The sequence below is a fragment of the Talpa occidentalis genome, unplaced genomic scaffold (genome assembly GCF_014898055.3).
Source record: "Talpa occidentalis isolate TD23 unplaced genomic scaffold, MPIMG_talOcc4v2.1 talOcc4.2, whole genome shotgun sequence".
Lineage (NCBI taxonomy): Eukaryota > Metazoa > Chordata > Mammalia > Eulipotyphla > Talpidae > Talpa > Talpa occidentalis.
The window spans coordinates 44,044,097-44,186,761 of record NW_023602073.1 but is presented as its reverse complement, the minus strand read 5'-3'; the positions used below and the strand labels follow the sequence as shown (position 1 = coordinate 44,186,761).

General features: G+C 47.6%; 4 protein-coding genes, 1 long non-coding RNA gene and 3 pseudogenes across 5 annotated transcripts; 7 read left to right on the top strand and 1 right to left on the bottom strand.

Moving 5' to 3' along the window:
* The first annotated feature begins 10,424 nt into the window (after positions 1–10,424).
* LOC119252151 (patr class I histocompatibility antigen, A-126 alpha chain-like) lies at positions 10,425–14,924 on the top strand. Its single transcript, XM_037519369.2, has 8 exons — positions 10,425–10,529; positions 10,817–11,086; positions 11,304–11,579; positions 12,184–12,459; positions 12,569–12,688; positions 13,100–13,132; positions 13,272–13,319; positions 13,474–14,924. Exons 1-8 carry the CDS (start codon positions 10,466–10,468, stop codon positions 13,476–13,478), a joined length of 1,092 nt encoding a protein of 363 aa, XP_037375266.1. The 5' UTR covers positions 10,425–10,465; the 3' UTR covers positions 13,479–14,924.
* Positions 14,925–33,428: 18,504 nt separating this feature from the next.
* On the top strand, positions 33,429–38,578 carry LOC119252149 (patr class I histocompatibility antigen, A-126 alpha chain-like). The gene is made up of 8 exons (XM_037519368.2): positions 33,429–33,603; positions 33,890–34,159; positions 34,374–34,649; positions 35,250–35,525; positions 35,634–35,753; positions 36,169–36,201; positions 36,339–36,386; positions 36,536–38,578. Exons 1-8 carry the CDS (start codon positions 33,540–33,542, stop codon positions 36,538–36,540), a joined length of 1,092 nt encoding a protein of 363 aa, XP_037375265.1. The 5' UTR covers positions 33,429–33,539; the 3' UTR covers positions 36,541–38,578.
* Positions 38,579–56,693: 18,115 nt separating this feature from the next.
* Positions 56,694–60,069, top strand: LOC119252150 (HLA class I histocompatibility antigen, alpha chain G-like; annotated as a pseudogene).
* A 6,911-nt stretch (positions 60,070–66,980) lies between these two features.
* On the top strand, positions 66,981–73,702 carry LOC119251296 (HLA class I histocompatibility antigen, C alpha chain-like). The gene is given in 8 exon segments (XM_054698589.1): positions 66,981–67,061; positions 67,064–67,081; positions 67,370–67,639; positions 67,861–68,136; positions 68,736–69,011; positions 69,127–69,249; positions 69,672–69,704; positions 70,046–73,702. Coding segments are annotated over 8 exon segments (1,044 nt in total). The 5' UTR covers positions 66,981–67,018; the 3' UTR covers positions 70,051–73,702.
* An 8,536-nt stretch (positions 73,703–82,238) lies between these two features.
* Positions 82,239–83,331, top strand: LOC129146278 (class I histocompatibility antigen, Gogo-B*0201 alpha chain-like). Its single transcript, XM_054698121.1, has 3 exons — positions 82,239–82,247; positions 82,524–82,623; positions 82,849–83,331. Exons 1-3 carry the CDS (start codon positions 82,239–82,241, stop codon positions 83,148–83,150), a joined length of 411 nt encoding a protein of 136 aa, XP_054554096.1. The 3' UTR covers positions 83,151–83,331.
* Positions 83,332–93,661: 10,330 nt separating this feature from the next.
* Positions 93,662–94,672, top strand: LOC129146430 (uncharacterized). Its single transcript, XR_008553165.1, has 3 exons — positions 93,662–93,695; positions 93,932–93,977; positions 94,134–94,672. It is a non-coding gene; the product is annotated as an uncharacterized LOC129146430 (long non-coding RNA).
* Positions 94,673–106,556: 11,884 nt separating this feature from the next.
* On the bottom strand, positions 106,557–109,929 carry LOC119252148 (patr class I histocompatibility antigen, B-2 alpha chain-like; annotated as a pseudogene).
* An 8,682-nt stretch (positions 109,930–118,611) lies between these two features.
* On the top strand, positions 118,612–137,866 carry LOC119251295 (class I histocompatibility antigen, Gogo-OKO alpha chain-like; annotated as a pseudogene).
* The last annotated feature ends 4,799 nt before the right edge of the window (positions 137,867–142,665 follow it).

The window sequence follows — 142,665 nt, the reverse complement described above, 5'->3', positions numbered from 1 at the left end:
TGGCCATGTAGTGAGCGCCACACCCACCATGAACAGAATAAGCAAACTTTTTAAGTATAAACAGAATATTCACAAGAATAGACCATGGGTTGGTCCTAAAACTTGTCTCGGTAAATTTAAAGGGATTTAAATATTCTCTGTCACAGTGACATTAAATCAGAAACCCATAACATAAAGACATGTGGAAAGTCTCCCAGTATTAGCCAACATATTTCCAACTCATGGATTATCATAACTTAAACACACAATTCAACAATAGAAAAACAAATACACTATTAATAAATGGGCAGTAGATATGAATCATGTCAGTAGTAAATTACATACTGGAGGAAGAGCCTTTATCCCTGGAGTCAGCAGCTGGAACTAGTGACAGGGACTCTGGGGTCAAGGTATTATCCTAGGAGACTGAGGCACCTGCTATGTTTGTTGGGCCTGGTCCTGGCAACCAGCTGTTATGGCCAGGGGATCTTCTCCTCCCTGATCTAAAGTCTATGGTTATTAATGGAGAAGCCATCTTGGCAGCATGTATTTGGGCAAACAATTCAATCAGAACCTACTCTGGATGGGGCTTCCCATTGTGTGCACAGCCCTGTCCTGGGAGCCCCAAGGAGACCATATGGTTCCTGACCTCTGTCAGCCTCGTGGCCACACGGGGGCACAGTGACCGCTTTCCTAGTCTGGTAGTCAGGGGAGAGGCTGGGTGTGTGTGCCTCAGGCTGAGAGGGTGAGCTGGGGCTGAGCATCACTGGGGGGACTGGGAGAGATGCCCTGTGAGCAGCCCTGGCACCAGGCTGAGGTGGGGGGAGTGGGGGAGAGGAGAGGAGGCTCTGGAGCTGCCCCGTGTCTGAGGCACCATCTTCTCTCCCCACAGCCTCTCTCTGCAGCCCCTTGACGACCACACCCTGGAGACTGCAAAGCAGATGATTTTCACTTCCATCCCCTGTGCATTTTTTAATGCTATTTTTAAATTTAAAAAAATTTTGAAGTAATACTGATTTATGGTAACATTGATTTACGATTTATGTAGGGAACAGGTTCTCATCTATTCAAAGGTAGTGACCATACCACCGCCTCCACCATAGAGTCCTTCACCAGATCCATTGTGCCCCCCACACTCTGCTCTCCCCCTCCTTCCCCCTCTAGTAGCCTCATTTCTACAGTCATATGTCCAGGGTTAATTTTTTTTTCTGACTCCCCTTTTTTTGGTTTCTCATATTCTGCATATGAGTGAAATCTTCAGATACGTTTTTTTTTTCCTTCTGACTTATTTCACTTTAGCCAATCCCCTCCAGTTCCATCCACAGTGTTGTAAATGGATTTTATCCCTTTTTATAGCTGAGTAATATTCCATTGAGTATGTATGTACATCTTTCCCCACTTCTCTGTTACTGGGCACTTAGGTTGCTTCCATGACTCGGCTACTGTACAGCGTGCTGCAGTGAGCACAGCAGTGCATGTCTCCCTGCAAGGTAGTGTTTTGCATTCTTTAGATAATACCAAAGACTGGAATTGCTGAATTATATGCTCTATCATTTTTATGTTTCTTTTTAAAGATTTATTTGCTTATATATTTATTTAGATACAAGAACTGGGGTATAAGCCAGAGGTACAGGGGTGAAAGGATTCACCAGAGACAGAGTGGGGAGCAGAACAGGTGGATCTACTGAAATACACTATTGAGGGGAGCAGCTGGGAGACAGGACAGGTCTGCTGTGCCATGTGGGTCAGCTCCCTGGTCAGGGATCTAACTCAGGCCACAGTGGCTGGTGATAGCTTGATAGTGCAAAGAATTTAACCCCTGTGCCACCAGGGAGGTCCCATTTTTGTCTTTTGAGAAATCTCAACATTATTTTCTGTGGGGCCTGGAACAGTCTCCATTCCTGAGGGCTATTTTTAAAAAACAAACATTATTTTAGGATAGTTTGCATTTTGTAGAAAACTTGTGAAGTTCATGTAATTTTTGTAATTTCTATACTCATATCTTCTGTTGTTAACATTTTTTATCACTGTTTTATTATTTGTATGGCCAATGAAGTCATATTGACATATTATTAACCTGCGCGCTTGATTTGGATGTCATTAGTTTATTTTTCTGTTCCAGGCTTCTGTCCTGATACTACACTAAGTAAAGTCCTAATCATGTCTCCTAAGGCAGCTCTGGCTGAGTCAGTCTTTCAGACTTTCCTTGGTTTTGATGGCCTTCACATTTAGGGGAGCACTGCTCAGGGTATTGTAGGAGGCCCCTCAATGTGTGTTTGGTTGACTGGAGCGATGGGTTTGTGGAAGATCAGAGATGAAATGCCACTCTCAACACAGGAAGGGAAAATAAACCACACTTGTTCTTAACTGATGATGTGCACCTTCCCCACCTGGGGTTAAGGCTGCTCCTCCCACTTTCTCCCTGTGAAGGTCTTTCTTGTGTATGTCCCTTTCCAGGCTTTAGAAGGAAGTCACAATGTGCTGCCCATATTTCAGGAATGTTGTGCTATAAACATTTATGTGCAGGTTTTGTGTAAACAAAAGTTTTCAAGTGAGTTGGGTAAATACCCAGGAGAATGATCAGCAGGTTTTATGGTAAGTCTGTGTTTAGCTTCATAAGATACTGCCAGATCTCTTCCATAGTGGCTGCACTATTTGTATTCCTGCCAGCAGTGACTAGGGGTCTGCAGTGCAAGCAGGCACAGGGCAGGTTCACTGTGGTTTCAGGCAGACAGATAAAGAGAGTCCTAGAGCCCAAGGTGCTCTTCCAGGAAACCATACAGGAAAGATGACAGGCAAGGAAGCAGCCATGGGCTAGACAAAGAGTCTGGGAGGCTGGAGGCAGGGAGGCAACCATATTTCCCAGGCCCCAATGACTGTTTTTTGCTCTTTCTCTGGCATTCTCAGTCTCCTGCAGTCGTGTGGTCTTACCTCTTCTGTACTCACAAGGCTGCTGAGTGGGCCTCCTCCTGTCTGCTTATATCCTAGCCTCTAGACTCAGGTGTGCACACTTACTCATGAGCGCACCCATGTTCTTTGGGCCTAGGTGTCCACAATCATGTACAAGTGCCCTTCACCCACGTCCCCAGCACCCGTTGTATAGGTCGTAGGTGGTAGCCACACAGGCTAACGACATAAAAATGCTTGATTAACTCATTTACCCTACAGAGTCTCACTTGCTCCTCATCCTGGTCAGCACCTGGTGCACAGTGTCCCTCTTATCTGAGGCTTCACTTTCCAAGATTTGTTTCCCACAATCATCCAGAATCTAAAACTATTATGTATGATGAGATATTTGGAAAGAGATCACACTCACATAACTTTTATACAGTGTATTACTATAATTGTCTTTTTTCCCCAAATACATATACATAATTTTAAAAGTCCAATACTTGTACAGAGCTTGTTGTGAAGACAGTGGTCCCCAATCTTCCATGTTCCCCATTTCTTAAATCTCAGAGACAAGCTGTTTTACTTCTTATTTATTTATTTGTTTGTTTATTTGTTTGTTTGTTGTTTATACACGCACTGGGTACAGTCAGAAGCGCGGGAGGGCGAGAGAATTCACCAGAGCCAGAGCGGGGAGCAGAGCACGCAGAAGGACCGAAGCACACTGCTGAGGGGAGCAGCGGGTGGCAGGAGAGGTCTGCGTGCCATGTGGGACCCCAATCCGGTAGCCAGGGAGCAGCGGGGATCGAACCAGCGCCACAGAGGCCGCAGGCAGCTTCGCAACCCAGCGCTCAACCGCTGCACCACCGGGGAGGCCCTGTTTTACTTCTTTTAGCTCATTTTCTACTTGTTACTTTTCTGACTCCAAATACCATCTACCAGGACTCTTGAGTTTTATGTCTCATCTTAGTGAACTGACTCCTCTTTCACACAATCTTGTTCTCCCACCATAGTAACATTATAATGTTGATTAGCTCAGTGCAGTGTTTGCATTATTTTTTTTAACATCTTGTAATTTAATTTCTACTACAAAAATGTCCCATCATTTAAACAAAACTGAAATTCTCATGGGTGAGGAGAAAAGAACAGTGAAGAGACACCAAGATGGTGGGGATGAAAGAATTCATCACCGACAGCATGTGTAGCAGCAGGAAGGCACAGAGCAGGATCTCTATGACTGGGCATACGGATGGAGGAGTCCTGGAGCCCTCAATAGCTTTTGCAGGTTTTTATTGGGATTTACCAGGTACATGCAGGCCTCCCAGCCCCCAGCATGTCTTCAGTCTTTCTGTGCTCTCCGGCATTCTCTGGTGGCCTTGTTCTCATGCTTGTTCTCCGCTTTTGGTCTGCTGTTCCCCTGGCATCCCCGTGACATTGCACCTATAAGGCCAGTCTCTTGGCCCAGGTTTACCCACCTATGCATGCCCGCACCCCACTCCAGGTGCCCACCATCAGGCATGCGTTCAAGACTGCAGGATTTATCATTAATCCTAATGTCAGGAAGGCAGAAAAGCCTAATACTCATTTACCCCACAATTGACCCCCTCATTGTTTTCTGCCATACAGTCTATATAAGAATACAACTGCACAAATAAGTCCAGGCAGAGCACCAACCTAGTGGCAAAAGACAAAATTATTGGCACCAGCAAATGATCCACCACATCTGCTGCTGCAGAACTGTTCATACAAGGGGGGATCCACTCAGGCATCTGCCGTCACACACCAGGAGCCGTCAGGCTTCCTGGCCTTCTCTGGCTGTGGTCCGCATCCACCTCCAGGATGCGCTCACTCTTGGATTGGCGATTCTGTCTTCTTTGAGGGTAATTGCCCAACCCTCAGGGTTTCTGTCTGCGGTCACTCCAACACTCTGCTTTCATAGCCACCAATGCAACACGCAGACCCCTGCACTCAGGCCAACCCTTTGTCTAAGCACATGGGTCGGGGATCCGTGGATACAAGCTCCACATGCAGCCTCTCTTGGGTCCCCTCTTTGGCTGTGGGCTCCACCACAGCCACGTACCCCACCTGTCCCCCACCTGTCCCCCAAGGACAGGCTCCTCAGCTCCTCACCCTCACTCAACAATAAACAGAGCACCACCCACAGGTGATTTTAAGAGACTCACTGTCCTTCTTTAGCATACTTAGGCTACTTAACAGACACTCAGGGCTTCCCAATATCAGCAGGAGCTTTTGCCTTTCTAAGTTGGCTTTTTGATACATCTCCTCTGCTTGGCTACAGAGAACTTGGAGAGGGCTTCCTCCCTCAGCCAATCTTGGGCTCATCTCATGCCTGCCCCTTCCTCTATCCTGGCCATTGCCTCTCTTGGCTGTGGCCCTAAGATTGCTGGGCAGTACACAGGCTGCTTTTGGCCACTGAGGCCCACCTGGCCATCCCTTGATTTTATATCCTGGGGTTTACAAATGATACCATCCACCCCTGGGGTCCCAAAAACATAAAATTAACCTGCCAACGTTCCTCCTCCTTCTGGCGGGATTGTCAGTCCAAGTCCATTAGTCCAAGTCCATAGGCTTCTTCCTGTGTCAGCATTGGGTGAGCTCCTATGATTCTTCTGCCTCAGGGGTCATGGGCGGATCCTCTCAGGCCATCTCCTCCTCTAAGCGAGGTCTTGTTCTGCAGCTCCCGGACCTTGTCCACCTCCTGTGCTCCTGTAGCACAGAAGTTTGTAGCTCTTCCGGGTTCTCCTGGACTTTGGTCATCACCAGGGCTGCCATAGCACCTCCAGTATTGTGAGTCTCACGGTCTTTGTAGGGCTCCAAACCCATCTGCATTGTATCATCCTACTAACTACACCAATTGTAGCAGCAGGAAGGCACAGAGCAGATGAGTGAAGGAGGAGTCCTAGAGCCTCAATGGTTTTTGCAGGCTTTTATTGGGTACATGGCAGGCAGGGGTGCCAGGGGGCCCGGAGGCTGGCAGGCCTCCCAGTCCCCAGGAAATCTTCATTCTTTCTGGGCCTCCAGCATTCTCTCATGGCCTTGTTCTCTTGCTTGTTCTCCTCTTCTGCTCTGCTGTTCCTCTGGCATCCCCATGCCGCCACCCTTATAAGCCCAGTCTCTCAGCCCAGGTGTACCCACCTATGCATGCCTGATGGCGAACACCTGGAGTAAGGTGTGGGCATGCATCAGGCATTCATTCAGGACTACAGGATTCATCATTAATCCTAATGGCGGGAAGGCAGAAAAGCCCAATATTTACCCTAAAGAATGGAAAGTAGAAAAGGTGGATTTATTGAATTACTGAGGGGAAACAGGAATGAGAGGAGAAATTTTTCCTCAGGTCACTGAAAAAAAAGTTCGGCTCTTTTTTGTGCTCTGAGTTTGTAGGCTCTCTCTCTAAGATTTAAGACACAGACCTGAGCTAGCTGCTGTCTGCTAGTGTCAGGCCCTAATTAGATCTTCTTTGCTTTAGATTGTGTTTAGTGGCCACCTGGGCTTTATGGTCCTGTCTATATAGCAATCAGGTGATTCCATGCCTGCCAAGGTTTTTAACAGTCTGGTTTCCATAGTAACTTCATTTCTCCAGTCTGTATAAAAGTTCTTATCCCTGCCTACCAGGTGCCAAAAAGACAGATTTTTACCCTATAAACTCCAACAATATCTCTCAGGAGACAGAGGAAGAAAGCATTTTCAGACCAGAAGGGAGTAAACAACATTGTCAGCTATTGTTAACAATGTGAAAAAGCAAAGTGTTGACTGGAATGAGGACTCAAGATTGGTGGTGACCCAGCATTGTCAGCCTTCCACAGGCAGGTTCTGCACCTGAGACTAGAGGTGATGGGCAGCACAAGAGGGAGTAGGTGGGGAGGGAGCAGGGATGTGGACAGAGACCACCCTGTCCAGGATGAAGAGCTGTGGGGTCCTGGACAAGGAGGCTCAGGAAAGCAGGGAGCATCTCCTCAAGCCTGAGAGAATGAATTTGGAGACAAAGTAAGCTCAGTATATATAAATCTCTTCTGCTACAATCCAAAATAAAATACTATCTTCCAAGAAAAACAATTTGTAAGGGGTTAAATAGACTCATTTTTTAGGCAATACCATCTTTATTTGAAGGAATGAATGACAAAGATTTAGTTAACTTGTGGGCACTTTCTAGAAATTAAATGTGAGTCTGTCTCTTTAAGAAAATCTACTGACAGTTGACAACTGATAGTAATTAATTGCCTTGATAAAATGTACACTCTAAGGGAAAACAAGGTATTAGAAAATTGTGTCCCATCCACTATAAGCTTGACAACTTCCTGTATCAACTAATTTTTCATTTGGGATGTTTGGAATATAAAACAATATAATTTTTAATATTTGATTCTAGAATAATAAACACAATGATCATATAACCTAGTGAAACAATGCTGTAGGGTAAGTGAAAAAAATATCAGGCTTTTCTGCCCTCCCGCCATCAGGATAGATGATGGATCCCTGCGGATCCATCCTGAATGCATTCCTCCTGAATGCATGCCTGATGGCGGGCACCTGGAGTAGGGTGTGGGCATGAGCAAGTGGGTAGACCTGGGCTGAGAGACTGGGATTATAAGGGCAGCGTCACGGGGACACCAGCAGAGAAACATGAGAAGAAAAGAAGCAAGACCACGAGAGCAGAGAAGCAGAGACCGCCAGAGAACACCAGAGAGCCCAAAAAGAGTGAAGACTTGCTAGGGGCTGGGAGGCCTGCCAGCCTCCCGGTCCCCCAGCACCTCTGCCTGCCTGTAGGGTAAATAAAAAGCATCAGGCTTTTCTGCCCTCCCACCATTAGTATTGATGATGGATCCTTGCAGTCCTAAATGCATGCCTGATGGCAGGCACCTGGAGTAGGGTGTGGGCATATGTAGATGGGATTCACCTGGGCTAAGACTGGGCTTTTAAGGGCAGCATCGTGGGGAACAAGGAGAGCAGAGAGAAAAACCATGAGAAGAAGAACTGTGAGAAAACACTGGAGAGCCCAGACAGAGTGAAAACTTGCTGGGGGCTGGGATGCCTGCCAGCTTCCTGGCCCCCCAGCACCCCTGCCTGCTGTGTACCTGGTAAATCCCAATAAAAGCCTGAAAAGCCACTGAGGGCTCCAGGACTCATTCTCCTTTACCCCATCTGCTCGGGTCATAAAGAACCTGCTCCATTCCTTCCTGCCCCTTTCAAATGCATTACTTTAAAAAATCATATTAGTTCAAGATCCATTAATAAGTAAAGTGAAGTCTATGGAATTAATGTAACAAAATATAAAACATTCAGTGGTAGTGTTACAGGACAGGGAGAGGGGCAGCCCAGACCGCACAAACCTGCCTGTTCTAAATAGGTTCTGCCATCTGCCACAAAACATAGGCGACTTTAATGAAAAGGAACTTTAATACAATTAGTAAACAATACAGGAAAGGCAAAGAATATATTTTCTAAATCAAGCACCCAAAGTTACCTGTGCCCTTGTGGGTAAAAGTCCACCCAAGCAGGATTGGCCCAGAGCAAGGCCCCAAAGCCTGCCACAAGTCTAAAGCATCTTCCAGTGGGGACCCACAGAAAAGGATCAGAAACAACCAGACAAGTCTGGGAGGAAAAGAGCAAAATCAAACTCCGGACAAAAACTGCCATTGTCACCTCCCCACGGGTCTCTCACCCACATCTGTGTCACAACAGAAGGACTCCTCCAGGTCTCCTTCTGGCTCCATCCTGCTTCCTTCCTTCCTCAGCCTCTTCTGCAGCTCATTTTCTCCCTGCTTAGCTCCACCCTCCCTTGGGTGGGGCAGGAAACCCAGAACCCCCACCTTTCCTGGGAACCACCCTGTTAGAGTAGTGTTTCAGGCTTCTCTTTGCAAATAACATGAAAAACTACCACTTGTACAGTTTCAATTTATTACTAAAGTTGTAAAATGTTGAATACTCACAATCATCCTAAAGGATTATAAAATGCTATTCCCACATATTTCTTTAAGGCTGTATATTTTTTCATTGACTGTAGTGCCTGCAAGGCACAGAGCAGGTTTTCTGTGATTAGGGCAGACCAATGGATAAAGGAGAGTCCTGGAGCCCTCAGTGGCTTTTCAGGCTTTTATTGAGCTTTTTACAGCATTTGATCATTTCTAGTGCGGCAACCAGGTAAGGGGGGTGGGGTGGGCAGGAGCTGGCAGGCCTCCCAGTCCCAGGCAAATCTTCACTCTTTCTGTGCTCTCTGACATTCTCTAGTGATCTCTACAGCACTCTACCTCAAGGTATCCTGCCCCTCCTCCTCTGCTCTCTCTGCTGCTGCTGGTGTCCCAGTGAGGCCACCCTTATATGCCCAGTTCTCAGCCCAGGTGCACCCACTCACGCATGCCCACAGCACGCTCCAGGTGCCACCCTCAGGTATGCATGTAAGCCCACAGGTGTCGATTAATGATGCTAATGGCAGTAGGGCAGAAAAACCTGACAATTTCCATTTACCCTACATTGACCAACCAAAACAAGACTAAATGCAGAAGAAAATATGACAATTCAATGTCTAATGAGACAGAGAAGACACTTGCAAAAAATTAAAGTAAAAGGTCCACTTTCTGACGACCGTTATTCTCAGAGATGTTTTTCTTTAAAACACTTTGTTAATATGCAACGGATTATTAATATTCTAAATGAAATAAAACATGTTTAAAATGATTTTATTCCTTATATGGTAAAGATTGATAGTTACATCCGCATAGCATTATACTTGGAGGCCTGTAGTGCCAACAAGGTACAGAGCAGGTTCTCTATGAATCCCTGCAGACTCGCAAAGGAGAGTCCTGGAGCCCTGGGCAGCTTTCTTAGGCTTTTAATGATCTTTCTGCACCACTGGTAGTGAGGCAGCCAGATGCAGGCCAGGCAGGGGGGCAAAGCCAGGGGCAGGAGGTTGGCAGGTCTCTGGCAAATGTTTACTCTTTCTGTGCTCTCTGGCATTCTCTCCTGGTCTTTTTGCTGGTCTCCACTGCCACCCCCTCCCTCCCCTGGCCCTGCCCCATGCTCTGCCGCTGCCCTAATGTGCTCCCTCTCTCGGCTCAGGCGCGCCCACAGCACCTCCAGATGCCGCCATCAGGCGCAGGTAAGACCACAGGTGTTCATCATTGATGCTAATGGCAAGAGGGCCGAAAAAACCTGATCGCTTCCACTTACCCTGCAGGGTTCTTTGACTTTGTAAGGCTGTGCGTGCAGAGATCCTGAAACGAAAATGTTTGAGAATCAGTGACCCAGAACCAGGGACAGACAAAGGTCTTGGTGCAGAAGAGGAGGAGGGGGCGGAGCAAAGTCCCAGGTCCAGGGTGAGGCTCTCAGGTCTAAGTCCTGGGGCCCCGTCTGGGGCGCATAAGACTGCTGTTGGGGACTCTCCACCTCCCCAGTTTCATTCTCCCTCCACAACCAGTGTCGGGTGTTACTTCCTGGGTACTGGTGAGTCACCCCAGTTCTCTCTCCCCATTGCCTGGAGGTCTCCAGAGCAGCCAATCAGCAGCCCCGCGGCCCCGGTTACACAGTCTACACTCGCCAGCCCGGACACCCAGCGTTTCTGGCCGAGTAGGTGAGGGCCATGGGGCCCGCGCCCCTCCTGCTGCTGCTCTTGGGGGCCCTGGCCCCGGGGGAGACCTGGGCAGGTGAGTGCGGGTCGGGAGGGAACCCGCCGCTGAGGAGCCCGGGGGCCCCGGGTGACGACAGCGGCACCTCTGGACCCGGTAGAGGCTCGTTTCCGCCATCGCCGCCCGCCCAGGTGTCCCCCTCAACCCCGCCCTGGCCCCTTTCTGTCCCTCCCAGCCCCCGTCCCCTCTTGCCCCCTGATTCCCGGCCCTTCTGGTCCCGCCGCCCCTTAACACTCTCAGGAGCCCCCTCGCCCCCCCCCCCTCCCGCCCCGTCTCTCCAGCCGGGTCTCCCCTCCCGCCCCCAGGCTCCCACTCCCTGAGGTATTTCTTCACCGCGATGTCCCGGCCCGGCCTCGGGGAGCCCCGCTTCATCTCGGTGGGGTACGTGGACGACACGCAGTTCGTGCGGTTCGACAGCGACGCGGCGAACCCGAGGATGGAGCCGCGGGCGCCCTGGATGGCGCGGGAGGGGCAGGAGTACTGGGAGCAGCAGACTGGGACCCTGAAGGCCGCGGCACAGCTGAGCCAAGTGAACCTGAACATCCTACGCGGCTACTACAACCAGAGCGAGGACGGTGAGCGAGGAGGCCCCGGGGCGCTCACGACCCCCAGCCCCGCGGACGGGCGGAACCACAGACTCCTCGTGGGAGTGACACCCTGAGGCAGGTGGACCCACCAGGACCCGAGACGGGCCCGCGGGACTTTGCTCCCTGCGGTTTCAGTTTCAGTCTAGGTTTATTCCCCCCGGGAGGGCGGCGGGGCGCTGGCAAGGCTGACACTGGGCGGGGACAGGGTCTCACACCCTCCAGGAGATGTTTGGCTGCGAAGTGGGGCCCGACGGGCGCTTCCTCCGCGGGTACAGTCAGTCCGCCTACGATGGCACCGATTACATCGCCCTAAACAAGGACCTGCGCTCCTGGACCGCGGTGGACAGGGCGGCTCAGCTGTCCCAGCGCAAGTGGGAGGAGGAGGGAGTGGCCGAACATGAGAGGAACTACCTGGAGGGCACCTGCCTGGCAGGGCTGCGCAAATACCTGGAGAAGGGGAAGGAGAGGCTGCAGCGCTCAGGTGAGAGGGGCCTCGCAAGACCTCCTTGGCTTCAGCTCTCCCTCAGGATGACATCCCAGGGGAAAATGGAGTTATGTTCAGAACACAGACCTCTTTCTGGTCAGAGAGGGAGGAGACCTCCTAGGTTTCCTGTTCTGTACTAGAGAGAGACTTGCCACAGGGCCCTGGTTTTCTGAAGGACAGTTAAGGAATCCAGTCTCTCCTGAGCTGGAGGGGATGGACCATCCCTGAAATCACCTTTCATCTGATCCTGTTGACCCTACAGCCATCTTGGGAACCATAAGTTTCTCACTATGACTTGTTTTTGGTCTGATTAACATTTTTCATATCTGACTTCAGTTTTCTTGAGTCCTCAGGTCAGGAGTATATGTCTGTGTTGTCTCTCTTAGAGACCTGCATCTTCCTATCCTGAGCTGTTACCCTGATTCTAGAACATTCTAAGAAACAGATTAACTCAGACTGCCCAGATCAGGCCGGTTTATAGGTTTTGTGCTTCCTCTTCCAAACCCATTTCCCTGTCCATTCTGAGGATGGTCACATGAGGGTGCTTCAGTCTCCATGAGGGAAAAATCCAAAGTGTGAATGTTATCAACCTTCTCCTCAGATGCCCCAAAGACACATGTGACCCACCACCCCACTTCTGACCAGAAGGTCACCCTGAGGTGCTGGGCCCTGGGCTTCTACCCTGCGGACATCACCCTGACCTGGCAGCGAGATGGGAAGGACCTGACCCAGGAGATGGAGCTAGTGGACACCAGGCCTGGGGGAGATGGAACCTTCCAGAAGTGGGCGGCTGTGGAGGTGCCTTCTGGAGAGGAGCAGAGATACACATGCCATGTGCAGCATGAGGGGCTTCAGGAGCCCCAAGTCCTGATTTGGGGTAAGGAGGGAATGTGGGCACAGAGGAATCAGGAACCCTTCTGGAAAACCTCATTTGGCTCAAGATGGAGGCCTGGGGACTTACAGTATCATCTTCTCTTCCCTTCCAGTGCCCCCTCCTCAGTCCTCCATCCCCACCGTGGGCATCATTGCTGGCCTGGTTCTCCTTGGAGCTGTGCTCACTGGAGCTGCGGTGGCTGCAGCTGTGATGTGGAGGAGGAAGCGCTCAGGTGGGGAAGGGAGTGGGGGATCTTGTCCACTGGGGGCTTTCAAATCCCAGGGAGAACTTACTCTATCTGGTAATGGGAAATACCACCCACACACCTGTGTTGCCCAGTCTGGAGCTGATTGCTAATTCTCTTTTGTAAAACACTTATGAAAATGAATCACAGGTTGTTTGCGTTGATAATTCTGGTAATGGGGCCCTGATTCCAGCTAATAGCAGAGGGGAAGGTCCCTGCTGAGGGCAGCCCCAAGAGGCAGTTGGTCCAATGCCCTCTCATCTTTCTTCATATTTCCCAGTCCTGCCCTAAGTGTCCAGTGACAGTTCTGGAAGTTCCCTGTGGTCCAGAACTAGGGGATTCCTATAGGACTTTATAGGCTGACTCCTCCCTGGTTTGACATGATGCCTCTTCTCATAGGTGAAAAAGGAGGAAGCTACACTCAGGCTGCAGGTAAGTGTGGATCAGGGGTTTGGTCCCTGAGCCCCTGGGGACAGTGTAGAAGGAGCCCATGGGGTAGTCACCCCCATCAGTCCCTGCTGTGGTCTCATCTCTCATGGCTCTGACCAGATTCTGTTTTATTCTCCCCCAGGCAGTGACAGTAGCCAGGGCTCTGATGTGTCTCTCACAGCTGCTAAAGGTGAGACCCCTGCGGTGGGAGGGGCTGGGCAGAGAGGGTGGGACCAGGTTATGGGGAAACTGTGAGGGGGACATTCTGAGGATTTGGTGGACTATAAAGAATGTTGACACTTATGTGATTCCTTGACTTTTTTCCTGATTATTTTCCTTCACAGTGTGAGACAACTGCCTTGTGGAAACAGTGGTGCAAGGTTTCTTCTCACCCCCACACCCTTGCTGCAAAGGGCATCCTCATGTGTCTGTGTTCCTATAGCATAACGTGAGGAGGTGGGGAGACTGGCCCAGCCCTGCCCACCAGGCCCCTCCCCACACTGACCTGTGTCTCTCCCTGATGACTTTCCTGCTCCAGCAGAGGCGGGGCTGGCTCCACCCCTGCCTGTAATTTGTATTTACCAAAGAAAAATACACACTTCCCTATTGAAAGTTATTGTTATTTTTTCTTTTCTTCCCATATGGGATTGATCGGTTAATTAGCAGAATTCCTAATATTTGAGATTAAACAAATAGAGGAGACCTGAGGACCAGCCAGAACTGCAGGGTTGCTGTGCTGAGTCTGTGCAGGTGTGGGCAGGAGAGGCTGTGAGGAGCCAAGGGGGACAGGCCTGTGTCCAGTCGGTGCTCAGTGCATTCTGGGCTTTGACATGGCCACTCCCCAGGGTCATCTCTCTGCTCCTTTGTCCTTGTCCCTCAGTAGCACCTGTCCCAGCAGGGCCTGTGATCACAGGGACTCAGACCCTACCTGGGCCTGTCTTGTCTCCAGGATGTGGGTGGAGACTGCGTGTTCGGTCCTCAGCCTTTGTACTCTATCTATATATTATTTTGGTTTTTATTTTTATGCCTGTTCAATTTCATATGTAGAGACCAGGCCTCATGTCCTCTGGGTGTCCCTGTCTCTGATGGCAACAGGAGCATCTGTCATTGTCCCTACAAGGCCCAGGGAAATCCCTGCACACAGGACTGTCTGGTGCTAGAGCTTGATTTCCAGACTCATCCAGTTGTTAGTCTCATTTTAGGACTCTGTTCTGGATGATTAATTCCATTTTCTCCATATCTTTTATAAAGAACTAAATTCTGGTATCAGGTGGATTAGGTAATGTTTCATTTTAAATAATGTCTTGGAGGCCTCCCTGGTAGCACAAGGGGTTTAGACACAGCGCAAGTACAGTCCCCAGCCAGGGAGGTAACCCACATGGCACTCAGACCTCTCCTGTCTTGCCCGCTGCTCCCCTCAGCAGTGTATTTCAGCCAGTATACCTCTTCTGTTCCCAACTCTGTCTCTGGTGAATCCTCTCACCCCCAACACCTCTGACTTTTACCCCAGTTCTTGAATGCATAAATAAATACATCTTTTAAAATAATTTTAAAAATATGTTCCTCCCTGGTGGTGCAAATGGTTAAGACTTCAGCCCATGAAGCAATCTGAAGTCTCTGCAGCACCAGTATGATCCCTGGCCTAGGAGCTGACCCAGGCACAGCAGACCTCTCCTGGACTTGCCAGCTGCTCCCCTCAGCAGTGTATTTCAATCAGTCTGCCTGTTCTGTTCCTTACTCTGTCTCTGGTGAATCCTCTTACCCCCACACCTCTGGCCTGTACCCCAGTTCTTAAATAAACAAAATTACAAAAAATTAAATAATGTCCTGGTTGGTTTCTGTTTCCTCTACAGCTTCTCCTGCTAACCCTACCCTTAAGTAATTCTACCCTGAGTGTGTGCAGACAGGGAGGATGGATGCTTCCTAGCGTGGTCAGTGTGGGCCTCACTTAGGTGACCTTTAAGAAAAAGTTTGATGGGGCCTCCCCTGGTGGCGCAGTGGTTGAGCGCTGGGCTGCAGCTGCCTCTGACGCACCGGTTCATTCCTTGGCCGCCTGCGAGGGTCCCACCAAAAAAAAAAAAAAACAAAAAAAACAAAAAGTTTGATGGACACATTACCAACAAGGAAGCAGGGGAAATTCTGTCCAGGCAGACAACCTCCAGTGCAGATGCCTGAGGCAGGAATCTGTGTGGCTCAGGTAACAGCTGCTGGATCAATGGGTGATTGAGATGAGATCTGTGTGACTCCAGATCATTCAGGCCTCGAGGATGTTGGGTTTGGCTTTCTGAGTAAGGTATGGGGTGACAAGACCCCCTGAACAGATATTTGTCTGTGTGACTTCTCTTTAGGAGCCTCCATCTGGCTGTTGTGCAGCATTGAAGGGTGAGGGCTGGGAAGATAAATGTAGGAAAACAGTGCAGGTTCCAGGACCGAGAGGTTAGTTGCTTCGTTTGTGGAGGGGGAGGTGAGCAGGAAAATAATAGAAAGTGATGGGATCTGTGTGTATTTAGACATGAACTTTGCAGCATTTCCTACTGCTGGGTTGAGAAAGGAGTCAAGGATGACACTCAGTGTGTCAGACTGCAGGCAGTGGTGGAGCCCGCCTACATGGGGAACTATATATGGGAAAAATCTATTTTTCTTCAATTTAGGAAAGTTGAAGCTGAGATATGTTTACAATGAAAGTGATATTGGCAATTGGACAGACAAGTCTGGAGTAAAGATGAAATATCTGAGTTAAATAATAAACATGGACTTTACAACGTTGGGAGGTGATGGGGTGAATGATTATTGAAGTCTTGAGCTCAGAAGTGTCCCCAGGTAGTGATGACTAAGGAAAAGAAAGAAGTGGGACTGAACCCCAGACCCCCCTGTGATGAGGAATCTGAGCAGACACCCCATAGAGCCTACTGCACTGTCTGACACCATGTAGAGAAGACAAGGAGACCAGGGAGGCTCCACTTCCGTGAGCAAGCGAGTCACCTGGATTCTAGAAAGTCTAGAACAGAGCCTGAGATTCTATTATTGGACTCCTTTCTTCACCTCAGAGTTGGAGAATTTAGGGCTGATTCCCAGGAAAAGACTTTTTTATCCCTGGAAGCAGGAACAAACAATAAGGACTCTGGAGAGCAAAGTTTCATCCAAACTGAGGGAAACATACTTGGGGAACTCACTCAGCAATCTGGGAACAACTGTTATTACCCGAGGACCTGGCTCTTCCTGAGGCCTGTGTCCACAGTCACTCGCTAGGGAGGAAGCTTGAGGACCGCTATCCTGACAGTGCACCTGTCCTGCCGCTGGGAGTCCGGAGGGCCTGGGGAGGGCCTGGCTGAGCAGGAGAAAGGGCAGCTCTGGTCTCCTGTGCTCAGCCCTGTGGCCACACGGGGGCGCTGCCGCGCTGTTTCGGATTCTGGTGGAGCCGCCAGGACGGGGCGGGGACTGAGGTGGGCAGAGTTGGGGGTCCTGGAGGGCGGCGTCCTGGGCCTGAGATGCTCTGTGAGGAGTCAGAGAAGCAGGGCTCAGAGGAGAGGAGACTCCGGAGCCTGCCCTGGGTGTGAGGTTTCCAGCTTTTTCCCGAGACCCTCCTGTCCCTTTTTAGCAAAACCTGGGAAAACTGGAGAGTAGATCATTTTTTCCTTCTACAGCCTGTAACTCTGTTAACAGTATTTAAAAGATTCTGACAGATTTACAGAAAAGTTGCAAAGATAGTAGAGTTGCTATGTACCCCACATCATTTCCAAACTGTTAACATCTCACATATCTACTAAGTTATTTGTGAAGCTAAGGAACGATGTTAATGTAGTTTCAATAAACTCCACACTGTATTTGGGTTTCATTAATTTTCCCTATTGTCCTTTTTATGCTCCGACACCAGGACATCCACATAAAGTCCCCACCTGGTCTCCTTAAGCCTCCCTTGGCTCACAGTTTCTCAGACTTTCCTGCTTTGATGACACTGACATCTGTGAGGAGAGCTGCTGGAGGAGGTCACCATGGACAGCTCACACTTAGTGGGGTTCTGCTATAAACATTTACTTACACGCAGGGTTTTTTTTTATTCTGAATATAAGTTTTCAAATGAGTTGGGTAAATACCTGGGACAGTGCTCACTGGACTGTATGGCCGGTCAGTGTTTGGCTTTAAAAGGAACTTTCAAAAATCTTTCCTGGTGACTGTGCCATCTCTTATCCTGCCAGCAGTGAGGGTCCTGTTGCTCAGTCAGCACTGGGTATTACCCTTTTTTTTTTTTTTTTGACTTCTGGTATGTTTGTAATGGTTATCACCTTGTTTTTAATGTCTTTCCCTAATAACAGGAATTATTGAACATCACTTATTTGGTACCTGTATCTCTTCATTGGTGAAGTCTTTTGTCTATTTTTAAATTGGGTTATTTTCTTATTGTTGAGCTGTAGGTGTTCATTTATAAATAATAAATACAAGTCCTTTATCAGATATGTGATTTCATTTACAAATGCTTTCTCCCACTCTGTGTCCTAAAACTCTTGTGCTTATATGACAATATACACTAATGACTAGATACAAGCACATATATATTTTTTTCAGGGAAGGGAAATGATAAATTTCTAACTCGTTTTGGAGATAGGTCACCTGGCTCACTGGAGGGCTATGGTGTGTGGATGTGTGTGTTTATGTAAATTCTTGAATGTAACAACTTGTAAAACCCTTCACAGGTTATGTCCAAAACATGCTAAGCCCAGAGCAGTACGTCTGCCACATGATGAACCTGCTCTTCATCATCTCTCACAGCGCTTGGCTGTACATTGGGGTAACTCTCGGCAGTGTCCATGCTGTGGGTTTTAGACAAATGTACAATGACATGGACACCATATTGTGTCCTAGAGAGTAGATTCACTGCCCTCAATATCTCCTGTTTTCCGAGGAAATAGAAGCAAAGACAGACCAGTGGGGACACATCAAACTAATAAGCTCCTGCACAGTGAAGGAAACTGTCATTAAATGTAAACATATCATATTGAATGGAAGAAAATATTTGCATATCATGCACCCATGTTACGTAAATAACACACACAACTCAACAACCAGCACATGATTAACCCAATCAAAACATGGAAAGAAGAGCTAAGTTAAAACTTCTGCAAAGAAGATACAGATAGTCTCTGGAATTCTGTACGTGAATTATATGTAACCTATTCTGTGGCACTGTTTTGGTTAACTCTGGGCTTAACTGTAGGTCCAAAACACACCGTGTTCTCCAGACCTTTCCACCATTTCATTGCTACGAGCAATGCAACATATTTGAAATGGAGAAGAAGACACAGATGGCCACAGGTACATGGAAAATGCTCCTATCACACATCATCAGGGGATGCAGATCAGAAGCACAAAGAGATACCACCTTGCACCTGTGAGCTGGCTCACATTAAATTACCAGAAATAACAAGTGTTGGCAAAGGTGTGGGGAATAGGAACCCTCATACACTGGTGGGAATTGGTACAGTCCTATGGAGAACAGTACGACGTTTCCTCAAAATATTAAAAATAGAGCTGCCAAAAGACACAGCTTTCCACTCCTTGGTATTTATCCAAATAATGTAAACACTAATTTGAGGGGATATATGTGCTCTTCTGTTCATACAACAATGTCTACAATAGCCAGATTGGAAACAACCAATGTGCTTAACAATAGAGGAGTGTGCAACAGGGTGCTCCCAGGAGAAGGGGAGGGTCCATGTTCCTTCCCCACCCAAGGGAGGGAGGAGCTGAGCAGGGAGGAGAAGAAACTGGAAAGAACATGTGGTATAATATACTTGATGGATTACTACTCAGCTGGGAAAAAAAGATGAAATCTTGAATTTACAACAATGTGGATGGAACTGGGGAACAAAATCATACTAAGTGAAATCAGAAGGAGAACAACAAATACCAGATAATTTCACTGATATGTATAATATAAAGAAGCAATGCACAGGAGGAGATAAACCAAACCAAGCCCTTGGAGTCTGGCTGCAGAACTGAGGCTACCAGACAGGGGTGAGAGTGGCCAGTAAATGGAGTAAGAAGGTCCAGAGGTCTAGGCATGAAAACTTAGGTACCTTAAAGTTAGGAGTGGTGAGGTAACACCTGAAGGGGTATGAACCTGTCCCTCTGAATCATACAGAGTGTGTAAATGAATCTTACCTCAAAAAATACAATAATAAAAAAATGAAACTCAAGAGAAAAATTGTCTCCTCCATCCATCACTGATTTCAGGACTTTGCCTTCGCCTCCTCACTGTCATGCAGGCTGAGGGGCTGGTTTCCCACAAGGGCAGAGGCAGGAGGTGCAGGGACTCCTGGGGCTGCTCAGACCCTGCTGAGTAGAGACACTGAAGAGAGGGCGGCTCTGAGGGGACCAGAGACAGAGGGTCAGAGTAACCCCAGTGCAGAGTGAGGGTCTGGTTCCCAAGGAGAGGGGAGTGTATGTGTGTGTGAGACAGTAGAGACAGGGCAAACCATGTAAGACAGTGGAAGGAGAATTACACATCAAGCAGATTTGGAGCAGGACTTGAGGCAGCAGAGGATCTGGAGACTTGGAAGGGGGTTGGGACTATTCCCAGGTTAGATGTAAAGAGCCTTGGTGGGGCCCTGCTGGGCTGGGGGTCAGCCCCCCCTGAAAGCTCCCTCTCTCCTCTAATGCTCACTCCTTTGGAGTCAGGGAGCTCCAGCCTGGCAGCCCCTCTGTTTCCCAGGGGTCACTGCCTCCATGGGCTGCAGTTACTCTCTCTCTAGACCAGAGCTGGATGGAGTCCCACAGGGGGAAGGAGGAGTGTGTGGCCTGCTGGCTTGGCCCAGGGGCAGGATTAGCCCAGGTCACCCCAGTTCCTGAGCTGAGCCTTTGTCTACAGTCCAGGAAGGGAGGGAGAGATGGAGCAGGGTCTACCTCAGCTCCTGGAGGGAGGTGTACTGTTAGAGTGGATGAAATTAGTTTTTCATTTCTGGATTTCCCTCATCTTCCCTAGGTAATCCTCCAAGTGCATTAGCGAGAAAATCTCAGGTAAACCCACCTCTCTCCCTTCCTTCTTCAGCAATGATGTGTTCAGATGAATGTCCTGGAACTGATGGTCCACACTGGAATGAAATATAGAAAAAGTTGGATTATGGTATTAGCTTCTGGGATTTGAGGTAAGATTTTTCTTTTTACTGTAAAATTTATTTTGTTTTTGTTGCCACTGTAATGATGTACAATCTGAAAACAAGACTGGGAGCAGGAGAAAGTGTTGAATTGAGTTTTCAGAGTACAAATAAAAAAGGGAACAAGAAGCCAAGAATGAAAAGGAGAGACGTTTGCACAGAGTATCCTTAACCCATAACACCTGTAAATTGCCAGATCCTATGATCCCCTTAACTTAAGACTATGAGGAGTGAGGCTCAGAAGCGCAGCTGGGTACCCAGGGCTCTGACCAGCTCAGCCCCCCATCTCCGATGGCAGCTGCAGTGAGGGAGGGTCTCAGAGCTGGGGACACTGAGAACTTACTATCATCAAAATCCACTGGACAACATCCTGAGTGAGGGTTGGGTCCTCTCAGTGATGGGCGCCCACTACCTGCCCAGGCAGCACATATATTGTTGAATTAAAAAAATTCCTCCTAATATAGGGGAACCAAATAAGACATTTGGGGAAAAAATAATATCAATACAAAAGACAGCAAATGAAAACAAAAAACAAACAGACAATTATAAAGCAGAGCCATCCTGCAGGGGAGGAGGAGGGAAAGGGATGAGAGGGAGGTAGGGAGGAGCACAGGGGACTGAGGTGATGGTGCACGGGTGCCTTGGGGAAGGAAACTCTATGGGACTACACCTGAGGGGGTGGGAAAGCAAACATAGTTTAAAAACAATGATGTATAAAATATATAAATAAAATAATTTTATTCTAGAGAAGTGTTATATTATTCTAAAATTTCCTCCTGATGTTGCTCTCCTGATGGAGGGAAGAAAGTTGGGAGAGAGGGGAGGTGATGACTGAGGCTGGGCCCCAAAACTTCTACAGAAACACCAATTTCTGACCTCTGCTCAAACAGAATAAGGACACTTTTTCACATCGGAGCCCTTGAAATGTCTGAAATCCCTGTGTGCATAAGCAGGGCTAATCCCAACAAAACACACGGGTGTTTGCATATGTTGGTTGGTGTGAAAGTCCTAACCTGCCATTACCAGAAATAAGAGTCCTCCTGAGCTGCTTTTTGTGTCACTTTATTAATTCATTAACTCAAATGACATATATTGGGGTGCCACCTGCCAGGCACTGGGCACAGAGTGAGCAGTCCCAGGGCTCTGTGTGTCTGTAACTCAGAGTCCAGCTGGAGAAGGGCCCAAAGAGCACAGAGCAAGGGGTCCTTGACCTGGCAGCTGCTGGGTGTCCTCCCTGAGAAGGTGACAGGTGACCTGAGCCCCAGGGGAGCAGTAGGTGACAGGGAGGCAGTGGTGAGTGCCCTGGGTGCTGGGCGTGGGGCGGTTTCCAGGGCTGGGCACAGGCAGGACCTGGAGCCACTGCAGGTGCTGAGGTCCTTGCCCTGGGCTTGGACTCCAGCCCATCCCCCCACTACAAGGGTGGGACCTGCACATGGGCCTTGCCCACCAACAGCCCAGAGCCTTTCTTTTCCTCAGATGGAAGGGGGTGCAGTTTCAAGTTCCATAACTGTGTCCTCACTTTCTTCACCTGCGTGTTGTTAGGTTAGGGACATGGTGAGGACAGGGAGCTGATGCCTGCGAGTCTCAGCACAGGGCCTGGCACATCGTGGGTGCTCAGCCCCTGGCTGCAGGGAAGGGGGTGGGGAAGAAAGTGGAGGTGATGCCAGGCCCTGTGAGCCCTCCCTGCCTGGTGTGGGGAGCAGAGAAGGCAGGTGAGGGTCCATGTTGAGAAAGGCCTGGGGCTCTGTGGGGAGCAGAGACTGGAGAGGGTGAGAGTGTGTGGGGCAGGAAGGAGGCTCCTGGTACCTGACCAGGGCAGGTGTGGTCACCTCCTTCCTGAGCGACTCCTCTGCCCTCCCTTTGTTCCCCTTCCTCATCCACCTTGCGGGACAGTCATGACGTCAGGGCCACTAATGGACCCTTCTGGAAGAGATTGTGGGAGCTTGTTCCTTAACTATTCTGTGTCATTGCCTAGATTATTCTTTGCTTTGACTATTCTGTGTCTCTCAGAGCTGAAACAGGCAAAGTTTGAAACAAGGAACCTCTTAAGGCAGAAGTCCTGATACGAGGACCTATACATGCTGAAAACAGCAATAGCTGTTATGCTTGGATTAGCAAAACCATTGAGGCCTCCTTTGACTCCCTCCCTGATTTCCCAGCCTTGGCTGGGCCAGCTGGTTATGCGTATCCCACACACCTGGGTCCAAATTAGGTTTTCACAAGCCAATTTATAACTAACTTACATTTGCATTAAGCAAGAACAAACAGAGGTGTATTAGCAGGCTTTGCGGTGAAGACTCCCTAGTTCAGATCTTCTGGGAAGTGCAGGAACTCCCCTCTTCTCGGGAGTCTCCCCCAATGCCTGGACCTTGTCAAGAGACAGCATGGTTAGCACAGCCTGACACATTTCCCCCTTTTTTGTTTTTGGCCAACATTTGCATTGTTTTTAATTCAGTATTAGCTTGCTTGATAGCATGAAAAAACAATTTAGCGAGAACTGGGAACAAGAACAAGAGAACCAGAATTATGAGCAAGGAAATGCCAATGTTAATGAAGGAGGGAAACCATGGGGCTTTATTGGTGTAATGCTGTAAGGAGGCCAGGAAGGAATTAGCAACTTCAGCAGGAGTGGAAGAGGAGACATGAGCTAAACTGCCTAAGTATCTTTTTGCAGAGCAGTAAGGTTCAGGGAAACATTTGTATTATCCCAAACACCCAGCAAATGAATTTTGACATTATTTCAAGAAACATAAGATGAGTTATAAATATGTGGAGTAACACAAATTCATTTATAATCAGTGACATTTAGTGATCAAGTGAGTTTTGATATGCTGAATTTGATTACCAATATACAAAAGTGTTTCCTCGAGAACATCTAAACAAGTCTTAAAATTTTTTATCTAAGAGCATAAATACCAAAATTATCATACCAATACTTTTCTAGATCTACAGGCAGTATAACATAAGGAGATTGATAAACAATTACAAAGATAATCCGTCTACATTATCTCAAGCACTATTTACATCAACAAGCACGGTTTCACACAAGGGAACAGAGGGAGGCAGGTTACTGCGCAGCGCAGAAGTTGGTGACAAAGTAGGTGTAACTAGCAATAAAATATAATTGCTAGCCCTGTGCACAGGTGTTTGAGGGAGACTTGATCTCCGTGGGATTTAATGACCACACCGTATTAAAGGAAAAAGGATTTATTGTGAGCAACAGAGGTGATGTGCGAGCAAAATTATAAACAGTGCCCCAAACCCAACCAAACCGATGAACATGCATACATACTGTACAATTTCCTCAGAAATCAGCATCATGGAGGCAAAGAGTCAGCACTCCGGAGAACAGCACGGGAGACATATACAAGTTCAGCAGCAGCTAGGCGACCACTGTGTTTTTATCTCCCAAGGTCGGATATGGCCAGTATCCAACCTCAGGGATTCATGGTGGGCTGGTCATGTTTCTGCGCACGACGCCCCGGAGTTACATAACCAGCCATATTTCTTGATGGTCCCGGACATCGCGAACAGTTACATAACCAGCCCTATCTTTTGGATCCTGGTCCGGGCGCTGGCCAGGCTCCCGGATCAGGGGGCCAAAAGGTGGTCGCACATCTTCCAATGTCCCCAGCAAAACGACATTAACACTTTATTTTCCTACAGTAGGACTGGTCTGTGACTCCTCAAGTCGCAGTCAGTGAAGAGGAGGAATCAAGGCCTTGGATTGGTCGATGGAGGATCCAGACGGATGAATCAGTGTCCTGTAGAAAAACACAAGCATAGCCTCGCCCACAGGTTAATAAAGGACTGGGCCCTTTCCAGGAACCCGATAACAGATCTTTCCACATAGCCAGTGGTTTTGGCTTGGGCTAGAGGACTTAAATGTGAACACACAAGGTAATATGACATTAGAAATTCCAGCTTTTACAAATAGGTGCAAAAAGTAAACCTGAAAGTTTAGTTGTAGCTTTAGTTTCTGTTATGACTGGAATTTCATTTTGCACGGCTATTAATAAAACAATGACACATACCAAGGTTTTTCTAAGCTGGCTAATAAACAAGTATTAGGCAAATCAATAAAAAGAAACAAAAAGAAATCAGAGCCTATGTACATTTTTCACATACAGGTGACTCAATAGGAAAGACAAAAAAGTACCTTTTATACCAGAAGTTTCTTTTGAAATACACACATTTAAACAAAGCAAATTATTAATACTTAACATAACATTAAGGCATATATGCTTGGAATTATATCATAAAATTTGAACTAGTTCTTGTTTACCAAAAAAAATTTTTTTGATCGTGATTGTAAGATTTGTTTCTATGAGAATTTATATAGGTGCTGTTTATAATTAGTCCTCTGGAGGTAAAAAACAAAACAAAACACAAAGACAGACAAACAGATACAGAGATCTCTTGATATACATTTAAAAAATTTGGTCATGTGTATATATTTTAAGAGATAGTTATTTTACCAATATGTGTGAAGATACTGAGGGTTTTTTAATGAGTTAAAAGCTAAAATCTGTACAGAGACTAAGTGTCTAATCTTATTTATTACCAAAGACCTTGGGCTCGAGACCACAAAAGTCACGGCAGTTTTTACTAACCTTTTATAAGAAAATATTTTTTGAGTTTATATTTTTAAGAAATGATCCTTTGGCTTTAGGTTGTTAATGCTTTATCTCACTGAGAACAAGCATATTTTAAAACAAAAAGAACACTGTTATCTTGAGAACAGGAGAAGAGGTAAATTTTTACAGACTGCCTGTTTTTAGGCTTTTATCAAAGTCTGAGGTTTAGAATTTAGCTCAAAAAATGTCTGTATTATCACTTTATATTTTACCAGTTTAATTAGTTTTAACAAGAAACTTAACCTTTCACAGGTCCAATAAGTAAATTTAAAAGCTGTTATTCAAGCATTTTGTATAGCTTGTTAGCAAGTCCAAAGTAACTCAGCAGTTTTTACCTTAGACAATCTAGACTTTAAAATCAGAAAAACACAGGGAAATAGAACTTTTTTCCTAGAATGAACCAAAATAGTTTTTAAGGTGAACAATAGAAGAGTCCAGTCCCCCAAAGCGGGAAGGCAGTAGAGACCTGCTAGTGATCTTAACACCAGAGAAAAAGTCCAGGCAGCTGCTTGTTGAGACCAGGGGCAGCCCCCACCCATCCACTGCAGTGGGTTTATACTATTTTAATAAAAACCTTTTAGTCATATTATAGTCATACAGTCTCATATACTCATATTTAGCCATTTTCTATTACCTTAACAATTGTGAATGAACTTTGTATACTATTATTTAGAAATACCTTATTTATTTATTTATTTTTAAAAGAACAAATGGAAAAACTCTAGTGGGGGAAACCTCTAGTGGTGGAAACCTAGCCTCCTCCCCAATTAATTAACAGGAAAGGCTCGAAGCATTTTTTTTTTTTTAATTTACAAGATCGTGTCACATTATCTCTTACTTGTTTTTTGAGTTTTTATTTTTATCTCCTAATAATCTCAGCCCAGTCCGGGCTGGAAATCAGTTCGGATTTTGGAATGGTTTCATAATTAAGAGCCACCGTCCCTGCAAGGAGGTCAGTATTGGCTCGGGAATCAATTTTTGACTTTTGAAAAGCAATCTCGTCATCCAAAGAATTCTAATCACCTTTCCTAATACTGCAGGCTATTTTATTATTATTATTATTTTTTACTTTCAGTTTTGCATCTTTCTTTTTGACTCCAGCCAGGCTAAAATGATTTATTTGTTCAGGCAATTGTTTTGTTAATATTGGGCTGTCAGCTAAGGACTCTTTGATGCCTTCTAAGGATAGAGAGGCACCAGGCACAGATAGCTGTGACTCCCTGAGTTTTTCATTTGTTTTTTCCATTCAGACCCTTGATCTAGCATGTCTTGTAGTAATCCCCACAGTGAAAATGCATCTATGGGGACCTTTTCGGGTCTGTGGAGAGTATAATAGTTTGTCATTTCCTCTCCTACTCTGGTCCAAGTTCTTGCATCCAGAGTTCCATCCCTTGGAAATCAAGGACAACACATCTCAACAAAATTTAGGAAGCTAGCCAATTGTGCATGAGAGGTCTTAATGCCTCTCTCTATACTTAATTATATCAATGAAGAGTCCTCTTTCCTTAGACCCAGTATGACCCATAACTTCTCAATAGATAAGACACCCAATCGACTTATCTGTTCTGAATTACTGCTCCAATACACACCTTACCCACGAGCAGAGCCTAGCCATCCCCAAAAAGGAAAGAAAGATTACCTTTCAGGTCCCTATTCGGGCGCCCCTTGTCAAAGACCAGCTCTGGCAAAATGTCGGGTCAGGTGTCCCTGAAAGGATGAGACGGCCTAGGCAAAACTTTAAGGGCTGAAGGGAAGGGGAGTGATGAGGTAGATGAGGTAGTGAGGAGACACTGACACTTGATGAGGTGCAAGTATCTCCTGCTGAGAGTTTCAGTCGGTCTTTATACAGTAAGGCAAGCGGTGAGATTATATCAGCATAAGCATCGAAGCAGAACAGAGACAATCATTACATATTTTCTCATGAACATACAGAGGCCCTCTTGGTCTCATACTACAAAAGGGCACTTCTTTAATCTGATTAAGAAAAACAACAGGGACAATTACGCTCCTTGGTACAACTCATTTCCAAGCATGATCAATTGTCTAAGACAGCACAATGTTCAGTAACAATCAATCATCCTGTCAAGCTTTCCTAATTTCAGAGTGGGCATGAAAGTCCACTCTTATGCTTTATTACTAAAATCAACCCATTCCCTAGTGCTCAATTCATCTAGCCTATCTATCAATTACTTCAAAGTGGTCTAAAGTAACTCATCAATACTGTTTTAATTCTACAGAAGTCTAACTTTTAACTAGAAACACCTAACCTCCAGACAACCTGTGAACTGTTGACCTTTTGCATACACCAGGAAATGTACTGTTGCCACAAACACATACCCCCCAGGTTAGCCTATGGTTTCCAAGCACAGTTGGTTCAGGGCAGCTTGTTCTCCCTAGTTCTCAGGGCCAGGACATTTCTATCCTAACTATATCTTTAACAATTTTTACTTCTTTTGTGATAGTTCATGCATAAGAACAATAAGCCAATTATCATCTGGGTCCAAGTTAGGTTTTCACAAGCCAATTTATAACTAACTTACGTTTGCATTAACCAAGTACAAACAGAGGAATACTAGCAGATGTTGCTGTGGAGACTCCGTAGTTCAGATCTTCTGGAAAGTGCAGGAACTCCCCTCTTCTTGGGAGTCTCCCCCAATGCTTGGACCTTATCAAGAGACAGCATGGGTAGCTCAGCCTGCCACACCTACCCAAACTGTTGCAGAAAACAGAGGAAGAAACACCTCCTAAATCATTTCTGAGGCTATTGTAACACTACACCAGGACCAGACAACAATATTGAAGGGTAACTACATACCATGGTCTCTGCTGAGTCCTTAAGGAAATATCAGCAAATCTAAGTCAACACCTTATGTCCTACTAAGTTTATTTTACCATGCACGTTTGAATAACTATATAGACATCAACCTAATGTATTATAGTCATAAAATAAGAAGTATAGGATCATCTCCACGATGAAAAAACATTTAAAATTTTCATGATGAATTGTGCCTCCCCTGGTGGCGCAGGCAGTCAAGCGCTGTGCTGTCCGCAGCCTCTGCAGCAGCGATTCGATCCCAGCCAGCCTGTGAGGGTCACATGTGGTGCAGCAGACCTCTCCTGTCTCATTGCTGCTCCCCTCAGCAGTGTATTTCGTCAGTCTGCCTGTTCTGCTCCCCACTCTGTCTCTGGTGAATCCTCTCACCCTCCCGCACATCTGGCCTGTTGTCCCGCCCCGCGGGATTCGGAGGCACGGAAAGAGAAGGGCTGAGGATTGAAATGAGGGGCTTGACGACTTGACGCTAGCGTTTGCTTCTTTATTTTTCCTTTATCCTTCTCTTTTACTTTTCCCTGTCTTTCTTACTTCCCTGGCCTTCTCTCTGCTCCTCTCGCAGCACTCTCCTCTCTCGTGGTTCTCCTCTTAAATCTCTTTTCTTCTTCCCCTCTCTCTCCCGTTCTCCTCTTATACCCTCGTAGCTCCCCCCCCCCCCCGTACCTCCCAGTCTCATGTGCTTTACAGGAAAAACCTGTGGTTCTCCAAAGGTGAAACGGTAAAGCGAACTCATGGCACGCATATGCAACACGGCACATACTCCGGACGGCTCCGGACAGCCTGTAACCTGGTTCTTCTATAAATAAGCAAATAAATCTTTAAAAAAAAATTTTTTCATGATGAAATTTTTCAGCAAACTAGAAATAACAAGCCACTTCTTCCATTTGAAACTGACTGTCTATGAAAAACCTACAGCTGACATAATACTTTATGGTGAAACATAAGTGTAGCGGCAGGAATGGGCACAGTGCAGGTTTTCTATGATTCCAGCAGACAGGTGAAGGAGAAATCCTGGAGCCCTCAGTGGCTTTTCAGGCTTTTATTGGGACTTACCAGGTAGATGGCAGGCAGGCAGGGGTGCTGGGGGACCGGGAGGCTGGCAGGTCTCCCAACCCCCAGGAAGTCCTCACTCTTTCTTGGCTTTCCAATGTTCTCTCCTGGCAGTTCTCTTTCTTTCGCTCTGCTCTTCCATTCTTTCTGCTCTCTACTCTACTGGCATCTCTGTGACACCGCCCTTATAAGCCCAGTCTCTTAGCCCAGGTGTACCTACTTATGCATGCCCACACCCTGCTCCAGGTGCCCACCATCAGGCATACATTCAGGACCACAGGGATCCATCATCAATCCTAATGGCAGGAGGACAGAAAAATCTTGAAAATCACTTACCCTGCAATAAGGAACAAAACAGGGATGTTACCTCTCAGTCTAGTACACATGAGACTGGAGATCTTCCATGGTGCATTTTACACCAGGTTTACTATGGATTCAGGCAGACGGAATTCTGGAGCCCTCAGTGGCTTTTTCAGATTTTAATGTCTCTCAGGGAACCAGGTACACAGGCACACCAGGCAGGGAGGCCTAATGTGAGGAGGCAGGCATGGGCCTGGCGGGGGGCTGGGAGACAGGCAGGCAACTGAGCCTCCCAGGCCCCAGGATTCTTTAAGCTCTTACTCTGATGTTCTCTCTCTCCAGGCCACAGAGGTTAGTGGTATAAAAAGCCTGATTCATTCATTTACCCTATGTGCATTATGAAAGAAAATGAAATAAAAGGTGCGGCAGGCTGCACCTCCCATGCTGTCTCTTGACAAGGTCCGGGCATCGGGGGATACTCCTGAGAAGCGGGGAGTTCCTGTGCTTCCCCGAAGAGGGAAAGTTGTACTTCCCAGAAGAAGGAAGTTCTTGTACTTCCCAAAGAAGATCTGAACTAGGGAGTCTCCATGGTAACGCCTGCTAAAGCTCTCCTCTTTGTTCTTGGTTAATGCTGAAGTAAGTTAGTTATAAATTGGCCTGTGAAAACCTAATTCGGACCCAGATGATAATTGGCTTACTGTTCTTACTCATGAACTATCAAAAAGAAGTAAAAATTGTTTAAGGCATAGTTAGGAAAGAAATGTTTTGACCCTGAGAACTATGGAGAACAAGCTGCCCTGAACCAGCTGTGCTTGGAAACCATAGCCTAACCTGGGGGGTACGTGTTTGTGGCAACAGTACATTCCCTGGTGTATGCAAGAGGTCAATAGTTCGCAAGCCGTGTGGAGGTCAGGAATTTCTAGTTAAGAGTTAGACTTCAGTAGAACTTACGTAGATTTGAGGAACTGTTGTAGACCACCTTGAAGTAATATATTAATCAAGATAACAGTGCTAGGAAATAGATTGATTTTAGTAATTGAATATAGAATAGGAATTTTACACCCACTTTTGTAATTGGGAAAGTTAATTATTGCCAAATGTTGTGCTGTCTTGTATGACTGATCATGCTAGTAAACGAGCTGTACCTAGGAAACTAATTGTTCTTAGGTTACCAAAGAAATGGCCTACAGGTGTAAGGCCAAGGGAGTCTTCACATGATTATGAGAAAATATGTATTGTCTTTGCTCTGCTTCAATGCTTACACTGATGTAATCCCACCGCTCACCTTAAGGTATAAATAAAGACCCGCTAAGACACTCAGCAGGAGATACTTGCATGAAATAAGGTGTTTGTGTCTACCTCACTTCTACCTCACTCCACTTCCCCTCAGCCCTCTGAGAAAGAGAAAAAACTTTCACTGACTCTGTCCTCTCCTTTCTGAGATCTCTGACAGGACTTCTAGCTGGAACTGGTCTCCAGCAAAAAGGACTAAAAATTATAAAGAAAATGTAAAGTATGTATGTAATTTGCAACTGACATGATGACATGATGTTGCAGGGTCGCCCTGGTGGTACAGGGGTTAAAGTCTCAGCACTATCAAGCTGTTGCCAGCCACTGTGACTTTAACTTGATCCCCTGCCAGGGAGGTGATCCACATGGTGCAGCAGACCTCTCCTGTTTCCCCACTGCTCCCTCAGCAGTGTATTTCTGTAGATCTGCCTGTTCTGCTCCCCATGCTGTCTCTGGTGAATCCTGTTACCTCCCCAGCACGTGTGGCCTACACCCTAGTTCTTGTATTCATAAATAATAAAAATACTTTTTTTAAAAAAGAATATCCTTAGGCAAAGAACATTAGTAGAATTAATAGATAAGCTTACCAAATTAAGAGGCACCAAGTAAACTGTATTTCAATGTAGTGGCAATATAAAAATTTGAAAAATGGATAATTCTAAATTCTACATTTAATCGCATCAAATAAAATATTTGACATCCATTTAAGGAAAGTGTATAAGATTTTCACATTGAAATCTACATAGCACTAGAGAAAGTGAAGGAAAAGTAAATGATGAGAAAGGCCATATTCAAGGACTGGAATACTCCATATAGTTAAGGCATCAGTTCTTCCAAATATGATCTTTAGATTAAAAGCAATTCAATCCTGAAATCTAAATGCCTGTCAAAAGCATTGCAGTTGTTTATAAAAGACATTAAGCAACTTTTTCCACAATTTTTATACAAATGCAAAGGACCTCCAAGAGTCAAAATACTTTTATCACAAAGAAGAATCTTGGAGGAGACACAGCACCTGATTTCAAGACTTAGTATAAAGCTCAGCTGTTGAAAATCAAGTGGTATTGGCACAGGGATGGTCCAGGCCAGTGGAGCAGAATAAAGAGTTGGGGTGAGAACATGCTGATATGTTTGCGAGAAAGGCAGTGAAGGCAGTTCAGTGCAGATAAGATGTGGGTAACAATTGATAGAGGAAAGGGTGACACCGTTGCCACACACTAACTGACATGAACAGAGACCTAAAGAGAAAAGCTAAACTGTACTACCCAATATAAGTTCAATTTGAACCACAAATTTGAACCACAGATAAGTTTACATTCTTTATAGCTGCACTTAAGAAAAAAGGGGTGAAAATAATATGGATATTTTATAAGACTCCAAAGATGCCAAATACTCTACATAAAGACATAGAACTCATGGGCTTAACAGACATCTATAGGACACTGCACCCCAAAAAATCCAAGTACACGTTTTTCTCAAGCGAGCATGGATTGTTCTCCAGAATGGATCACATACTGGGCCACAAGACAAACATCAACAGATACATGAAGATCAAAATCATTCCAACTATCTTCTCTGATCATAAAGGCATCAAACTAGAAATAAATCATGAAAAGAAAACAAGGAGCAGTCCTTACAGCAGCTCTCAGCCCACGTGTACCCACTTTCGCATGCCCACACCCCACTCCAGGTGCTGGCCATCAGGCATGCATTCAGGACCACAGGGATCCATTATCAATCCTAATGGTGGGAGGGCAGAAAAGCCTGACACTTTCTCATTTACCCCACACAGGCTTCTCTTTGCAAATAACATGAAAAACTACCACTTGTATAGTTCAATTTATTATTAAAGTTGTAAAAAAGTTGAATACTCACAATCATCCTGAAAGATTATAAAATGCTATTCCTACATATTTCTTTTTTTTTTTTTTTTTTAAATTTTTTTTTTTTTTAAATAGAGGCATGTTTTATTTATTTATTTGTTTGTTTTGTTTATACAAGCACTGGGTACAGTCAGAAGCGCGGGAGGGTGAGAGAATTCACCAGAGCCAGAGCGGGGAGCAGAGCAGGCAGAAGGACCGAGGGACACTGCTGAGGGGAGCAGTGGGCGGCAGGAGAGGTCTGCGCGCCATGTGGGACCCTCCTCCAGTGGCCGGGGAGCAGCCGGGGATCGAACCGGCGCCGCAGAGGCCGCGGGCAGCTTCGCAGCCCAGCGCTCAACCGCTGCGCCACCTGGGAGGCCCTCCTACATATTTCTTTAAGGCTGTGTATTTTTCATTTGCTGTAGTGCCAGGAAGGCACCGAGCAGGTTTTCTGTGATAGGGGAGGATGGGGAAAGAAAGGAGTCCTGGAGCCCTAGGTGGCTCTTCAAGCTTTTATTGAGCTTTTTACTGGAGTGCGGTGGGGGGGGGGAGGGGGGCAGGGGCTGGCAGGCCTCCTAGTCCCCAAGCGAGTCTTCACTCTTTCTGGCCTCTCTGAAGTTCTCTGGTGGTCTCCACTGCACTCTACTGCAAGGCCTTCTCCCCTCCTGCCTCTGCTCTGTCTGCTGCTGGTGGTGTCCCTGTGAGGCCGCCCTTACAGGCCCAGTCTTTCAGCCCAGGTGCGCCCACTCACGCATGCCCACAGCATGTCCAGGCGCCGCCCTCAGGCATGGTGTAAGACCGCAGGTGTTTATCATGGATGCCAGTGGCGGGAGGAGAAAAAAACCTGATCGCTTCCATTTACCCTGCAGGGTTCTTTGACTTTTAAGACTGTGCGTGCAGAGATCCTGAAACGAAAGTGTTTGAGACTCAGTGACCCAGAACCAGGGACTGAAAAAGTCTTGGTGCAGAAGAGGAGGAGGGGGCGGAGCAAAGTCTGGTCCGGGTTCCCAGGGCCCTGTCTGGGAGCCGGAAGATTACTGTCGGGGATTCCCCACCTCCCCAGAGTTTCACTTCTCTCTCTCTCACAACCTGTGTCGGGTCCTATTTCCTGGATACTGGTGACTCACCCCAGTTCTCTCTCCCCATTGCCTGGAGGTCTCCAGAGCAGCCAATCAGCAGCCCCGCGGCTCCGGTTCCCAGTCTGCACCCACCCGCCGCGACTCAGAGCATTTCAGGCCGGGTAGAGCATTTCAGGCCGGGTAGAGCATTTCAGGCCGGGTAGGTGAGGGCATGGGCCCCCCGCCCCTCCTCCTGCTGCTCTTGGGGCCCCTTTGCCTGACGGAGACCTGGGCAGGTGAGTTTAGGTCGGAAGGAAACCCGCCGCTAAGGGGGGTGGGGTGGGGAGGGGACCCCGGTGACGGCAGCGGCTGCGCTGGACCCGGTAAAGGCTTTTTCCGCCATCGCCGGCCCCGGTGTCCCCTTCAACCCCGCCCTGGCCCCTTTCTCTCCCTCCCAGCCCCCTCCTCCTCCTGCCCCCTGATTCCGGCCCTCCTTGTCCCACCGCCCTTAATCTCGGGAGCCCCCTCGCCCCCTCCCCTCCCGCCCCGTCTCCCCAACCCGGGTCTCCCTCCCGCCCCCAGGCTCCCACTCCCTGAGGATTTTCTCCACCGCGATGTCCCGGCCCGGCCTCGGGGAGCCCCTCTTCATCTCGGTGGGCTACGTGGACGACACGCAGTTCGTGCGGTTCGACAGCGACTCCCCGGGCCAGAGGATGGAGCCGCGGGCGCCCTGGGCGGAGCGGGAGGGGCCGGGGTACTGGGAGGAGGAGACTCGGACTTCGAGAGGCAACGTGCAGACGTTCCGCCTGAACCTGAACAACCTGCGCCGCTACTACAACCAGAGCGCGGCCGGTGAGCGGGGCGAGCCCGGGGCGCTCACGACCCCACCCCCGCGGGCGGGCGGGGACCCCAGACCCCGGGCCCGAGCGTCCCCCGAGGCAGGGGGACCCGCCGGACCCTCGACCCGGGACGAGCCCCGGGACGTTCCCCGCGGGGTTCCCGCGTCAGTTTCGGTTTATTCCCCGGGGGCGGGCGGGGTGACCGCGGGGTGACGGGGCGGGGACAGGCTCTCACACCATCCAGAGGATGTCTGGCTGCGACGTGGGGTCCGATGGGCGCCTCCTCCGCGGGTACTATCAGTTCGCCTACGATGGCGCCGATTACCTGGCCCTGAACGGGGACCTGCGCTCCTGGACCGCGGCGGACACGGCCGCTCATAAATCCCGGAGCAAGTTGGAGGCGGCAGGAGAGGCGGATCACCTGAGGAACTACCTGGAGGGGGAGTGCGTGGAGTGGCTGCTTAGACACCTGGAGATCGGGAAGGAGACGCTGCAGCGCTCAGGTAAGAGGGGCCAGGCAAGGCCTCCAAGGCTTCAGCTCTCCCTCAGGCTGACACCACAGGGGAAATGGAGTAATGGTCAGAACACAAACCTCTTTCTGGTCAGAGAGGGAGGAGACCTGGGTATCCTGTCTGTGCTAGAGAGAGACTCGCCACAGGGCCCTGCTTTTTCTGAAGGACAGTTAAGGTATCCAGTCTCACCTGAGCTGGAAGGGATGGACCATCCCTGAAATCACCCTTCATTGTCTCCTTTTGATCTGGCAGCCGTCTTGGGAACCTTCAGTTTCTCACTATGACTTGTTTGTGTTCTGATTAACATTTTCCAGATCTGACTCCTGCTTTTTTGTGTCCTGAGGTCAGGAACATAAGTCTGTGCTTTCCTCCTTAGACACCTGCATCTTCCTATCCTGAGCTCTTACCCTGATTCTAGAACATTTTAAGAAACAGATTAACCCAGACTCCCCAGATCAGGCCGGTTTATAGGTTTTGTGCTTCCTCTCCCAAACCCATTTCCCTGTCCATTCTGAGGATGGTCACATGAGGCTGCTTCAGTCTCCATGAGGGAAAAATCCAAAGTGTGAACGTTCTGACCCTTCTCCTCAGATCCCCCAAAGACACACGTGACCCACCATCCCACCTCTGAACGTGAGGTCATCCTGAGGTGCTGGGCCCTGGGCTTCTACCCTGCGGACATCACCCTGACCTGGCAGCGAGATGGGGAGGACCTGACACAGGACACAGAGCTGGTGGAGACCAGGCCTGGGGGAGATGGAACCTTCCAGAAGTGGGCAGCTGTGGTGGTGCCTTCTGGAGAAGAGCAGAGATACACGTGCCATGTGCAGCATGTGGGACTGCAGAAGGCCCGAGTCCTGACTTGGGGTAAGGAGGGAACGTGGGCAGAGAGGAATCAGGAGCCCTTCTGGAAAACCTCAATTGGCTCAAGATGGAGGCCTGGGGCTCACGGTCTCACCTTCTCTTCCCTTCCAGTGCACCCTCCTCAGTTCTCCATCCCCACCGTGGGCATCATTGCTGCCCTGGTTCTCCTTGGATCTGTGCTCAGTGGAGCTGTGGTGGCTGCAGCTGTGATGTGGAGGAGGAAGTACTCAGGTAAGGAAGGGAGTAGGGGATCTTGTCCACTGGGGCTTTCAAATCCCAGGGAGAACTTGCTCTACCAGGTAATGGGAAGTACCACCCACACACCTGTGTTGCCCATTCTGGAGCTGATTGCTAATTCTCTTTTGTAAACCACTTATGAAAATGAATCGCAGGTTGTTCACCTTGATAATTCTGGTGATGGGACCCTGATTCCAGCAAATGGCAGAGGGGAAAGTTCCCTGCTGAGGGCAGCCCCAAGAGGCAGTTGGTCCAATGCCCTCTCATCTCCTTTCTTCATATTTCCCAGTCCTGCCCTAAGGTGTCCAGTCACAGTTCTGGAACTTCCCTGTGGTCCAGAACTAGGGGATTCCTATAGGACTTCATAGGCTGACTCCTCCCTGGTCTGACAGGATGTCTTTTCTCACAGGTGGAAAAGGAGGAAGCTACACTCAGGCTGCAGGTAAGTGTGGATCAGGGGTTTGGTCCTTGAGCCCCTGGGAACAGTGTAGAAGGATCCCATGGGGGAATCACCCTCATCAGTCCTTCTGTGGTCTCATCTCTCATGGGTCTGACAGGTTCTGTTTTGTTCTCCCCCAGGCAGTGACAGTAGCCAGGGCTCTGATGTGTCTCTCACAGCTGCTAAAGGTGAGACCCCTGCGGTGGGAGGGGCTGGGCAGAGAGGGTGGGACCAGGTTATGGGGAAACTGTGAGGGGGACATTCTGAGGATGCAGTGGACTATTAAGAATTTTACACATGATTCCCTGACTTTATACCTGATTATTTTCCTTCACAGTGTGAGACAACTGCCTTGTGGAAACAGTGATGCAAGGTTTTTTCTCTCCCCCACAGTGGTCTTTGGCTGCAAAGGGCATCCTCATGTGTCTGTGTTCCTATTAGCGTAATGTGAGGTGTAGAAAGACTGGCCCAGCCCTGCCCACCAGGCCCCTCCCCACAGTGACCTGGTCCTCACCCTTTGTACTCTGTCTATATATTATTTTGGTTTTTATTTTTATGCCTGTTCATTTGCAAATGTACAGACCAGGTCTCATGTCCTCTGGGTTTCCCTGTCTCTGACGCCAGCAGGAGGCATCTGTCATTGTCCCCACAAGGCCCAGGGAAATCTCTGCACAGGATTGTCTGGTGCTAGAGATTGATTTCCAGACTCATCCAGTTTTTAGTCTCATTTTAGGACTCTGTTCTGGATGATTACTTCCATTTTTTTCCCACATCTGTTATAAAGAACTAAATTCTAGTTTCAGGTGGATTAGGTAATGTGCGGCAGGCTGCGCTACCCATGCTGCCTCTTGACAAGGTCCAAGCATTGGGGGAGACTCCCAAAGAAGAGGGGAGTTCCTGCACTTCCCAGAATATCTGAACTAGGGAGTCTCCATGGCAACGCCTGCGAATGCTCTCCTGTTTGTTCTTGGTTAATGCAGAAGTAAGTTATAAATTGGCTTGTGAAAACCTAATTCGGACCTAGACGCTAATTGGTTTATTGTTCTTACCCTTGAATCATTATCAAAGGAAAGCAAAAAATGCTAAAGGTATAGACAGGAGAGAGATGTTTTGGCACTGAGAACTATGCAGAACAAGCTGCCCTGAACCAGCTGTGCTTGGAAACCGTAGCTTAACACAGGAGGTACGTGCTTGTGGCAGCAGTACATTTCCTGGTGTGTGCAAAAGGTCGATAGTTTGCAGGCTGTGTGGAGGTTAGGTATTTCTAGTTAAGAGTTAGACTTCAGTAGAACTAACATAGATTTGAGGAGTTGCTTTAGGCCACTTTGAAGTAATTAATAAATTAGCCAAGTTAATCGAGTGCTAAGGAGATAGATTGATTTCAGTAATAAAATATAGAATAGGACTTTCACGCCCACTCCGAAACTAGGAAAGTTTAATAGAATGATTGTTACCAAATGTTGTGCTGCCTTAAATAATTGATCATGTTAGAAAATGAGCTGTACCTAGGAAACTAATTGTCCCTGATGTTTTTTTAAGGTAACCAAAGAAATACCCTTTTGATATGAGACCAAGGGAGTCTCTATATGTTCATGAGAAAATATGTAATGATTGTCTTTGTTCTGCTTTGATGCTTTCGTTGATGTAATCTCACCACTCACCTTACTGTATAAATAAGACCCTCAGCAGGCGATACTTGCACCAGAGAGAGAGTCTGTGTCTACCTCACTCCACTTCCCCTCAGCCCCCCAAGTTTTCGCCGACATTGTTCTCTCCTTTCTGGGACCCCTGACATGACATTCTGCTGGAGCGGGCTTCCAGCAGTGAAGTTTCATCTTAAATAATGTCTTGGAGGCCTCACTGGTGGCGCAAGGGGTTAAGACACGGCGCAAGGGTTTAAGACACAGCGCAAGGGGTTAAGACACTGCGCAAGTACAGTTCCCAGCCAGGGAGCTACCCACATGGCACGGCAGACCTCTCCTGTCTTGCCCACTGCTCCCCTCAGCATTGAATTTCAGCCAGTCTGCATGTTCCCCACTCTGGTGAATCCTCTCACCCCCAACACCTCTGACTTGTACCCCAGTTCTTGTATGCATAAATACATCTTAAAAAAATTAAAGAAATATGGGCCTCCCTGGTGGCAAAAGGGGTTAATTAAGACTTCAACCCATGAAACTATCTGAAGTCTCTGCAGCACCAGTATGATCCTTGGCCTGTGAGCTGACCCAGGTGCAGCAGATCTCTCCTGGACTAGCTAGCTGCTCCCCTCAGCAGTGTATTTCAATCAGTCTGCCTGCTCTGTTCCTTTCTCTGTCTCTGGTGAATCCTCTCACCCCCACACCTCTGGCCCCACACCCCCACACCTACCCCAGTTCTTAAATAAAATTTACAAAAAATTAATGTCCTGGTTGGTTTCTGTTTCCTCTACAGCTTCTCCTGCTAACCCTACTTTTAAGTACTCTACCCTGAGTGTGTGGGGACAGGGAGGATGGCTGCTTCCTAGCGTGGTCAGTGTGGGCCTCACTTAGGTGACCTTTAAGAAAAAGTTTGATGGACACACAAGGAAGCCAAGGGAAATTCTGTCCAGGCAGGACAACCTTCGGTGTAGATGCCTGAGGCAGGAATCTGTGTGGCTCAGATAACAGCTGCAGGATCAGTGGGTGATTAGATGAGATCTGTGTGCCTCCAGATCATTCAGGCCTTGAGGATGTTGGGTTTGACTTTCTGAGTAAGGTGTGGGGTGACAAGACCCCCTGAACAGATATTTATCTGTGTGACTTCTCTTTAGGAGCCTCCGTCTGGCTGCTGTGCAGCATTGAGGGGTGGGAAGATAAATGCAGGAAAACAGTGCAGGTTCCAGGACCTAGAAGTTAGTTGCTTCATTGGCAGAGGGGGCGGTGAATAGAAAAATAATAGAAAGTGATGGGATCTGTGTGTATTAAGACATGAACATTGCAGCATTTCCTACTGCTGGTTGAGAAAGGGGTCAAGGATGACAGTGTGTCAGACTGTGCAGGCAGTGGTGGAGCCTGCCTACATGGGGAACCGTATATAGGAAAATCTATTTTTTTTCGATTTAGGAAAGTTGAAGCTGATATCTGTTTACAATGAAAGTGATATTGGCAATTGGACAGACAAGTCTGGAGTAAAGATGAAATAGATATCTGAGTTAAATAATAAACATGGACTTACAGCATTGGGAGGTGATGGGATGAATGGTGATTGAAGTCTTGAGCTCAGAAGTGTCCCCAGGTAGTGATAACTAAGGAAAAGAAAGAAGAGGGACTGAACCCCAGACCCCCCTGTGATGAGGAATCTGAGCAGACACCCCATAGAGCCTACTGCACTGACACCATGTAGAGAAGAAGACCAGGGAGCCTCCACTTCAGTGAGCAAGCGAGTCACCTAAATTCTAGAAAGTCTAGAACAGAGTCTGAGATTCTATTATTGGACTCCTTTCTTTACCCTAGAGTTGGAGAATTTAGAGCTGATTCCCAGGAGAAGACGTTATTATCCCTGGAAGCTGGAACAGATAATAAGGACTCTGGAGTGCAAAGTTTCATCCAAACTGAGGGAAACTATACTTGGGGAACTCGCTCAGCAATCTGGGAACAACTGTTATTACCTGAGGACCTGGCTCTTCCTGAGGCCTGTGTCCATAGTCACTCGCTAGGGAGGAAGCTTGAAGACCGCTAACCTGACAGTGCACCTGTCCTGCCGCTGGGAGTCCAGAGGGCCTGGGGAGGGCCTGGCTGAGCAGGAGAAAGGGCAGCTCTGGTCTCCTGTGCTCAGCCTTGTGGCCACACGGGGGCGCTGCCGCGCTGTTTCGGATTCTGGTGGCGCCACCAGGACGGGGCGGGGTCTGAGGTGGGGAGAGGTGGGGTCCTGGAGGGAGGCGTCTGGGGGCTGTCAGGAGTCAGAGAAGCAGGGCTCAGAGGAGAGGAGACTCCGGAGCCTGCCCTGGGTGTGAGGTTTCCAGCTTTTCCCCACGACTCTCTCTCCTGTCCCTTTATAGCAAAACCTGGGAAAATTGGAGAGTAGATCATTTTTTCCTTCCACAACCTGTAACTCTGTTAACAGTATTTTTTTTAAGAATTATTTATTTATTTATACAAGCAGTGGGTACAGTCATTTTCTTATTGTTGAGCTGTAAGTGTTCATTTATAAATAATAAATACAAGTCCTTCATCAGATACATGATTTCATTTACAAATCCTTTCTTCCACTCTGTGTCCTAAAACTCTTTTACTTGTAAGAGAATACACACTTATGTCTAGATACAAGCATACATATATTTTTTTCTGGGAAGGGGAATAATAAATTTCTAACTGGTTTTGGGTAGGTCACCTGGCTCACTGGAGGGCTATGGTGTGTGCATGTGTGGGTTTATGTAAATTCTTGAATATAACAACTTGTAAAACCCTTCACAGATTATGTCCCAATCATGCTAAGCCCAGAGCGGCACGTCTGCCACATGATGAACCTGCTCATCATCATCTCTCACGGCCTGTGGCTGTACATTGGGGTCCTTCTTGGCGGTGTTCATGCTGTGGGTTTTAGACAAATGCACAATGACGTGGACACCATATTGTGTCCTACAGAGTGGATACACTGCCCTTGATATCTCCTATTTTCCAAGGAAATAGAAGCAAAGATAGACCAATGGGGACACATCAAACTAATAAGCTCCTGCACAGTGAAGGAAACTGTCATTAAATGTAAACATACCATATTGAGTGGAAGAAAATATTTGCAAATCATGCATCCAAGTTACATAAATAACACACATAACTCAACAACCAGCACACGATTAACCCAATCAAAACATGGAAAGAAGAGCTAAGTTAAAACTTCTGCAAAGAAGATACAGATAGTCTCTGGAATTCTGTATGTGAATTATATGTAACCTATTCTGTGGCACTGTTTTGGTTAACTCTGGGCTTAATTGTAGGTCCAAAACACACCATGTTCTCCAGGCCTTTCCACCATTTCATTGCTATGAGCAGTGTAACATATTTGAAATGGAGAAGACACAGATGGCCACAGACACATGGAAAATGCTCCCTTCACACGTCATCAGGGGATGCAGATCAGAAGCACAAAGAGATACCACCTCACACCTGTGAGCTGGCTCACATTAAAAAGACCAGAAATAACAAGTGTTGGCAAAGGTGTGGGGAATAGGAACCCTCATACACTGGTGGGAATTGGTACAGTCCTATGGAGAACAGTACGATGTTTCCTCAAAATATTAAAAATAGAGCTGCCAGAAGACCCAGCTTTCCACTCCTTGGTATTTATCCAAATAATGTAAACACTAATTTGAAGGGATAGATGTGCTCTTCTGTTCATTACAACAATGTCTACAGTAGCCAGATTGGAAACAACCAATGTGCTTAACAACAGATGAGTGTGCAACAGGGAGGTCCCAGGAGAAGGGGATGGTCCCGGTTCCTTGCCCACCAAGGGAGGGAGGAGCTGAGCAGGGAGGAGAAGAAACTGGAAAGAACATGTGGTATAACATACTTGATGGATTACTACTCAGCTGGAAAATAAAAGATGAAATCTTGAATTTACAACAATGTGGATGGAACTGGGGGGAAAAAATCATACTAAGTGAAATCAGACGGACAACAACAAATACCAGATGATTTCATTGATGTGTGTAATATGAAGAAACAATGCACAGGAGGAGATAAACCAAACCCTTGGAGTCTGGCTGCAGAACTGAGGCTACCAGACAGGGGTGAGACTGGGCAGTAAAAGGAGTAAGAAGGTCCAGAGGTCTAGGCATGAAAACTTCAGTACCTTGAAGGTGGAGTGAGGTAACACCTGAAGAGGTGTGAACCTGTCCCTCTGAATCATATAGAGTGTGTAAATGAATCTTACTTCAAAAAATACAATAATAGGGCCTCCCCGGTGGCGCAGCGGTTGAGCGTTGGGTTGCGAAGCTGCCCGCAGCCTCTGCAGCGCCGGTTCGATCCCCGGCTGCTCCCCGGCCACTGGAGGAGGGTCCCGCATGGCGCGCAGACCTCTCCTGCCGCCCGCTGCTCCCCTCAGCAGTGTACTTTGGTCCTTCTGCCTGCTCTGCTCCCCGCTCTGGCTCTGGTGAATTCTCTCACCCTCCCACACTTCTGACTATACCCAGTGCATGTATAAATAAATATAAATCTTTAAAAAAAAAAGTATGTTTTAAAAAAATACAATAATAAAAAAATGAAACTCAAGAGAAAAACTTGTCTCCTCCATCCATCACTCCCCTCAGGACTTCGCCTTTGCCTCCTCACTGTCATGCAGGGTGAGGGGCTGGTTTCCCACAAGGGCAGAGGCAGGAGGTGCAGGGACTCCTGGGGCTGCTCAGACACCCCTGAGTAGAGACACTGCAGAGAGGGCAGCTCTGTGGGGACCAGAGACAGAGGGTCAGAGTAACCCCCAGTGCTGAGTGAGGGTCTGGTTCACAAGGAGAGGGGAGTGTGTGTGTGTGTGTGTGTGTGTGTGTGTGTGTGTGTGTGTGTCACAGGAGAGACAGGCACACCATATAAGACAGTGGAAGGAGAATGACACATCAAGCAGATTTGGAGCAGGACTTGAGGCAGCAGAGGATCTGGAGACTTGGAGGGGGGTTGGGGATTCTTCCCATGGTTAGATGTAAGGAGCCTGGGTGGGACCCTGCTGGGCTGTGGGGGCAGCCCCCCCCCAGCTCCGGACAGCTCCTTCTCTCCTCCTTTAATGCTCACTCCAGGCTCATCTCCTTTAGAGTCAGGGAGCTCCAGCCTGGCAGCCCCTCTGTTTCCCAGGGGGTCACTGCCTCTGTGGGCTGCAGCTACTCTCTCTCTAGACCAGAGCTGGATGGAGTCACACAGTGGGGGGGAGGAGTGTGTGTCCTGCTGGCCTGGCCCAGGGGCAGGATTAGCCCAGGTCACCCCAGTTCCTGAGCTGAGCCTTTGTCCACAGTCCAGGAAGGGAGGGAGAGATGGAGTAGGGTCAGCCTCAGCTCCTGGAGGGAGGTGTAATGTTAGAGTGGATGAAATTAGTTTTTCATTTCTGGATTTCCCTCATCTTCCCTAGGTAATCCTCCAAGTGCATTAGCGAGAAAATCTCAGGTAAACCCACCTCTCTCCCTTCCTTCTTCAGCAATGATGTGTTCAGATGAATGACCTGGAACTGATGGTCCACACTGAATGAAATATAGAAAAAGAAGTTGGATTATGGTATTAGCTTCTGGGATTTGAGGTAAGATTTTCCTTTTTACTGTAAAATTTATTTTGTTCTTGTTGCGGCTATAATGATGTGCAAACTGAAAACAAGACTGGGGCAGGAGAAAGTGTTGAATTGAGTTTTCAGAGTGCAAATAAAAAATGGAACAAGAACCCAAGAATGAAAATGAGACAGACATTTGCAAAGAGTGTCCAGTTTAACCTATGACACCCTGTAAATTGTCAGGTTTTATGATTCCCCTTAACTTAAGACAATGAGTGAGGCTCAGAAGCGTAGCTGGGGACCCAGGGCTCTGACCTGCTCAGCCCCCCACCTGCTGTGGCAGCTGCAGTGAGGGAGTAGGGACACTGAGTACTTACTATCATCAAAATCCACTAGACAACATCCTGAGTGAGGGTTGGGTCCTCTCAGTGATGGGCGCCCACTACCTGCCCAGGCAGCACATATATTGTTAAGTTGAATTAAAAAATTCCTCCTAATATAGGGGATCCAAATAAGACATTTTGGGAAAAATAATAACAATACAAAAGACAGCAAAACAAAACAAAAACAAGCAGTCAATTATAAAGCAGAGCCATCCTGCAGGGGAGGAGGAGGGAGAGGGATGAGAGGGAGGGAGGGAGGAGCACAGGGGACTGAGGTGATGGTGCACAGGTGCCTTGGGGAAGGAAACTATGGTGACTACACCTGAAGGGGGGTAGAAAAGCAAACACAGTTTAAAAACAATGATGTATAAAATATATAAATAAAATAATTTTATTCTAGAGAAGTGTTATATTAGTCTAAAAAAATTCCTCCTGATGTTGCTCTCCTGATGGAGGGAGGTGGGTGGGAGAGAGGGGAGGTGATGACAGAGGCTGGGCCTCAAAACACAGAAAGACCAATTTCTGACCTCTGCTCAAACTGAATAAGGACACTTTTTCACATCAGAGCCTTTGAAACGTCTGAAATCCCTGTGTGCATAAGCAGGGCAAATCCCAGCAACACACATGGTTGTTTGCAGTATGTAGGTTGGCGCGAAAGTCCTAACCCGCCATTACCAGAAACAAGAGTCCTCCTGAGCTGCTTTTTGTGTAACTGTATTAATTTCCTAACTCAAATGACATATATTTTGGGGTGCACTCCGCCAGGCACTGGGGCGCAGAGTGAGCAGTCCCAGGACTCTGTGTCTATAACTCAGAGTCCAGCTGGAGATGGCCCCTGGGAGCTACTGGGCCTCCTCCCTGAGGAGATAACAGGTGACCTGAGCCCCAGGAGAGCAGGAGGTGACAGGGAGGCAGTGGTGAGTGCCCTGGGTGTTGGGCATGGAGAGGTTCTAGGGCTGGGCACAGGCAGAAGCTGGAGCCTCTGCGGGTGCTGAGGGGCATGGGCCTTGCTCTGGGCTTGGACTCCAGCCCATCCCCCCAGAATGAGGGTGGGACCCACACAAGGGCCCCACCCACCAAGAGCCTTTCTTTCCCTCAGATGGAAGGGAGTGCAGTTTCAAGTTCCATAACTGTGTCCTCAATATGCTCACCTGTGTATGGTGAGGTTAGGGACACAGTGAGGGTGGGGAGCTGATGCCTGTGAGTCTCAGCTCAGGGCCTGGCACATTGTGGACGCTAAGCCCTTGTCTGCTCTCCTGGCTGCAGGGAAAGGGGGTGGGGGAGAAAGTGGAGGTGATGCCAGGCCCTGTGAGCCCTCCCTGCCTGGTGTGGGGAGCAGAGAAGGCAGGTGAGGGTCCATGTTGAGAAAGGCCTGGGGCTCCGTGGGGAGCAGAGACTGGAGAGGGTGAGAGTGTGTGGGACAGGGAGGAGGCTTCTGCGGCCTGACCAGGGCAGGTGTGGTCACCTCCACCCTGAGAGTCTTCTCTGCCCTCTGTTAGTTCCCCTTCCACAAGCAAGACAATAATGATCTCGGGGCCACGACTGGACCCTCCTGGAAGAGGTTGTAGGAGCTTGTGCCCCAACTATTCTTTGTCTTTGCCTTGATTATTCTTTGCTTCGACTATTCTGTGTCTTTCAGAGCTGAAACAGGCAAAGATTGAGATAAGGAACCACTTAAGGCAAAAGTCCTGGTATGAGGCCCTATACATGCTGAAAACAGCAATAGATGTTATGCTTGGATTAGCAAAACTACTGAGGCCTCCTTTGACTCTCTCCCTCCTTTCCCAGCCTTGTGTACACACTTGTGCATTCCCTGTTTGCCTGCTGCTTCTTTGATCTTTTTTTATTTTCTGTCTGATTTTAAATAAAAACGAGACTGCCCTTGGAGCTGGGCTGCACCTTTGTGGTCTGGGTGCTCTAGGTGTCTCGTTGCTCTGCACACAGACTCTGAGTAATCCCTTTTCATCCCACTGCCACTGGTGTAATGAGACAAGAGGTGACCTGCAGCATCTGCCTGGAGACAGGGGCCCCGGGAACATCTCCTGTGGCCACAGCTTCTGCTACCCTGCTTAGCAGCTGAGTCACTCTCAGACCCACGGAGGGGCCATGTGCTGTCCACTCTGCTAGGAGCCACCACAAGAGGGAACAGCAGGTTCTACTGTATTCTGGTCAGTTTGTCCTCTGGGGGGCAGCTTGGGCTAGTGGTCATTTTCCTGTAACTACATTGAATCAGGAACCCTGCAACCTGTTGCAAGCCGTGTGATGTGACCAGCTTTGCTGAGGCTGCTTCAGAGCAAAGTTTGACACAAGCTGTGGGGAAAGAGGCCTATGGTATGTCAGGCCCAAGCTCAGCATGAAACCATGGGCATTCCCCAGCTCTGATAGCGATGGCCTTGGCTATCCTGTGGCGGGCAGTAGACCGGCCTGGTGAGCTGTGATAGAGGGGTACCTTCTCTGGATGCTCAGGTGAGTGTTTGTCCCTGCTGAACACTACGGCCACTGTGGTTCCCTAAGGCCATGGAGACAGAGGACCTTACTGTGTGCAGCCTGTGGACCCATTTGGTGGACTCTGAGTGACAGTGGCCTGCACTGCAGGGTGAGGCTACCTGACCTCAGGCATCTGGACACACTTACAGGTGTTTCACTTATGAATACAGCGCCAGAATTATAATGGACCAATCAGGTTCAAACTCCCTATGGACCAATCAATTTAATCTTTCATAGGTACCATGCAAGGGTTTTGAGACCATTCAGGCCTGTAAATGAGCCAATCTGATTGCAGCTTGACCGACACCAATCAAACAGTTGGGCTTACAATGGGACCCATCAGTCCTGAAAGGCCGGCTCCCTGAAGAGGATACAAGCCAGGGCAGCAGCCAGCTTGAGCTACTTGATTAAGTGGCTACAGATCAGATTCATCAGTCCTTCTAGAAAGAACTTTACAGAGACTTTCACAGACTTCAAAACCTCAATATACGTTTGAGACCAATCCTGAGAACTGAACACTACTCTTCCCTCTGGCCTTGCCTCTAACATTACCTGCAGAGAGCATCGTTGACCTGTCCCTGGTGTTTCTTCAACAATAAAAAAACAAACACCCAATTAATAAATGGGCAGCAGATATGAATAGAGAGTTCGTCAAAGAGGATATGCAGAAGTCAATAGAAGTAAAAAAGGTTTTCATTGTTTCCAACAGAGAGATGCAGATCAATACCATGGTGAGATGCCATCCCACATTCATAAAATGACCCAGTGCTGAGAGGGGGTAGGACAAAGGAGCCCTGAATTACTGCAGGTGACAATGTAAACTAGGTAAGTATTATGGGAAAGAGTCTGGATTTATCTTTAAAAACTGAAGATGCAAATCTAGCAATTCTACCCTTGGGCATCTACCTAAAGATATAAAACCATCAATGAAAAAACTAATATTCTGCTATAGTCCTGGCCACATAAACAAAAGCTAATACCCATCACCTAGATCCTGGAGGATAGATCAAGAACACGTGTCATAAAGTAAGAGGAAATAAACCATTTTCAGCAAAATGGGAGTTGTAAGACAAGTGAGAACGCGTAGTAAGACAAGGGAGAATGATGCAGATAAACATTGGACATTTACATAGTAGATGCTTTGATAAAGTAACACACTGATAAAAAGTAGGGCACTTTAACAAAATCCTGAGGACTCAGAGGCTGAGAGGGAGGGGAGGGAGATGAACAAGGGGATAGAAAGGATGGTGGTGGGAAAAAAAATAATACAGACAAAATCATAAGGACAATGGATGCTTTCCACCATTATGGAAATATAAACATAATTTGTGGGATATAGGAGAAGCAGAGATACAGGGAAATTTGGGACATTAATGTGGATAGATGGAGACTGTAATTAACAAGACACATAAATTTGCTAGGCAATGTAAAATGTACAATTCTCCTAAAAACACAAATTACCAAACTGAATTAAGAAGAAATAGGGACCCTAAATATTCACATTTGAACTGGTAGGGTCAATGGAAATTGTCAGATTTTTCCACTCTCCCACCATTGGCGTCTAAGATCCACACCTGTGGGCTTACCCTCGAGCCTGATGGGGGCCCTGGAGTGAGGTGTGGGCCTGCATAAGTGGGCAGACCTGGAAAGACACCAGCAGCAGCAGAAGCAGCAGAGCAAGCAGAGAGCAGGAAACAATGCCAGAGAGCCCAGAATGAGTGAAGATTTGCAGGGGGCTGGGAGGCCTGCCAGCCTCCTGGTCCCCTAGTCCCCCCTGCCTGCCATGTACCTGGTTGCTGCACTACCCATGGTGTAGAAAGATCATTAAAAGCCACTGAGGGCTCCAGGACTCTCCTTTACCTGTCTGCCTGCTCTGTGCTTTGCTGGCACTACAGAACTAAAGAAACTCAATACATTTAAAAATATTCCCCAAAGAAAACTCAGGCACAGATGTCTTCTCTTGTGCATCTATCAAACATTTAAGTATTAACAGGAAACCTACCCAAACTGTTGCAGAAAACAGAGGAGGAAGAAACACCTTCTAAATCATTTCTGGGGTTATTATACCACTACACCAGGACCAGACAATGATATCCAAGGGTAACTACACACCGTAGTCTCTGCTGAATCCTTAAGGAAATAACAGCAAATCTAAGTCAACACACTATGTACTACTAAGTTTATTTTAGCATGCAAGTTTGAATAACTATATAGACATCAACCTAATGTATTATAATCATAAAATAAGAAGTATAGGATCATCTCCACGATGAAAAACATTTAAAATTTTCATGAAGAATTGGGCCTCCCCTGGTGGCGCAGGCGGTTGAGCGCTGCGCTGTGAAGCTGTCCATAGCCTCTGCAGTGGTGGTCTGATTCCGGCCTGCCTGCGAGGGTCCCACATGGTGCTGCAGACCTCTTTTGTCTTGCTGCTGCTCCCTCAGCAGTGTATTTCATCAGTCTGCTTGTTCTGCTCCCCGCTCTGTCTCTGGTGAATCCTCTCACCCTCCCGCGCATCTGGCCTGTACCCTGGTTCTTGTATAAATAAATAAATCTTTAAAAAAATTTTTTTCCTGATGAAATTTTTCAGCAAACTAGAAATAACAAGCCACTTCTTCAATTTGAAACTGTCTGTGAAAAACCTACAGCTGACATAATACTTTATGGTGAAACATATGTGTCGCGGCAGGAATGGGCACAGTGCAGGTTTTCTATGATTCTAGCAGATGGGTGGAGGAGAATCCTGGAGCCCTCAGTGGCTTTTCAGGTTTTTATTGGGACTTACCAAGCACACAACAGGCAGGTGTGCTGGGGGGCCGGGAGGCTGGCAGGCCTCCCAGCCCCCAGCAAGTCCTCATTCTTTCTTGGCTCTCTGACGTCCTCTCCTGTCCTTGGCTTCTCTGCTGGTAGTTCCCTTTTGCTCTCTTCTTCCATTCATTCTTCTCTCTACTCTGCTGGCATCTCTGTGACGCTGCCCATATAAGCCCTGTCTCTCAGCCCAGGTATACCTACTTATGCATGCCCACACCGCACTCCAGGTGCCCGCCATCGGGCATGCGTTCAGGACCACAGGGATCCATCATTAATCCTAATGGCAGGAGGACAGAAAATCCTGAAAATCACTTACCCTGCAATAAGGAACAAAACAGGGATGTTACCTCTCAGTCTAGTACACATGAGACTGGAGATCTTCCATGGTGCATTTTACACCAGGTTCACTATGGATTCGGGCAGACAGAATTCTGGAGCCCTCAGTGGCTTTTTCAGATCTTACTGCTCTCTCAGGGAACCAAGTACACAGGCACACCAGGCAGGGAGGCCTAATGTGAGGAGGCAGGCATGGGCCTGGCGGGGGGTTGGGAGACAGGTAGGCAACTGAGCCCCCCAGACCCCAGCAATCTTTATGCTCTTACCCTCGGCTCTCACTGGTGGTCTCTCTCTCTCCAGGCCCCAGAGATTAGTGATATAAAAAGCCTGAGTAACTCATTTACCCTATGTGCATTATGAAAGAAAATGAAATAAAAGGATTATAAATTATAAAGAAAATGTAAAATACCTACGTAATTTGCAACTGACAAGATGACATGTTGCAAGGACTCTTTGGTGGCTCAGGGGTTAAAGTCTCAGCACTATCAAGCTGTTGCCAGTCACTGTGACTTTCACTTGATCCTCTGCCAGGGAGCTGACCCACATGGCGCAGCAGACCTCTCCTGTCTCCCCGCTGCTCCCCTCAGCAGTGTATTTCTGTAGATCTGCCTGTTCTGCTTCCCACGCTGTCTCTGGGTGAATCCTGTTACCACCCCAGCATGTCTGGCCTACAGCCCAGTTCTTGTATTTATAAATAATAAAAATAAATCTTTTTTTAAAAAAGAATATCCTTAGGCAAAGAACATTTGTAGAATTAATAGGTAAGTTTACCAAATTAGGGGGCAACAGGTAAACTATATTTCAATGTAGTGGTAATATCAAAATTTGAAAATGGATAATTCTAAATTCTACATTTTATTGCATCAAATAAAATATTTGACATCAGTTTAAGGAAAGTGTATAAGATTTGTTCTGCACCTCCCCCTGCAGTGACCTTCAGGGCTAATGGCTGTTGCCATGGTCCCTGAGGTCCAGCGTGGGCAAGGAACTATGCCCGCAGGGGGAGAACAGCAAACTCCCTAAGATGCAGAGAAGCCGAATACCTGCCAAGAGATAACGACCACCAGAAGCCGCCACAAAGACTTAAAAGGGATGCTGACCACATGGAACCTTATCTCGCTTTCTCAAGGCCCACAAACTTTATTCTACTATAACTGTCTTTCTAAAATCTTTTCTTTTCCTGGTCTAAAAAGGACATTGGTTGTGCGTAATTTAATAATTAGGCTAATCCAAATGAAACATTACTAAACACTGTGTTATAATAGAATTGTTGGTTTAATAATCTTTCTATTATGTGCTTGACTTTAGTACCTTTGATATTAACTGCACTGTAAAATAAATTCACCCATGACAATTAATTATGAGTAAAAATGAGTAGGTAGTAGTAGTAGTTAGTACAACAAGAATATAATTATATAGAACAAAAGAAAGAGTTAATAGCCTGTCTACTTAGAAATGTAGCTAGGTCCAGATGTAACTTCGGACATAGATCACTGCCCTGTCAATGATAAGCTAAACCTATGAGCAAGCTGGTTTATTTCACTGATAACCGATCCTATGCCTTTAGAAAAACATATATATATACTGACCACTGACTCAAATAAAGTTGCACTCAGATTTACACTCTCTATTGAAGTGTGTCTGTTTGTCATTTCTTTAGCCAAATCCCTGACCACCCTGTGCAGTCTCTCATCCCTGAGACGGCCTCATTGTTCACTGCTGTGCTGGTCTGCGGCAGATTTGCACACTGAAATCTACATAGCACTAGAGAAAGTGAAGGAAAAGTAAATGATGAGAAAGGCCATATTCAAGGACTGGAATACTCCATACTGTTAAGGCATCAATTCTTTCAAATATGATCTTTAGATTAAAAGCAATTCAATTCTGAACCCTAAATGCCTGTCAAAAGCTTTGCAGTTGTTTATAAAAGACATTGACAAAAAAAAGACATTGACACACTGTTTCCACAATTTTTATGCAAATACAAAGGACCTCCAAGAGTAAAAATACTTTTATCACAAAGAAGAATCTTGGAGGAGGCCCAGTACCTGTTTTCAAGATTTAGTAAAAAGCTCAGCTGTTGAAAGCCAAGTGGTGTTGGCACAGGGATGGTCCAGGCCAGTGGAGCAGAACAAAGAGTTGGGGTGAGAACATGCAGATATCCTCGTGAGAAAGGCAGTGAAGGCAGCTCAGTGGGGACAAGATGTGGGGACCAACTGACAGGAAAGGATGACACCGTCGCTGAACACTAACTGACATGAACAGAGACCTAAAGAGAAAAGCTAAACTGTACTACCCGATAGAAGTTCAATTGTACCACAAATCTGAACCACAGAGAAGTTTACATTCTTTATAGCTGCACTTAAGACAACAAAAGTAAGGGGTGAAAATAATACGGATATTTTATAAGACTCCAGACATGCCAAATACTCTGATCTTAGCAAGTAAACAATAAAAACATGATTGAGATATTGTTCATTTTTCTCATCACTTTTCTTTCTCAAAATCACTCTTTACTGGCTGACCCTGATCATTGACTGAAGGTGCTTTGCTGTTTACCGTCCAGCGCCCCATCAGCATGAGGCTCCCAGAGGAGCAAGAGGACAGGGGTTTCACCTGAAATGTCCCAAATAGCCTGGCATCTGGCACACAGTAGGTACCAAACAAATATGTTAATGAGAGAATAAGTGAATGACTCCCTAGAGCGGAGACTGGAATGGAAAGGTAGAGTTCCCTGGTATGTGATGGGGTGGGGATGTCTTAGTGTTCAGAGGGGTAGAAGCAACTCACTAGCTCAACCCAGGCCAGGAGCCAGGTGGCAGCAAGAAAGCAGCCCTCAGCACTGGGCATGCTGCCCAAAAGCCAGAGCACCTGCTGCCTCTGCAGACTGCACTGGAGGGAGCCTTGGCCAGGTGGCAGGGTTGTAGGCACCAAACTTCTCATTCCAGACTCATGTCCAGAATCCATCGATTCTGCCCAGCTGGAAGGCAGGACTCAGCTATTGTCTGTGGGTCTCTGGGAGACTTCCCCTGCCCCTTTGTGGGATCCCCAGCCCTCCTTGTTCTTGGGGCGCTTGTCTCAGTGCCCAGAGTTCCTGCTGGTCAATCTAAATGTATAGTCATGCGGGGGCCTCTCATCAGAGCAAAAGTCCTGGTATGAGGAACACACTGGGAAACCAGGATCTGCTGAAAACAGCAGGCAGACATTATGGCCAGACTAGCAAAATCAGCTAGAACGTCTTACTAGAGTAGGGACTAGAGATGATGTGCTTTGATTAGCAGGAACTATGGAGCCTCCCAGTAACAGCCCCTGGTCACTGCACCAGAGCCTACACCAGGCAATAACACACACCCATAACATCCCCACACATGTACATTCCTCCACATACTTGCCCATCTTCTCTGAACCTGGGTTAGAAAATTGTGCCTCATCACTATAAACTTGACAACTTCCATACTGTAAGGCAGGAAGACCACAGGGCAGGTTTTCTGATCCAGCAGACCAGGTAAAGGAGAAATCAGAGTCCTTAGTGGCTTTTTGCAGGCTTTTATTGGGATTTACCCGGTACACAGCAGGCAGGGGTGCTGGGGGGCAGGGAGGCTGGCAGGCCTCCCAGCCCCCAGCAAGTCTTCACTCTGGGCTCTCCGACCTTCTCTCACATTCTCTTTGCTCTTCTCATGGCTCTGCTTCTCTCTCGGCTTCTGCTGGCGCCCCCGTGACGCCGCCCTTAAAAGCCCAGTCTCTCTGGGCCTCCCCAGTGGCGCAGCGGTTGAGCGCTGGGTTGCGAAGCTGCCCGCGGCCTCTGCAGTGCCAGTTCGATCCCCGGCTGCTCCCCGGCCACCAGAGGAGGGTCCCACATGGCGCGCAGACCTCTCCTGCCGCCCGCTGCTCCCCTCAGCAGTGTACTTCAGTCCTTCTGCCTGCTCTGCTCCCCGCTCTGGCGAATTCTCTCACCCTCCGGTGCTTCTGACTGTACCCAGTGCTTGTATAAATAAATAAATAAATAAATAAATAGAAGTATTTCTTTATTAAAAAAAAAAAAAGCCCAGTCTCAACCCAGGTGAATCCCATCTACCTATGCCCACACTCTATTCCAGGTGCCCGCCATCAGGCATGCATTCAGGTCCGCAAGGATCCATCATCTATCCTGATGGCGGGAGGGCAGAAAAGCCTTACATTTTTTCCTTATCCTACAGTCCACCCCTTCAGGGTTTTCTGCCATATAGTCTTCATATATACAATTTTCTTAGCAAACAAACAATGCAGCCATGGCCCACAAAAGCAAATATATCACAATATAACAAAATACAACAGAACACAAATAAGTCCAGGCAGGGCCCCAACCTAGTGGCAAAAGACAATTATTGGTACCAGCAGATGAGCCACCAAATCTGCTGCCGAAGGCACTGCTCATACGAGGGAGGGGAATCATTCACAGCATCTACTATAACATGCCAGGAGCCGTCAGGCTTCCTGGCCTTCTCTGGCTGTAGTCTCGGCTACAAGCCACACACAGCATCCACCCCCAGGATGCACTCGCTCTGGGATTGGCAATTCTATACTGTTGGTGGTAATCGCCAACCCTCAGGGTTTCTGTCTGCAGTCGCTGCAACACTCGGCTTTCATAGCCACCAATGCGACTTGCAGACCCCTGCACTCAGGCCAACCCGTTGCACAAGCACATGGGTCGGGGATCCAAACTCTACATGTGGCCTCTTTCAGGTCACCTCTTCAGCTTGGGCTCCACCCCAAGCCACGTTCCCCACCCGTCCCCCAAGGACAGGTTCCTCAGCTCCTCACCCTCACTCGACAACAAGCAGGGCATCACCCACAGGTGATTTTACGAGACTCACAGGTCTTCAGCATACTCAGGCTGCTTAACAGCTACTCAGGGCTTCCCAAACTTAGCATCAGTACCAGCTTTTGCCTTCTCAGTTGGCTTTTCTCCTCCACCTGGCTGCTGGGCATACACAGGCTGCTTTTGGCCACCAAGGCCTACTGGCCACCCCCAGATTCCCATCTCCTGGGGTTTACAAACAAAACTGTTCCACCCCCAGGGTCCCAAAATATATCAACCTGCAAGGTCCTCCGCCTTCTGGCGGGATTGTCAGTCCAAGTTCACCAGTCCATGTCCATCAGTCGAAGTCTGTTGGCCTCTCCCTGCATCAGCACTGGCAAGCTCCAAATCGTGGTCCTCTCCTCCCCGACAATTCTGCTGCCTCAGGGGTTGTTGGCTGGTCCTTTCGGGTGTCGTTGGCTGGTTCTCTTGGGCATCTCCTTCATGCCAGGTTTCGTCCTGTAGCTCCTGGACCTTGTCCCTCTCCTGTGCCATGACGCCTCCAGCGTTGTTGCAGCCAGACACAGTCTGTTTTAGTCCCTCCAGGTCTTCAGAGGGCTCCATACCCGTCTGCATGGATCATCTTGCCAACTTACACCAATTGTAGGGACAGGAAGGACCACAGTGCAGGTTTTCTGAGATCCAGCAGACCGGATAAAGGAGGAGTCAGAGTCCTCAGTGGTTTTGAAGGTTTTTATTGGGATTACCAGTTACACGGCAGGCAGGAGTACTGAGGAGCTGGGAGGCCTTCTCTCTCGGCTTCTCTTTCAGCTTCTACTTCGGTTTCTGCTGCTGCTGGCGTAACCGTGACGCCGCCCTTAAAAGTCCAGTCTCTCAGCCCAGGTGTACCCACTTGAGGTGCCCGCCATCAGGCATGCATTCAGGATCACAGGGTTCCCTCATCTATCCTGATGGCGGGAGGGCAGAAAAGCCTGACACCTTTTACCTTATCCTACACAATGCATTACTTTAAAAAAATCACATTAGTTCGCGATCTATTATTATGTTAAGCGAGGTCTATGGAATTAATGTAACAGAATAGACAGAATAGAAAACATTCAGTGGTGTTACAGGTATAGCTGCAGGAAGGGCACAGAGCAGAATCTCTATGACCCTACGCAGCTGGGTGAAGGAGGAGTCCTGGATCCCTCTGTGGCTTTAGCAGGCTTTTATTGGGATTTACCAGGTACATGGCAGGTGGGGGGGGAGGGGCAGCGGGGAGGCTGAAAGGGCTCCCAGCCCCTGGGGAGTCCAATCTTTCTGGGTTTCCGGAGTTCTCTAGTAGCCTCTGCTTCTCTGCTGGTTCTGTTCCCCATGCAAGTGCTCACTCTGGTATTCCCCTGGACACTGTCCTTATGAGCCCTGTCACTCAACCCAGATGAATCCCATCTATGCATGCCTTACTCCAGTTTACCCCCATCAGGCATGCATTCAGGACCACAGGGATCCATCATCAATCTTAATGGTGGGAGGGCAGAAAAGCCTGATACTTTTTCACTTACCTTATGCAGGCTTCTCTTTGCAAACAACATGAAAAACTACCACTTGTTTCAATTTATAATTAAAATTGTAAAAAAGTTGAATACCCACAAGCATCCTGAAAGATTATAAAATGCTATTCCTATATTTTTAAGGCTGTGTGTTTTTCATTTACTGTAGTGCCAGGAAGGCACCGAGCAGGTTTTCTGTGATAGGGGAGGATGGGGAAAGGAGTCCTGGAGCCCTAGGTGGCTCTTCAAGCTTTTATTGAGCTTTTTACTGGAGTGCGGTGGGGATGGGGGCAGGGGCTGGCAGGCCTCCTAGTCCCCAAGCGAGTCTTCACTCTTTCTGGCCTCTCTGAAGTTCTCTGGTGGTCTCCACTGCACTCTACTGCAAGGCCTTCTCCCCTCCTGCCTCTGCTCTGTCTGCTGCTGGTGGTGTCCCTGTGAGGCCGCCCTTACAGGCCCAGTCTTTCAGCCCAGGTGCGCCCACTCACGCATGCCCACAGCATGTCCAGGCGCCGCCCTCAGGCATGGTGTAAGACCGCAGGTGTGTATCATGGATGCCAATGGCGGGAGGAGAAAAAAACCTGATCGCTTCCATTTACCCTGCAGGGTTCTTTGACTTTTAAGACTGTGCGTGCAGAGATCCTGAAACGAAAATGTTTGAGACTCAGTGACCCAGAACCAGGGACTGAAAAAGTCTTGGTGCAGAAGAGGAGGAGGGGGCGGAGCAAAGTCTGGTCCGGGTTCCCAGGGCCCTGTCTGGGAGCCGGAAGATTACTGTCGGGGATTCCCCACCTCCCCAGAGTTTCACTTCTCTCTCTCTCACAACCTGTGTCGGGTCCTCCTTCCTGGATACTGGTGACTCACCCCAGTTCTCTCTCCCCACTGCCTGGAGGTCTCCAGAGCAGCCAATCAGCAGCCCCGCGGCCCCGGTTACACAGTCTACACTCGCCAGCCCGGACACCCAGCGTTTCTGGCCGGTAGGTGAGGGCCATGGGGCCCGCGCCCCTCCTGCTGCTGCTCTTGGGGGTCCTGGCCCGGGGGAGACCTGGGCAGGTGAGTGCGGGTCGGGAGGGAACCCGCCGCTGAGGAGGGAGGAGCGAGGTGTCCCCGCGTGACGGCAGCTGCAGCGCTGGACCCGGTAACGACTTTTCCTCCATCGCTGGCCCCGTTGTCCCCCCTCAACCCCTCCCTGGACACTTTCCTCTCCCTCCCAGCCCCCTCCTCCTCTTGCCCCCTGATTCCCGGCATTTCTGGTCCCGCTGCCCCTTAACACTCTGAGGAGCCCCCTCGCCCCTCCCCTCCCGCCCCGTCTCCCCAACCCGGGTCTCCCCTCCCGCCCCCAGGCTCCCACTCCCTGAGGTATTTCTTCACCGCGATGTCCCGGCCCGGCCTCGGGGAGCCCCGCTTCATCGCCGTGGGCTACGTGGACGACACGCAGTTCGGGCGGTTCGACAGCGACTCCCCGGGCCAGAGGATGGAGCCGCGGGCGCCCTGGATGGAGCAGGAGGGGCCGGAGTACTGGGAGGAGGCGACTCAGAGAGCGAAGGGCATCGCACAGGCGTTCCGAGAGAACCTGCGCACCCTGCGCGGCTACTACAACCAGAGCGCGGCGGGTGAGCGGGGCGGGCCCGGGGCGCTCACGACCCCACCCCCGCGGGCGGGCGGGGACCCCAGACCCCGGCCCGAGCGTCCCCCGAGGCAGGGGGACCCGCCGGACCCTCAACCCGGGACGAGCCTCGGGACGTTCCCCGCGAGGTTCCCGCGTCAGTTTCGGTTTATTCCGGCGGGGGGGGGGGGTGTGACCGCGGGTGACGGGGCGGGGACAGGCTCTCACACCCTCCAGAGGATGTCTGGCTGCGACGTGGGGCCCGACGGGCGCCTCCTCCGCGGGTACTGGCAGTTCGCCTATGACGGCGCCGAGTACATCGCCCTGAACGGGGACCTGCGCTCCTGGACCGCGGCGGACACGGCAGCGCAGATCACCCGGCGCAAGATGGAGGCTGCCAGAGACAGGAAGCTGCTGAATTACCTGGAGGGGGAGTGCGTGGAGTGGCTGCGCAGATACCTGGAGATCGGGAAGGAGACGCTGCAGCGCTCAGGTAAGAGGGGCCTTGCAAGACCTCCAAGGCTCAGCTCTCCCACTCCTGACACCCCAGGAGCAGTGGAGTAATGGTCAGAACACAGACCTCTTTCTGGTAAGAGAGGGAGGAGACCTCCTGGGTTACCTATTCTGTGCTAGAGAGAGACTCCCCCACAGCGCCCTACTTTTTCTGAAGGACAGTTAAGGAATGCAGTCTCACCTGAGCTGGAAGGGATGGACCATCCCTGAAATCACCCTTCATTGGCTCCTTTTGATCTGGCAGCCGTCTTGGGAACCTTCAGTTTCTCACTATGACTTGTTTGTGTTCTGATTAACATTTTCCAGATCTGACTCCTGCTTTTTTGTGTCCTGAGGTCAGGAACATAAGTCTGTGCTTTCCTCCTTAGACACCTGCATCTTCCTATCCTGAGCTCTTACCCTGATTCTAGAACATTTTAAGAAACAGATTAACCCAGACTCCCCAGATCAGGCCGGTTTATAGGTTTTGTGCTTCCTCTCCCAAACCCATTTCCCTGTCCATTCTGAGGATGGTGACATGAGGCTGCTTCAGTCTCCATGAGGGAAAAATCCAAAGTGTGAATGTTCTGACCCTTCTCCTCAGAGCCCCCAAAGACACACGTGACCTACCATCCCACCTCTGACCAGAAGGTCACCCTGTGATGCTGGGCCCTGGGCTTCTACCCTGCGGACATCACCCTGACCTGGCAGCGAGATGGGGAGGACCTGACACAGGACACAGAGCTGGTGGAGACCAGGCCTGGGGGAGATGGAACCTTCCAGAAGTGGGCAGCTGTGGTGGTGCCTTCTGGAGAGGAGCAGAGATACACATGCCATGTGCAGCATGAGGGGCTACTGGAGCCCCGAGTTCTGAGATGGGGTAAGGAGGGAACGTGGACACAGAGGAATCAGGAGCCCTTCTGGAGAACATCACCTGGCTCTGGATGAAGGCCTGGGTGACAGGGTCTCACTCTTCCTTCCCTTCCAGTGCCCCCTCCTCAGCCCTCCATCCCCACCATGGGCATCATTGCTGGCCTGGTTCTCCTTGGAGCTGTGCTCTCTGGAGCTGCGGTGGCTGCAGCTGTGAAGTGGAGGAAGAAGTGCTCCGGTAGGGAAGGGAGTGGGGATCTTGTCCCCTGGGGGACAAGATCAAATCCCAGGGAGAACTTGCCCTGCCTGGTAATGGGAAGCACCTTCTATGCACTATGTTGTCTAGTCTGGAGCTGATTGCTAACACTCATGCTTTTGTAAATCATTTATGAAAATGAATCACCACCTGTTCACCTTGATAATTCGGTGATGGGACAAATGTCAGAGGGGAAGGTCCCTGCTGAGGACAGACTCCAGGAGGTGGTTACTCCAGTCTCCCTTTATAGCCCTTCTTCATATTTTCTGATCCTGTCCTGGGTCCTCAGGCACAGTTTTGTAAACTTCTTTGTGGCCCAGACTAGGGGATTCATTTAAGACTTCATGGCCTGACTCCTTTGTGGTCTCACAGGATGTTTCTTCCCACAGGTGTAAAAGGAGAATGTTACACTCAGGCTGCAGGTAAGTGTGGATCAGGGGTTTATCCCTGATCCCCTGGGGACAGTGTAGATGGAGCCCATGGGGTAGTTACCCACCTCAGTCCCTCCTCTGGCCTCATCTCTCATGGCTCTCACCAGGTTCTGTTTTGTCCTCCCCCAGGCAGCAGCAGTTCCATGGATTCTGGTGATTATCTGATAACCCCTAAAGGTGAGATCCTGGGACCTATGGTAGGAGAGGCTGGAGCAGAGAAGATGGAACCAGGTTATGGGGAAGCTGTGAGAGGGACATTCTGACGATGCGGTGGCCTATTGAGAATGTCGACACTTCCCTAACTTTGTTTATGATCATTTTCCTTTACAGGGTGAGGACAGCTGCCTTGTAAGGACTGAGTGATGAAGGATTTTTTTCTCATCTTCACTTCATGGCTTCAACATCCATGGTTTTTCTGTTGCAAAAGACCTATGACCTCCCCGGTGGCGCAGCGGTTGAGTGCTGGATTGCGAAGCTGTCCGCAGCCTCAGCAGCGCTGGTTCGATCTGATATCCGGCTGTTCCCCGGCCATCGGAGGAGGGTCCGCATGGCACGCAAACATCTCCTGCCGCCCGCTGCTCCCCTCAGCAGTGTACTTCGGTCCCTCTGCCTGCTCTGCTCCCGCTCTGGCTCTGGTGAATTCTCTCACCACCCCGCGCTTCTGACTGTACCCAATGCTTGTATAAATAAATAAATCTTTAAAAAAAAAAAAAAAGGCCTATGAGGGCCTCCCTGGTGGCGCCAACATCCACTGATTTTCCTGTTGGATAAGGGCTATGACGGCCTCCCTGGTGGCATAGAGAGTTGAGTGCATTGCTGTGAAAGTGCCTCCAGTCTCTGCAGCATGGCTTTGATTCATGAGCCATATGGCCAGAAAGACCCACATGGTGAGGCAGACCTCTCCTGTCTCCCCAGCTGCTCCCCTCAGCAGTGTATTTCAGTAGATCTGCCTGGTGAATCCTCTCACCCCCCACACTTGTGGCCTGTATGCCAGTTCTTATACAAATAAATGTAAGATTGATGAGTTCATTAGTGGGGTTACTAAAATTTGTGATTACATAAATCGGAGACATGAAGACCAGCCAGAACTGCACGTTCACTGTGCTGAATCTGTGCAGGTAGGGGCAGGAGAGGCTGTGAGAGCCAAGGGAGTTGGGGCCTGTGTTTAGTTGGTGCTCATGGTCACTCTTGAGGCATCTCTCTGCTCCTTTGTCCTTGTCCTTCAGTAGCGCCTGTCCCAGCAGGACCTGTGATCACAGGGACTCAGATACCACCTGGGACTGTCCTGTCTCCAGGAATGTGGGTGGAGGCTGTGTGTGGCCTGGTCAACATAGGTTCAGGGCACAGTTTGGTCCTCAGTCTTCATACTCTATGTGTTTATACCTTATTTTGGCTTTTACTTTTTTATGTCTTTTCATATTTAGCAAACAGGCCTCATCTCCTCTGGGTGACTCTGATGGCAGCAGGAGGCATCTGCATTGTCCCCACAAGACCCAGGGTGACCCCTGCACACTGGAGTACATGATGTTAGAGATTGATTTCCAGACTCATCCTGTTCTTGGCCTCATTTTAGTACTATATTCTGGATTATTCTTTCCATCTTTTCACATATTTTTTAAAGAATACTACTACTGGTATTAGTAGAAAGGATGATTCGGTAAATTTTTGTCTTAATGTCCTGTTGGATTTCTATTTCCTCTACAACTTCTCCCTCTAACCTGACCCTTAAGTAACCCTGCCCAGAGTGTGTGGGGACAGGGAGGACGGCTGCTTCACAGTGTCGTCAGTGTGGGCCTCACGTAGGTGACCTTTGAGAAAGAGTTTTAGGGACACTTTGCACATGGCGTTGTCCAGGGTAGTTCAGTCCAGGCAGGACAACCTCCAGTGCAGATGCCTGAGGCAGGAATTTGTGTGGCTGAGATAAAGACTGCTGGACCAGAGGGCAGCTGAGATAAGATCTGTGTGCACCCAGATCATTCAGGCCTGGAGGATGTTGGGTTTGACTTTGAGTAAGATGTGGCGTGACAAGAGCATCTGAACAGATACACACCTGTGGGAATTCTCTCTAGTAGCCTCAGTCTGGCTGCTGTGCAGCATTGAAGGATGCAAGGTAGGAAGAGAAATGAAGGAAACCAGTGTAGGTCCCAGGACAGAGAGGTTGGAGGAGGAGAGGAGGTGAACAGGAAAACAATAGGAAGTGATTGGATCTGTGTATATTTAGAGATGGACTTTACAGCATTTCCTACTGCTGGGCTGTGAGAAGGGGGTCAAGGATGAGTGTCTCAGACTGTGCAGGCAGTAGTGGAGCCTTAGTAACATGGGGAGACCCCAGAAGAACCATATGTGGGCATCCTAGGTATTCAATTTAGGAAAGGTAAAACTGAGATCTATTAGAAATGAAAGTGATGTTGGCAACTGGACAGACAAGTCTGGAGAATAGATGAAAAATCTGAGTTAAGAAATAGACTTGGGGCCTCCCCGGTGGCACAGCGGTTGATCGCTGGGTTGCGAAGCCGCCCACAGCCTCTGCAGCACCGGTTCAATCCCCGGCTGCTCCCCGGCCACCAGAGGAGGGTCCCACATGGCGCACAGACCTCTCCTGCCATCTGCTGCTCCCCTCAGCAGTGTACTTCGGTCCTTCTGCCTGTTCTGCTCCCTGCTCTGGCTCTGGTGAATTCTCTCACCCTCCCGCGCTTCTGACTGTACCCAGTGCTTGTATAAATAAATAAATAAATCTTAAAAAAAGACTTTAGGGCCTCCCCGGTGGCGCAGCGGTTGAGCGCTGGGTTGCGAAGCTGCCCGCGGCCTCTGCGGCGCCGGTTCGATCCCCGGCTGCTCCCCGGCCACCAGAGGAGGGTCCCACATGGCGCGCAGACCTCTCCTGCCGCCCGCTGCTCCCCTCAGCAGTGTACTTCGGTCCTTCTGCCTGCTCTGCTCCCCGCTCTGGCTCTGGTGAATTCTCTCACCCTCCCGCGCTTCTGACTGTACCCAGTGCATGTGTAAACGAACAAACAAACAAACAAATAAATAAAAAATACATGCCTCTTAAAAAAAAAAAAAAAAGAATAAAAAAAAAGACTTTATTAAAAAAAAAAAGAAATAGACTTGGGAGGTGATAGGATGAATGATGTTTGAAGTCTTGAGCTTAAAAGTTCCCCCAAGTAGTAATAACTAAGGAAAAGAAAGCAGGTTAAATCCCAGACCCCCCAGTTATGAGCAATCTGTGCAGACAGCCTCTAGAGCCTACTGCACTGTCTGACACCATGTGGAGACTGCATGGAGACCAGGGAGCCCCCACTGCCCTCAATGTCTTCTGTTTTCCTAGGAAACAAAAGCAAATATAGACCAGTTGGAACCACATCAAACTAACAAGTTCCTACACAGCAAAGGAAACTCATTAAATATAAACATATAATATTGAGTGGAAGAAAATATTTGCACATCATACATCCAAATTATATAAATAACATACAGAACTCAACAACCAGATCGTAATTAACCCAATCAAAACATGGGGAGAGGCGCTAAGTACAAACTTCTCCAAAGAATATGCACATGATCACAGGCACATGGAAAATACACATCACACATCATCAGGAGATGCTGATCAGAACCACAATAAGACACCACCTCACACCTGTGAGATGGCTCATATTAAAAAGACAGGAAACAAGTGTTGGCAAGGTGTGGGGAGAAAAAACCCTCATACATTGGTGGGAATTGGTCCAGCCCTACCAGCCCTAAGGAGAAAAGCTTGGGAGTGGGAGTTCCTTAAAATATTAAAAAATACATCTGCCAGATGACCCAGCTTTCCACTCCTTGGTATTTATCCAAAGAATGTAAAAACTAATTTGAAGGGATATATGAGCTCTGTGTCCATTATGGAAACAACCAATGTGCTTAACAATAGGTGAGTGTTCCCTGCTCCACTCAAGGGAGGGTGGAGCTGAGCAAGGAGGAGAAGAAGCTGGAAAGAACATGTGGTGTGTATACACAATGGAATACTACTCAGCTGTGAAAAAAGATAGAATCTTGAATTTACGACAATGTGGATGAAACTGGAAGAAATACTAAATGAAATCAGAAGGAGAACAACAAATACCAGATGATATCACTGATAAGTATAATATAAAGAAACAACGCAGGGCCTCCCTGGTGGGGCAGTGGGTTGAGCACAGTGCTGTGAAGCTGTCCCACAGCCCAGGTTTGATTCCCGGCCAGCCAGGGAGATTCCCACATGGCGCGGCCGATCTCTCCTGCCTCGTCTGCTGCTCTCTCAGCAGTGCTTTTGGTCCGTCTGCCTGTTCTGCTCCCCACTCTGTCTCTGGTGAATCCTCTCACCCTCCCGTACCTCTGGCCTGTACCCCAGCTCTTGTATAAATAAAAACTCTTTTTAAAAAAAAAAAAAAAGAAATAATGCAAAGGGGGAGATAATACCTAACCAAACCCTTGGAATCTGGCTGCGGAACTGAGGCTACCAGACAGGGGTGAGAGTGGGCAGTAAAAGGAGTAAGAATGTCTGGAGGAGTAGGGTTGAAGACTCTGGGCACCTTGAAGGTGGGAGTGGTGAGGTAACACCTGAAGAGGTGTGAACCTGTCCCTCTGAATCATGTACAGTGTATAAATAAATCCTACCTCAAAAAATGCAATAATAAAAAAATGAAATGCAAGAGAAAAAGTAAATTGTCTCCTCCACCCATCATTGATTTCAGGACTTTGCCTTCGCCTCCTCACTGTCATGCAGGGTGAGGGGCTGGTTTCCCACAAGGGCAGAGGCAGGAGGTGCAGGGACTCCTGGGGCTGCTCAGACACCACTGAGTAGAGACACTGCAGAGAGGGCGGCTCTGAGGGGGACCAGAAACAGGGTTGGAAAAACCCAGTATTGAGGATCTGGTTCCCAGTGTGAGAGGAATGAATGAGTGTGTGTCTGTGTGTGTGTGTGTGTGTGTGTGACAGGAGAGACAGGCACACAATATAAGACAGTGGAAAGACAATTACAAATCAAGCAGGTTTGGAGCAGGACTTGTGGCAGCAGAGTATCTGGAAGAAGGAGGGGGCGTTGGGACTATTCCCATGGTTAGATTGTGGGAGCCTGGGTGGGGCCCTGTTCCAGGACCCCTGGTGGGATGGGGAGGCCCCCTCTTCCCCACCTCAGGTCCCTCTCTCCTCCTCTAATGCTCACTCCAAGCTTATCTCCTTTGGAGTCAGGGAGCTCCAGCCTGGCAGCCCCTCTGTTTCCCAGGGGGTCACTTCCTCCATGGGCTGCAGCTACTCTCTCTCTAGACCAGAGCTGGAGGGAGTCCCACAGGGGGAGGGAGGAGTGTGTGCCCTGCTGGCCTGGCCCAGGGGCAGGATTAGCCCAGGTCACCCCAGTTACTGAGCTGAGTCTTTGTCCACAGTCCAGGAAGGGAGGGAGAGATGGAACAGGGTCAGCCTCAGCTCCTGGAGGAAGGTGTAATGTTAGTGTGGGTGAAATTATTGTTTGTCATTTCAGGGATTTTCCCTTCTCTGCAGGGTAACTCTCCAAGTGCATCAGGGGAAGATCTCAGATAAACCCAGACTAGTGCCCCCACCTCTCTCCCTCCCTTCATCAACAATGATGTGTTCAGGAGGAATGTCCCAGAACTGATGCTCCACACTGCAATGATACATAGAAATAGACGTTGGATTATTGTATTAGCTTCTAGGATTTGAGGTAAGATTTTTTCTTTTTACTGTAAAACTTATTTTGTTTTTGTTGTCACTGTAATCATGTGCAAACTGAAAAATACTGGGAGCGGGAGAAAGTGTTGAGTTTTCAGAGTGCAGATGAAAAAGGGAACAAGAAGCCAACAATGACAATGAGACAGACATTTGCGCAGAGTGTCCAGTTTAACCCATGTATGATCCCCTTAACCCAAGACTATGACCAGTTTTGATCTCTGCTCAAACAGAATCAGGATGCTTTTTCACATAACAGCCCTTGAAATATCTGAAACCCCTGTGTGCATAAGCAGGGCAAATCCCAACAAAACACATGGTTGTTTGCAGTGTGTTGGTTGGTGTGAAAGTCCTAACCTGCCATTACCAGAAACAAGAGTCCTCCTGAGCTGCTTTTTATGTTACTTTATTCATTTCTGTATTCAAACTACATGTATTTAGGGTACCATCCACCAGGCATTGGGGTTGCAGAGTGAGCAGTCCCAGGACTCTGTGTATTTGTAACTAAGAGTCCAGCTGAGGAGGTGACAGGTGACCTGAGCCCCAGGGGGAGCAGGAGGTGACAAGGAGGTGAGTAACCCCAAGGAGACAGGGTGAGAATCCCAGTGCTGGGCACAGGGCGGGTCCAGGGCTGGGAAGGGTGGGAGCTGGAGCTATTGTAGCGGGTGCTGGGGGGCCTGGGCCTTGCCCTGGGCCTAGACTCCAGCCCGTCCCCCCAGCGGGTGGGTGGGACTCGCACAGGGACTCCCCCCGAGAGCCTCAGTTTCCTCACCTGTGTGTGGTGAGGTTAGGGATGTGGTAAGGACAGGGAGCTGATGCCTGTGAGTCTCAGCTCAGGGCCTGGCACATCGTGGACGCTCAGCCCCTCTCTGCTCTCCTGGCTGCAGGGAAAGGGGGTGGGAGAGAAAGTGGAGGTGATGCCAGGCCCTGTGAGCCCTCCCTGCCTGGTGTGGGGACCAGAGAGGGCAGGTGAGGGTCCATTTTGGGAAAGGCCTGGGGCGCCGTGGGGAGCAGAGACTGGAGAGGGTGAGAGTGTGGGGGGCAGGGAGGAGGCTCCTGGTGCCTGACCAGGGCAGGTGTGGTCACCTCCTCCCTGAACGTCTCCTCTGCCCTGTTTGTTCCCCTTCCTCACCCACTTTGCGGGACAGCCATAACCTCGCGGCTACTAATGGACCCTCCTGGAAGAGGTTGTGGGAGCGTGTGCCTCAACTATTCTGTGTCTTTGCCTTGATTATTCTTTGCTTTGACTATTCTGTGTCTTTCACAGCTGAAACTGGCAAAGTTTGAGATGAGATAAGGAATCTCTTAAGGCAAAAATCCTGGTATGAGGACCTATACGTGCTGAAAATAGCAATAGATGTTATGCTTGGATTAGCAAAACCACTGAGGCCTCCTTTGACTCTCCCTGATTTCCCAGCCTTGGCCGGGGTCAGGTGGTTATGTGTCCCCCACACACTTGTGCATTCCCTGTTTGCCTGCTGCTTCTTTGATCTTTTTTATATTCTGTCAGATGCTAAATAAAAATGAGACTGCCTTTGGAGCTGGGCTGCACCTTTGTGGTCTGGTTCGTCAAGACATCTCATTATCCTGCACATATGTTTGAGACCCAGAACCAGGGACTGACAAAGGTCTTGGCGCTGAAGAGGAGGAGGGGGCGGAGCAAAGTCTGGTCCGGGTTCCCAGGGCCCTGTCTGGGAGCAGGAAGATTACTGTCGGAGATGCCCCAACTCCCCATGTTTTCACTTCTGTCTCTCTCAACCTGTGTCGGGTCTTCCTTCCTGGGTACTGGTGAGTCACCCCAGTTCTCTCTCCCCACTGCCTGGAGGTCTCCAGAGCAGCCAATCAGCAGCCCCGCGGCCCCGGTTACACAGTCTACACTCGCCAGCCCGGACACCCAGCGTTTCTGGCCGAGTAGGTGAGGGCCATGGGGCCCGCGCCCCTCCTGCTGCTGCTCTTGGGGGTCCTGGCCCGGGGGAGACCTGGGCAGGTGAGTGCGGGTCGGGAGGGAACCCGCCGCTGAGGAGGGAGGAGCGAGGGGACCCCGGTACGGCAGCGGCGGCGCTGGACCCGGTAACGACTTTTTACGCCATCGCCGGCCCCGTTGTCCCCCCTCAACCCTGCCTTGGCCCCTTTCTGTTCCTCCCAGCCCCCAACTCCTCTTGCCCGGTGAGTCCCAGCCCTCCTTGTCCCGCCGCCCCTTAACTCTCTGGGGAGCCCCCTCGCCCCCGCCCCTCCCGCCCCGTCTCCCCAGCCCGGGTCTCCCTCCCGCCCCCAGGCTCCCACTCCCTGAGGTATTTCTACACCGCGATATCCTGGCCCGGCCTCGGGGAGCCCCGCTTCATGGCCGTGGGCTACGTGGACGACACGCAGTTCGTGCGGTTCGACAGCGACTCCCTGGACCAGAGGATGGAGCCGCGGGCGCCCTGGGTGGAGCTGGAGGGGCCGGAGTACTGGGCGCGGCAGACGAGGAAGGCGAAGGGCGCCGCACAGACGTTCCGAGACAGCCTGCGCGCCCTGCGCCGCTACTACAACCAGAGCGCGGCGGGTGAGCGGGGCGGACCCGGGGCGCTCACGACCCCACCCCGCGGGCGGGCGGGGACCCCAGACCCCGGGCCCGAGCGTCCCCCGAGGCAGGGGGACCCGCCGGACCCTCGAAAGGACGTGCCCCGGGACGTTCCCCGCGAGGTTCCCGCGTCAGTTTCGGTTTATTCCCGGGAGGGGGGCGGGGTGACCGCGGGGTGACGCGGGGTGACGGGGCGGGGACAGGCTCTCACACCCTCCAGGAGATGTACGGCTGCGACTTGGGGCCCGACGGGCGCCTCCTCCTCGGGTACGATCAGTGTGCTTATGATGGCGCCGATTACCTGGCCCTCAACGAGGACCTGCGCTCCTGGACCGCGGCGGACACGGCCGCGCAGATCTCCCGGCGCAAGTTGGAGGCGGCCGGAGACACGGATCAACTGAGGAACTACCTGGAGGGCACGTGCGTGGAGTGGCTGCGCAGATACCTGGAGTTCGGGAAGGAGATGCTGCAGCGCTCAGGTAAGAGGGGCCAAGCATGGCCTGCAAGGCTTCAGCTCTCCCTCAGGCTGACACCCCAGGGGCAGTGGAGTACTGGTCAGAACACAGACCTCTTTCTGGTCACAGAGGGAGGAGACCTGGTTTTCCTGTTCTGTACAAGAGAGAGACTTGCCCCAGAGCCCTGCTTTTTCTGAAGGACAGTTAAGGAATCCAGTCTCTCCTGAGCTGGAGGGGATGGACCATCCCTGAAATCACCCTTCATTGGCTCCTTTTGATCCGACAGCCACCGTGGGAACCTTCAGTTTCTCACTATGGCTTGGTTTTCTTCTGATTAACATTTTTCAGATCTGACTCCTGCTTTTTTGTGTCCTGAGGTCAGGAACTTAAGTCTGTGCCCTCCTCCTTAGGGACCTGCATCTTCCTATCCTGAGCTGTTACCCTGATTGTAAAACATTTTAAGAAACAAATTATCCCAGACTCCCCAGATCAGGCTGGTTTATAGGTTTTGTGCTTCCTCTTCCAAACCCTTTTCCCTGTCCATTCTCACGATGGTCACATGAGGCTGCTTCAGTCTCCATGAGGGAAAAATCCAAAGTGTGAGTTCTGACCCTTCTCCTCAGATCCCCCAAAGACACACATGACCCACCACCCCACCTCTGAGCATGAGGTCACCCTGAGATGCTGGGCCCTGGGCTTCTACCCTGCGGACATCACCCTGACCTGGCAGCGAGATGGGGAGGACCTGACCCAGTACACGGAGCTGGTGGAGACCAGGCCTGGGGGGGACGGAACCTTCCAGAAGTGGGCGGCTGTGGTGGTGCCTTCTGGAGAGGAGCAGAGATACACATGCCATGTACAGCATGAGGGGCTGCTGGAGCCCCGAGTCCTGACTTGGGGTAAGGAGGAGAATGTGGGCCCAGAACTTCTCAGGGGCATCAGGAGCCCTTCTGGAGACCTTCAGAGGGTCAGGATGAGGCCTGGGGCACAGTCTCACCTTCCCTTTCTTTCCAGTGTCCCATCCTCAGCCCACTGCCTCCCCCATGGTCTTCCTTGCTATTGTCCTGGTTCTCCTTGTAGCTGTTCACATTGGAATTCCAGTGGCTACAGCTGTGAGGTGCAGGAAGAAGCACTCAGGTAGGGAAGGGAGTGGGGGGATCATGTCCAATGGGGGCTTTCAAATCCCAGGTAGAACTTGTCCTACCCGGTAAATGGGAAGTACCACCCACACACGTATGTTGCCCAGTCTGGAGCTGATTGCTATTCCTCGCTCTTTGTAAACCACTTATGAAAATGAAACACCACTTGTTCACCTTGATAATTCTGGGGATAGGATCCTGATTCCCAGCAAATGTCAAGAAGGGAAGGTCCCTACTGAGCACAGACTCCGAGAGGTAGTTGCTCTAGTCTTCCCTCATCTCCTTTCTTCATATTTTCTGGTCCTGCCCTGGGTCTTCAGGCACAGTTCTGGAACATTCCTTGTGGCCCAGATTAGGGGATTCATTTAAGACTTCGTGGCCCAACTCCTTTGTGGTCTTACAGGATGTTTCTTCCCACAGGGGAAAAAGGAAGAAGCTACACTCAGCCTGCAGGTAAGTGTGGATCAGGGGTTTTATCCCTGAGCCCTGGGGGCAGTGTAGAAGGAGCCCATGGGGGTGTCACCCACATCAGTCCCTCCTGTGGTCTCATCTCTCGTGGCTCTGACCAGGTTCTGTTTTGTTTTCCCCCAGGCAGTGACAGTTCCCTGGATAGTAGTGATTCTTTTATGGTCCATATAGATGAGACTCTGGGACCTGTGGGTAGGAGGGGCTGGGGGCAGAGAGGATGGGACCAGGTGATGGGGAAGCTGTGAGGGGGACATTCTGAGGATGCGGTGGACTATTGAGAATGTTGACACTTCCGTAACTTTGTTCATGATCATTTTCCTTTACAGGGTGAGGACAGCTGCCTTGTAGGGACTGAGTGATGCAGGATTTCTTCTCATCTTCACTTCGTGGCTTCAACATCCACTGGTTTTCCTGTTGCAAAAGGCCTATGAGGGCCTCCCTGGTGGTGTAGAGAGTTGAGCACAGTGCTGTGAAAGTGCCCGCAGCCTCTGCAGTACGGGTTCGGTTCGTGGCCAGCCACAGAAAGACACATATGGTGAGGCAGACCTCTCCTGTCTCGCCAGCTGCTCCCCTCAGCAGTGTCTTTCAGTAGATCTGCCTGGTGAATCCTCTCACCCCCCACATGTGGCCTGTACCCCAGTTCTTATATAAATAAATATAAGATTGATGAGTTCATTAGTGGGGTTACTAAAATTTATGATTACATAAATCAGAGACAGGAGAACCAGCCAGAACTACACGTTCGCTGTGCTGAATCTGTGCAAGTAGGGGCAGGAGAGGCTGTGAGAGCCAAGGGAGTTGGGGCCTGTGTCTAGTCGGTACTCATGGTCACTCCTCAGGGGTCATCTCTCTACTCCTTTGTCCTTGTGCTTCAGTAGCGCCTGTCCCAGCCGGACCTGTGATCACAGGGACTCAGACACCACCTGGCACTGTCCTGTCTCCAGGATGTGGGTGGAGGCTGTCTGTGGCCTGGTCAACTTAGGTTCAGGGCAGTTTGGTCCTCAGTATTCATACTCTATGTGTTTATATTTTATTTTGGTTTTTACTTTTTTATGTCTGTTCATATTTAGCAAACAGGCCTCATCTCCTCTGGGTGTCTCTGACAGCAGCAGGAGGCATCTGCATTGTCCCCACAAGACCCAGGGTGGCCCCTGCATACTGGAGTACATGATGTTAGAAATTGATTTCCAGACTCATCCTGTTCTTGGCCTCATTTTAGTACTATATTCTGGATTATTCTTTCAATCTTTTCACATCTTTTTAAAGAATACTACTGCTGGTATTAGTAGAGAGGATGATTCGGTAATTTTTTGTCTTAATGTCCTGTTGGATTTCTATTTCCTCTACAGCTTCTCCCTCTAAAACTTCCCTTAAGTAACCCTGCCCAGAGTGTGTGAGGACAGGGAGGATGCCTGCTCCCTAGCGTGGTCAGTGTGGGCCTCACTTAGGTGACCTTTCAGAAAGAAGGACACTTTGCCCACGGCATTGTCCAGAGAAGTTCAGTCCAGGCAGGACAAATTCCAGTGCAGATACCTTAGGCAGGAATTTGTGTGACTGAGATAAAGACTGCTGGACTGGAGGGCACCTGAGATAAGATCTGTGTGTACCCAGATCATTCAGGCCTGGAGGATGTTGGGTTTGACTTTGAGTAAGATGTGGCGTGACAAGAGCTTCTGAACAGATACACACCTGTGGGACTTCTCTTTAGGAGCCTCAGTCTGGCCGCTGTGCAGCATGGAAGGATGCGAGGTCGGAAAAGAAATGGAGGAAACCAGTGCAGGTCCCAGGACAGAGAGGTTGGGGGAGGAGAGGAGAACAGGAAAATAATAGGAAGTGATTGGATCTGTGTATATTTAGACATGGACTTTACAGCATTTCCTACTGCTGGGCTGTGAGAAAGGGGTCAAGGATGACAGTGTCTCAGACTGTGCAGGCAGAGAGGTGGAGCCTCAGTGACATGAGGAGACCCCAGAAGAACCATATGTGGGCATCCTAGGTGTTCAATTTAGGAAAGGTGAAGCTGAGATCTATTAGAAATGAAAGTGATGTTGGCAACTGGACAGACAAGTCTGGAGAATAGATGAAAAATCGGAGTTAAGAAATAGACTTGGGAGGTGATAGGATGAATGATGTTTGAAGTCTTGAGCTTAGAAAGGTCCCCCAAGTAGTAATAACTAAGGAAAAGAAAGGAACAGGTTAAAACCCAGACCCCCAGTTATGAGCAATCTGAGCAGACACCCCCTAGAGCCTATTGCACTGTCTGATACCATGTGGAGACTGCACGGAGCCCCCAATTCAGTGAGGGAGCCCCCAATTCAGTGAGGCCAGAAATCACCTGGCTGCTAGAATGTCTGAAACAGAGTCTGAGATTCTATTATTCAACTTCTTTCCTCACCCTAGTGATGGAGAATTTAGGGTTGATTCCCAGGAGGAGATGCTTTCATCCCTGGAAACAAGCAAATAACAGGGACTCTGGAGTCCAAGGTTTCATCCAGAGACTGAGGGAAACTGTATACTTGGGGGACTTACCAGAACCTGGGAACCTGCTATTATGACATGGAGACCTGGCTCTTCCCTGAGGCCTGTGTCTCCTCCCCCTGAGTGATGGACCCTGGGGAGCTGGTCAGCACCTCCCTCCCCACTCTGTGGAAGGTTCCTAGTGCTGGGATCCCCACAGGCCCAGGAGAGAGGAGCCTCCTGAGACCCGAGTGTCCCTGGGGGTCATTCTCAGAGTTGCAATAATGTACTGACCTTGAGGAAAAGACATCTTCGCTACTTCTGTGGATTTTGGTTATGTGGGTTTTTAACTTCAGTAGGATTAGAGAATTGCAAGTTTGTCACATCACTAAACTCAATCTCAACATGAAATAGTATCCAGAATTTCCAACCATAACATGTGAATTCCCACATGGCAAAATGATTAAGGAGTACTTACAAATAAGCCAGCCTAGGAAATTTCTAAGTATAATAAATGACACCAAGATCAAATTAAGAAAATCAAATAAAGAACTTAAAGGAGAAAATTTGAATTTTATGGGGATTATGAATGTGCTGAACTAAATATTCCTTCATGTGTCCCACGGGGTGAATTATAATGCACTGAGAACCTTCTGTGGGTCAGGTCCTTTCAGTCATAATTTCACTCTCCCAACGATAATCCCTCCAGGCACCTTCTATCCTCGATAAAGCAGATGATGTTCAGAGAAACACTCCATGTCCTATCCCACAGCCTGGAGTCTGCTGAGTCAGAAGCCCCCCAGTGCTGCAGGGGGCATTGTTGCCCCAGCCAGATAGGATACTGACAAGCAGCTAAGAGAAAAGGCCACACACCGTGGGGCTGATGATATGGCATCCCTTTGCTTTTTGTTCTTGGTCATAGAGAGAGAAAAATTTATCAGAAAGTATATTAGGCAATAAATTATATGTGTCAGCATACTGTCAGTAAATGGCACAGAAAATTATCTGTTTAGAAATTAGTTGTTGGGCTGTTTGGCCCACTGGACAATGGGAGATGGTTTGTTGAACATGCCTGACAAGCATTACAATACAATAATTATAGTAGGTCCTTCTTTTGCCTTCTCTTGAAGTTTCTTGGGAAAGTTTTTAAATGAAGCTATTTGAGTTAAGGAGTTTCTAGGTAGAAAATGTTCTGATAGCTGAGTAGCAGCCGGTCCCCGGCAGAAGGCCATGAGGATAAGAAAAGTCTTTTCTTGCTTAGGCTTTAGCTGATAGGGATGTACTGGCGGCGATCCACTGTCTTAGGTTATTGTTTAGCTTAAACAATGAGTTCTAGTGTAAGGCTTAGTTTTTTATTAAGCTTGAAGGTTGCCTTCTTGCTGAGAGCATGTAGTGGCCAAAAGCCCATGGAAAAAGAGATGCACTGATTGTTTCTGCTTTGTTTCTATGCACATGATAATGTCATCTCACTGCTTGCAAAAAATGTATAAATAAAGAACCTGCTGAGTCTCTCAGCAGAAGATACTAGCACCTCATCCAGTGTCAGTGTCTCCTCATTCTACCTCATCCCCTTCCCCTCAGCCCTTCCGTTTTCATTTTCACAGATGCCTTCTCATCCTTTCAGGAACCCTTGACACAACATTTTGCCGGAGGCTGGTCCCCAGCACCCCAGCCCTGGCTCTCCTTTGATCTCAGAATCTGTGTCTCCCACCCCCTCGGGGCTGCCTCTCCAACCCCACAGCCCAGTGTCCAGGAGATACATGTGGTCAGACAGACACAGGCACTGGCTCCCCCAGGCCCGGGGAGGAGGGGCGTGCAGGGAGGGGAGCACCCATGTTTATCCCACTGTTTTCATCCTCCCAGGGGGACCTCCCATGAGGTCACAGAGTAGAGAAAAAGGAAGGGCTGCCGGCACCACCTCCATGTGAGTATTCTGTGGGAGCCAGGCAGAGCCTAATACCCACACCCCAGGGACCCAGATCTAATTCCTGTTGATGGGGCCTGCATTCTGCTCCCAGGGATGGTGAAAAATACCACACAGAGCTGATCCGTGCACACAGGCTAACGGGAGTGGCTGGCAAATGGATTTATAGAATGACCTTGGTGAGACTCTGGCTCCACATCCATCTGCTAGAGGGACAGTGAGTCATGATGGCTTCTCCCAGAGCCTGAGGCAGGATACTCATCAGCCCCCCAGAGGAGCAGTCCCCACCACCCCCCCAACCCTCACCCACATCCCCTCTGAGGCAGACTTGGCCAGTGGGCATTTTCTTGCAGCCACATGACCTGAGGCTGGAAGTGGTGACTGCCCCTGTAGGGTATGTGCTGACACCTGGAACCTTCCTTCTCTGCTCAGCCCTGAGAAGCGACACTAAATAAGGGAGGGGACACTCCAGACAGTCAGGGCTGTGGGACATGTGAGGACTTGAGCTGGAAAGAACTTCAGGTCATTCTCACTCTGCCCATGTGGGAGAACAATGGAAAGACCATCAGGCCAGTGATGGCAGAACCTGGACACAGCCCAGGGCCCTGACTCCCCATCTCTGCTCATCCCCTGATACCTGAGGGAGGACAGAGACTGAGGGTCCCCAGAGAAGAGCTGGACACTCACCTCCTCCTGCTCTTCCCTCATGGAACATGGAGAAAAATATTTCAGCCATGGAAGCCATTTATCTATAACGAGTATATTCCTTATCCTCGGTTGAATATAATTCAAGATATTTGACCATAGCTTTAAATTCTGGTGCCAATATCAATCTAAGGGCCATGTAGGAGAAAGTGTCTGTTATCTCTGCAAGAACTTCAAATCTCCTCACTAAAATGTTGTTAATATAGAGGGAAAATGAGGAATCAAGGTTCGATATCAATAGGACGCTGATTTGTAAGAATCCTATGTAGTGAAGTGACGTAACACACTGTTGTTATAGGGCCAGGGGGATTTCAGGACACGGCACAGGTGCAGGAGGAAGCTCTCCAGGGTGAGGCCTGTGAGCACATGTGTGAAGACCTTTTTAGGGTCCACAGTCAACACAGATGCTCCTGTTTCCTCCTGGTGGAGCTGTAGAAGATTGGTAAATATTTGTGAATGAAATAATGAAAGACACTCAAAGGCTTGTGTTGGGGGAGCAGCTGGGCTTAAAATAACATCAAGGGGAACATTTGATATTCTCTAGTGAAGAAATAACTTAGAATTTTAAAAGAAATGATTTTTTTGTTAGTAAACAACAGTCATGGCCAGCAACCCAGAGAGAATGAAGGACACATGGGACTTTGTGAGCTGCAGAGTGAGTGTCCACATCAGACACCAACAGCTTATGCAGCCACAGACAGTGAGGATGGACATTAAGGGCAGAGATGCCTAGAGACCCCTCTCCCCACGTGGACACTGCAGACACCAGAGTAAGATCACCTCCAGGCTCCCATTAGAGCTGCTCTTCTACTCGAGGGAGCAAGTCACCCACAGACCACGCCCTCCTGAGACCCACTTCTCTCCTGGGAAGGAGAAGCCACACTTTCCCCTTTGCCTCCAGAGTCGCGTGAGCAGTAAAGTTTCTCTGTGTATTGTAAGAGCATAATGAAGTCAAGCTGTTTCAATAATATTCATTACTAATAATGACATTTCTCAGCTTCCAGAGGAAAAAACTGAGCAACAGTTCGCTCCTGTCATCTGCTCTGAGACTTCCCAGGGGGAGGACATGGGGTTCCGTATCTATCATCACTCTGACCCTCAGTCTCTTTCCTGAGCAGTGCTATTGGTTCTGGACCGAGACACTGCTCACCTGAAGCTCCTGGTCCTAGCTCCTGGACGCTGTCACATGGGGAGCTGCAGCCTTGGGTGGCTGGAGCGTCATAAGAATGACGGGAAGAATCTCTCTCTACAAGTTAGGGATTGGACTATGAGGGTCACCAGGGGAAAGTTCTGGGCTCTCTCACCCCAGAAACCACACTGACCTGCATGAAAATCTCCAATAATAGAGGTGATCTTGGATTACAAAAAGGGCGGGTGACCTTCACTAATATAGAAAAACAGGGTATATTTTTGCTTTTCAGTATATTTTTGTAGGAAAAAGTTCCCATTCCTTGGCCTCTGAGGACCAGGACATAGCTGACCCTGTGAGCCTGACAGAGATATGATTTCCCATGGCCTCTCATGAAAACTTGCTCCAAAGTGGGTTAATTACCAGAGTCAGGGGTCCTATCATGTCAGCCTAATGTTGGCGCCAGTGAAGGGACAGGTATGTCAGCCTCCCTGCATCACATGGTGTGGCTCATGAGGATCGGAGGTCTGTGTTCCCCACGTGTCCCCAGATCTGCCCACTGATGCCAGTAGGAGCAGTGACAGGTGCTCAGGTGCAAATCACCATCCATTTCCAGCCTCCACCCCACCCCCCCACAGATTCCCCACCACCTAAAGCAGCAGTTCTCAAGCCTTAGTGCAGTTATTCTAGGATGATTGTTGAAAACACAGATTCCTGGACTTTAACACTGAGAGAACCAAATGTAGCACTTGTGGACAGAGCATGAGAATTTTCTTTTTGCGATGAGCTCCAGGTGTCTAAAGATCACACTTTAAGAATGTGATCCACAAGCAGAGCTTCTGAAATTCTATTATGTAAGCAAACAAGAGATATATTACCCAGCAATCCTACTCCTGGGCATCTATCCATGGGATATGGAACCATCAATGCAAATAATAATATGTTCTACAGTGCTTATAATGGCACTATTTACAATAACCAGGGCCACTGAGAGAGGGCTGGATCAAGATGTGGGCTACCTGCACTGTGGGACGGTATTCAGCCATAAGGAAAGGTGAACTAAGATATTTTCAGCAAAGTGGAGGAAGTTTGAGAGAACTATGTATATTAAAGTCAGAGTGAGAAAGAGAAACCGGATATTTGCTTAGCATGATTTGATTAAGTAACATGTATAGAAAAGCTAGTGGACATTAACAAACACCTTGAGAGTGCTGAGTTTAAGAGTGAGGAGGGAGGAAAGTGGACAAGAGATCCAAGGCATGGTGGTGGGGGAAAATAAAGACGGTATCACAAGGAAAATTGGAATGTTTTTGAACTCTATGAGCATAAAAGCACAATTTGTGGAACATAGGAGAAGCAGAGGTACGGGGAAATCTAGAATATGAAGTGGATAATAAGAGACTATGATGAACAACTTAAGCAATAAATTTGCAGTGAGCTGGTAGGAGTGCAAACTGGTCCAACCACTATGGAAAGCTGTATGGAGATTCCTCAACCTACTAAAGATAGAGCTTCCATATGATCCAGCAATTCCACTCTTAGGTATTTACCCAAAGGACACAGAAACATCAATTCCAAAGAGCACCTGCACCTCTATGTTTATAGCAGCACTGTTTACAATAGCTAAGCTTTGGAAACAACCCAAATGGCCAAAAATAGATGATTGGATCAAGAAGATGTGGTACATATACACAATGGAATATTACTCAGCAATCAAAAAAGATAAACACATGCAATTTGCAGCAACATGGTTGGAGCTGGAAGGGATCATGCTCAGTAAAATAAGCCAGAAAGAAAAAGAAAAATACCAGATGGTCTCACTCATAGCAGGAATCTAGAAAACTTAAATAAGGGACCAGGAAAAAGAATAACTATAAGAAAGTGAAAATCAAAATCAACAAACAACTATGAACCAGAGCACACTATGGGGGGGGGGAGGGAAAGGAGGGATTGGGTTCAAAATAAGGGGGTTGCAATTGTATGGGGAATATAAAAATAAAATTTAAAAAATAAATAAATAAATTTGCAGTGAAATGAACATTTACCCTAAAGATACACATTGCCAAACTGAATTAAGAATAGGAACCCTAGGGCCTCCCCTGGTGGCGCAGCGGTTGAGCACTGGGTTACGAGGCTGCCCGCAGCCTCTGCAGCACCAGTTTGATCCCCGGCCACCGGCGAGGGTCCCACAAAAAAAAAAAAAGCAAAAGCTATATATATATAAAAAAAATAGGAACCCTAGATTATCCTGTATGAATTAAAGAAATTAAATCATAATTTAAAAACATTCCCCAAGGAAAACCTCCGGCTCAGATGGCTTCACTTTGAATCTATCAAACACATAAGTATTAACACCAGACCTACACAAGCTGCTGGAGAGAACAGAGGGAGAAACACCCTCCAAATCATCTAATGAGGCTGTTATAACCTATGTCAAAACCAGACAACTGTGTCAAAGGTTACTTCAGATAATTGTCTCTCCCTAAATCCTTTAGGAAATATCAGAAAATCTAAGTTAATGTACTAGGACACTAAGTTTTATCTCAACACGCAAGTTTGGATGAATTTATAGACATCAATCTAATGTGTTATATTCATATATAAGAAAGAATAACCATAGGATCACCTCCATGCAGAAATGGCACTTTCAATATTTAAAACCTATTCATGATAAAAAAAAAAAAAAACTCAGTAATGTTGGAGAAACATAGCACTTCTTCAATTTGGAAAAGGCCATGTATGAAAAGCCTATAGCTGCATTATACTTTATGGTGAAAACTGAATACTTTTGAATTAAAATAAGGAAAAGAAGGGGATGTTGACTCTCACATTCTACTGTACATTGTATAGAGATCAGACATAAAACATTATGAAAGGTAAAGAAATAAAAGCACTATGGATAATAAAGATGAAGTAAATGTTTAAGTTGCAGCTGACATGACCATGTATATAGAAAATCCTAACAAACAAAAAAAACTTCTAGAATTAATAGGTGAATATACCAAAATGTGGAGTAGGTACAAGGTCAATAGTATTTCTTTGTACCAGTGATGTAAAATTAGGATAAATGGATAATTTTAAAATTCATTTATAATAACATCAAAATAAAATATTTAGATATCAATTTGAAGAAAATGTCTAAGATTTGCACATAGAGATCTACTTAGTACCACCGAGAGAAAACAAAGAATATTCACATAAATGGACAGATATTCAAGGGTTGGGATACTCCATGTTCTTAAGACATCAATTCTTTCAACAATGCTTAGGTCCCAGTGCCATTCTTTTAATCTTTAGATTAAAAGCAATTCAATCCTGAATCTGAATGCCAATCAGCATCTTGACAGTTATTTTAAAAAGACATTAACAAGCTGTTTGCACAATTTTTATACAAATTCAGAGGAGTTTGAAGAGTCAAAATACTTTTTTAAAAGGAAGAAACTTGGAGCAGGCATAGCACCTGATTTCAAGACTTAGTATAAAGATCAGATGATCAAAAACCACGTGGTATTGGCACAGGGATGGACTAGGCCAGTAGAGCAGAATAAAGAGTGGGTGGTGAGAACACGCAGATACGCTCATGAGAAAGGCAGTCAAGGCAACTCAGTGATGTGGGAACTAAGCAGAAGCAGGAACAGACGGACACCCTCGCCACACACTAACTGAAATGAAGCAAAGACCTAAAGATAAAAATTAAACTGTACTGTTCAATAGTAGTATAATTTAACCACAGATGTAATTTACATTTTTGGTAGACGCATTTAAAAGAAAAAAAAAGTAGTAGGTGAAAATAATTAATGTTTTATAAAACTCCAACCATATAATATACTATACTTTCACAAAGATAAACAATAAAAAGATTATGAGATACTTTACATTCTTCTTGTACTTCACCTTTCTTGAAATCTGTTTTGCACCGCAAAGGCTAGAAAGTCCTCACATTGCTGTCCTGCAGGTGGGGGCCAGATCCTCTCCACTTAGTGACAAAGCCTCCCCTAGACTGAAAATTAGGACGAGGCAGAATCTCACTCCAACCACGCTTTGTTCTCTCTTCCCCACACTCCTCCTCATGACGAACACTTACCTGTCTCACCAGCATTCCTGTAATCTTGGAAAACTGGTGTCACATCCCTAAGTGAAGTTCCCTGTCCTCATGGGGTTGGTAGTGACACCTGAAACAAACATCCCCTGGTACTGAGGAAACCCCCCGCCCCACACAGAGGCAGTCACACCCTTTGACTCCTGTCATCTAGATGCGGGCATCTCCTGGACCTGGGCATGTGAAGCCCTGTCCCTCCCTCACATTCCTTCACCCCTTGTAAATCCCAGCACTCCCCCATCCAGGGAGTGTGTTGTTCGGCATGCTGACCCCACTCATCTATTGAGAGCCTTCTCCGATAAACTCATCTGTGCAAAGACATTTCTCGTGGCTTCGAGTTTGGCTTTGTCCACTCTGGGGAGAGACCTGGTTGTGTCCTTTACAATGTGGTGACTTCCCTCCAGATCCAGGGACTCTGGGATTTGTGACCACACCAGATCCCTGACCCCTCACACTGGGTGCAGGAAAGGGTGAGCACAGACATGGCTGGGGTGGACCCCTCAGCCTCCCCTCCTCTCCCTACTCCCCTCCACTCACTGTCCCTTCATCTCTCCCAGTGTCTGGATTTCATGACATCCCAGCACAACTGGGAGCAGGTCAGAAGACTCACCCCTGATCCACAGCTCCTCACCAGGAGGTGCTTCCAGAAGTCTGCCCCACCCCCCACCTCTGCTGCAGCCTCAGGGCTTCCCCAGCAGAGCCAGGGCTGTGCAGAGGGGCATTCCAGAACACTCTTCTTCACAATTACACAGTACCCCTCACCTACTTCAGGCTTAGCTCAGATGTCACCTACAGGAAAGACTCCCTGAGGATAAGAGATGGAACCAGTGTACATTCCTGTCAATGGTGTAAAAGGATTTGTTTTTCTCCATGTCCTTGGAGGGCTACTTTTTAATCTTTTTTTTTTTTTTTTTTTAAGATTTTATTTATTCTTGGGCCTCCCGGGTGGCGCAGCGGTTGAGCGCTGGGTTGCGAAGCTGCCCGCGGCCTCTGCGGCACTGGTTCGATCCCCAGCTGCTCCCCGGCCACCGGAGGAGGGTCCCACATGGCGCACAGACCTCTCCTGCCGCCCGCTGCTCCCCTCAGCAGTGTACTTCGGTCCTTCTGCCTGCTCTGCTCCCAGCTCTGCTCTGGTGAAGTCTCTCACCCTCCCGCGCTTCTGACTGTACCCAGTGCATGTATAAACAAACAAACAAAAACAAATAAATAAATAAATAAAACATGCCTCTATTAAAAAAAAAAAAGATTTTATTTATTCTTGCATAGAAGAACTGGGGTGCAGATCAGAGGCATGGGGAGGGAGTGAGAGGATTCACCAGAGAGTGGGGAGCAGAACAGGCACATCTACTGATATACACGCTGAGGGGAGCAGCAGGGGAGACAGGAGAGGTCTACTGCACCATGTGGGTAGCTCCCTGGCCGGGGATTGAACTCAGGTCTTCACCGTGGGCTGTGGACCGTGGTGGCAGTGGGACATAACCCAGGGAGGCCCCTACTTTTTAATCTTTTCTTGCTTCATCGAGGTAACACTGGTTTACAATACTGCATATGACTTACAGGAATAGGTTCACATCTCTTCAGATGTATTCCCCACAGCCCACCCACCACCAAAGCACCCACAGCCCTTCACCAGAGTCCACTGGGCCCCTCCACCATGTCCTCCACCCCTCCCCTCCCTTCTAACAGCCTCAGCTCTGCAGTCATAGTCTTAAGGTTTGCTTTGATTTGATTTTATTTGACTTTTATTTTGTTTCTCCATATTCCACATATGTGTGAAATAAACATCCACAGTCTGTCTTTCTCCTTCTGACTAACTTCACTCAGCACAATCCTCTCCAGTTCCATCGATGTTGTCATAAATGGAAAGATTCCATCTACACTTACAGCTGAGTAACATCCCATTGTGTGACTATACCATAGTTTCTTTATCCACTCGTCTGCTGTTGGACACTTAACCTTGTTTCCACGGCATTTCTATTGCAAATAGTGCTGCCATTGATATAGTGTTGTAGTTTTTGGATAAAAACCAAAGGGTGGAATTACTTGTGATATGCTGTGCCATTTTAAATATTTGAGAAGCCAAACATTATTTTTTCCACAGGGACGGGACCAGTCTACATTCCTGAGGGTTATTTTTTAAGTAGACATTATTATATTTTAAAATTGTTTGTAAATTATAGAAAAGTTCCTGTAATTCCCACATTCATGTCCCCGGTTGGTAACATATCACTATTTTATTTTTGCAGCTAATGAAGCAATATTGATACCTTATCACTAGACTTCATGCTATATTTGGATGTCATAGCTTTTCTTTTTCTGTCTCAGGCTTCCACCCTCATACAACATTAAGTTGCAATTCGGTCTCCAAAAGCTCTGACTGAGTCAGTCTCCCAGAGTCTTCTTGGTTTTGATGGTCTTGACCTTTTGGACTGGGGGATATTGCTCAGGTGTATTGTAGAACGAATTTGAATTTGGTTAACTGAGCAATAGGTTTGGGGAAGAGACCACACACACGAAGGACCATTCTCAGCACAGTGGTACCGAGTGCAACTGGACACCCTCCGCGGCCACTACAACCAGAGCCAGGACGGTGAGCGACAGGACCTTGGGCAGGTCTCCACCCCACCCCCCACCAGCCTGCTAGGGCCAGGGGCACCCCAAGGCTATGGGACCTGCCCCGTCCTTCGACCTGGGAAGGAGCCCGCGGGACTTTCACCCGGTTTCATTTTCAGTTTAGGTTTATTCATGGCAGGAGATCGTGGTGATCATGGTGCAGGTGGGGCTGACCGTGGGGCTGACCGCTGGGTGGGGACAGGGTCTCACACTTTCCAGAGGATATTTGGCTGCGACTTGGGGACCGACGGGAGCCTCCTCCGCGGGTACTGTCAGTGGGCCTATGATGGTGCCGATTACCACGCCCTGAACGGGGACCTGCGCTCCTGGACCGTGGTGGACACGGCTGCTCAGATCACCCAGCGCGAGTGGGAGGCGGGCAGCACAGCTGAGAACTTCAGGAACTTTGTAGAGGGAAGGTGCCTAGAGTGGCTGCTCAGATTCCTGGAGATGGGAAAGGAGGTGCTACAGCATTCAGGTAAGAGGGGCCTAGAGGACTCCTGACCTCCCCTGTGACTGGCACCCCACAGCTGAAATGGAATCATGGTCAGAATAGCGCCCACTTTCTGGTCAGAGAGGAAGGAGTCCCCCTGGATTTCCTGTTCTGTACTAGAGAGAGACTTTCCCACAGGGCACGACTTTAACTGAAGGACAAAGAATCCAGTCTCTCTTGACATGGAGGGGAGACCATCCTTCACTGGACCCATTTGACTAGGCAACCAGTTGGGGAACAATTTGTTTCTCTGTCAAGGTTTAAAGTCTGAGAATATATTTAACATCGATTCCTCATTTACTTTCTACCCAGATCAAGAGCAAAACTCTGTGCTCTCCTCCAGAGAGACCTGCATCTTCCTACCCTGTGCTCTCACCCTGATTCTAGAACTTTCCAAGGAGTAAGAGATTATCCCATATTCCACTGGTTTTTGGATTTACTGCTTCCTCTTTCCATTGCCCTCTCCATTCTGAGAATGGTCACTGAAGCTGCTTCAGTCTCCTTGAAGGAAAAACCCAAAGTGTGAATGTTCTCACCCTTCTTTTCAGACCCCCCAAAGATACATGTGACCCACCACCCCACCTCTGAGCATGAGGTCACCCTGAGGTGCTGGGCCCTGGGCTTCTACCCTGTGGACATCACTCTGACCTGGCAGCGAGATGGGAAGGACCTGACCCAGGACACGGAGCTGGTGGATACCAGGCCTGGGGGGAATGGAACCTTCCAGAAGTGGGCGGCTGTGGTAGTGCCTTCTGGACAGGAGCAGAGATACACATGCCGTGTGCAGCATAAGGGGCTGCTGGAGCCCCGAGTCTTGAAATGGGGTAAGGGGGAGGACATGGATACAGAGCTTCTTGGGGGAATTAGGAGCCTTTCTGGAAATTTCCCTTCTCTTCCAGTGCCCCCTCCTCAGTCCTCTATCCCCACCGTGGGCATCATTGCTGGCCTGGTTCTCCTTGGAGCTGTGCTCACTGGAGCTGCGGTGGCTGCAGTTGTGATGTGGAGGAAGAAGCGCCCAGGTGGGGAAGGGAGTCAGGGATCTTGTCCACTGGGGGCTTTCAGGTCTCAGGTAGAACTTGCCCTACCTGGTTAATGGAAATACTATCTATACACCTGTTGCTCAAACTGGAGCTAATTGAGAACACTCAGTCTTTTGTAAAGCACTTATGAAATTGAATCACCAACTGTTTGCTTTGATAAATCTGGGGATGGGATCCTGATTCCCAGCAAATGTCAGAGGAGAGGTCCCTGCTGAGGACAGACTCCAGTAGATGGTTGGTCCACTCGCCCCACATATCCTTTTATTATATTCCTAGTCTGGCCTGGGTCTTCAGGCACATTTCTGGAAACATCCCTGTGATCCAGAACTAGGGGATTCCTTTTGGACTTCATGGCTTGACTCCTTTCTAGTCTCACAGGATGTTTGTTCCAACAGGTGGAAAAGGAGGAAGCTACATTCAGGCTGCAGGTAAGTGTGGATCAGGGGTTTGGTCCCTGAGCCCCTGGGACAGTGTAGATGGAGCCCATGGGGGAGTGACCCCTCCATCAGTTCCTCCTGTAGTCGCTTCTCTCTGGCTCTTACCAGGTTCTGTTTTGTTCTCCCCCAGGTAGCAACAGTTCCCAGAACTCTGATGTATCTCACAGCCCCTATAGGTGAGACCCTGGAGGCCTGTGGTGGGAGGGGCTGGGGCAGAGAGGGTGGGACCAGGTTATGGGGAAGCTGTGAGGGGAACTTTCTGAGGTTGCAGTGGGCTATTGAGAATGTCAACACTGATGTGATTCCCTCTGTTCGTGATTATTTTTCTTTACAGTATGAGATATATTTGCCTTGTGGGGATTAAGTGAACAGATTTCATCTCATTTGCATGTCCTGACTTCAAGATCTCCTGGTTTCTCTTGCTGCAAGAGAACACATCCTCATGTGTCTGGGGTCATATTAGGATAATGTGAGGCGGTGGGGAGACTGGCCCAGCCCTGCCCACCGGGACCTTCCCGACGCTGACCTGTGTTTTCTCCCTGATGGCTTTCCTGCTCCAGCAGAGGTGGGGCTGGCCTTGGCTATTTTGTATTCCTGCCAGCAGTGAATGGGCGTCCCTGTTGCTCTAAATCCTGGTCAGCACCTGGTGCACAGTATCCCTCCCCGCCCCCCATATCTGAGGTTTCACTTTCTAAGATTTAAGTTTTCTACAATGAATTTGGGTCCAAAACATTTTCAAAATGTGTAACAAGGTATTTAGAGAGAGACCACATTAACACAACTTTAGTATATTGTTGTAATTGTCCTATTTTATTTTAGTTATTGTTATTAATCTCATTGTGCCTAATTTATAAATTAAACTTTATCATATGTATGTATGTATGTATAGGGAAAATCTTCGTCTGTGTAGGGATCCATCCTATTAGTGGTTCAGGCATCCCCTGGGGGACTTGAAATGAATTGCATGTGGATAAATGAGGGCTGCTGTACTAGATTTTGGATTTAGGCTAAATTAGAGGTGAGTAAAGCATGTCCTTGTTGCTTTCTTTGCATTTCATTTACATATGTCTTTCAATATATGATGTTGAGTATCAATGTACGTTCCTTGGTAACTTCAGAGTTTTGCTCAATTTTTGAAAAGATATTTGTTTTCTTGTTGTATTTTATGGATTCTATATATTCTAAAACATGTGTTTTATCAGGTATGTGTTTCACAGATATTTTCTTCTAGCCTGTGGCTCTTTTACAGCTAATGCTAACATTAAAGCATAGATAGACTTTTCTGGGAAAAGAGAACTTTCTAACTGCAGTGGGTTCAAACCAGAGAGATTACTTGGTTGAACAGAGGATGATGTGACTTATTTATTTTTGTATAGTCTTGATTTTCTTTTGAGTTCTCTGTGTGTGCATGAACAAGCAAATATTAGTTATTGTCAAAAATAAATGACATGAGATTCCCTGTCACTATAGAGCGCTTGGCAGATCAGCCTCAACCACATGTTCCACATGTTCTCAGGCTCTGAGCCTCTTCTCTAAGACCTGCCACCTTGTCACTGAACTGTTTTGTGTTAGAATTTCCATCTGACAAAGGTAGACTGGATGGATGGACACAACTTCCCACTGAAAATAGTTAAAAATGCCATCTTAAAATCATCAGAATTTACAATGTAATAAATGGCCACACCCAAAAGAGAAGGGTGAGACCCCTGTGTTGGCCCCACAGAAAGCAGCGTCCTGAGGAGGGAGGAAGGGCTGTGAGGGCCCCGCCCAGAGCAGACTGGGAGCCCAGCCCTTCAGCTCTGCGCTGAGCCTGACGACCAACACCTGCCTTCCTTTTTAAAATTTAGGAAGAGATGTTTTATTCTGATTAGGTATATATGTATAATGTAGAATTTATGTGCAATAGTGTTTTTTTATCATTTATAATTTTTATAATAAATTGTTTAAAAAAATGTTGCAAATGGGAGAGAAAAAATTACTGTAGTACTCACTCTGGGAGAGATTTTGTTTCATTCTTTCCTTGTGTGTTGTAGATCCTGCTGCTGCTTCCTGAGTCAGTCTCTCTGTATGTCTCTGTCTCTGTCTCTCTCTCTCTCTCAATTGAAGAGCACAGAGCCCAGTGGGCACAGCCCTGCCACCTCCAGATGCCATTGCCCATGTCAGCTCACCCCCACCCTTCCTGAGAGGGCTCTTTCCCACTTCCTCCTGCTTTTCAGCCCCTCAGCACCCACTTTCTGGTCAGAGAGGGAGGAGTCCCCCTGGGTTTCCTGTTCTGTACTAGAGAGATACTTGCCCACAGAGCCCTACTTTAACTGAAGGACAGTTAAGGAATCCAGCCTCTCCTGAGATGGAGGGGAGACAGTCCTTCACTGGACCCACTTGACTAGGCAGCCATTTGGGGAACAATTTGTTTCTCTGAATAGGCATCCCTATTGTTCTAAATCCTCATCAGCATCTGATGCACAGTGTCTCCAACTTATCGGAGGTTTCACTTTCCAAGATTTAAGTTTTCTACAATGAATTTGGGTCCAAAACATGTTCATATAAAATACCACACCAAGCGGTGTGTATGCAACCGGGGACCAGTCAAGGCCTCCAGCCTGGCCTTCAAAGCCCCCGAGTGCACCCAGTTTTCTGAGCGGCCTGAAGGATGGAGACCACCACTAAGTTGTTCTGCGTGCCTGTCAGCCTGGCAGAAATCTCGGCTCTGTCTGAGTTTTCAGTGTCTCCTCAATGTCAGCTCCCAACATGCTCACACGTCTGCTTCTTGGAGGTTCTGCAGCAGCTGCTCTCTGGACTTAGCCTGGTTTGTCTCTACCGACAACTGCATAGATTGAGATGTGTCCTGTTCACATTTTTTACTATCCTTTTTGACCACAGTCTTGTGTTCTCTCAGAAGAGATGTTTCCTGTGTCAGGGCTTGGGCACCACAAAGCACTTGGGGCATGATCTGAAGGGCCTGGTGACTTGCTTCCTCCATGTGTTTTCTCTCTTGCATGAGCAGCCACAGCTTCCTCCCTAGGGTGGCTGCCTGGCTGGCTGTCTTCCCAACTGCTGTTTTTTGGGGCTCCCTGAATGCCGCCATGTTCTACTCTTTCACATTGAAGTCTTCAGCCAGGATCTGAAGCTGACTCTGAGTGGTAAGGAGGCCTTGGAGGTGACCCCTCAGAATGCACAGCATGGGTATTTGCCCCCTGAGGGTCCTCTGGTAGGTTGTTGAGATACAACCTGGATCCAGGCTTTGCATCATTATGACCACATGAGAGCTAGTCACAGTTGAGCAGTGAGTAGACCAGGACAGTTTTCCTTCTTGGATTGATTTTTTTTATTGCCCCTGGAGTTATAATTATCTTGTTCCCTCATTACCTTAGTTCTTGTTGTGCTCATTCACCTCCAAAATCTCCCCCGAAGTCAGAATCTCCAGGAACATATTACACATACCAGCTATACTACCCGCTTCATCCTGGGCAGACCCCTGTCCCACAGCCTCAGTCCTGCCTCCTGGGGCATGGGTCATGCTCACCTGGGCAGGGCTGAAGGCCCAGATCCTTCACCTCACCCTTGGACTCTCTCCTGTCCTGCTCCCCTGCGGTTGATTTTCCTGTGTCCTGTTCTCTGTGTCCATCGTCTTTGTTTCCCCTTTGCCCACTAGAGGAGGGCCTTAGAAAGTAAACCCTGAGACCATGAACAGCTGAGGTGAATGTCTGTGCCCCCAGCACCTCCCTCACCTGGGCCTGACCTGGAGTCTGGGCTGGATTCCCCTGAGGACTGGGCAGGCCTGGCTCCAGGGTCTTCTGGCCTCCAGGCCTGAGTTGTCTCTTCAGGGCCCCAAGGTCTGTCCTTCTCCAGCCTCTTTCTGAAAGTCCCTGGGGCGGGTCATGGTGTGGGGCTGCTCATCCCCTGTAGGAGGAACCCGGATAGGACACTCGGCGTGCACATTTTACCTGTGAGTGCTCAGGAATTTTCTTGAATTTTTTTTTTTTTTATCATTTCCACTATCCACTCTTTAGAAACTTGTTAATAACTTGTTGGAATCTCCTGATTGGTAGACTCATATTCTTATAGATCTTCTGTTTGTCATTTCTTTTCCATTTCTTTTACTTAGTGGGAGTGAGACTTTAATATACTTTAATATAACTTTTATATTACCTTTAATATAACTTTTATATTATTTTAATATAAAGTTCATCTGCTGATATTATTCATTTCTATGATTAAATTTCTAATTTCCAGGAATACTCTCTTATTCTATGAGTATATACAATTTTATAAGATCTTTTTTCCTTATACCAATTTTTAAAAATATTTTTATACCTTATGATATTATTGATAATAGTGGCTCAAACCTGTTAGCACTCCTACTTCTCTGCTTTCACAATAAACCTGCTCCTTCCTCCCAGCACGGGGCTCAGGTGGGGTTTACACGTGTCTTTGTCACCTTTACTCAGTGTCCATCTCTCCTGACAGTGCAGGCTCCACATCTCCACGGGCCTCTCTCTGCTCCCCATTGTATCTGCAGGGGAGGCAGCTTGGGGAGGCAGGAGCCAGCCAGGGAGAGGGATGCTGGGAAGTGAAGAGGAGGCAAAGGCAGAGAACACTTGGGAGATACTCCCTGGTTCACTGAGAAAAGCATTTGCCAAAATGTAGTTTGTGAAACCCTTGAAGTCACCCAGAATGTTTCATGGGATCCATGAGATCAAAAGTATTTTCAAAACAGGGCCTCCCCGGTGGCGCAGCGGTTGAGCGCTGGGTTGCGAAGCTGCCTGCGGCCTCTGCGGCGCCGGTTCGATCCCCGGCTGCTCCCCGGCCACCGGAGGAGGGTCCCACATGGCGCGCAGACCTCTCCTGCCGCCCGCTGCTCCCCTCAGCAGTGTACTTCAGTCCCTCTGCCTGCTCTGCTCCCCGCTCTGGCTCTGGTGAATTCTCTCACCCTCCCGCGCTTCTGACTGTACCCAGTGCATGTATAAACAAAACAAACAAACAAATATAATAAATAAATAAAAACATGCCTCTATTAAAAAAAAAAAAAAGTTTAAAAAAAAAATACCTTTAAAAAAAAAAGTATTTTCAAAACATCTCTTAGACACTATTTGCCTTTTCACTATTTTGACATTTGTTGAGGTAAAACTTTATAAAATGGAGCTTATAGTGAAGCAGGAGGTTTCCCAAGGCTGCTGCTTGGGAGAGTCTACTGCCTTGATTCTGCTGCTTGCTGAAGTGGAGAAGTTGCTGGGTGTCTGCACTGCTTGTCCGTGGTGGTAGCCATGACCACCTTGACCCCCTTCCCGAACAATAAAGAATGCTTATGCTATGATGGATGGGATGGCAAGTTTCCGCATACAAACTATAAAATATTGCCATTTTTACTCTTGGGTGCTCAGCCCTTAGGGGGACGATCCCACTGAGCCCACCAGTGTGACAATTAAATCTCTCTCTCCACCTCTCTGAGTGCCGTCTGATTTCTTGGGGGAAATTGCCCTAACAGTAGTACCAACTGCAGTAGTAGTAATTCTTCACCAGCACTTACTTGCAACACAAAAACTCAAGCTAGTTTCACTTGAAATGTCCTGGTTGAAGCGTCAAAATTATCTTCACAATTGAATCATCCGAAAATCCACATATTAAAAATTATCTGATTGATGACATGGAAGTACACACAGCACTTCTGCAGCATTCCCAAGCACTGTTTTCCAAGGAAAGTAATTGTATGAGATGAATTAGGTTCTCTTTCTTTTTTTTTTTTTAAAGGCAATGCCATGTTTATGTGAATGGATAACTTACAGAAACTATGGATATTTAGATTGGTTAATTGGCACACACTTTCCTGGTCTAATCCTTTAAGAAAATCAGTGATGATCGTCAACTGACAGTAATTTTACCTTGATAAAATATAAGCTGTCAGAAAAAAATTACGGAAAATTGTGTCCCATCACTAACTTGACAACTTCTAGCGCTAATATTTTCTTTTGATATTTATGTAAAAAAATGGGTATGAGTTTTTGATAATTTGATTCTGTTGCAATTAACAATGATAACATATGTAACAGTGAAATAATGCATTTCTTTTAAAAATGCATACATTTGTAAAAAATCCATTCAATATGTAAAAAAGGACTATGGAAATGGAATAGAATATGAAATTATTCAATGATATTTCAGATTTCACTTTGCAAATAACCTTCAAGAAACTACTACTTGTATAGTTTTAATTTAGTATCAAAGCGGAACATTCACAATTATCTAAAAAAACCACGTCTACATATTTTTGTGAGGTTGTGTGTATTTTTCATAGACTTCACAAGATTACATGCAGAAGGAAGCGTGAATGAAAATCTGTCTTCTAATGAGACAAAAACATTTGCAAAAATATGAAATGTAAAAGATCCATTCTTCTCATTGCCCTGATTATTTTCAGAAATAGTTATTTTTCTTTAAAACACTTTCTGTTAATGTACATTGGCTTTAATATTACTCTAAATAAAATAGTAACATCATTAAAAGCAGTTTTATTCAGTGGATAGCTATAACCTTGTGAACAAAATTATACTCAGGGCTGTGGCTAATTTGTAAGACTGTAGAGATTCTGGAAGGAAAATGTTTGAGAATCGCTGAATCAGCACCTGGGCCTGTACTCAGGAGACACTGTGACAAAGCTTGCCATACAGGAGAGGAGGGGGCAGGCAAAGTTCCAGGTCCCCTGGTGGTGGTCTCATAGTCTCAGCCTCCAGGGCTGTGTCTAGGGTGGGAAGGTTGCTGTTGGGTATATCCCATCCTCCACTCACTTTCACTTCTTCCTCTCACCACCTGTGCCAGTCCTCCTTCCTGGATTTTTGTGACTCATCCCCAGTTCTCACTTCCCATTCTGGAACCTCAGGGTTCCAGAGAAGCAATCAATGTCACCATGATGCCCAGGTGTAAAGGCTCCACCAACCTCCACTGGAGTCAAATTGTAACAGAGTGATGTCCAGGAAAAAGGGAAGTTCCAGGTTCCCTGCCCCACCCAAAGGAGGGTGGAGCAGAAAGGAAAAGAAGCTAGAGATGAGAGTAGGGAAGGAAGGATGCAGTTGGAGAACCAGAAGGAGCCCTGGAGGAAGCACATGGAGCAGAGAAACATGTGAAGAAACTGCACTTGCCTTTTGGTCGTGGACTGCGTGACACAGATGTGGGTGAGAGACCAGTGGGGAAGAGACAATGGCAGCTTTTATCTTGATTTGATTTTGCTCTTTTCCTCCTTGTCTGGTTGTTTCTGATCCTTTTCTATGGGTCCCTGCTTTGGGGCTTTGCTCTGGGCCAATCCCATTTGGCTGGACTTTTACCCATAAGGGGACAGGTAACTTTGGGTGCTGGATTTAGAAACTATATTCTTTGTCTTTTCTGTATTGTTCCCTAATTGTATTAAAGTTCCTTTTCATTAAAGTCTTATGTTTTGGGGCCTCCCTGGTGGTGCAAGGGGTTAAGCACTGCACTATGAAGCAATCCACAGCCTCTGCAGCACAAGTTCCATGCCCAGCCAGGAAGCAACCCACACGGTGCAACAGACCTCTCCTGTCTCGCCCCCTGCTCCCCTCAGCAGTGTATTTCAGTCAGCCTGCCTATTCTGTTCCCTGCTGTATCTCTGGTGAATCTTCTCACCCCCTCACCCCGCCACCCCACTCCCACCCCTGCACCTCTAGCCTGAACCCCAGCTCTTGTATGCATAAATAAACCTTTTTTTAAAAAGTCTTATGTTTTGTCTTGATGCGGGGGATGGCAGAACCTATTTAGAGCAGGCAGTTTTGGGGGCTTTGGGGCACCCTTCTCCCTGCTCTGTAACAAATGACCCCAGAATTTGAGGGTGCTGATCATGAGGCCCCTAACCCTAGTGCTGCTGCTCTCAGGGTCCCTGGAGCTGACCCAGACCTGGGTGGGTGAGTGCGGTGTCCAGAGGGAAACAGCTGCTGCTGGAGTGAGGAGCAAGTTGTGCCCTTACTAAGCCACAGGACCCCCAGAAGGGCATGTCTCCTCAGCCAACCCAGTTGTCACCCATTGGCCAGCCCTGTCCGGGTCCCTTTCTGTCCCTCCCAGCCTCACACTGGTCACTTGAATTTCCCCACCTAGGGCCTGAATCTCCTTCTCCCTTCTAGTCCAATCTTATGAGTTGTCTCCACCCTCTCCCACTCCAAACCCCTCCAGGCCCATCTCCCTGGGGCCCCAGACCTGTGCTGGGAGGAAGGTTAACCGGGTCTCCCCCTCCCAGCCTTCAGGCTCCCCCTCCATGACGCTTTTCTACATCGTGTCACCATGGGGTATGCATAAACATGCAGTTCACGCAGTTAGACAGCTACGCCGTGATTCCGAGGATGGAGCTGCGGGCCCCTGGGTGGAATGGGTGGGCCATGAGGGTCCGGACGAGGAGACGCAGGCGGGTCCAAGACAACAACACACAGATATTCCTAGCGCTCCTAGACTCCCCACGCAGGTACTACAGCCAGAGTGAGCCTGGTACGTGTCGCGCTCTAGGTCATTCCCATGATCTCGGAGACCCAGCATCACTCTGAAGCCGTTGGACCCTCCCGCACCCGCAGGGCTTTCATCCTTGAGTTTGCATCCTCAGTTTAGGTTTTTTCCAGGAGGGAGGGATGTGGGTGGGCTGACACGGGGCCAGGGGGAGGCTCCTGGTCTCACACCATGCAGAGGTTGTGTGACTGTGATGTTGGACCTGACAGAGCTTCCTCTGCAGGTATGATCAGTACACCTGCGCTGCAGGTATGATCAGTACGACTGCGCTGATTATTACGTCATGAATGATCAGTATGATCATTCCTCTGCAGGTATGATCAGTACGACTGCGCTGATTATTACGTCATGAAAGGACCAGTGCTTCTGGACCATGAGGGACACAGTGGCCCAGATCATCGCGTGGAGTGGGAAGCTTGGGGCAGGGCAGCACGCCTCAGGCACAGTGTGCAGAGTAGATGCTTAATGTGGCTCTGCAGATTCCTGCAGTACTGGAAGGAGGTGCTTCAGCAACAAGGAAGAGGGATCATGAGGCCTCCCACCTCTCCTCTAACTGATACCCCAAGAGGGAAATGTAGTAATGGTCAGAACATGGCTCTCCTTCTGGTGGGAGAGGGGCCCGCCTGGGTTTCATATTCAGTACTAGAGAGACACTTGGTCCAGAATACTCTACTTTTTCCGGATAATGTAGATGGAACCTGTGGGGGAGTCACCCACATAAGTTCCTCCTTCATTCTTATCTCTTGTGGCTCTGACTAGGTTTTGGGATTTTTTTGTTGTTGTTGTTTGTTTTTGTTTGTTTGTTTTGTTCTCCCCCAGGCAGCAACAGTGCCCAGGGCTTTGATGTGTCTCTCAGCGTCTAAAGGTGAGACCCTGGAGGCCTGTGGTGGGAGGGGCTGGGGCAGAAAGGATGGGCCCAGGTTATGGGGAAGCTGTGAGGGGACATTCTGAGGATGCAGTGGACTTTTGAGAATGTCAGCTCTTAGTCACCTAAATTTTTCATGGTTATTTTCTTTCACAGTGTGACATAGCAATCTTGTGTGGACTGAGTGAGTGATGCAGAATTTCTTCTGGCCCCATTTTGTGACTTTAGGAGCCCCTGGTTTAAATCACAATGAGAAACCATATCACACCTTTGAGAATGGCTCAAATCAAAAACACCAGAAGAAACAAGTCCTGACTAGGATATGGAGAAATACACTGGTTTTGGAAATGTAGACTGGTTCAACCCTTATGAGAAACAGTATCAAAGTTTCTTAAAAGAGTAAAAGTGCATCTGTCATCAGACCCAGCAATTCCACTTCGAGGTATCTACCCACATGCACAAATACACTGCTTTGAAGGGAAACTTGCACTCCCATGATCACTGCTGCACTATTTGTAATAGCCACGCTATGGAAACAACCTAAATGCCCCAAAACAGATGAGATATCAAGAAGCTGTGGTTTATACACAGAACACTATTCAGGGATCAAAAAACAAACTCATGCCATCAGCAGCAATATGGATGGAGCTGGGAGGGATTACATTAATTGAAATAAGTCAAAAGAGGAAGGCAAATACCGGTGATGTCATTTTTAAATGGACGTAAAGAAACCAAAGGGTCAGATAAAGCCAAACTTCAAAACCAAAATTTGAGATCCTCCAGGCTGTGCCTGACAGTTGACTGGGGCTGAGATCAGCCCAGGCTTCCTGGCCTAGCAGTGCTGAATGGTGGACTGACCCTCTTTAGTTTGGCATCGAACTCATTTGACCACAAAGCCTGACTCCTGCTGACTGAGTCCCCCAATTTGTGTCTTGTTGCACCTGCACCATCACTGGGTCCCCAGCCTTTGCTGTTTGCTGGGTCTGAGATGGATCTTGTACTTGATTCTGCAGATTATTATTTTTTTACACCATTTATATATCCAACCACATGGCCAGAAAGCAGCATCTTCCAACAAACTTATTCTGCTGATTACAACAAATCGTAGTGTTTTTAATCCTTTTTTCTCTTTGCAACACTGAACTATAATTTTGTCTATGATCATTCTCTAATGAACCACCTATGATTTTTTAAAGAATTGAGTCTACTGAGAATCATGTTTACTGTTAGGTCTACTGCTGGAGACCAGCTCCAGCTAGAAGTCATGTAGGGGATCTCAAAAAGGAGAGGACGGAGTCGAAGTTTTTCTCTTTTGGAGGGCTGAGGGGAAGTGGAGTGAGGTAGGAGTGAGGAAGATATGGACACCTTATTTTGTGCAAGTATCTCCTGCTGAGGGTCTCAGCGGGTCTTTATTTATACCTTAAGGTGAGCGGTGGGATTACATCAGCGTAAGCATTGAAGCAGAGCAAAGACAATCAATACATATTTTCTCATGATCGTGTTCAGACTCCCTTGGCCTTACACCTGTAGGCCATTTCTTTGGTAACCTTAAAACAATTAGTTTCCTAGGTACAGCTCATTTACTAGCATGGTCAATCATACAAGACAGCACAACATTTGGCAACAATTAAACTTTCCCAATTACAAAAGTGGGTGTAAAATTCCTATTCTATATTCAATTACTAAAATCAATCTATCTCCTAGCACTCAATTAACTTGGTTAATATATTAATTACTTCAAAGTGGTCTAAGACAACTCATCAAATCTACGTAAGTTCTACTGAAGTCTAACTCTTAACTAGAAATTCCTAACCTCCACACTGCAAATATTTGACCTCATACACCTGGAAATGTATTGTTGCCGCAAACAGGTACCCCCCAGGATAGGCTATGGTTTCCAAGCACAGCTGGTTCAGGGCAGCTTGTTCTCCATAGTTCTTAGGGCCGAAACATTTCTTTCCTAACTATACCTTTAACAATTTTTACTTCTTTAGTGATAGTTCATGCATAAGGACAATTGTCACCTGGGTCCGAATTAGGTTTTCACATGCCAGTTAATAACTAACTTACTTTAGCATTAACCAAGAACAAAGAGGAGAGCATTAGCAGGCATTGCCATGGAGACTCCCCAGTTCAGACCTTCTTTGGGAAGTGCAAGAACTCCCCTCTTCTGGGAAGTACAACTTTCCCTCTTCGGGGGAGCACAGGAACTCCCCGCTTCTCAGGAGTCTCCCCCAATGCCCGGACCTTGTCAAGAGACAGCATGGGAGGCGCAGCCTGCCACAGTCTACCACAGATTAAGTGTTCCCACCATTTCACTGTTGCTGTGGAGCTGAGGGGATACAGCAAATTACATGTTAACATAGAGTTTTCAAATGACTGGATTCAACTCATTATTAGTATATAATAATGGTCCTTCTTTTTCACTGGCATGTCTCACTGACAGGTCTTTGCCATAAATGATATTGGACACTGCTTTGGGTGAGATAAAGGCCATTTTTGGCCTGAGCAACTCTTTGCTTTCCCCTGGTTTCTTAAATAAATTCCTTTGTTGTTGTTCCCTGAGCCTGAGTAGTCTTGCAATTGTGCGTGCAGGTAAAGAACTCAGTGAACGGTGAACTATTTGGGCAGTGTCCATGGACAATTTAGTGGCCCTTGCTGCCCTGTATCAACATGAGATTAGACCTGGGGTCTGGGAAGCACAGAACCTCCTCAGGAACCACTGACCGTGCACGGCCAGCACAACGGAGAACGGTCCCTCTGGCCTCACTGCGGAATTGGAAGCAGCACCTACAGACTGAGGATGCTTCTGCATTATCTGATGAGGTCACCAGAAATATAGTCAAATTTGAAAGGAGCCCTTGGAATTGGTTCACTAAAGTCTGAAACAATCTCTGAATTTGTCCTCTCTCCTCCCCAAAATCAAGAAATCAAGTGCCTCTCATCAACCTGACAGATGGTTTTAGCCTCAATAGTGAGAATCCCCATTACTCATGGGTCCTGAGCTGTTTGAATAAGGTTCCCTCCACCTCGAAGGAGCACAGGCTCTCTGCGATGTGACTGCTTTGGGTTGTCAAGCCCTACTAATTACCAATATCACACCAAAGAAAAAGATGTGGCTTCTCATCTCAGGGGGTCTTCTGTGAGTCAAAGTCTGATAGAGGGAAAGTGCAGAAAAAGCTCCCACCTGAAATGTAAATGGCACGTGCACTTGAGGGCCAGGCCAGGACCCAGGGTCCTGGCCTTGCAACAGCAGGAAGAGACAGTGGCAGAAGGTGTGCTCCTGTGTTCTCTACTCAAACCATGTCCTCTCAGCCTGGGCACAGATGTGCCACCTGATGATGAAACTGATTCAAATGGGACAGCTCATCGGTTCCATCCTGGCAAATCCAAGGAGCACGCAGCCCCTGTGACGTGATGGGAACCTGCCCACGGCCTGTGATGCTGAGACGGCGCAGACAGGTGAACAGGGCTGGGCCCGGAGCACACACTGACCCTCACAGAGCTCAAACTCACGCCTTGTGATGCACCTGCTGATGGACGGGCCGTTGGGGATCTGGACACTGGAATTCAGACACGTTATATGGTGAATCCCTTCATAAAGAAGGTAAAGTGATGTAGACTAAAACTTAATCTTTATGTTACACCTTTCATGTCTGTGAGAATAGATTTCAGGACCAGCCCCAGAATGACAGGATCAGGTCTTCTCTTATTTGCTTACCTGCTAGGAATTCAGAAACTCTGCTCTAGCATCATGATTCCTAATGTGTGATACCCAAATACCTGGAGCTCATCTCAGAAAGAAAATTCTCAAAATATGCCCCAGAGGTGCTGTACCTGGTTCTCTGAGGGATGATCCAGGAATCTGCCTTTTCAACAGTCATCCTAGATTTTCTGCACTAAGGTTTCAGAACCACTCCTTTGATGATAGGGAATCTCGCGGGGGTTAAGGGAGGCCTGGAAATGGACGGTGATTAGGACCTGAGCACGTGCCATGGCTCCTACTGGCATCAGCGGGCAGGTCCGGGGACACGTGGGGAACACAGACCTTCTATCCTCATGAGCCACATGATGTGATGCAGGGAGACTGACATAACTGTCCCTTCACTGATGCCAACGTGGGGCTAATATGACAGGACCCCTGACTCTGGTAATTAACCTACTTCTGAGCAAGTTCCTGGGAGAGGCTATGGGAAAGCCATGTTCCTGTCAGGGTCACCAGGTCAGCTGTGCTGGGTCCACAGAGGCCAATAATTGGGATTGTTTTCCCTGCAAAAGAACCCTAAAAGCAGAAGTGATGGTCTGCCTTTCCTGTGCTAGTGATGGTCACCTGTCATATAATTAATATTCAAATATAATAATGTGAAGATTTATCCTTATTCTGTTTGAACCTAGAGGTCAGAACCTGGTCATTTCTGCAGCAGTCTCAGGGCCCAGCCTGTCATCACCTCCTCTCTCCCGGTGTCTCCCTCCATCACAAAAGCAACATCAGGAGGAATTTTTAAATTCAACTTAATCACATATGGCTGCCTGGGCAGGAAGTGGGCGCCCGTCACTAAGAGGACCCAACCCTCCCTCTGGATGTTTCCAGTGGTTTTGACCACACGGAGGCCTCAGCCTCCTCAGCTCTGAGACCCTTCCTCACTGCAGCTCCACAGCAGGGGTTGGGGGTTGGGGGGGAGGGTGTCAGAGATCTGGGTCCCCTACTCACAGGGCCCACAGCCTTGGTCATCACCTCCACTTTGCCACCTCCTTTCCCTGCTGTGTGACCTGGGCTGAGCTTCTGAGTCTCATTCCTCATAGTTTTAGGTTAAGGGGATCATAATATCTCACAACTTACACAGTGGTCATGGGTTAGACTGGATAATCTATGCAAATAGTGGTTTTCATTTTGATGTTTTCTGTCTTTTGTTGTTTGCATTAAACTCGTGTCTTGTTATGGCGTATGGTGCGGGATCTAAAAGGATTACTCAGAGGCCATGTGCAGAGCAATGGGACGCCTAGAGGGACCACACCATGAAGGTGCAGCCCAGCTCCAAGGGCAGTCTCGTTTTTATTTAGAATCAAGCCGAAGATAAAACAAAGGAGCAAGCAGGCACAGGGGAATGTATAAGGGTGTGGGGGCTGAGTAACCATCTGGTCCCAGCCCCAACTGGGAAATCAGGGACAGTCAAGGGAAGCCTCGGTGTTTCTGCTACTCTAAGCATAACATCTGTGCTGTTTTCAACATGTTTCGATCCTCAAACTAGGACTTTTGCCCTGAGAGGTTCCTTTGCTAAGTCTTTCCCTGGTCATATTCTGGGTGAAAAGCACAGAATAGTCAAGGCAAAGACAGAATGGTTGAGGCACAGAATAATGAAAGCTCCCAGAAACTCAGGCCAACACTCTCCCTCTCCTGATTTTTTTTGATTGTGCAGCATCATTACAGCAACAACTTAAATTTTAAAAATAAAATAAAATAAATGACTTTTTAAAAGATTTATTTATTTATTTAGTTATACAAGCACTGGGTACAGTCAGAAGCACGGGAGGGTGAGAGAATTCACCAGAGCCAGAGCGGGGAACAGAACAGGCAGAGTGATGAAGTACACTGCTGAGGGGAGCAGCAGGCGGCAGGAGAGGTCTGCGCACCATGTGGGACCCTCGCCCAGTGGCCAGGGATTGAACCAGCGCTGCAGAGGTTGTGGGCAGCTTCGCAACCCAGCACTCAACCACTGCGCCACCGGAGAGGCTCTAAAAGAACTTTTAGAGTAAAAAACTGACCTCCACTCCTGGTGCTAATATAGCGTAAGACATCTTTCTGTGTTCTCCTCCAGTGTGGCCATGAATCCAAGGAGATTCATTCTGAACACTATAGTAGGGAGGGATGTAGGGGAACCAGCCTGGGTTTATCTGAGATCCTCTCCCTGCTGCACAGAAAGGGTTACCCTGGGGAGAGGGGAGAACCCTGGAAACAATCAAGAAACAATAATTTCACCCACTCTAATTTAACCTTCCTCCAGGAACTGAGGTAGACCCTGCTCCATCTCTCCCTCCCTTCCTGGACTTAGATAAAGGCTCAGCTCAGGAACTGGGGTGACCTGGGCTAATCCTGCCCCTGGGCCAGGCCAGCAGGGCACACACTCCTCCCTCCCCCTGTGGGACTCCCTCCAGCTCTGGTCTAGAGAGAAAGTAGCTGTATCCACGGAGGCAGTGACCCCTGGGAAACAGAGGGGCTGCCAGGCTGGAGCTCCCTGACTCTGCAACCAGTGGGTTTTCTACAGAGACCCCAAAGGAGATGAGCTTGAAGTGAACGCTGGGGACTGGGGGAGGGAGATGAAAGGTGTGGGGGTGCCACCACATCCTAGCAGGAGGCCTGGAGGGGGTTCCCACCCAGGCTCCTTACATTCTAACCACGAGAACAGTTCTAAACTTCCTCCCTTTCTCCAGTTCTGCTTTTTCAAGCCCTGCTCAAAAACAGCTTCTTCATGGAACTGTATTTACTGGGGTGTTGTACTGACATTCTTTACTCTGCGTGGGATTTGAATTAATTTATGCTGGGGCTTGGTGTGTGATTATCCTTCCATTGTCTTCTGTGTCCTGTCTTCCCTGTCTCTCTCTCTCTCTCTCTCTCTCTCTCTCTTTCTCACACACACACACACACATACATACACACACACACTCCCCTCTCCCTGGAACCAGACCCTCACTCAGCACTGGGGTTACTCTGACCCTCTGTCTCTGGTCCCCTCAGAGCCGCCCTCTCTGCAGTGTCTCTACTCAGCGGGGTCTGAGCAGCCCCAGGAGTCCCTGCACCTCCTGCCTCTGCCCTTGTGGGAAACCAGCCCCTCACCCTGCATGACAGTGAGGAGGTGAAGGCAAAGTCCTGAGGTCAGTGATGGATGGAGGAGACAATCTATCTTTCTTTTGCTCAAGATAGTTTCTTTCCCCTCATTATTGTGTTTTTTTATTGAGGCAACTTTGGTTTACACACTGTGTGGGTCACACCTCTTCAGAGATACATTACCACATCATACTGCTGAGGCACCCACTGTCCTCCACTATGGTCCATTGGGCCCTCTTCCCCCCTCCCCACTCCCCTTACAGTCTCTATTATGCAGTCAGGGTTCTTAACTTTGCTTTGATTGGTTCTTTTTCTGTCCTTGTTTGGTTTCTTTACATTCCACATATGAGTGAAATCACCCAGGATTTGGCTTTCTCCTTCTGATTTATTTCACTTAGCATCATCCCCTCCACATCCATCCATGTAGTTGCAAATTCAAGATTTTATCTTTTTTTCACCGATCCAGTATTCCATTGTGAACATATCACGTCTTACTTATCCACTCATCTGTCATTGGGCACTTAAGTTGTTTCCACGGTTGGTTATTGCACACAGCGCTCCGGTGAGCGTGGGAGGCGCACATTCCTTGGAATTAGTGTTTTGCCCTCTTTGGATAAATACCAAGGAGAGGAATGGTTGATCATGTGGTAGATGTATTTTGAATATTTTGAGGAAACGCCATTCTATTTTCCAGAGGACCTGGACCATCTCCATTCCAACCTACGGTGTACTGGGGTTCCTTTATCTTCACCCTTGCAATGCTTGTTGTTTCTGGACATTCTGAGATGAGTCATTCTCACAGGTGTGAGGTGGTACCTCATTGTGGTTTTGTCATTTCCCTTCTGATACACAATGACAAACATTTATCCATATGCCTGTTGGCCATCTGTTTGCCTTCTCTGAAGGACTGCCTATTTAGTGCCTCAGCCCATGTTCTGATTGGCTTGTTTTCTTGTTTTGGAGTTCTTTGTAGAGCTTGGATTTTAACCGTTTGTCAGATGCTGTGCAAATATTTTCTTCCACTGGGTAAGCTGCTTTCTCATTTTAATGGTAGTTTCCTTCACTGTGCAGAAGCTTTTGATGCGGTTCCATTGGTTTGTCTTTGCTTTTATTCCTTGGAGCACAGCAGATATTTAGTGGTGAAATACTCTGCATGATATTATAATGATAGATACAAATCATTATCCATTTGTCTAAAACTGACAGAATGTACAACACCAGAGTGAACCCCCAGGGAAACAATGACTTTGAGATATTATAATGTGCAGGCTCATCACTTGTAACCAATGTAGCACTCTGGTCTTAATACATGATTTGAAAACATTATTTTATGCACATGCAAGAACATTTAAATAACACTCAAGGATACACATAGATAAGTTATTCCTGTCCCCCAACACCTTAGTCAGCCAGTATCTGCTCAAAACCAGTTAGCAATTTATCATTTCTCATCTCAAAAATATATATCCATGCTTCTGTATGGACAATAATGTTTGTTTTCCCATCATTGCATGAGTTCAGGACACAGACTGTGAGAAAATATTTGTAAATCATGATTCTGATAAAGGACTTGTATCTAGAATTTACAAAATAACCCTTAAAACTTAATGATCAGAAAGAAATAACAAATTTTTTTTAAAAAAGACAGAAACAATATTGAAAACCAATGGTACCTAAATTTAAAAATGGACAAAAGACCTTAGTAGACACGTCACAAAGAAGTGACAAGTAAAAACATAAACAGATGCTCAGTATTACAGGTCATTAGGGAAACACAAAAAGAACAACAGTGACGCCATCACACCTAGGAGAGGCTGGAAAGGCAAACCCTGCACAAAATATCAGGTGTTGCCCAGGATGTGGACAACAGGAGCCTCATCACTGCTGGCAGGAATGCACAATGGCCGGTCACTGTGCGAGATACTTGACAGTTTCTTTGAAAAAAAGGCTGACCACACAATCCAGTGATCACTGCCCCAGCTATTTACCCATCTAATTTGAAATCTTGTATTTGCACAAAAATCCCACATGTATGTAACAGATAGCAGAACACCTGTTAATTGTGAGCTGCCTACAGTGACTTCCTTCCAAAGACAACAGTATTTAAAGAAATGGAACAAAAAGAAGCTTTGCAGGAAGAAATATGGGAATCTCTACCTTAGCCTGGTGCTGAAGGTTAATATCATTGGTGATCAGTCAGGTGGACGTGTTGTGCACTGGATATTCTGGATGGAGAATCACACTGTACCCCTGGGGTCTTCTTTCCTTTATAAAGCCCATAGTCCCAATAAGAGAGAGAGCGAGAGAGCGAGAGAGAGCGAGAGAGAGAGCGAGAGAGCGAGAGAGAGAGAGAGAGAGAGAGAGAGAGAGAGAGAACAATCCTGAAATCGAGGGACATTATTCCTGAGCAATATTCTTCACAATGTCAATGTTACAAAAACAAGGCAAGTCTGAGAAATTGTCAGCCAGATGCGCCTTAAGGAGACCTGGTTGGAACTGAATCAGAGGCACTGGGTAGGATCCTGGAACATAAAATAGACATTAGCAAAAGCTGATAAAATACAACTTGAGTATGGAGTTTGGTAAGTGCATCAATACTGCTTTTTTAGCTGTAAAAAAAACTTGAGTCATAGGAGTTGTTAACAAAATGGAAATGGTAGGGGATTACAAGAAATCCACTACCTTTGCCACATTTCTATAACAGCGATTTTTAATGTTATTTTAAAAAACTGTTCTTGTTATAGTAACAGGTTGTAGAAGGCAAAAAATAAGATAATTTCCAGTTTCCTCAGGTTTTGCTATCAAAGAACTGGAGAGAGGGGTTCTGGGGGAAAAGCTGGAAACTTCACACACAGAGAAGGCTCCGGAGTCTCCTCTCCTCTGAGCCCTGCTTCTCTGACTCCACACAGAGCATCTCACCCCAGGACAGGACGCCGCCCTCCAGGACCCCCAACTCTGCCCACCTCAGCCCCCGCCCCGTCCTGGCGGCTCCACCAGAATCCGGAGCAGCGCGGCAGCGCCCCCGTGTGGCCACAGGGCTGAGCACAGGAGCCCAGAGCTGCCCTTTCTCCTGCTCAGCCAGGCCCTCCCCAGGCTCCCTGGGCTCCCAGCGGCAGGACCCAAAGGGGTGCCCAAGTCCTGTGTCAGTGTAAGTGTCCGTTTCTCTCCAGTGGTGACTTTAGATTTAGGGCATAACCAGGTCTCCAGGACATAATAACAGGTTCTTAGGTTCTGGGCAATTCCCCAAATAGTTTCCTTCAGCCTCTTGGGATGGAAAGTTAGACTCTAGAGTCCCTTTGTTTCTGTTTCCAGGGATAAAAGCACCTCCTCCTGGGAATCAACCTTAATTCTTCAAAAGAGGATGGGGGCAGTGAAGGGCCAGCATGGGGGACACTGTGAGGGGAAGGTCTGTGTGGGTGACACGGGATCTGGCTGGGGTTGGGAGAGTGTCTGTCTCACCTGGTGGGACTGCAGAGGGGTTGGCTCCTCTGCATGACCAGGAAACTACCTACATTTGGAGCCTTTTTCTGTCCTTGCAGGGCTGGTATAACCCAAACATGCGCACTCACAGAGGATCATGGGGAGGAGAGTTGAGAGAGGTCAGGTGGTTAAAGGGCCCTTTTCCAGAGCTAGTACATCCCCCCTCAGCTCCCCAATGCTGGGGTAGCAGGGAGATTCAGGGGCCCATGAGGAGGACAGAGCAAGGCCTGTGCCACCCTGGAAGACCAGCCCTTGGGTCTGATTCTGGGGTTCCAGGGCTCCACTCCCTGAAGGCGGGTCAGAGTCAGCCCCACTCACAGCTCCAGGTTGAAGGCAGCCCTTCTGGTGTGTGGACACATACCACTCTGAAAATGTGTGAAAATACAAAACAAAACAAAACAGGGGAGGGACAAGCGCAAGGGACTATGGTGACGGCGCATGGGTGAATTGGTGGTGGGAATTCTATGGGAACTACACCTGAGAGGAGAAAGCAAACATTGTACAAAAATGAAGACTGATGTAAGATATATATAAATAAATAAAACTATAGCAAAAACAAAATGGAATTATAAATAGAAGTAATAAAAGTCAACTTGATTTTGAAGGACACTTCACAGGGAATGTGAACAACAGTTCATTTCTATCAGGGCCTTGACTGTCACGGGAGCTGTTTCTGGCCTCCACTGTTTCTTGTAAGAAAACAGCCACTGATCACTTTATTGCCTTAATTTTTTACTGGTTTGTACCAAATCACTTCAAACTTAGCAGCCACGCCACAAAGATCTGGCATCTGGCACATTCTCTGGGGAGGAGGTGGCAGGAGGGGCCTCACTCAGAGGCTCCAGCTCTGGGTCCCACGAGGCTGCGATGGGGACGAGATGTTGGCGGATCTGAACGGCCGTGATCAGCGTGGAAGGACCTGACTCAGAGCTCATGCATGTGGCTCCTGGAGAAAACCCTCAGGTCCTTGTCCTGTGGGCGTCCCCTTAGCTGAGGGTCCACCGTGTGCAGGGAGTCACCCCAGAGAGGGACCAGGAGGGGAGCCCGGGCGGGAAGTCTCAGTCCCTGTGAGCCTGACTCTGTGACGTGGCGCGTCCCTTCTGACTCATTCTCCTCACGAGGAAGAACCAGCAAGTCAGACACACTCACGGGGGGAACTGTCTCCCCTCCTGTGTATCCCAGAATTTGTAGATAATTGAAAGCCAACACAGTCCACCTTGTGGACACTAATTTCCATTCCTCCCATAGACAAAATAAACTCCCTCCCATCCAAGGCACCTAAAAGTCTCTCCCATCACAGAAGCAGCGTGATGTCGGCATCTCATCACGTGACTCAGGACCACGCAGAGGAGGCTCCTGAGAGCATCTGTGCAGTGAAGCCGTCTGTGCTCAGCTCCTCGTGGGCTGAGGGCTGTGACATGAAGGGACAGTTTCCTGCCTCACAGGCCCTCTGTGTGGATACAATGGAGGGACAGGCACAGGGCAACTTACACATTTAAAATAAGAGAAATGGAGTTACACAGTGTTGTTTGTCCATTGTAATGTTGAAATACAGCTGGGCAAACTGAAATCTGTCATTTTTTTCCCCAAATGCTTCCCTCCAACCTCTATCCCCAGAATGTTCCCTTTGCCCACAGTGGGGGAATTCCACATTTGTAGGAAGCAGAGGCCCCACTTTCCATACAGAGGAAGACTTAATTTCCCCAACATTCTTCAGGTGACACAACCGGAGTCTCCCCAGTCAGGTGACCATGAGCAGGACTCTGACAGAGGATGTGGGGACAGAGCGACTAGACACAGCAGAAGGCATGTGGTGAAGGTGGCGAGGGTGGCAGTAACGAAACCCCATGTCCTGGGGCAGTAGGCACAGCCACCGCACCTCAGGGGCTAGTGTGCAGCTGCGGGGGTGGTGGTGGTGTAAGCAGGGACGCGGTGCCCAGTGGAGGGGAACAGCTCCTGTGTGAGCCCCAACCTTGTAGAGGGAAAGGGGTTCTGTTCTAGCATGGGGAGCCTCAGGAGTGTTCTGTGGCTTTGAGAAAAATGAGACCCTCCCTGCCACATCTGCACCCCTTTCTACACCTGTATGTGTATTCACATTGTAGCTACTACTCATGCAGTGGTTATTGTACAGTATAGTAATATATACATATTTCATATGTATTTACCTATTCACTCCTGGTGGAAACACGTTCTAGTGAAGGGGTCCTCTCAACCTTTTCCTGTCCTCACCTACACAGACTCAAGCATAGCAAACACAATTCTGGAAGGTCCCTGGGGCTTCCATTTATTTCCTCTCAAATTTTAGGAACTGTTAAATTACCCAACAACCTCGTATGACAAGATTAGAAAAAATAACTTAATAGCTGTGTTAGTACTTTCAATAGGCAAGTAGACATTATTCCTCAGGAAAACACAAAGTCCAGGCAGGGGTGGAGCCAGCCTCGCCTCTGCTGGAGCAGGAAAGTCATCAGGGAGAGACACAGGTCAGTGTGGGAAGGGGCCTGGTGGGCAGGGCTGGGCCAGTCTCTGCACCTCCTCACATTATCAACAAGAACATAGAAACAATCAGATGCCCTTTGCAGCAAGGGAAATCAGGGGATCTTGAGGTCACAAAGTAGAGATGGGAAGAAATCCTGTATCACTCAGTTCCACGTGGCAGCTGTCTCACACTGAAAAAAAAAATCAGGAACAAAATCAGGGAATCACATACATGTCCTTAAAATGCATCCTCAAAATGTTTTACTCAAAGCATTCCCATAACCTGCTCCAGCCCCCCCACCCCCACTCCACCACAGGCCTCCAGGGTCTCACCTTTAGGGAGCTGAGAGACACATCAGGGCCCTGGGCACTGTTGCCGCCTGAGGGAGAACAAAACAGAACCTGGTCAGAGACACAGAGAGATGAGACCACAGGAGGGACTGATGTGGGTGACTCCCCCAAGGGCTCCATCTAAACTGTCTCCAGGGCTCAGGGACCAAACCCTGATCCACCCTTACCTGCAGCCTGAGTGTAGCTTCCTCCTTGTCCTCCTGTGGGAAGAAACATCATGTGAGACTAGGGAGGAGTCAGACCATGAAGTCCTAAAGGAATCCCCTAGTTCTGGACCACAGGGAATTTTCCAGAAATATGAGTGAAAACCCAAGCCAGGACCAGGAAATATGATGAGATGAAAGGGCACTGAACTAACCACCTCTGCAGAGACCTTCCCCTCTGACATTTGTTGAGAATCAGATCCCCATCACCAGAACTATCAAGGTGAACAATTTGTGATTCATTTTCATAAGTACTTTACAAAAATAACAATCAGCTCGAGCCTGGGCAATATGTGTGTAGAGGGTACTTCCCATTAACATGGAGGGCAAGTTCTCCCTAGGACTTGAAAGCCCCCAGTGGACAAGATCCCCCCACTCCCTTCCTACCTCAGTGTTTCTTCCTCCACATCACAGCTGCAGCTCCAGTGAGCACAGCTCCAGGGAGAACCAGGCCAGCAATGATGCCCAAGGTGGGGATGGAGGACTGAGAAGGGGGCCCTGGAAGGGAAGGGAAGGTGAGACCCTGAGCTCCAGGCCTCATCCTGACCCTCTGAGGTCTCTAGAAGGGCTCCTGAGTCCCCTCAGCAGAGCCTCTGTGCCCACATGCCCCTTCTCACCCCATCTCAGGACTCGGGGCTCCTGCAGCCCCTCGTGCTGCACGTGGCACATGTATCTCTGCTCCTCTCCAGAAGGCACTACCACAGCTGCCCACTTCTGGAAGGTTCCGTCCCCCCCAGGCCTGGTCTCCACCAGCTCTGTGTCCTGGGTCAGGTCCTCCCCATCTTGCTGCCAGATCAGGGTGATGTCTGCAGGGTAGAAGCCCAGGGCCCAGCACCTCAGGGTGACCTTCTGGTCAGAGGTGGGGTGGTGGGTCACTTGTGTCCTTGGGAGATCTGAGGAGACGAGTCAGAAAATTCACATTTTGGGTTTCCTCCATGGACACTGAAGCAGCTTCATATGACCAGCCTCGGAAGCACAAAAACAGATACCAGCTTAATCTGGGAATCTGAGATATCTCCTATTCCTTAGAAAGTTCTAGGTTCTAGAACCCTGGGCAGGAAGATTCAGGTCTCTAAGGAGGAGAAAACTGTCTTTGCTCCTGATCTGGGTAGAGGCTGAATGAGGACTCACATCTCATCTCAGACTGAAAACAAGACCTTGAGAGAGAAACTCAGGGTTCACCTGATGGCTGCTGGGTAAAAAGGATCCAGTGAAGAGTAATTTCAAGGACGTCTCCCCTACACTTCTGGAGATACTGGATTCCTTAACTGTTCTTCAGGAAGAGTATTGCCCTCTGTGCCAGTCTCTCTCCAGTACAGAACATTAAAACCCCCGGGGACTCCTCCAACTCTTGTCCGGAAAGAAAGTGGGGTTCTAACTATTATTCTTTTCCTCCCAGTGTTCCAGCCACAGGGGAGACTGGGAGGCCTCCCTAGGGCCTCTTACCTATTCGCTGCAGCATCTCCTTCCCGTTCTCCAGGAATCTGCGGAGTATCTCCACACACCTGCCCTCCACAAAGTTCCTGACTGCCTCAGCCTTTCTGTGCGCCTCCCACCTGTGCTTGTCGTTCTGAGCCACGGTGTCCGCCGCGGTCCAGGAGCGCAGGTCCTCGTTCAGGGCCAGGTAATCGGCGCCGTCATAAGCATACTGATCATACCCGCGGAGGAGGCGCCCGTCGGGCCCCAAGTCGCAGCCGTAAATTCTCTGAAAGATGTGAGACCCTGTCCGGTCCCCCCCCCACCCCCCTGCCGTCAGCCGTGCCGGCACCCCACCAGCAGCTCCACTCCCTCCCACCCCCCAATAAACTTAAATGAAAGCAGGTGAAAATCCTGCCGCCTCTCCCGGATGGAAGGTGCTGGAGGGCCTCACAGCCTCAGGGGGACGCTCTGACCAGGAGCCTGGCGTTACCCGCGCGTCCCTGGGGGTGGGGTGGTGCCCCGCCCCGGCCCACGTGGCTCACCCGCCTCACTCTGGTTGTAGTTGCCGCGCAGGCTGTTCAGGCACCTCTCGCCCCGCTCTGTTTTACTCCCTTGGGCCTGCGTCTCTTGGTCCCAAAACTGCGGCTCCACCTGCTGCACCCACAGCGCTCCTGGCTCCACCCTCCGACTTGAAGAGTCGCTGTCAAACCGCTGGATCTGCGTGTCGTCCACGTAGGCCACTTCCACATGCCGGGGCTCCCCCAGGCCAGGCCGAGACACCACGGTGTAGAAATACCTCAGGGAGTGGGAGCCTGGGGACGGGAGGGGTGAGCCCTGACTTGGCCCGACCCTCCAGGTGAGGCGCATGGACTGATGGGACACAGAGGGGAGAAAAAGGCGAAGGGCTGGTGAGATTGATAAGGGGCGGCAGGACCGAGAAGGCCCAAGATGCAGGGAGGGCAAAAAGAAGGGCAGAGGTTGGGTGTGGAAAAAAGGGACCAGGGTAGGGCTGGCACAGGAGGGGCACAGGGACTGGAGGAGACTTGCCTTTCCTGAGGTCCTGCACCTGCCCCTCGGGGGTCCCCGCCCTCCTGCCTCAGGCATTGGCCTTTTCCCTCCCAGCCCCGGACTCACCAGCCCAGTTCTCCAACGGGGCCAGGGCCACCAAAAGCAGCAGGAATAGCCTTGGTGGCTTCATCTGCTCCCTCCACATCCGTGAATCCTTGCTGAGTTATGGAGAGTTTTTAATCGGGAAGGCAGCGCTGCTGATTGTGTCCCTGGAAACTCTACAGCTAATGGGGAGTGAGCTTGGCTTGAGTCACTGGTATACAGGCAGGAGGACAAGATACAAGTCGTGAGAGGGAAACTGGGAATCCCCACCGGTAGCCTCCCCCATTCCAGACACCACCCTGGGTGTTGAAACCCTGAAAACTCCACCCAGGAACCTGAGACTGTCCCTGCCCCCTTCTCTCCTGCACCAAGAGCTTAGTCACACTGTCTCCCCGAGTCCAGGCCCAGGGACTGAGTCTAATGTATTTTCTTCCTTTTTAAAAAATATTTATTTATTTATTCATAGAGCTGGGGTACAGACCAGAGATGCAGGGGTGAGAGGATCATCGGAGACAAAGTGGGGAAGAGAACAGGCAGATGTACTGAAATACACTGCTGAGGAGAGCAGCGAGCTAGACAGGAGAGGTCTGCTGGGCCATATGGGTAGCTCTCCAACTGGCGGGGGATCGAACTTGTGCTGCAGAGACAGCAGACAGCTTCATAGTGCTGTGCTTAACCCCTTGTACAATCAGGGAGGCCCATCTAATGTATTTTCAAGCTCCTTCATTTGGTGAATATATATTAATGAGTGTTAGGTCTCCCTGGTGTTTTGTACCCTTGATCACTACATAGTGAATATCTATGTCTCTTATTAGCTTTTTTAGTTTGAAGTTTGCCTAATCTAAGTATTACTGCCCTGCCTTCTTTTGTGGGCCATTTGCTTGTAGAATTGTTTTCCAACCCTTTACTTTCAATCTGTGTTTATCTTTAGCAGTTGTGTGTTTCCTGGAGACAGCAGAAGGCTGGATTCTGTTTTCTTTCTTTTTTTTTATGTTTACTTTCACTTTCTATTTTTTTCAATAAAAATCATGTTTATTATATTTTATAATTTCTTTTAAAATTTTTTTAAAATTTTTTACATCATTGTTCATTTTTAAACAATATTTACTCCCCCCCACCCCCTCAGGTACAGTTCCCATAGAATTTCCTTCACCAATGCACCATCACCTCAGTCCCCTGTGCTCCTCCTATCCTCCCTCTTATCCTGCTCCCTCCTCCTCCCCTGCAGGATGTCCTTTGATTTATAATTGTCTGTTTTTGTTTTGTTGTGTTTTGTATTGTTGTTATTTTTTTACATGGATGTCTTATTTGGTTCCCCTATATTCCTCCTATAAGTGAAACCATCTGATACTTTTCTTTTTCCTTCTGATTTATTTCCCTGAGCATAATTCCTTCTAGCTCCATCCACATTGATGCAAATGGCATGAGCTTATCTTTTTTGATTGCTGAATATATATATATATATATATATATATATATATATATATGTCACATCTTCTTGATTCAGTTATCTATTTTTGGACACTAAGGTTGTTTCCAGGTTTTTCCTATTGTAAATAGTGCTGCAATAAACATAGGGGTACAGGTGTTCTTTTGAATCAATGGTTTTGTGTCCTTTGGATAGATACCTAGGAGTGGAATTGCTGGGTCATATGGTAGATCCATTTTTAGTAGACTGAGGAATCTCCAGACAGCTTTCTATAGTGGTTGGTGTATTCTGTTTTCTTATCCAGCCTCTACTCTGTGTCTTTTTATTCATGAGTTTAGTCCATTTACATTTAGGGTGATTATTGATACATGGAGTCTGTACTTGCTGATTTGTGTATTGTTTCATGGTTCTCTTTGGTACCGTGTTCATTTCTTTTGTACATTCTGTTTAGATTTTAAGGTTTCTTGTAATATTTGTTGGAGTGGGGGTTTAGTAGAAGCAAATTTTTGAAGGTTTTGTTTGTCTGAAAAGGCCCTTATTTTTTCCTTCATAGAGGAAGGAGAGCTTTGCAAGATAAAGTATTCTTGGTTGGCATTTTTTGCCTTAGAATTTTTGAAAATGTTACTCCATTCTCTTCTTGTCTGTAATGCTTCTTCATAGAAATCTGATGCCAGCCAAATTGGTTTTCCTCTATAGGTTGTCTGTTTCTTCCCCCCAGTCACCTTCATTACTTTTTCTTTGTCTTGGAGTCTGGGTTGCTTTTTATGTGTCTTGCTGTCTTTTTCTTTCATTGTGGTAGTTTGGTATCCTTCTAGCTTCCCATATGTCTATTTTCACTTTCTTCTTCAAGTTTGGGAAGTTGTCTTTGAACATTTTCTTGAACAGATTTTCAGATCCTGTGTCTCTCTCTTCTCCTGAGTCCTATGACTCTTTTATTTCCTTTCCTCATGGTGTCACATAAATCTTGAAGTGTTTCTTCATTCTTTTTCCTTTGTATCTCTTTTCCCTTTTCCTTTTTGGCTCTTTTTATAGCTGTATCTTTGAGAGACTGATTCATTCTTCCATTTCATCTATTCTATTTTCATCAATTTTCCCAGAATTTTTTTAGCTTCTTTATTTATGTTTCAACATACTGTGTTTCCTTTCATTTCTTTTAAAATGATTCAGTCTTGTTCTTCTGTTCATTGATTATGTTTCTCATATCATTTTTTTCCTTTTCTGCTTTATCTCTTAAATCTTTGAGTGCTTTCACGTTTGAGTATTTCATGGCTATTGTGAATTCTTTATCTGTCAGGAAGAGAAATTTTTCTGTGTCAGTGTTGTTCAGTTCTGGAGACTGACTGTCTTTCAGTGGTGTATTGTTTTCAGGAGGGCTTGCTTGACTATTTGCATTTTCCTTTCTTCCCATTGTCTGCTTCCAGGTTTGTCTTATGTGTTGAGCCACCATGCTACTTGTGCTGACAGGCATGACTTTTGGGCACTGTGGATATATCTGCCATGTGCCTGGGCCACTGTGGTTGGGAATGCGGCTACCCAGTGGCTGCTGTCCATGGGCAGGGCTCACAGGTGTTCCTGATGGGCACTGAAGCTCGCTGCTGTGGGCAGGGCTTGAGCATGGGGATTTTGCTTCTCTACCACCTAGGTGTAGCCGCCAGATGGCTGATGCTGGTGGGTGGGGCTCCAGGTCTGCTGTGATTTCAGTCTTCATGTAGTTGTTGGTATTTGTCTTGTGACCCAATAGGTGGTTTATCTTAGAGAATGACCAGTGTGCACTTCAGAAAAATGTGTGTTAGGTTTTTTGGGGGTGCAGTGTCCTATAGATGTCAGTTAGGCCCATGTGGTCTAGAAGTTTGTTTAGGACTATTGTATCTTTGTTTATTTTCTCATGCATTGATCTGTCCATTGGTGAGATGGGGTGTTGAAGTCTCACATATGTATTTTCTTTAATGTCTCTTCAGAGACAATAGTAGTTTTTCTAATGTGTTTGGTGCTTTCTCATTTGGTGAGTGTATATTAATAAGTGTTATGTCTTCCTGGTGTGTTGTCCCTTTGATCATTATATAGCGTCCATCCATGTCTCTTGTCATCTTTTTTTGCTGGAAGTCTATTTGTAGAATTATTTTCCAACCCTTTAATTTCATTCTACATTTATCTCTGGAAATCAGGTGTGTTTTGTGAAGACAACAGAAGGTTGGATTCTGTTTTCTAATTCAATGCCCTGCTCTGTGTCTTTTCACTGGTGAGTATAGTCCATTAATGTTTGGGGTGATTATAGATACTCAGAAGTCTGTTATTGTCGTTTTGTGTTATTTGTCATTTTGTGGGTCTATTTAATTCCTTGTTCTGTTCATCCTGTTCATTACTGTTTATTTCAATATTATTTGGTTGGGGTTTAGTTGTAGTGAATTTCTGAAGATATTTTTTGTCTGAGAAGGTCCTTATTTTTTCCTTACATAGGAGAGCTTTGCAGGGTAAAACATTATTGGCTGGCATTTTTTGCCTTGGAGTTTTTTGAATATATCATTCCATTCTGTTCTTGTCTGTAGTATTTCTTCACAGAAATCTGATGTTAGGCTAATTGGCTTTCCTTTGTAGGTAGTCTGAGCTTCCCCCTCATCTGTTTCATTATTATTCCTTTGTTTGGACTCTTGAAAACTTTACTACCATGTGTCTTGCTGTAGATATCTTTTCATTAAAATAGCTTTTAGCTTCTTTTATGCCTATTTTCATTTCCTTCTCTGAATTTGGGAAGTTTTCTTCAATTGTTTCCTTAAATAGCTCTTCGGCTTTCTTCTCACCCTTCTTCTTCTGGGATTCCTTCCTAAAGCCAGACACTATACTGAGCAGTGGTTAGTACTGTTTTAATAAGAACTTTTTAATGCAATGAAGTCATTTTATACCCATTTTTTATAGTTTTAACAATTATTTTGTAAATGAACTTTGAATATTGTTGTCAGAAATACTTTTTATAAATTTTTTTAAAGATTTATTTATTTATTTATTTATTTATTTATTTATTTATTTATTTATTTATTTATACAAGCACTGGGTACAGTCCGAAGTGCGGGAGGGTGAGAGAATTCACCAGAGCCAGAGCGGGGAGCAGAACAGGGAGACTGACGAAGTACACTGCTGAGGGGAGCAGGAGAGGTCTGCGCACCATGTGGGATCCTTGCTGGTGGCCGGGGATCAAACCAGCGCTGCAGAGGCTGGGGGCAGCTTCGCAGCCCAGTGCTCAACCGCTGCACCACCGGGGAGGTCCTTATAATTTTTTTTTAAAGATAGCAAATGGCACATTTTTATGTTGGGGACACTGGCTTCCTCCTTGAATATTATTTCTCCTTCTGATTGTCATCCTATTTTTATGAGGGGTTCAAAATTTGCTGGAGATGGCTGAGGAGGGCGAGGTGCAGGTGGAGGACGCGTTGGGGCAGAAAGCCCTGGGCCATGTGGATGTAAAATCTTTTATCCCCTTGAATGGGTCTTGGTGCTAACCGGCAGAGATTCCACACGGGAAGGGGAGACACTGTCCCAGGTCCCGCTGATTGCCTCAGCCACTGCCCTGCCTTCTTCCAGGCTTCCAGGTTTAACTCACTCCTTTTGGGTACTGAGGAGAGTGTTGTCTAATGATTAGAAGTAATTTATGGAGCTGGTGCTTGGTTACTTTGCATTCTTCCACTTTTAAAAGACTCTAACTATAATTTATGCTGTTTCTCTTCACATGTCAGTGCATTCCCCATAGTTAGGAGCAAAAGCAAAACTTAATTAAACAAGCAGAGAAAAGAAAAATAACTAAATTTATCTGTGAAATACCTAACTTGGCCTCCCCACAGGCTGGCAAGACTAGCCCTTTGCCGCCTATGTTCCTTACCGGAATAAAGTCAGATGTCCTTGCCTTGTGACAGGCTTCCCTTTTGTCAGGGTCGAGCTTGGAGAGGTCCCAGTTACCACACAGGGTTCCTCACATGGGGCACCAATTGTCTCGTTATTACGTGGGGCAGTGGGATGCAAAAGGATTACTCAGAGTCCATGTCCAGAACAATGAGAAGCCTAAAGGGACCACACCAAGAAAATGCAGCCTAGCTTCAAGGACAGTCTCGTTTTTATTTAGAATCAGAAAATAAAAAGATCAAAGAAGCAGCAGGCACACGGGGAATGCACAAGTGTGAGGGGGACACGTCACCAGCTGGCCCAGCCAAGGCTGGGAAATAGGGAGAGAGTCATGGAAAGTCTCAGTGTTTATGCTGCTCTCACCATCACATCTGTTGCTGTTTCTGCACACGCTGTTTCTAGCACATATAGATGCTCACACCAGGACTTCTGCCCTGAGAGGTTCCTTATCTCAGACTTTCCCTGTTTCTGCACAATGAGAGGCACAGAATAGTCAAAATAAAGAATAATCAAGGCAAAGACAGAATAGTTGAGGCACATGATAATATAAGCTCCCATAGGAAGTTGGGGTGTTGGCATTTTTAAAAAATGACAAATTTCAGTTTGCTCAGCTGTATTTCCACATTACAATGGGTCAGTGACATTGTGGCTCCATTTCTCCTTTTTAGATGTGTCTGCAAGTTGCCCTGCGCCCATGTCATTGTTTCCCACATCAAGGGCTTGTGGGGCAGGAAACTTTCTTCACATCACAGCCCTCAGCCCACGAGGAGCTGAGCACAGAGGGTTTCATTCACGCATATTCTTTAGGGACCTTCTCTGCACTGATTTGGTTGATGAGATGCTGGACCGCACACTGATTCTGTGATGGAGAGAGATGTTTCTGGGCCTTGAATGAGAGGGAGTTTATTTCTATGTGTGAGAAATGCAAATAGTGTCCAGAAGGTGGCCTGTGGTGGTTTTCAGTTGTCTACAAATTCTTCCATACTTAAGAGGTAAAGACAACTCCCCTCCCACAAGTGTGGGTAGACTTACTCCTCATGGAAAGAATAAGCAGAAGCTTATTCTTTGAACATGCAGCTTCAATGAACAAGGCCAAAACCACATTGGGGTTTCCTGCCTGGGCTCTCTGTTCACCCTGGGGAATTCATCTGCCACACTGTGTGGACACTCAGCCAAGGGGACACCCACATGACAAAGCACCGAGGCTTTTCCCAGCAGCCATGTGCATGAGCTTTGATGTATTGATCTTTGCCTGTCACTCAAGAATTTACCCTGGCTGACATCTCAATAACTGGCTCCCTCATCTCCCCTACCTGGCTTGATTCTCCAAATCACTCTTTCTTCTTTGACCCTGATCGTTAACTGAGCTGTTTTGTTGTTTGTGGTTGATATTCAGCGAGCATGTGTGCTCCACAAGGAGAGGGATTTTTGCCTGAGTTAGTTTGAAAATCCTGAATTGCCACTTGTCCAACCACTATGGAGAGCTGTGTGGCGATTTCTGGACCTACTAAACATAGAGCTTCCATATGATCCAGCAATTCCACTCCTAGGTATTTACCCAAAGGACACAGAAACATCAATTCCAAAGATCACCTGCACCCCTATGTTTATAGCAGCACTATTTACAATAGCTAAGCTATGGAAGCAACCCAAATACCCAAAAATAGGTGACTGGATCAAGAAGATGTGGTACATATACACCATGGAATATTACTCAGCATTCAAAAATGATAAACATGCAATTTGCGGCAACATGGATGGCGCTGGAAAAGATCATGCTCAGCGAAATAAGCCAGAAAGAAAAAGAAAAAGAACGGATGGTCTCACTCATAGCAGGAATCTAGAAAACTTAAATAAGGGACCAGGAAAATGAATAACTATAAGAAAGAAAATATCAAAATCAATAAACAACTATGAATCAGAGACACTCTATGGGGACTGGGGGTGGGGAAGTAGGGATTGGGTTCAAAATAAGGGGGTTGCAACTGTACGGGGAATATAAAAATAAAATTAAAAAATTAATTTTAATAATTTAATGGGCATGGAACAATAAAAAAAATCCTGAATTGCCTAAAATACTGCCTGGCACACAGTAGGTACTGAATAAAAATGTGAATGAATGAATAAATGTAGGGACCAGAATTCTTTAAAGCTGAGACTGATTGGGACAGGAAGTAGGCAGCCCCCTGGTATATGATGGGGATCAGGGGTGTCTTTGTGTTCACAGGAAGAGGAGACTCACTAGCTCATTCAGAAGCTCCAGACCCTCAGCACTGGACATGCAGCCAAAAGCCAAAAGCAGGAGGAGCCCTAGTCAGGCTGCAGGGCTGTTAGGCACTGAAGTCCTGCTGGCCAGACCCAGGTCCACTGTCCACTGATTCTGACCAGCAGGAAAGCAGGACTCGTCTATAGCCTATGTAGCCCAAGGAATCCTCCCATGACCCTTGACCCCTAGGTCATTATGCAGGGCCAAAAGGTGGATTAGTGTTCAGAACCACAGGGCCTTCAATTTTGGGCTCAGAAGATGCTAGGAAATGAGGCCCAAGAGATTCAACCAGCAGGTGCCTGTCTTTTTGATCTAGGTGGGGGAAGAAGAGACAGGACACCAGGTCTGGGCTGTCAGGTCTAGAGAGAGGGGAAGGGCCTGTCTTCCAACCTCCATAGGGTGGGTGTCTGACCCTCGGCAGGAGGGTCCACTCTGGGTATCTTGGTGTGGTGTGTGGACACCTGGCCCTGGAGGCTGGGGAGGGGGAACACATTCTGTTCTGGGGAGACATTAGCCAGCAGCTGAGGCCCCAACTCCTGGCTGATCTTGTGGCCACCTGAGACCCCAGGATCCTCCCACCCCTGCCTTCTGTGCTCCAGAATATGGAGTCCAAGGCCTGGGCCACTCCTCCTGGTGCAGGGGCTCCTGGTGCCTGAGACGGTGTCAGGGCCTGAGGGATGTGAACTGAGATGAACTCAGATGGGGCTGTGAGGTCCCAGCACAGGGAAGGCTCTGGAATCCGGTGTCAGGGCCCAGGGCTGCTCCCAGCAGGCAACACAGGCCTTGTGCGCCCCCTCTCTGGGCTTCTTGATTCTCCCTGTCACCCCAGCATAAGAGGGGCTTGCTCTGGAAGAGGGGAATCCCTTAATAACACACCCCCCTTTCCCTTTCTTCCCTGTGTTTGAGTCATATTAAACAGGGTTATATGGGGCGATAGCTGCAAAGGACAGCGCCCAATAGAGGACAGGTCACTGTCTGAGGGTCTTCACCCTTGTGCAAAATCGAAGGTTACTCAGGCTCAGGGACCAACAACTGGGGACATGTATTTAACAAATGGGGCAATCAATCAGTTCTTAAGTCCTTGAGTGGCTGGCTATGTCAACCCAGTGTCCACAGTGTCCAAAAGTCTTATTCAAATGGCTGCTCATCCAAGATGGTGTCCTGTCAATGAGGGTCTGGAGCTCATGGCAGCCAGCAAATTGTGGGCCAGGATCCCACAGCTGCAGCTGGAGGTGCTCATAGGTGGGGGCCGTTGAGATGACAGTACAGCAGCCCGCAGCCACATTCTCAAGGTCGGGATGGTCAGCACTAGAGACAGAAGCACCAGGAGGTGATGTCAGAAAATTAACAGCTCTCCGAGGTGATCCCGATACAGAGTGCCCGCCACCTGCCAACAGTGTTGGGCAGCACAGGCCAGTAGTGCTGGTCACTAATGTTACAGCTCTTTGTGAGTTGTTGGCCCACACCAACCACAGACAGCTCTTTGAGACACCAGGCCCGGAGCCTGTGGTGCTCCCCTCAGGCAGTGTCAGAGGCAGGCCAGAGGCAGGTGTGGCCAGCCTGGCCTCTGCAAAGCTTTTTGGCTTCTGTTCTTCCTTCAGAGGTTGGCTGCCGGATGCTTCTTTTTCCTTCGGAAGTCAGGAATCGAGTCAGGAGAGTCTGAGTCTCTCTTTCAAGTCCAGGAACTGAGAGTCAGTGTCCACCAGAGTATGCCCAGAGAGTCTGAGTGTCCGTTCTGAGCCAGTCCCAAGCTGGCTCCTGCCCTGCCTTATGTCCTCTCCCAGAGTCCCCCACCTACAAGTCTGATTGGACCTCTTTCAATCCTATGGCTGTTGGACCATTTGCTGATCAGCTCATAGGTCATACCTGATGGGTCGATTCCATGATCCAAGCACCAAATCCATGGGTCACTCTATGCCTGCAGCTGGAGGGAGACACGGCCCTGGAGCTGGCCCAGTGGGGCCCCCACACTCCTCCCTGCAGCCCTAAACCAGGGCCTATGGGGCCAGCTATTGCCTCCTATGCTGGTACAGGCACCTGGGTCCCTGCAGCCCGAGTGGGGCTGCACACCCTGGGGCGGCTTGGTAGAGGACAGCAGCCACCCGCTGTCACTGCTGGCCTCTGCCTGCAGCCTGAGTCCCAGTGGCGCCACAGTGGCTGGGAGTAAAATGCCCACCACCCGCTGCTCTTGCTCTGCCCACAGCAGTGCTGTGTGGCCAAGCGCCAGAGCCTCAAGGTGGGGTTGGGTTCTCTGGTTTCAATACCCCGCCTGTAGGATGGAGAATGTTTTAAACTTACTATAGTTTTCCAGCCAACTATAAGGCTGGTCTTGGGTAGTTATCGCCAGGTGAAACAGATTCCACCAGCTTTTATTTTGCTTTTTTATTGAGGTACCATTAGTTTACAACGCCCCAGTAACTCACGCTTTTTTTTTCCCTCCTGCCGCCCGCCTCTGCAGCCACAGTCTACAACTTTGTTTTCCTCCCAGGTTTCATTACCCACACGTGATATATCTATGATGTTAAAAAAAAACCCACACAAAACACATAGGAGCATGTGCACCTATAATAGGGGCACCCAGGCTGACAGGTGGGAGATGGGGGGATGTGGGGGTGGGATGGGAGGGGTTTGGTTGCTGTGTGCCTGCCTCCTCACCTGCTGGTCTGCCTGTGTATCTGGTCCCAGGCTTCAGCAAATCAGATCTACCTAAGGCTCCAAGATGCTTTTTCCATATGCCGGAATCAACCATGCACCTGCTCAGTCTGGGAGTTCTAGGATTAGAGGTTTAGGCTCACACGGCTTCAGATGTATGTCACCACACCAGCCACCACCGAAGCACCCGTAGTCCTTCACCATGGTCCCTTGGCCCCCCTCTATGTTTCCCACTCCTTTCCTCCCCCTCTAGTAGCCTCAGTCTGCAGTCATTTTTCTAGGGTTTGTTTTGGTTTGATTTTATCTGAACCTTTGTTTTCTTCGTATTCCACCTGTGAGTGAAATAATTCATAATCTGTCTTTTTCCTGATTTGTTAACTCAGTATCCTCCTCCCCAGTTCCTTTAATGTTGTCACACATGGAAAGACCCTATTTTCATGTATAGTAATAGCCCATCGTGTGTATCATGCACATCTTCTATATCTGTTTGTTTGCTGTTGGGCACTTAGCTTGCTACCATAATGTGCTACTGTAAAGAGTGCTGCCATTAACAAAGGCATGCACATATCCCTTCAAATAAGTGCTTTGCTTTTTTGGGGGGGAGATAAAAATTAAAGGGTGGAATTGCAGGACTATATGCTGTATCATTTTTTATAATTTGAGAAAACTTAACATTTTTTTTCCCACAGGAACTGGACCAGTCTACATTCCTGAGGGCTATTTTTTAAATAAACACTATTATTTCAAATAGTTTGTAATTAATGGAAAAGTTGAAAAAATCATTACAGGGTTCCTGTAACTCCCACACTCATGTTCCTCACTATTAACATAGCACTACTTTATTTCTGCACCAAATGAAGCAATATTGATGTGTTATTACTAAACTCCATGCTTTATTTGGATGTTATCGTTTTTTTCTTTTTTTGATCCCAGGATCCCATCCTGATACTGTAACAGGGCAGTCCCCAGGAAAGAGGAGGTTCCAGGTTCCCTGCCCCACCCAAGGGAGGGTGGAGCTGAGCAGGAAGAGAAGAAGCTGCAGAGGAGACTGAGGAAGGAAGGAAGCAGGATGGAGCCAGAAGGAGACCTGGACGAGGCACATGGAGCAGAGAGACGCGTGAAGAAACAGCGTTTGCCTTTTGGTCGTGGACTGGGTGACACAGATGTGGGTGAGACCCGTGGGGAGGTGACAATGGCGGTTTTTGTCTTAATTTTGATTTTGCTCTTTTCCCTCCAGACTTGTCTGGTTATTTCTGACCCTTTTCTGTGGGTCCCCACTGGAAGATGCTTTAGACTTGTGGCAGGCTTTGGGGCCTTGCTCTGGGCCAATCTCATTTGGGTGGACTTTTACCCACGAGGGGATGGGTAACTTTGGGTGCTTGATTTAGAAACTATATTCCTTGCCTTTCCTGTATTGTTTCCTAATTGTATTAAAGTTCCTTCCCATTAAAGTCTCATATGTTTTGTGTTGATGCGGTGGATGGCAGAACCTATTGAGAGCAGGCAGGTTTGCCGGGTCTGGGATGCCCCTCTCCCTGCCCTGTGACAATACCACATTAATTCCCTTTTTTCCTAAGTCTCCTCTGGCAAAGTCAGTTTCTCAGACTCTCCTTGGTCAGTGTGTGTTAAGAAACTGTTCTTTTCCTTTTGTGAAAAGAAAGTTGTAGGGGCAGGAAGGGACACAGAGCAGGTTCTCTATGATCCGGCAGACGGGTAAAGAAGGGTCTTGGAGCCCTTGGTGGCTTTCTCAGGCTTTTATTGAGCTTTACATGCATTGTGGCACACAGGTACACAGCAGGCAGGGATACCAGGAGGCCACCTCCCCACGGGTACCAGGGGGCCAAGGGGCCAGCAGGCCTCCAAGCCCCCCACAAGTCTTCACTCTGGGCTTCTCTGGCTTCTTTCACCCCTTCTCTCTCCTGCTGCTTCTCTTGCTTCTGCTCTTGCTTCTGCTTCTCTTGGTGACTATCTCTCAATATTCCTCCCATGGACCATAGAAGTAAATAGTCAGTTGGCAACAATGTAACAACTGCAGGTGCCCCATCAGGCAGGGCAATCCCAATGGTGGGAGGGCAGAAAAGCCTGAAAACCATTTACCCTACAAAAGTTTTCAAATGAATTGGGTGAATACCCAGAAGAGTGATCTGCAGGTTTTAGGGGAAGTGTGTGTTTCACTTTATAGGAAACTGCTGAATGTCTTCCACAGTAACTGTGTTATTTTGTATTCCTGCCAGCACTGAATGGGGGTCCCGGTTCCTCACCATCCCAGTCAGTACTTGGTACACTCTCCCTCCTATCTGAAGTTTCACTTTCCAAGGTTTCAGTTTGCCACAATCAACTGGGGTCCAACGTTTGGTAAGGTATTCAGAGAGAGATCATGTTTAGTCTGCCTCATTTATAAATCAAGCTTTATCATAAGTGAGGAAAAGTCAGTATGTACAGGTTTTGATGCTTTTGGTGGCTCAGGCATCCACTGAGGTTCTTGGATTATATTTCATGTGGATAAAGGGGGACTGAAGTGCAAGTTTTGGGATTTAGATCACCTAACAGGTAATAGTATCTCCTTGTTTTCGCTGCCATTTCCCTAAAGACATGATGCTGACTAACTTTGCATATATTTGCCACCACTAGAGCTGCTTTGGTGTCTGTTGAGAGTTTTGTTCATTTTTAAAGTTACTTGTTTTCTTATTAGTTGAATTTTAAGGTTTCTTCCATGCATACTCTAAAACATGTCTTTTATCACTTACATAAATTTCAAGTATTTTCTCTCAGTCTGTTACCTGAGCTCTTTTATAGACCTAACATTAACATCAATGCATAAACTGTAATGGTTTCAGAGTAGACAGGTCTTGGTTGACTGAGGGACGATATAACATGTTTATTTTTGCATATTCTTGAATATCTTTTGAATTCTCTTGTCTGTGCATGATTATTGATATTAATTTCACTTGCAATATATTTTTTACACCTTGTAGATATCATTGATAATTGTGGTAGGGACCTATTAGGGCTTCTGCTTATCTGATTTCATAAGATACAAATTACTTCCTCCCAGCAGTTGGCTCAGTTAGGAATTACAAGTGTCTTTGTCATCTTTACTAAGTGTCCACATCTCATGACAGTGCAAGCTCCACATCTTCGGGGTCCTTTCTCTGCTATTCAGGATCTAGCTGATCTCCTGATTCACTGGAGGCACCAAAATAAAAGCTGGATGATGAACATTTTGTGATTTGGGACGTTTTATCCTACTACCCCTTGATTTCCTTCTCAACTCTCAGCCCAGTAGCCTACTGTCATAGAACATTCTGGACATTGAAGCAATTCACTTGCAGCGGGTGCAGAGAAATACCAGGTACTGATGGACAGGGAACCAATGGGAAATGAGGCAAGGCTCAGAGTGAGAGCCCCCTGGGTATACACCCAGCTCCACAACCTGCTGCACTTCTCTTGAGTCTCCTTCCCCTGCTTATGCACAGGGACCACATGCTGGGTGCCTCAAGGCTTTACCCTGAGGGTTAAATCTGACCCTGTGTGTGCAAAACATATTATTGCCTTTAACACACCACATTTCCCATATACTCATTACCACAGTTGATTGATGAGGGCATTAGGTAAGCTCCATTGTTCTGCTTTATTAGCTGTGATTCAAGAAACATCCTTGAACACATTTTTTTTCTTTTTCTTCTCAAATTTTTATTTTTTGAATCATGTTTGTTCCTATATAACTTGGGAGTGCTTTTCACACTCCATATATATACACACTTGTAGGGTAAATGATTTTTCAGGCTTTTCTGCCCTCAGGCCATTAGGATTGCCCTGCCTGATGGTGGCACCTGCATTTTGTTACACTGTTATGCTTAGTTGTATTGTTTACTTCTGTGGGCCATGGCTGCATTATTGATATATTCCCAAGAGAAGCAGAGGTAGGAGAGAGCCCAGTAAAGAATGATGGTTCTCCAGGAGCTGGGAGGCCTACAGGACTCCTGACCCCCACCCCACATCCCGGCCTGCTGTGTACTTGTTGCTGCACTACATGTAAAAGCTCAATAAAATCCTGAGACAGCCACCCAGGGCTCCAGGACTCCTTTACTTGGTCTGCTTGAATCATAGAGATCATGCACTGTGCCATCTTGGCACTACAACGCTACACTCACCCTCCACCAAAACATCTGTGCCAATGTTCTGGCCCCTTCCTTCCCCTTGAACACCTATTCTTGTGTTTGTGTGATTATCCCTTAGATAACTTCCTAAAAGAGATATGTATGTCTTTGTCAAGATGTAAGCACATTTAAATTGTTGAGACATTTTGCGAAAGTTCCTTTTAGAATTTTGATTGGTTTTCCATCCCATCAATTTTTGTGACAGTATATTTTCCCTTCAGTTGATACTCTCATGATTTACTTTATCTTTGCCCAGCTGATAGACCTTCATTTTTATCCCTTTTTTATTCCACATTTAAATTTCTGGTTACAGTTATTTATTGGTGATACATATTTTTTGACATTTTCATTGATTTCCCCCAAATAGTTTTAAACATTCTTTAATTATTTTTTGATTGGGATGAATTTTTTTTAAATGTTGAATTTCAGGAAAAAGGAAAAGCAGCCCCCAAATAGGAAACTGGTCTGACACTAGAGCTGGGCCTCAGTGCTGTCAGGAGCTGGCCTGACCTCAAGGCCCTGCCTTGTCACTCTCCTGTGGGACAGGAACACCAACATCAGATGAGGACACTCTGAGACCATGGAAAAGTGACAGGGAAAAGACCAGCACATCATTTTGTCTAAGCACGGGAAACACAAGGTCCTGTGCAACTCACGAAACCCAAATAGTCCTGTGATGACAAATATAATCACTGATTTTTTTTTTTAACCAAATAGTGCTTTATCCTGTCTCTAGTCATCCCTGCTTGTGATAAGATTTGTTGAGTTGCCAAATCATGGAATTTTGGGCACTTCCTGAAATGTATGGAGAACCCCAATGTATGGAGAACCCTCAATGTATGGAGAACCCCAATTCCATATACCTTATAGGGCCTAGGGAAGGGGAGAATCAGGTAAGTCACCATGCACGGTAGAGTAGGAAACCTGTACACACATATACTTTATGGCCTGGGTGCTCTGAGTTAATCTTCACCCTAAGGACATGTCTGCAGGCTGCGGGGAGCCAGTGCTATCTGAAGACCAGCCCCAGAACACAGGGATGCACCTGAGACCAGGTGTCCCAGAGGGTGATAAGGAGCCCCCAGGCTGGGCATCACGGGCTCCTAGCAGCTGCTCACTGCTGAACTGTCTTTGTTCAACACTATAAAAAGGCAGCTGGAAATGAAATGTGAAGGTGGTTTCTTAGAGTGCTAATCCAGATTGTCTTCCAGATTGCCACTGTCTAATTAAAGTGCAACTTAAGGATTCAATTCCTGTGTCTACTTTATTGGCACTTGGTAGTGACAGGTGGCCTGAACCCTGGTCTTCTGGTACTCGCCCTTCCCCAAATCACATTCAAACCCAAAACCTAGCTGTTATTTCTTCACCTTTATGCTAATACTCTCTCTCCCCATGATACCTGATGGTGTGTGTTCTCCCTCCTTCAACCAGGAAGAAGCCCAACTTGTTTGCTGACAGGAGCTCCTGCTGGTCTTTTGCTGAAGCACATTGACTCATGTTCTCCCTTTGTCTCCAACATGTCTGTGTCTAATTTGATCATCTGTGTCATTAGTTTTTATCTCTGTGAGTTGGTGATTACCATAGAGAGGTTCTATAATTTTCTTTATGATTTTTATCTTATGGTCTTGCTTAGAGATCTCTTCATTCCAGTACTGTAAAAATGTCATGTGCATTTTTATCACAATAGAGAGGGTGAGAGAGAGGTCTGAGAGTGAAGGGAAACAGAGACTTTCAATTTTGGAATAAAACATGGAAAGGAGCAGTAGGAAAAGGAGCAGTATGGTGGTAGAATTCTTAAGGTTTATATCTTCTGCTTAATAATTTTACAAGTATGTCTACACAGCAGACAAGATTTTGATATATGTTGTATCAAAAAATTCTTTTCTTGGGCTGAGTGAAGACTCATGAACCTGTTTCTATTTACAAGTTTAGTGAAAATGACACCAAGGGTCCTGATGTAACAGAGACAAGGATCATCTCCATAAAGGGCGTTTTTGAACAGCTATGACTTTGGTGTAATAAATTATATTTTGTTTAATGTCTCTACTCCCTAGCTGTTAAAATACACATTAATTAAACTTCCCTGGGCCTGCTGTATTTTAAGGATTATCTAAGACCCACATAGAGAAATCCATAGCTTCCACATGAAGATAATTTCAGTACACATCAACCTATGAATGACACAGTATTTGGGGGCACTGAGCAGACACTAAAAAGTAAGAACAGAAAACAAAAAAACAAAAAACAAGAACAAACTAGAGATTAAGTGGGATAGTGAGTAGAAAGGAACTACAGCAGGCACTACACCCCGCTACAGGAAACTGTGGAGAACTGCAATGGAATTGCCACTGAGGTGAGCAAATGGCTCTGGGCACCATTAGAGGAGGATAAGGACTCCACGGAGAGACCTGGTAATAGCCAAAGGTCAGCCAGTGAGCTTGTGTGGAAAAGCGCATGCACTGGAAAAGCTTATGCAGATCAGGGCTGCCCAGGTCCCCATGCCCACAACCTAGGATTGAGGGGAGATGCACAGGAGCCATCACTGAGGTGAATGACGCCCACTAGGTAATCAAAAACCAGGCACCTGGGCATGAGAGCAGGGTGCAAAAGGTGCCATTTCTGCAGACACTGAACTGGGCTACCGCCCACGTCCCAGATCTGAGGGCTTCAGAACTGAGAACCAGAGCACGAAATTCAGGGCATGGGAGCCCCACAACAGCAGGGCACAGGGCAGACACAGCACCCCCACACTGTTGAGGCACTTCATGCCACCCCTTCTCTGTTCCCTGGAGACCCATGGAGGGGAGAAAATACAGTTCTGGAAGGATACTAGGAAAGATCACTGGGGCCACCCAGTGATCAGAACAAAATCACCAACTTCCTGATAGTTGGAAGTCAGGGATTCCAAAACCACCCTTAGGCTCTGAGTGGGGTGGGCCATGCAAATGGGGGTGAGACGGGAAACGAGGCATGGAGCGAGACCCTATTCTGGAACTGAGAGCCAAACACGGATTCCAGGGTGTGGGACACGCCATATCAGTGGACACTGCACAGGGTGACAGATAGCATTTTGGATCTGATAGCCCTGGAATCAAGAACTGGAGTGCAGAATTCAGGGCATGGGATCCATACACCTGCGGGCACAGCACCAGGTGAACATGGGGTAGACATAGCACCCAGCATAAGTAACAGCACCTGTGTTGAGGTTGCCCCCACTCTGTTTCTCAGAGAACCACTGGGAAAAAGCACAGGTCAGCAAGTACAGGTGCCACTTAGTGAACAGAGCAAAATCACCAGCTAGCTGATTCCCTGCTGGAACTGAGTAAATATGGAGGGAGGGAACTGTAAGGGACAATGCCCAGCAACACAGCCACAGCATCAACACCCTGGTGGAATTTTGGCCTAACAGTGCTGGTCTCGGTCTGGTAAACAGTTTCCAACACCTCTGAAGGAGCACTCCAAAAAGATGCCCTCCAGGGATAAGGAAAAATATAAACAACCAAGCAAGCCCAAAGGAGAAGGACACACCACAAAAAGAAAATCAGTCACCAGAGCTTAACAACAATGACATGGAAGAACTTCTCTGCCTGTTAGATAAAGAATTTAGAATCATCATGATTAACAAGTATAAAGAAAACAATAAGAAAAAAATGATATGAGACAATCAATGAACTGAAGAATGAAAATGAGACCTTAAGAAAGGAAATAACAGAAACACAGGAGACTAAAAGATTACTGGAGGAGACAAAGAGCTCTTGGAAAAGCATTGAAAACAGATTCAATAAAATGGAAGAATGGATCAGTACTCTAAAAGATACAGAAATAAAAAGAACAAAAAGAGAAGAGGAGAGAGAAGTACAAAGGAAAAAGCATGAGGACACTCTTCGACAATTATCAGACTCCATGAAGAGAGGTAATATAAGAGTTACAGGCATTCCAGAATGTGAGACGAGAGATAAAGGATCTGAGAAATTATTCAAGGAGATATTTGAAGAAAGCTTCCCAAACATGAAAAAGGAGATGAATATAGACATACAAGAAGCAAGAAGAACACCAAATTACCACAATGAAAAGAAAACTACAGCAAGACACAGAATAGTAATGCTTGCAGAGTCCAAGACAAGGAAAAAATAATGAAACTGGCAAGGGGGAAGAAACAGAACTTATAAGGGAAAACCGATCAAGTTAACTTCAGAATTCTCCAAAGAAACCTTACAGGAAAGAAGAGAATGAAGTAACATATTCAGCAAACTTCAGCACAGCAAATGCCAACCAATAATACTTTACCCTGCAAAGCTCTCCTCCCTCTATGAAGAAAAAATAAGGACCTTCTCAGATAAACAGAAACTCCAGAAATTCATTAAAATGAAACCCCCACTCCAAAAAATTCTACAAGAAGTCCTAAAGCCAACACCAACAGAGGAATGAATAAGAAGAACAGAATAAAGCAAGGAATAAAATCAGAAAAGGACAAACAAAATGGCAAATACAGATGCCAACATATCAATATTAACTATAAATGTAAATGGACTAAACTCATCAATAAAAAGACACAGAGTAGCAGACTATATTAGAAAACAAAATCCAACCATTTGCTGTCTCCAAGAAACACATATAACTACAAAAGATAAACATAGACTGAAAGTAAAAGGTTGGAAAACAATCCTACAAGCAAATGGACCAAAAAAAAGACAGAAACAGCTATACTTATATCAGATGAAATAAACTTCAATCGACTTCAAAAGGTAAAAGGAGACATAGACAGACACTACATTATGAGCTAGGGGACAATACATCAGGAAGATAAAACACTCTCATTAGCATATATTCACCAAATGAAGGCACACCAAAATATATTAGACAATCATTATCAGCTCTGAAAACAGACATTAAAGAAAATACATATATAGTGGGAGACTTCAACACCCCACTCTCACCAATGGACAGATCGATGAGACAAAAAATAAACAAAGACACTAGAGCCCTAAGTAAAGACATAGAACTCATGGGCTTAGCAGACATCTATAGGACACTGCACACCCAAAAATCTGAGTACACGTTTTTCTCAAGCAAGCATGGATCATTCTCCAGAATCAATCACATACTGGGCCACAAGACAAACATCAAGAGATACATGAAGATCAAAATCATTCCAACTATCTTCTCTGATCATAAAGGCATCAAGCTAGTAGTAAATCATGAAGAGAAAACAAGGACCTCTCCTACTTCTTGGAAATTTAAATCCACATGACTGGAGGACCATTGGATGAATGAGGAGATCAAAAAGAAATTAAAAGTTACTTTGAGTTGCACCACAAGGAGGACACCAATTTCCAGAATGTATGGAATGCAGCAAAAGCAGTAATAATAGGAAAATATATAGCAATACAAGCTCACATCAAGAAACAAGAAAGAAACTCAAAGAAACAACCTAATCTCACATCTAAAAGAACCAGAAAAAGAACCACAAAAAACCCCGCAAAACCAGTAGAAGAAAGGAAATAATAAAAACCAAAGCAGAATAAATGAAATAGAAATTTTAAAAAAATCCAAATCAATGAAACCAAAAGTTGGTTTTTTGAAAAAATAAACAAAATAGATAAACCTCTATCCAGGCTCACAAAGAAAAAAGTGGGAGAAAACACATATAACTAGGATTATAAATGAAAGAGGAGAAATCACTCAGACTCAATAGAAATCAAAAGAACAATCAGAGATTACTATGAACACTTATATGCAAACAAATACAACAATCTGGAAGAGATGGACAAATTCCTAGAATGATATAATCATCCAAAGCTAGATGAAGAAGAAATAGAATACCTTAATAGACAATTTACAAGCAGTGAAACTGAAGCAGTAATCAAAACACTCCCCAAAACAAAAGACCAGGACCAGACAGCTTCACAAATGAATTTTACCAAATGTTCAGCAATGAATTAGTACCTATCCTACACAAACTCTTTCAAAAAATTGAAAAAGAATAAATACTACTTATTTGTTCTACAACGCCACCATTACACTAATACCAAAACCAAACAAAAACAACACAAAGAAAGAAAATTATAGACCAATCTCCCTAATGAACACTGATGCAAAAATCCTCAACAAAACCCTTGCCAACAGAATCCAACAATGCATCAAAAGGATAATACATCACAGTCAAGTGGAATTTATCCCAGGGGCACAAGGATGGTTCAACTTATGAAAATCAATCAGTGGAATCCAACACATTAACAGAAAGAAAAATAAAAACCATATGATCGTATCAATAGATGCTGAGAAACATTTGACAAAACTCAAAATCCATTTATAATAAAGGTCCTTAAAATTCTTGGGATAGAAGGAACATACCTTAACATGATAAAAGCCATATACGACAAACCCACAGCCAATATTATTCTCAATGGCAAAAAGCTGAAGGCCTTTCCTTTAAGATCAGGAACAAGACAGGGATGTCCTCTCTCACCACTGCTCTTCAATATAATACTGGAGGTCCTAGCCAGAACAATAAGACAAGAGAAAGACATAAAAGGAATCCAAATAGGGAAAGAAGAAATAAAACTATTGCTATTTGCAGAAAATATGATAATATACAAAAAGAACCCAAAAAACTCCACAGAAAAACTACTCAAAATAATCAACCAGTTTAGTAAAGTAGCAGGATACAAAATCAACACACAAAATTCAGTAGCCTTTCTAAACACAATCAACATGAAGAAGAAGAAACCAAAAAACCCATCCCTTCAATAATTGAAACAAACAAACAAAAAATACTTGGTAATAAACTAACACAAGAGATGACCTATACAAAGAAATTTATAAAACACTGTTAAAATGATTAGAAGAAGACATGAAGAAATGAAAAGATATCCCCTGCTCATGTATTGGAAGAATTAACATTATTAAAATGGCAATCCTACCAAAAGCAATTTACAGATTCAACGCTATTCCAATAAAAATCTCAATGAAATTCTTCAAAGAAATAGAAGAAATACTAATGAAATTCATATGGAACAACAAAAAACCACAAATAGCCAACACCCTACTGATGAAAACAAAGGGGAATGGAGGTATCACACTTCCAAACATCAAACTATACTACAAAGCCATAATAGTTTAAGCAGATGGTATTAAAAGAAAAACAGACATACAGACAAATGGAACTGAAAAGAAAGCTCAGAAATAAAGCCACACCTATATGGACAACTCATCTTTGACAAAGGAGCAAAGAATATGCATTGGATTACGGAAGTTTGCTCAATAAATGGTGCTGAGAAAACTGGACCACCATATGCAAAAGAATGAAACTAGACAACTACCTCTCACCATACAAAAAAATCAACTCAAAATGTATAAAAGATCTAGACATCAGACCTGAAACCATAAAATACATAGAAGAAAATATAGGCAGAACACTACAAGACATACATCTCAATAACATCGTAAAGGTTCATTGCCCAAAGCAAAGAAAGTCAAGGAAATGATAAACACCTGGGATGACATCAAACTGAAAAGCTCTGTACAACAAAAGAGACATTAACCAAAACAAAGAGACACCCCACTGATTGGGAAAAAAAATCTTTGCACTCCATACAACTGATCACAAAAGTAAACAATCCAATCAAGAAATGGGCAGAAGAACTTAAAAGACAATTCTCCAAAGAGGAAATGCAACTGGCCAACAGGCCTATCAAAAAACATTCCATATCCCTGTAATCAGGGAAATTCGAATAAAAACCACAATGAGACACCACTTTACACCAGTAAGAATGGCACATATCAAAAACACTAGCAACAAGAAATGTTGGCAAGGATGTGGTGAAAAAGGAACTCTCCTACATTGCTGATGGGTGTGCAAACTGGTCCACCACTATGGGAAGCTGTCTGGAGATTCCTCAGTCTACTGAAAATGGAGTTACCATATAACCCAACAATTCCACTCCTAGGGATCTACCAAGAAACACAAAAAAACTTTTTTGAAAAAATATCTGTACCCCTATGTTTGTTGCAGCACTATTTATAAAAGCAAAAACCTGGAAACCCTCCAAATGCCCAAAAATAGATGACTGGATCAAGAAGTGTTCATATACATAATGGAATATTATTCAGCAATCAAAAACCATAAACTCATGCCATTTGCAACAATGTGGATGGAGCTAGAAGGAATTATGTTCAGTGAAATAAGTTGCTGCAGGAGGCCTTGATGCCCCAGCCAGATAAGACATTGGCAAGCAGGGAAGCTCAAAGGGCCTCACACCGTGGGGCCAAAGCGAAAGGGCCTCACACTGTGAGGCTGAGGATCTAACATTCCTTCACTTTTTGTTCTTGGTCATAAAAAGAGAAAAATTTCCCAAAAAGTACTTTAGACACTACATTATATGCATCAGTATACTGCAAATAAAATTTAAAAAAACACAATACAATAGGGCCTCCCCGGTGGCACAGCGGTTGAGCGCTGGGTTGCGAAGCTGCCAGCAGCCTCTGCAGCGCCGGTTCGATCCCCGGCTGCTCCCCAGCCACCGGAGGAGGGTCCCACATGGCGCGCAGACCTCTCCTGCCGCCCGCTGCTCCCCTCAGCAGTGTACTTCGGTCCTTCTGCCTGCTCTGCTCCCCGCTCTGGCTCTGGTGAATTCTCTCACCCTCCCGCGCTTCTGACTGTACCCAGTGCATGTATAAACAAAAACAAACAAATGAATAAATAAATAAATAAAACATGCCTCTATTTAAAAAAAAAAAATAGTTTTAAAAAACACAATACAATAGGTAATTAACCTAAATGAAATAATAGCATTTTTTAAAATTAATTTTATTTTTATATTCCCCATACAATTGCAATCCCCTTATTTTGACCCCAATCCCTCCCCTCCCTGCCCCCCACCCCCATAGAGTGTCTCTCTTGTTCATAGTCGTTTGTTGATTTTGTTATTTTCTTTCTTACAGTTATTCATTTTCCTGGTCCCTTATTTAAGTTTTCTAGATTCCTGCTATGAGTGAGACCATCCAGTATTTTTCTTTTTCTTTCTGGCTTATTTCGCTGAGCATGATCCCTTCCAGCGCCATCCATGTTGCTGCAAATTGCATGTGTTTATCTTTTTTGAATGCTGAGTAATATTCCATGGTGTATATGTACCACATCTTCTTGATCCAGTCATCTATTTTTGGGCATTTGGGCTGTTTCCAAAGCTTAGCTATTGTAAACAGTGCTGCTATAAACATAGGGGTGCAGGTGCTCTTTGGAATTGATGTTTCTGTGTCCTTTGGGTAAATACCTAGGAGTGGAATTGCTGGATCATATGGAAGCTCTATGTTTAGTAGTTCAAGAAATCTCCACACAGCTCTCCATAGTGGTTGGACCAGTTTGCACTCCCACCAGCAGTGCAGGAGAGTTCCTTTTTCTCCACGCCCTCGCCAACATTTGTTGTTGCTAGTTTTTTTAATATGTGCCATTCTCACTGGTGTAAGATGGTATCTCATGGTAGTTTTGATTTGCATTTCCCTGATGATAAGTGATGTTGAACATTTTGAAATAATAGCATTTTTAAAACAGTTTCATTCCTAGTGTAGAAAGTATTACTAGCTACAACCCACATAACAATTATACTTGGGGTCCTCACTATTGCTGAGACTACAGAGAATCTGAAACCGTCTCTGGGAACTCAGGGGGACAGTGTGACCAGGTCTCCGTGCAGGATAGGAGGAGGCAAGGCAAAGACCCAAGTTCCAGGATTTGGTTCTGGGGCTTCAGCCCCTAAGGCAGTGTCAGGGGGATGATCTGCCTCCCAGCAGTTTAATTTCCTCTTCTCACCTCTGTGGCAGCCTCCTGCCCCTGCCCCTGTGACTCCTCCTCATTCTCACTTCCCACTGCCTGGAGGTTTTGTGGATGAGCAGAGCAGCATCACCAGCGCCCCAGTTATAAAGTCTGCACCGACCTCAGATGCTCCCCTGACCCCTAAGACTGGGGGGGGGGGGGAGGTGATGAAGCCCCTGCCCCTCCTGCTGCCGCTCTTGGCGATCCTGGGCGGGTGACAGAGACCTGGGCAGGTGAGTGTGGGGTTGGGAGGGAAACAGTTGCTGCTGGAGGGAGGATCAAGAGGACCCCCAAGCAGGCAGGGGCCCAAGACCCCAGGAAGGCAGCCTCCGCTGCCAACCCTTGTCGCCCCTGGGCCCCACTGTGTCCAGATCCGTTTCTGTCCCTCCCAACCTCCCGCCTTCTTCTTGGTACCTGAGGTCTGGTCCCGCCGCCCCTTATAAATCTTATGAGCCCCTCGCCCCTCATCTGCTCCAGCCCTATCTCCCTGGGACCCCGAACCTGCACAGGGAGGAGGGTCAGCCCGGGTCTCCCCTCCCGCCCCCAGGCTCCCACTCCCTGAGGTATCTCTACACCGCGATGTCCCGGCCCGGCCCCGGGGAGCCCCGGTACGTGGAGGTGGGCTACGTAGACGACACGCAGTTCGCGCGGTTAGACGGCAGCTCCCCGGGTCGGAGGAAGGAGCCGCGGGCGCTCTGGGCGGGGCGGGAGGGGCCGGAGCACTGGGCGCAGGAGACGCAGAACTTGAAGACCGCCTCTCAGACGTTCCAAGGGAACCTGCGCGCCCTGCGCGGCTGCTACAACCAGAGCGCGGCGGGTGAGCGGGGCGGGCCCGGGGCGCTCACGACCCCCACCCTTACGTGCCGGGTACCCCTCACCTTCCGAATCTGAGCTGCATACACCCCGAGGCTATAGGATCCCCTCGGACCCTCGACCCAGGGAAGAACCCGCAGGACTTTCATTTTCAGTTTAAGTTTATTCCGGGGTGGGGGGGCAGGCGCGGGCGGGGTGACCGGGGGGTGACGCGGGCGGGGACAGGTTCTCACACCCTCCAGCAGATGTACGGCTGTGAGCTGGGGCTCAACGGACGCCTCCTCCGCGGGCATGACCAATCCGCCTATGATGGCGCGGATTACATCGCCCTGAACGAGGACCTGCGCTCCTGGACCGCTATGGACACTGCCCCTCAGATGACCAGGCGCTAGTGGGAGGCGGCCAGATACGCAGAGCATCTGAGGAGCTACCTGGAGGGCAGGTGCATGGAGTCACTGCACAGGTACCTGGAGCTCGGGAAGGAGACGCTGCAGTGCGTAGGTAAGAGGGGCCACGAGGCCTCCAAGCCTCCAGACCTCTCCCTGCAAGAGGAAAATGGAGCAACAGTCGCACCATGACACCAGCTTTCTGGTGGGGGAGAGGAGGGAGTCTGCCCCGTTCATATTCTGTACCTGAGAGATACGAGCCCGGAGGGCCCCACTTTGTCTGGACAGTTAAGGGGTCCAGTTTCTCCAAATGTGAAGAGACCCTTGTGAGGTTTTGGTGTTTGTGGATCTGGGGGTTCCTTGGTCCTTGACTATGGTGTGAGAAGAATTCACAGCCACCTCTTTAGCGGAAGAATAGCAAAGTCTTTCTAGAGACAAGTAAAAGATTCTCAGGGAAAGGCACCTGGGTGGGTAGAGACCTTTGGAAAAACAACTGCCAGGGAATTGTGGGGAGCTTTTGTCATAATGTGGTACAATAACTGCTCACTCCATCCCTTCCTGGGGTGCACTGCACAGGTGCTCTTGGGATGTTGGTTTATGGCCCAGGAGCAGGCTGGGGCAGGTTGGGCATGAGTTGCCTGGGTGTCAGCCAGCACCCCCTGCCCTCCCCTTGGGGGTAGGAGAGCATTTGGGTTTTTTCCAGATATTGCTTTTCCACAAGAGGGGAAATGTCTTATTATCCAGAAACTATCCAATCTCGAGAAATTCCCCTCTCTGGGTGCTTCTTGCTTTCCTTGTGCTTTGTAGGTTGGGGAGTGAAGGGCGAGAACTACTTTTCCCCCCACTGGGCATGTCTTGGATGTCCATGGGATTGTTCAGCTCTGGCAAGAGTCTTCTGGGGTCCTGGGTATAGTTGGGTGTTTAATTTTCTTTAGTCATTATCCTCACTGCCCTAAATATCTAACAAGACCATCCCTGAAATCACTCTTCACCTGGCCCTTTTGACCTGGCAGCCATCTCGGGAACCATGAGTTTCTCTCTCAAGGTCTTGTTTTTGGTCTGAGGTCGTTTTTGGATGTAACTCCTGATTTTCTGTGTCATTCACCCTCCACCCAGGTCAGGAGCAAAAGTCTGTGTTCTCCTTAGAGACCTGCGTCCTCCTACCCTGGGCTCTCACCTGATTACCCCAGAGTCCCCAGACCAGGCTGGTTTCTGGGTTTTGTGCTTCCTCCCTCCAAACCAGTGTCGTATCCATTCTGAGGATGGTCACATGAGGCTGCTTTTGTGTCCATGATGGAAACACAAAGTGTTAATTTTTTGATGGTTCGCCCTCAGATCCCCCAAAGATACACATGACCCACCACCCTATCTCTGACCATGGGGTCACCCTGAGGTGCTGGGCCCTGGGCTTCTACCCTGCGGACATCACCCTGACCTGGCAGCGAGATGGGGAAGACCTGACCCAGGACACGGATCTGGTGGAGACCAGGCCTGGGGGGAAATGGAACCTTCCAAAAGTGGGCGGCTGTGGTGGTGCCTTCTGGAGAGGACTAGAGATACATGTGCCATGTGCAGCATGAGGGGGTCCTGACTTGGGGTAAGGGGGGAATGTGAGCACAGAGCTTCTCCGGGGTGTCGGGAGCCCTTCTGGAGACCTTCAGAGCATCAGATGGAGTCCTGGGGCTCAGGGTCTCCCCTTCCCTTCCCTTCCAGTACCGCCTCCTCAGTCCACTTCCCTCACCATGGTCATCATTGCTGGCCTGGTTCTTCTTGGAGCTACACTCACTGGAGTTACGGTGGCTGTGGTTGTGATGTGGAGGAAGAAACATTCAGGTAGGGAAGGGAGTGGGGTGTTTTTCCACTATTGTTTTAAAGTTCCAGGTACAAATTGCTCTCCTGGTTAGTGAGAAGTAACATCCACATACTGTGATGCCCAGTCTAGAGTTGATTGTTAAACGTCTTTTGTAAAGCACTTGTGGAAATGAATTACAAATCTTTCTTGATATTTCTGGTGACAGGGACATGACTCCCAGTAAATATCCCTGCTAAGGACAGACTCTATCCAGGAGGAGGTTGGCCCAGTCCCCTCTCAATTCCTTTGCTCATATTTTCTGCTCCTGCCCTGAGTGTTCGGTCATAGTTCTAGAAACTTCCCTGTGGTCCAGACTTGGGCATTTCTTTAGGACTTCATGGGCTGACTCCTCCCTGGTTTCACATGATGTTTCTTCCCACAGGTGGACAAGGAGGAAGCTACACTCAGGCTCCAAGTAAGTGTGGATCGGGGTTTGGTCCCTGAGCTCCTGGGGACAGTGTAGATGGAGCTCTTGGGGGAGTCACCCCCTCATTTCCTCCTGTGGTCTCATCTCTCATGGCTCTAATCAGGTTCTGTTTTGATCTCCCCCAGGAAGTGCTAATGCCCAGGGCTCCTAAAGATGAGACCCTGGAGGCCTGCGGTGGGAGGAGCTGGGGCAGATAGGATGAAATCAGGTTATGGGGAAGCTGTGAGGGGGACATTCTGAGGACGCAGTGGACTACTGAGAATGTCCACACTTACATGATTCCCTGAATTTGTTCATGGTTATTTTCTTTCATAGGGTGAGACAGCTGCCTTGTGGAGACTGAGTGATGCAGGATTTCTTCTCTTCTCCACTTTGTGAATTCAATATCCCCTTGTTTTCACTGCTGAAATGGCATCTGAATTTTCTGTTTTTACTAGCATAGTGTGAGGAGATGGGGAGACTGGCCCAGCCCTGCCCACCAGGACTCTCCCCACACTGACCTGTGACCTTCCTGCTCCAGCAGAGGCAGGGCTGACTTCATCTCTGCCTGTACTTCGTGTTTTTCTGAGAACTAATATTACTTTCCTACTGAAAATAATAATAATCCAGATATGAAACTTTTTTTCTTGACTTGTCATGTGGGGGTGATGGGTTAATTAGAAAGATTCCTAAAAATCGAGAATAAAGAGGAGTCCTGAGTAACAGCCAGAACTGCAGGTTTGTGGTGCTGAGTCTGTGCAGGTGGGGACGGGAGAGGCTGTGAGTTGCCAAGGGGGATGGAGCCTGTGTCCAGTCGGGGCTCGGTGCGTCCTGGGCTTTGACGTGGTCACTCCTCAGGGGTCATCTCTCTGTTCCTTTGTCCTTGTCCCTTAGTAGCACCTGTCCCAGCAGCGCCTGTGATTACAGGGACTCAGACCCCATCTGGGCCTGTCCTGTCTCTGAGACTATGGGAAGTGAGGACTTCATGTGGCCGGGTCAGCTAGATTTAGGTTAGATTCCGCCCTTCTTTGGGGTATTTGTGATTTTTTTCTTAGAATCCACAGAAGATTAAGGTTATTCTTGTCTTTGTGTGCAAGTTCTGCTGTTCTCATTCCCTCTGGGTTTCTCCTGTCCTGACAACAGCAGTGCCTGTCACTGTCCCCACTAGGCCTAGAGGGGCCTCACACACAAGTGTCTCAGTGGCGTGGGGAGATGAATTCCCACACTCACATGATTCTCACCTTCTTTCTAGGACTTGAGTACTTTTCACTCTTTCCCCCACCTCTCAAAGGAACCACATTCTGGAATCAGCAGAGAGGATGGATCCCAAAATTTCTCATCTTAAGTTGGAGTTGGAATTCTGCTCCACTCACCATCCTCTCTCCCTGCCCTTAGATTTGGTAGCCCCTGTGCTGGCTCCCAACCAAACTCATGATTTATAAAGCAGAGTCTAGTTTAGATTTATATTTGGTTGGAAAATAGTAACCAAAAGCAAATGATCATTGGTTTTTGAAGAGAGTTATATTTACACTTGTGAGCACGGTGTGCAGGGGAGTAGGTGTGGGAGGGAGAGATGGAGGACAGGAGGGTGATCAGCACCTGGGAGAAAAGGGGAGGCCACATCGATGTCACATCACAACATCCACGTGAGTGGATATTGGACTGTAACTGCCACAAAACATCATGTGGCCAGAGGCTACATTAATAAAGATACTATCTCTGTAAAGGATGGTCTATGCTGGTCATTCTTTGAATGGAAATTGGTTGAGTGGTAGAGATATAACTTACTTTGAAGCAAAAAAAGAATAATTTCTGGCCTTGTGGAGCATGTGCTCTGTGGAAGACTGACTATATACTAGAAGCACAGTAATAAGGAAAGTGTGTTAGAGGGGTGGAAAAAATGCAGTGGGGAAGGTGATCCAGAGTGTGGGGGTGGGGAGGGAAGGTGGCAGTTTTCATTGGGTTACAAACGTGGCCTCCCTGGGAAGGTGACCTTTGAGGAAAGATCTGAAGAATGTGAGGAATTATCCACCAGATGGCTGAGGAAAATCTTTCCAGCAGGAGACCCTCAGGGAGGGTGTGTGTGTGTGTGTGTGTGTGTGTGTGTGTGTGTGTGTGTGTGTGTGTGAAAAGCAGGGAGGCCTATGTGGCCAGAGCACAGAGTAATGGAGATGAGATAGGATATAGAAACTGTGACCTTTGCACTGAGTGAGGTGGGAGGTACAAGGCAGTTCTGAGCAGGGAGGCATGTGGTGTGTCTTCTCTGAAAGGATCCGTGGGCTCTGTGCTGACAAGGCAGTTCTGAGCAGGAGGCGCGCATGTGAGTTCTCTAAAATGATAGCTGGGCTCTGTGCTGAGAATATAAGTGGAATCAGGGTGAGGGAGGTACTGAGGATCAGTAGGAAACCAGTGATTATGAGCAGTGGGAAATGTGGATGTGATGGTGCTTTGGATACATTCTGAAGATGGTCTTTACAGCATTTTCTAACAAATTAAATGTAGGGTATAAGAGAAAGGATTCAGGGAGGGCACCCTGAATTTTGGACTATGCAAGTGGAAAGATGTAGTTGCCATCAGTGGAGATAGGGGCTCTCGAAGCATATTTGAGGGGGAGGCCTAACAGGCATCAAGTTTAAAGACTGTGAGGCTGGGATGTCCGTTCGAAATGCAAGTGAGGGCCTCCCTGGTGGCTCAAGGGGTTAGGCACTGCACTGTGAAGCGGTCCACAGTCTATGCAGCACGAGTTCTATCCCTGGCAGGACAAGGAGCAACCCACATGGCGTAGCAGACCTCTCCTGACTTACCAGCTACTCCCCTCTGCAGTGTGCTTCAGTCTGCCTGTTCTGTTCCCCACTCTCTCTCTGGTGAATCCTCTCACCCCCTGCATCTCTGGCCTGTACCCCAGCTCTTGTATGCATAGAGAAATAAATCTTTAGAAAAAAAAAAAGAGGGCCTCCCCCGGTGGCACAGGCAGTTGAGCACGCTATGAAGCTGTCCACAGCCTCTGCAACGCAGGTTCGATCCTGGCCAGCCGGTGAGGGTCCCACATGGTGGGCAGACCTTTCCTGCTGCACCCGCTGCTCCCCTCAGCAGTGTACTTTGGTCCTTCTGCCTGTTCTGCTCCCTGCTCTGTCTCTGGTCAATCCTCTCACCCTCCCGCGCATCTGGCCTATACCCCGGTTCTTATATAAATAGATAAATAAATCTTTTTTAAAAAGAAAAAAAAAATGCAAGTGATGTGGCTGGACTGGCCAGATGAGTCTGGAGTTAAGAAGAAATGTCTGGGCTGGATGATGCCATTGGGAGATGGGATATGATGCTGTTAAGTGGTATTTATAGCCTTAATAATGAATGAAGTTGCCACAGGAGTGATGACTGTGGAAAAGACTAGAAGAGGAAGCAACAGGGACTGATCACTGGGCTCCCAGTGCTGAGCAGTCCCATCAGCCCCTACATCAGGAGCCAATTGCACCATTCTGGCTCATCACTGACCGGGAGGCAGGTAGACCAGGGAGTCCAAGACTCTAGTGAGCACAGGAATCACCAGGGATTTTCTTAAATCCCAGAAAGTGTGAAGCCTGAGCTTCTGTGTTCATAACACGCTGCTAGTGTGCTAGACTTGGTCACATGTTTGGTAGCAAAGGCAGTTCAGGCATCTGGCCTGTCTGTGCATCTGCTCAGCTGCAGAGCTTATTAAACAGCTGAGCCCTTGGTTTAGTAGGTGCCTGAGTACTTCAAGAAGTTCTCCAAGTCACACTGGTGCTCAGCTAGATTTGGAGCCCTGCCCGAATGGGAAGGGATCTACACCTATGTTGAAAACTGCTTATTTTTCTCCCTCAGAAAGAAAAGGGAGGTAGGGCTTCTATAGTCACTTATGAGATGTGATGTTGGGACTTAGCTAGGTATCGTCAGGTTTAGGAAGTGGTTCATGGTTCAGCATAGCGAAAATCTCAAATTCCTGCTGTCCGAAATTGTCCCCAGATTGACTTCTTGGAACAAACAATGGAATCTAAAATTTGTCTAAAGTATTGGGGTCTAATACTATATTGGGCAAAATCACAGGATACAGTTGAGGCTACACAGCCAGGAACAGAATCCACCACAGTCCACCTGGGCAAGTCCCACAAGGAACAGCTGCCCCAGCTGCTGGACACAGATGTCACCACAGACATACCTGTGATCACGGTGGGCCCTGCAGTTCAGGCTCAATAACTGTTGATATTGACAACTGGACACTGTCATTGCCAATCACACTACCCTTGCCCAGGGCCTCCTGCACAGTCCCAGCCTCTCTGTGCCGCCACGTCCAGCAGGTGGTCACTGGCTTGTGGAGCCTTGAGCAGCGTCCACCTGCAAGACTGAGAAAATAGGTTTCCTTCTCTTATGGAGGAAGGTGGCCTCTGCCTCCTCCCAAGACTCTTTATGCATAGAATTTTCAAATGTAGAAAGAGCTCAGGGCCTCCCCTGGTGGTGCAGCGGTTGAGCGCTGGGCTGCGAGAGGCTGCCCACAACCTCAGCAGTGCCGGGTCCCACAAAAAAAAAAAAAGAAAAAAGAAAGAGAGCTCAGGTGCAGGGGATGAGGTTCAGTACAAGAACAACAATTTCAATGTTTGGAGCAAAGATGTGAGACTAGAACTTTCCCTGGTAACGAGTAGGCATGCAAGCTTGTCTGGGAGAACAAGTAATAAATGAATGACATTCTTCCCACTCATTCCCACAAATCATCACTGTGGGATGGTGAGCGGATCACTCAGATGTCATCTCCCTGCCTGTCTCTTACTGGGATCAGAACCCCCAGGTCAATAAGATGTCAACAGGGCTGATCTGTGTGCACACTGGTGTTCTAGGTCCGTATTTATATTTCCTTGTACGTGGAAATGTATCAGGGGAGAGAATCTCTAACACACTCCAGTTTTTATGTGATTCCCTAAAGGACTAAAGAAACAAGGAAAACCCCACCATCCTACTCTCCTCATTTAGTTGTGGTGTCACTCAAAGTTGGGACCATGAACAACTGGCAGCAGAACTAAGGATGTGATGTAAATGCCTGTATTTTGCTCCTCTTTTGCTTGGGATGAGGTGAGGTAGGATTTTATTTGCTAACTTTGACTCAGTTTCTCTTTGTGTGATGGCAAGAGTTGTTCCAATCAACTCTGAT

What these genes read in the sequence shown, in the direction of transcription:
- LOC129146278 (XM_054698121.1), top strand. An exon ending in CTACAACCAGAGCCAGGACG is followed by an intron (nt 82,624 to 82,848) that starts GTGAGCGACAGG and finishes GGGTGGGGACAG; the next exon opens with GGTCTCACACTTTCCAGAGG.
- LOC119252151 (XM_037519369.2), top strand. Translation starts at nt 10,466, where the DNA reads ATGGGGCCCGCGCCCCTCCTGCTGCTGCTCTTGGGGGCCCTGGCCCCG. An exon ending in CCCGGGGGAGACCTGGGCAG is followed by an intron (nt 10,530 to 10,816) that starts GTGAGTGCGGGT and finishes TCCCGCCCCCAG; the next exon opens with GCTCCCACTCCCTGAGGTAT. An exon ending in GCCCCAAGTCCTGATTTGGG is followed by an intron (nt 12,460 to 12,568) that starts GTAAGGAGGGAA and finishes CTTCCCTTCCAG; the next exon opens with TGCCCCCTCCTCAGTCCTCC.
- LOC119252149 (XM_037519368.2), top strand. Translation starts at nt 33,540, where the DNA reads ATGGGCCCCCCGCCCCTCCTCCTGCTGCTCTTGGGGCCCCTTTGCCTG. An exon ending in CTACAACCAGAGCGCGGCCG is followed by an intron (nt 34,160 to 34,373) that starts GTGAGCGGGGCG and finishes GGGCGGGGACAG; the next exon opens with GCTCTCACACCATCCAGAGG. An exon ending in AAGCTACACTCAGGCTGCAG is followed by an intron (nt 36,202 to 36,338) that starts GTAAGTGTGGAT and finishes GTTCTCCCCCAG; the next exon opens with GCAGTGACAGTAGCCAGGGC.